This window comes from Odontesthes bonariensis, chromosome 3 (genome assembly GCF_027942865.1).
Source record: "Odontesthes bonariensis isolate fOdoBon6 chromosome 3, fOdoBon6.hap1, whole genome shotgun sequence".
Lineage (NCBI taxonomy): Eukaryota > Metazoa > Chordata > Actinopteri > Atheriniformes > Atherinopsidae > Odontesthes > Odontesthes bonariensis.
The window spans coordinates 15,983,932-16,096,602 of record NC_134508.1 but is presented as its reverse complement, the minus strand read 5'-3'; the positions used below and the strand labels follow the sequence as shown (position 1 = coordinate 16,096,602).

Here is a 112,671-nt window from a genome sequence, read left to right as displayed (position 1 = left end):
TGAGATGCAGTATTACATGAGGCCATCTTGTGTATCCAAGACTTTTCAGGTTTGTCCTGCTCAAATGTTGGAAAACAGCTATAAACAAAATGTTTTAAAAACATCTCAACGTAAACATTAGTTGAGCTGTTTTGGTGTTTTTCCTGCAGTTGAATCAGAGAAACTTTGTCTCAAAATTACTACTTTCACAGTTTTTGTGGATCATATGGAAACTGCCATTCTATACATCCAGCATGCATGGTTACAGAATGAATTTAACTCCAATATTTAGTTTCTTTTTAGATCCACTCCTTTTAGTTTATCAATTCCTCCAGTATCACCAGTAGCCTGTTGATAACCTGTCCACCTTTTCCGTTTCCATGCTTGTATCGTGTATGTAGCAGGCTCAATGGGTGTACCCCCCTCCCCGTCTAAATTCCCCTCTCTCACTGCACACAGTCTGTGTTAAATATATGAACCCAAATACCCAAGTTGATCCAAACATTCATCTGTCACCACGTCCCCATGTACCTCCACTGCTCTACAGAAGACAATTCTTGAGTGTGGGCTTTGTGAAGCCAGCTCTCCTCACTGCTGCGGACATTCCAGCTGAAACAACAAGGGGTTTTCACCGCCCTACATCACCCGCCAAGGTCTGGCAAGTGAGATAGGTGAGGGTGGTGAGGATTACTTGGCGGTATCCTTTTGGGAGCCTGCAGCCCAAACTCCACAGTATAGCATTACCTACCTCACATCAGCACAGGACTAAAATAACAACAGGGCTTTGTCTCAGTAAAGCCCCGTGTTTCAGTAGCCAAACAATAGTCTTGTCTTCTTCACACTCGTTCTTTTTTAGACTGCTGAGATTACATCAGTCTAAAAAAGCAGGCTGGTAGCTGTCTTTGAGAAGGTTTATTAGACTGACATGCATAAACCCAATACAAGGTTATGAAAACTGCTTCCGAGTGTACAAAGTGGGAGATTGAATAATTTAATTATTCTCAGAAGCATGATGAAATGTACTGAGGACAAAGTGGGAGTGGGAGCAAGACAGCAAAGTGTACCGTTGCTATTAATTGTCCATTTTTAGGGCCTCGAAAAGAACATTTTGTCAGGATCCTCCTTGGGTGTCACGGTAGAGAAACAATGAAGCCAACATACAATTTGAGTATATAGTCCATTTCTTCTTCATGGGCCCTGGGTCACCGGTCGGATGAATACCTGGGCATAAAGGCTTACTCCTGGTCCTTTTCCTCTCCGTGAGTAATGATATGAACCAGGTTCTTGTAATCCAGATTTCCTGCCACATCAGGGGGGAAGGCAAGAAACATCTGCTCCATCTACCCGACAAGAAAGACAGACATTACACACACGAACAACACAGCACTCAGTCTGCATAAAAGGGTGGGATGATTCACCGATTGTGTGTGCGTTTTAAACATTTTGCGTGAAAATGTGTCTGACGTGGAAACATGCGGCCGTCATGCTGACGCTCGTGCTCGTATTTCACCCACGTGCACAAAAGCAATCTGCTATTATGGTGATCATTTGTGTAAAAAGACCACAGTATACCTCTTCAGCAGAGAATCGGTCGGCCTGCGTTGTTAGCATCTGCGTCACACTGCAGAAGGAAAGAAAATGTTTTCACACCAGAAGGAAACGCGCAGACAATAAAGATCTGTACTTGGGTGAACAATTACAGCCTGAAATGTTGAGGGAAAGCTTTGCGACCCTGCTTACAATGATTTTGCATACTGCAAACTGACGTGGTGGAAAAGGTGTGCTTTGCCACTTACTAGTCCTTCTTCAGCGCACCTTTCCCTTCAGGATCAAAGACTTTAAACGCGTTGAGGATGGTCTCCTCTGGATCAGCACCTGCGTATATTAAAGAAACCATCACACCCCCTCGAACCACATCTATATTTATGCTTTCCTTGCCTCACTCAGGTGTATTTTTCTTTGGTTAACTTAGCATCAGATGCGTCCTCACCTTTCAGTTTCTCACCAAACATGGTGAGGAAGACTGTAAAGTTGACTGGGCCCGGAGCCTCTTTGAGCATGTCATCAATCTCTTCCTGTTTCACATTCAGACGTCCTGCGGCACCAAATAGTCAGCATGAACATGCAGCATGAGCAGAATGAATAGATCAAGTTGTCGTATAGCTAGAAAAATATGAGATGCTGCTGATCCACCATCTGCTTTGCTTTCTAGCTTATGATTAATTTACAAAGACAGTGGTCACCAAGATAACTGAATATGGATGTAAGGATACCAAGAGCAGCAAAAGTGTCCCTCAGATCATTCTTGTCAATGAAGCCATCTCTGTTCTGGTCCATGATTGTGAAGGCCTGAGATCAGAGCATACAAAAAGGTACATGAATGATTTTTTTAAAGTGATTTTTAGTTAATGCTGCAAGCAGAGAGCAGCCAAATGTTCTGAACTCCTCTGAAAGAATAACCACTGTTACAAGAATCAAGGGAAGAAAGGCAATTCATTAGATTACAGTGTGTGTGTGTGTGTGTGTGTGTGTGTGTGTGTGTGCCAGATCTATACACGAGCTGGATGAGCACTGTTAAGTATTTATAACACGCCAATCCCCCCTCAGTCTGGCATCCAGGGCATGCCTAGCAGTTCATCTCCAGCCTAATCACTGATGACAAAGTCTGAATGTGTGGGCACCAGCAACCCTCATTCCAGCATACCACAAGTCTCACTGTAGTGAAGCCAGCAGCAGGAAAATAGACAGGTGGACATACTGTTCCAATGAACAATGGAAATGGAAAGACAAAGAAGGAAAGTAGCTGGAGACCTCAACTTGTTGCCTTTAAGATCAATATAGAAACACTCGGGTCAGAATCCCCAAAATGGTGAACTAACTTTTTCATTCATACAGCATTTCGTCCATTCTTTTGTCATTCTGTGAGCCTGTGGGAGTGCATTGGATCGGCTTTCACCTCTTTGAATTCCTGTATCTGGGTCTGCTCAAACATGGAGAACACATTGGAGTTGGCTCCCTCTGCTGACCTCTTCTTAGCTTTCTTGGGGGCCTATTAGCATAGATTTAAAAAAAAAAAAAAAAAAAAAAAAAAAGCAGAGATGAGGCAGAATATGGACGCTTGTTAAAGTAAAGTTGTGTGCCAGAAAACCTGAATAAAATGGCTCAATGAGAGAAAATTTGTGGGGGGAAAAAATGGATACCCCAAATGCATTAAGCCTTTAGCTAAGTTTAATTAAGCTCCAGTCTTATACCTGTGAAATAAAAATCTGTTAACTGATTTTACATACAGCATTTATTAAAGCAAAGATGCCATATCCTTTCTCTCTTTTTTCATAAATGATATGCAAATTACAGCACAGAATTATTTCAGTGCCAGCTGTTCAAATTAAAAGCAGCATCCTTCAATACCAGAAAAAAAAAAAAAAAAAAAAACATCAGCACACACATCAACTTACCATGGTTGAGCGGGTGGGACGTCAAACCAACAACGATGCCAGTGAACAATGGGGAGATTGTGGGTGGCCTTTTGTAGCCCCAAGCCACGGATCCACTGGATGATATTTATAAACTATGTCCTCTTTAGGAAGTGACAGGTAAATGATGCTTCATACAGCACATTCGGTAACGCTTGCTCACAAAACCCCCCCCAAAAAAACAAACAAAAACAAGCACACACACACAGCCTGAACCATCTCATGTAGTTCTGACTGACATTGGACAAATAGAGTAGAATAAGTAGTCTAGACTATCAAGAGCCGACAGAAGGTTAAAGCGCTTCATCATCATCCGTCTGCAGAGTACGGTCTTCACTGCCAAAACTGCAAACCTTAGTTTTAGTGAATGAAAATGGCACAAGTTTAAAAACAAAAACGTTGGACTGGTTGTTCTTTGAAAAAAAAGATAAATGGTGTTCTCTTCACTGCCATGGGAAGAGAATAAAAGTTTTGCTCACGTCGGATGATATATTCTATGATCAGATTATTTAAATCCCCTCTTGGTTTCATAAACCTAGCTGAACTTTGTGTTAAAAAAACAAGACTTCAGAGATGGACACGTATAATTAAAGCTCTGAAAAAAACTGATTATTATAGCATTCAGCTCCTGGGGTCACAAACTCTCACCCACAATACTATAATCAACTCATAATTTGATATTCTGATCAGTGCGCCAATCATGTCTTCTTCTCATTTCAGAGAAAAAATAAGAAAAGATGAGAGTGCTTGAAAATCACCGCCTCATTAAGTGTAATTTAGTGACCTGTCAGGACTGAGTGAGAGCCAAACTTACTCATATTTCTCATCGGGTTCTTCACATCACTGGTGCCGGCTCATCTCTCTCACTCTCTTCCCCCAGAGCCATGTTACAGTAACACAGCCTGTACGCATGCCCTAATCTAACCTAAAAGGTAAATGCATTTGTTGATGTTTAAGTGTCTGTCTTTCTCTATTCCATTCATCTCTCCTCTACTGGAGCAATGCCGCGGGGCAGCCATTCCTGTCATGAAACAGATGGACAGGATGCTTTAAATGTATAAATGAAATAATGACAGGCAATGAAGTGCACAGGCAAGCAAAGGGAAGGCATCAAATGATGTCTGCAATCTTCCGCTGAGCACTACACTGCTGTTCGCATCGCAGAGTCTGTGAAAACAAAGCTCATGAATGTCAACAGCAGTAAGTGTGACATGCTGAAGTGCGACACGGGATACATCCTTACAATGTGCCACGTCTCTATGCGCCATTAACAAGTCATCCAGTGTCACTTGCAGCTCCCTGGTCAAGGAAAGCGACAGTGTGTGAAAATGAGCTAAACGGGCCGAGGTCAGGAGGTGAGGGCCACAGGTGTGCGATCTATATAAGGAGAGGCGCTGAAAGCCTCCTTGCTCTCTGGCCCCCTCGCTGTCAAACACACTGTTGACGATGAATTTACAGCAGCTGCCGTCGATGTCATCTCACAGCGTGGTGCGTACAAGGAGGTCAAAATTAGATGAGTTATTGTTAACCGACGAGGCGGGGCTATTGTTGAAAACTTTTCTTCCACGGCTCGACTTGGACTCGAGCGGCCGCTGCGGTCTCTGTAGCTGGAATGGCAGGCGATTCAGTCACCTATAAATAGACGAGCCTCTTCTAACACAGTGGACGTGGACAAATGGCCATTTCATTTGCAGTCTTGGAAGAGTCTGGAAGCCCAAGGGAGGAGGGAAAAAAAAAAAGCTCCAAACTGTGACCGCCCTCTCCCCCCTCTACCTTAAAAACAGTGTGGCGTTCTTTGTCTAATACTAAGGATAATCGGAAAAAAGCAAACCACAAGGCACACATTCCAAGTGAAAGACAATGCTTATAATATTTAATATTCTGTGACAAAATCTCTACAGAGAACGCTAATTAAACATTTGTTAGCAGACATCAATATCATATCCAGCGTTACAGCAATATGATCAGGATCATGTGAAAGCATAAGGAAATTAAGAATATAAAAATAAAATAAAATAAGATGTATAACCCTTTTGTACAGAGTCCTGTAGACACCAAATGAAAATGTGCGTTGCATTTGGTATCCTCTTCTTTTTTTTTTTTGATGTTGTTGAACATTTCAAAACCAATAAGTCCGCTCCATCGTCTCGGTTTTAATACATTCAGGATTTATTTATTTATTCATTTTTTTTTTTAAGATTGTTAAAGAGCCAGTCAAAGTTTAAGAAACACCTCCTCTCCGAGTGTCTTACTGTCGACTGACACACTGGGCAAGTTAAAGTGAGGCATCTCACCTGCTTACATTCAAAGAACCTGACTAGAAAACACAAACAAAGTCTTCAGTTTCCACGGGTCAGAGCATAATATGCAGAAATAAATGTCGTCCTGGTAAAAAATGACCCAAATAATTCAGATTTTGGCAGAATTTCAGATTAGTCTTCATGTCTTAACTTGCCAAGAGTGTCTTGGTGAAATAAAAAAAAAAAAAGAGGAGATTTAGTAACAATAGTCACATGAATTCAATGTGCAAATAGGTAATAGTTGAATGAAAGAAGATATTATTTCCACGTGCTTCGTTGGTAAATTGTGGGATAGAACTATAACCCAATGAGGCAGAAGCAGAAGACAACACTCCGTTTCATTTCAGATATACATGTCCATGCCATTTACGAATCAGGAGAAAAACAAAGATTATTTTCATCTTCACCTTTAACATTTTTGGGTTATATACAACATTAAGGGACACAGTACAAAAAGAAATGCTCAAGTACTATGTTGTAAGCTTCAATCATGATTTCTTTTCCTTTTTTTTTTTTAATCCCCCATCCCCTCTGATGGATGGAAAAGCAGAAACGAGTTTGATCCAGATACAATCACTCACTTGATAAAGGACGTCAGGACATATTAAAAGATTACTCATCAGACATTCAAGAGGACACTTTATCACTTTTTTCTTTAACAAAAATAGACACGGCTTGTCCAGCCTTGAAATTCCCTCTCAGTATATATATAAAATTATGTCTTGTCTATTTACAGTCAGATTGCGTTCTGAAGGATTAGAAAGGTCCTGCTCCATTGCTGCTGGGGATTATGGGTAGTGCACTTTTAGTGTCAACCTTTCGGGGGCAGACAATAATCTAGTGTGTGGTTCCACAGGGAAGTTTGGGAGGCGATGGGGGTTCAGGGAGGGCTCACTCATTTACCTTTTTTCACTAAATTTATTTGCTCTTCTGCTAGATCCTGTCAGCAGATGCCAGACAGGCGGCCGAGCCGAAGATGATTGTAATTAGCCGATGCTGATTGTGTGTTGACACGTCAGCGCGAGGGTGGAGTCAGAGGTACTGCTGGATGTCCAACAGGTGACCTGCTACACGTCTGCCCTGATCTGCAGCTACTGTGGACAGAGTCCAGCTTGGAAAAGGAGCCAAGTTGCATTAATTACATGCATTATTTTTAGTCAACCAATTTGCTACGGCTGTGCTTATTTCTTCTGATCACTACAGTCTGAAGTTAGGTGAAACTAGCAAAACCCACCGGGGTCAAGTCTAAACCTGACAACTCATATCCCAGATTTTTTCTTTGTAGAAGAAATTGTATCTAATCAGGAATCCCTACTCAGAGTAGAGAACACGTGCTGAAAAACATCATAAAAACCTTCTCAGGTAGTTAATATGGCATTCGGTTGTTCTTTATTGAAAAAATAACCTGATTCTATAGACGTCTCTTCCTTTTCGCTAGTTCACGCTCCATGTTCTGACAGCTACAGTTGTTTTCCTGTCTGGGTCTTTCAGTTTAGGCAAAAACAGATGTGTGGCAGTGTTTCATCATGAGTTGGTGACATCTCACTGTTTCTCTGCTTCGTCCTTTGTCTTTCCAAAGATGAATTTCTCTGTCCATGATGTATATGTGGCTCTGCTGCCTCTCAAACAGATGACTGGTCCCACACCTGAAGGATAAAGGTAAATTCAGGTACATAGACAAGTGCTGACTATTGTTTAGCTAATGATTTCAGATGTGTGCACACATTAATTTGACGAGAACAAAAATCTGTTAGTCTCAATCCATGCCTATATGCCAGCATAATAACCTCTACACTGACAGTTCTACTATGTTGATGTTTAACATGTGATAGGGAACAAGGGTTTAACATTCCACCATGTGCTACTTGGTGCTAAACCAAAGCACTGGACCATATGAAATGATGATGCAGGGTCCACAAAGTCAGGGTAAGGATTAATCTGCCTTTTAAGATTTATAGCAAATGAACAGAAATCTACCACACAGGTTTCATGGTAGAAATGAAATAGAATTCCCTTAAAAAAATGCTGGGATCAGTTAGGGATCACTGATACCTTTAAATGTGTTGACACACTGATGTAATAAGCAGAATCGGGCACAAATGACAAACCTTGTTCACAGGGGTTATGGGCGTGCGTCCAGAACCGGTATGAAGCCTCTGACGCTCTTCGAATCGTCCAGGAGACCTCTCCCTTCGAACATCCATCATGCGGCCCGGGGAGCGGTCCATGCGAGGGTCTACCATAGCCCTGCCCGGGGAACGCTCTAACCTGGGGTCAGCCATGGCCCTGCCAGGAGAACCCCCCATCCGGCTCTCAAGCATTCTGCCGGGAGACTTCTCTCTTTCCAGGGGGCGGCTGGGTGACTTGTCTCGCCGAAACTCCGTGCGAGCCTCTCTGTAGCGGTGAGGTGTGCCGGGATCTCCGTGGACAAGAGGATTGGCGGCAAGCCTTTTAGAGATGTGCTCATTGTAGGAGGGAGGCCCACGCTTGTTAGGGCTGTAGTGAGGAACCAAGGCATAAAGACATGCCCACGAGGTTGGTTAAAGGGAAATATGTTCTGTGTCTCAGGTTACAGGCTTTGCTCGGCACTGTAGGAGCCAGGTTGCGTAGAGGAAGAGGTGAGAATAATGAGCTCTCAATAAAAGTTCACAGTTAATCTAACAGGTTTAACAAAGTTGGCATTGTCAATTGTGATTAGAGGTAACAGGGGTGAGTCAGGGGCTGATATTCTGAGCAAAGCTTTGACGGACAGTCAAACTGTAAAAGACCAGTCTCAGGAAATAGAGGAAGTCTTTATTCAGCAATTTCCTCTCAACAATCATCAGGAGGCGATTCAAAGGCCATAAAATAAGACCAAAAAAAAAAAAACATTAAAAAGATACGTCTTAAGATCTATTACAGATAAAGAATGAACCCCTCTTCCTGCAAAAAAATAAAAAACAACAAATGAGCGTGTCACTTTCTTTTCTAACAAGTCGAAACATCAGAGTAATTTAGCCATCACCCCCTGTGGGTGCCAACCTGTGCCCTTCAGTGCCAGTTAAGCCCAGTGACCCCTCAACACCAGTGTACACAAACGAGGACAGTGTTCTTAGAAACCTCTCACAACACAGTCTTTAAGCTAGTAGAGCAGACCGTACCTCATCTAAAACATAAATGAATGATTCACTAAGTTGTTCAAGTGAATGAAGAAATATGAAGAAAAAAAACAAAAAAAAACATATTAATCTTCTACTTTTATCTCAAGATTTAATTTCTATCTTCAGATTCATTATTCATTGAACAGAATGAATTGTCATTTTTCCCTCTGGGTGTTATTCTGATTTATTCTCCTTCAACAGAAAAATGAAGGAATGAATATAATTTATTAATGCCTACAGAAAGTAGTCTCAAACTGATAAAAAAACGTCGAATAGAATTGAAGTCAGCAAGTCTCATAAACATCACAGACTTGGTTCCACAGTTGATGCCAGCTCTCACTACTTGCCAGCTTTTGATGCTTAGTGCCCGAGTCACATTTAAGACACAGAACAAACAAAATAAGGAAAGAGTTGAGGAGGTGCCTTGTGGATCAAATGCATCCCAAAACTAAGACCTAAGAGAATTAAAGATAACAGAAGCCGATTGTGAGCTGAGGCGGCTTTGTGTTTTTGTGTGTTCTTACCTGCGTCCGGAGCCATTACGCTGAAGATCTCCACCTTCTTGGCTCTGAACCAGGTTTCCTTTGCAGCATATGACCCGCAATTTGTTTTGGTAGGACGAAGCCAGATAGATGGCCCCCGAGGAGATGGCAGGGCCAAGGTAGCGAGGGTTTGGGATGTCCAAGTGTGCATACGAATGTGGCCTTGAAAGACAAAGGAATGAAAAAAAAAAATAATAATCTCGTTATAAAAAAGAAAAAAAACACAGCACCCTTCAGACGACGGCGTAGCTTTGGAAGCTTCGCACTCAAATGAGCAAATGGGAAAACAAATAAAAAGAGAACAATCTTACCCAAGAGCAGCGTGGCCCTGAATTTCAATAACATCCAGAGAGTTGAAGTAGGTCACAAAGAGGTAGGGCTCTCTATAAGCTGAAACACCAACATACCACTTACTTCATTCATGCATTTTCTCTTGTAGAAAAAGAAAAAAAAAAAAGAAAAAAAGATTTACACTAACCAAATGAGAGAGGCAGACGGCTCCATTTGATATCATCCGTTCTACTCCTGCGGCCATATGCATCCACAAACACACCAAACTCTGCAAGAAAAAGCAGTTATTGGTAAACATAACTGAAAGCACAATCTCAATAGAAATGAAAATAAACATTGATCATCAGCAAAAGCTTCTCCTCTCCAATGTGCTCAACTGGGTGAATGATGTGCTCTACATGTGTGCCCACTCAAATAAATGTCTAACCATGGAAACAGAGCAGGTATTCATCTTTCTGCGGGGCTGTGGTGACCTGGATGATGGAAATAGGAAAGCTGTGGGAGGATGCGGCGAAGACAGCCGAAGCTAGCGTAACGTCGTTTTTATCCAGGAACTCTGCAGAAAGAAATCATCAGTGACAGTCGGCTCATTCGGGGGGGAATGTTGAAACGAGGCAGCGACAGAATCGCACCTCTTTAGACTTTGATGGGACAACATTTGGCTGTCAAGAAACAATACTTTAAACTATAACAGCCTACCTTCCAGCACGTATTGTTTCATCTCGATCTCATAGAACTTGTTGGTGCCAATAATGATACTGTAGCCAGTGAAGTGAATACAGCTGCAAGGCTCAGAAGTCTCAATCTCCTGCAAATACGAACAAAGTCAGCTGAGCTATCTCTTCCAACTCACAACTAGCATCCACACCACCAAACAAACCCGCAAACACACCATCTACGAGCTATGAACCTTAAAGGCTCATTCACCTTTCTGATGCAGAACTTGTTGAGGCTTTCATTGTGTCGCAGGATTGTGATCTTGTTAGGCATGGCGGCACAGATGCAGATCCCATTATCAATCTGCAAAGAAAGAACTCGAATCAGGAGAGCCGTAAATATCTGCCATTAGACAGCTCGCTGCATTGTTGTTATTCAGAAGCTCAGCGTATTAACTGTGACTGAGTGCAGCTCCAGAAGGATTTTATTCTGTGCAGGAGACCATCTGACTCACCTTTCCAGAGGAGAAGAGGTGGCATCCTTTGACTGTCTCAAATATGAAAGGGTTGAGGTCAGGTTGAGCCGGGAGATGGGACTGTGACAAAGACTGTTTCACCTTCTTGATCTCCACCAGACACAGAGCCCTCTCCTCCCCTGAGTGACACATCAATCACACCATGCATGACATTTTCAAGCAAATGAGCAGTATATTTCAGAGCATTTCCACAAAACATGTTTATTCCTAAGTGGATGTGGTGTGGCAGGTTCTAAAAAATAAATAATAAAAAAAAAAAAAGAAGATAAACAGCTGCTACTGTGAATATTTATAACAGAGGATCCTTTCTGAGTTGCTAGATATAAAAAAAACTAAAATGATTAATGAATATTTCTTTAGAAATACTTATGGCAGCTTCCATTTACTGACCAGTGATCATCAGCAGCTTATCAAGCTCCTTCAGGATCTGGATCTGGAAGACGGAGGTCAGGCCAGGAATGTGGGTCAAAGAGTTCTTTATGACGTTCAGAGCATACAGACCCTCCTCGGAGCCAACCAAGACGATCTGGACCGAAAAAAAGAAGAGAAAAAAAAGATATAACATGTCATGTAACAGTGAGAGAAACTGTCAAACCACAAGGATGAAATGTTTTATATTCCCGTGTCTCAGTTTACGGTGCAAATCTTTTGTCCTTTGCCATGTACCTGGTCAGTGAGAGGCAGAGTACAGTTGATGTCCAAACGGTCATCACCCTCCAGTTTCAGCAGAGAATTGCCGAGAAGTTTCTATTGAAACAAAAAAAAAAAAAAAAAGGAAAAAAAACCAGAAAGGGGGACCGGTTAAAAAGATTTCCTGCAAATCATTTTGGCATTTAGTAAGACAAGCTAACAGAGCAAGGATGACAGCCAGACAGCCTTCACAAACACCAAATTAGTAAAGCACTCATATCATTTGGCTGTATTCACATACAGGCTGCTGATGTCTGGACCAAACAACTCATATCTTAGTTAGGTAAAGTATTATTTCTAACTTCTTAAAACAGTTACTGTAAGTGTTTACACAACTGAATTATCTGAAAATAACATTTTTTAAAAGAAGGAAGTCTCGGTAAATGTTGTTTATACCATGGCCACAGAGTTTGGTATACTGTCAGCTAACAAGGAATACATTGGAGTTAAATTCTTAAATGTGCATCTTAGTGAGTGAATCTGGAAGTCAAAATGAGCTGATAGGAAGAATTAGAAAGTGAAGCAGAGATTCTGAGTCTGATAGAAAGCTGCGGTGGAAAAGAAAACGTCTGTGGAGGATATCCCGCCAGAACTGCTCAGAAAATAAAAAGTTAAGGCGAGATATCCATCCCGAGTATGTGAAAGAGAGAAAGAGAGCATTACACAGTGTAATCTCCCCCTGAACATATACTTGGGGTGCTGTGCTAAATTAATTGCCATTTTCTGTCCTTGAAAACTTGTGAAACTTATAAGGATTTCAAAACGGTCAGCAGAGCCTTGAAAACTCCATATCTGCTGTTGACCAGTATGGCAAATGTAGTAGTACAGCACATTTTATAAAAAAAATAATAATAAAAAATAAAAAAAAGTAAAAAAAAAAATAGAAAACTGGAAAGCAAGACCTAAATCAACTTTATGTATAGATTAAATGCTTTTCTAGTTTGATCACATACAGGACTTTTTTTTTTAAGTTTGTGGCCACGGTATCAGCATGGTAATGCTGTGTAAATATGCTGATATATTATATAAATATGCTAATTATTTTTGGGTCACAGTGCTATTTTCCCAGTAAATGTAGCCTTAAGTCTTTAGAACACAAACCATTGGTGTCAGTTGATAAAGCTTTTTTTGTGAATACATTAATAAAAATCTTCAGCGCGCATGCAAAGTCTTGTGTGATGCCTGGAGGCCGCTGCAACATGTTAAAGCCATGTGGTTAAGGAGGAGATATTTGTCAATAACATATGGATGCAATGCTGATCTGGTCACGTGAAAAAGAAACCTCAGATGAACAACACATTATACTGTGTTTATCAATTATCAAACCAAAAACTAAGCCAAAAGGCAGAAGTAGTGTGGAAAAACTACATAATGTACATCCTTACTGTGTCCATAAGAATTGAGAAGGTACGTAGCAGCCAGATACAGCAAATCAAACTTTATTAATTGCTTTTCAGCAAGTGGGAGCACCTACTGTATATCAAAGCAGAAGTTTGGGCAGCTGGTCTGGATCAATCGGGTGATTGTTAACATTATGCAAAGAACAAAATACATCAGCTATAATCTGAGAGAAGCAATCGTTGCTGCCCGTCAATCTGGAAAGGGTCCTGAGTCTCTTTTGGAGTCCATCACTCTAAAGTGAGAACGAGACAGGCTTCAAACTGCCCTTGAGTGGACGTCCCACTAAGATGACCCCGAGGTTAGACTGCAAGGCACAGAGAAACTGCAAAAACCCCAAGAGCTTCTTCTCTTTGAAAAGAGCATGGCGGCACAGCTTAGAAAAGTTGCATGTGAACATACCACAAGACATCAGGAAAAAAGTCCTTTGGACAGACCAGACCAAGGTGCAGATGTTTGGTCATAAGACAGTATTTGTGCAGACATGCTGCATTTGGTTTTTGCCAAACGCCTCATAGCAACTGCCAAGCATGGTGGTAGAGAGGTGATGATTTGGGCTGGTTCTGCAGTCACAGAACCAGGGAATCTTATAGCAATTAGCTGATCCATGAACTCCTCTGTATACCAAAGTATTCTCGAGTCAGATGCGAGACATCTATTTTGGGGGGCCAAAATTCCTCCACAACTATGTCCTACAGAAAAGGATTACTTTCGAGTTATTGCCTCTAAAAGTGGTTCTACAAATGGTTCAATAAATAGCAGTGACATATGTCATGTGCTGTTATTCATGAAGCTGTATTTACGCAACTTTATCATGTCCGGATAAGTAAAACCTGACAATTAATAGTTAGCATACTTTCTTTTTCACATGACTGTATGCAGTGGGCTGCTTTCAGGCAATAAGCTCAACTTTTAGATTCATACTTTAGTAGGAAAAGGCAACACTTTTTTGGACAAGCTGACATGAGAGTTTAGGGATAATCTAATAACACTATTTGCAAAAATCATTCAGAGCAGCAGAGATAAATAATAATGTCCCGCAAAAGCTGCAAAACACAAACAAAAGAAAGTTCACATGTGAGCACAGCTGATGTCTGCAGTTAAGCTCAAACGCTTAAATGTGTATATCATGTTTCACTGAAGGGGGGGGGGGCAGTGCATTGCTTATGCAGAAGCATGCATGACAGCATAGGACACCAAGTCAAATGTGTGCAGCAGCCTATTTACACCCATGCACTATGCAAGTTTATGAGTAAATTGAGCCATTTTTCAAGGGACAGCTGTTCCCGCTGACCATGATCAGCAACTTTAGTGCAGTAACTGATCTGCACTAAAATGCATCAGTGTCATATGCGTAGCTGTGCACAGCAACTGCATGCTCAGTCGATCGGTTGACTGTGGCCCAAGCAGTCGTGCAGCTTATTACTGTACCTGAACCAGAGGGGATAGGTTCTTCTGTCTTTTAGAAACACCTGCCTACAACATGATCCACATAACCGAGTTGAATGGAGATAGACACACAAACACACACCCAGACGGTTTAATCACATAAGCAAAGACGAGGACAACAAAGAAATACAGGATGTGGATGTTGAGAACATGCAGAAACAGAGAGAGAAGAGGGAGGGGAAGAAAAAGAGGTGAAGGCACAGGCTGATGTTTAATGAATGTATTCAATACATCTTACCTAATTTTCACACCAAACAACACAACCACCATTGGGCTGAGGTACTACTTGTTACGGGCCTAATAATCAAGCTTGTGAAGTATAAAGGCAGCACTGGGCTGCTGTCACAACTCATACACAAAAGTAAGCTTAATGTCTGACCCCCATAAAACCCGAAACAATTATCAATATAAATATGTTAAATGCACAAATGATACTTACAGCATCGGAATCCACTTTGTCTTTAGAGCCACGGCTACCAGCCACGACAGACTCCAGCACTGCGACCCAGCGCTGTTTGTCGGGGAAACTGGGAGCCATGAAGTAGAGGGACTGGCCTGGCCAACATGTGGTGTGGGGGTGGGATTCCAGCTTTAAAATGTATGGGATGTCTGTGATAAAGCACAAAAAGACGAATCAGTTGGCAACTCTGCCTGCAGCCAGACATCACAGCTGAGCAGAACTCTTCCTTAAATACTGCGTTAGTTGGAATTACAAATATATGAAGGGTAGGTTACTATAGAGGATGATACAGTATATTTAAAGTTTTACAATACTGTATGTTGTACATCAAGATTAGCTGGTGCCGATTCGGTACCTGACTTGGCAGTGTTGATAAGCTCAGAGGCCCCGACAGCTCCATGAACGGTCACCTCTCCATCAGGCAAACAGAGCTCAAACTCTTCCTCAGCCTTTACACAATCTAGGGTAGAAAAAAAAAAGAGCTTGATTTTAATTATGATCTACATTATGACAAGCTGCCGTAGGGAATACCGAAGCAGTAATTATCAAGTTTAAAATGTCATAAAGAAAATTCAGTCATCGTGCTGACCTTCCCTGGGCTCTGTGTCATAGATGGACACTTTGGTTCCATCGAGAATCACATATTTCCTCTCCCAGCCTTGCTGCCCACGCTTGCCATTTCTATGTAAAGAAATTCGTTTTAAAAACCAGACAAGTATCGGTGCCGTGTGTAACATGTTACGCACGTTCAATGTGGCGGTAAAAGACTTTGTTACCTCGGCTGCTTCATCCATCCTTCCAAGCGAACGTGCCCGCTGGCCTCTTTGACTTGCAGTGAAGGTGAGTTAGCCTTTTCTCGGCACAGTGCCTCGGAAAAGTGAGTTGCGTACTCAGCTGGCAGGCCGCAGGTGGCTGACAGACACGGCGAGCATTTAGGGTGGCACAAGGTGTGGCACTCTGTAATGTGACAGCGAGAGGGCTAAAAACACTATCATCATTTCTTCTGCTGCGAAGACAATAACTGATCATTACTAAATGAATGCTCCCATTTTCGATTTTCATTTTTTACAAGACATGCTTTTGTTCTAGCACTACATTGTTGGTTTGGGAGTGCATCAAACTTGTACATTCTTGATCTAATCTAGGGCTTTGAACAGTGGGATCTATAATCCTAGTCAAAATCTGATTCCACCATGTGAGGGCTGTGGTACAAGAGCGTTTTCCAGCATTTGAGTTAGAGCTATCCAATAAAGTGACCTCTAAAATGCTTCCACATTCTGACTGCCCAGCTACAGTGGACTATACAGACCTAGACAAGTAGCAGCCTGCCTTCCGAAATGAACAGTGTCCAGGCAGACGGCGCATTTGGCAGCTCTCATGTTGAGGCCCACGGTGAAACGATGAGGGATGTTATGGTGCATCCTTTCTTTCACACGACGGCCAAACTCTGCAATGCAAATGCAAAAGGGTAGAATAAGTGTGCAGGGAAAGGAGTTCACAAGAGGAGGGAAATTTGGTAGCATAATATTCTATTACAGTTTTAATCACTGCAGCAGTCGGCAAAAAAAAAAAAAAAATCTTATATGCATCTTTCCAAGCAGTATGGGGCAATTTGAATAATGAATTGGTGAACTCGATTGCAGATATTAGGTATAAATGAGTGCTCCAGGACCTTAAAATAGCCAAATCAAATCAGATTTTACAAGCCAGTGAGCATGGAATGTATCAAAGTGTTTCTGGGTGAGAAGCTGCCTATGCTACCATATGCTATCTGAATTATGACTCCAGGAATGACACAGAGAAAAGAGACCATAGCATCACGTCAAACTTGGCCAGTAAGAACAAAGTCTTTGGTCAAGTTGCAGTTGGGAAATGGACGGTAAAACAGATGGATAGTGTCTGTGATAATGAGCATGTGTGCACACAGCATAGCATGCATGTATGTACAATGGATGAGCTCATGTGTTTGAATAGACACACTGCTGTGACTGCTAACTTACTTTCAAATGTGACCCTCCTCTTTTCTGTGAGGAGCAACAGGAAAGAGACAGAAAGGAGAGAGCAGTCTCATAATAGCTAGGTGCAAGCAAAATAACATGGACATTAAGGAACCTGAATCACAAAGCAAATTGTATCCGTCTTTTTTTGTGGTTTCTGATGGATCCTGTGATGTCAGGTGATTGGGCTGGTGTGTCGTGCTTTACATTTCCATATGAATGCAGCACTTTTGTGCTTGCATTTGATTTTTCCACAGAGCTTATCAAGTGATGAGTTGTTTACACTTCTGGGTGTGATACACTAGATAGGCTACGCAGTGATAATATAAGATGCAAAGATTCAGTGTCCACCGGAGTAAAAATAGATTTTAGCCCCCGTTTGTGTCACCCGCCTAATACACTGTTGCTTTACTTTGTGAAACAGGGCCAAGCAGGATTACCTAAGGATAACTAGTGAATCTTTGTGTGTTTCAAAGTCAGTCCATGTTTCTGGTTTAGTCATTCCCAGGCTGAACATGTTCTGAGCATAGTTATCCAACAATGTTTGTTTCATAATCCTGCTTTGTGAAACTGGCCATTGAGAGAATACACATACAACACACCACATAAACAAAACAAGTGACCAATGAGTCAGTTTTTAGCATAAGGTTGAACGCTCCTGTGAGGTAAACTGCACAATGTCAGAACAAGAAATCTGTGGTTTAAATTTGTGCCAATTATTTGGGGTCGGTCTATAGTTTACCTGTGCATTTGTTTACTAGTTCAGTATATTTCTATCAATTACCTTCAGGTGTAGAAGTCTCCTTGCAGCGAGTGGAAGGGTTGAGCAGGCTGCTTGGATTGGGTTGATGTTCAGGAGATTTGACAATGGCCGACATTAGGATCTGATGTCGAGCCTGTGCTGGCGTGGAGGAAGCCACATGTTCCTGCGCTTTGAAATGAGCCGCTACATCACCACAGGCAGATAAAAAGAGAAGAAAAAAAAAGTTAGAACAGCAGCTATTAGGCTGGAAAACATTTGGCTCCATTTCAAAACCAAAAACTAATGAAATTAGGTTGAAATAAGGCTCATGGGTGGTGGCAGAGTTAGGTAATGCAGCAAGAGCATTTGGTAAATGTGTTCAGTTAGAGGCTTCTTCAGCTCTGCTACAAAAAAAAAAAAAAAACAGTACAGAAGTAGAAGCGCACAATTAATTCCTTTATAACGACTAATAACTGATATCCATCCAATCATACATCCATTTTCTGCTTCATTTAACTCAGGGTCGCGGGGAGGCTTGAGCCCATCCCACCTGTCATTGGGCAAGAAGCAGGGTACACCCTGGATAGGTCTAACTGATATGTTGCAACATAATTGAAGTAATTAATAGTTTACTAATCCCAAAAAGGTAAAGTACAAGATCTCTGATTTAATCCAAACAACAATCTAAACATCTCTTTCCATAGACAGAGGTTTCACGTTTTCTGAGAATTTCTTTAAGAGGACCAATATCGAGAGTTGACAAAAATCTTAAATGCTAAATGGAGTGTTTCACAACTCAGCTTGCCAAAAGATGTTTATAAAACCCATCAGAGATCCTGCTATATTTGGTCCAGTAAAAGTGCTAGTTCTGTCACTAAATCCGGTTTCAATACTGCGATAAACAAAATCAATGTCATATTATCAATCCTTAGAATCTGATACAATATTATAACAGACTATAATATATTTATAACCTTGTAAAGAGTATTTAACTAATATTTCTTAAGAATATTTGTACATTGAATTTGGAATACAAAAAATATATGTATCAAAATACAAAACGATAAATAAAACACTCATTAGCCTTGTTTAACATGTTAACATCACATGCTTCACTGCAGCTCAATGTGTATGTGTGAGTGCAGGAATGAGCTGTATGTCTGTGTGACTTTTTTCAAGGGTGGGGTTCAGATGACATGAGAGAAGCAACACAGCCAGAAATGACCGAACAAAACTATAGCTGAGACATATTGTGCGGTTTCTTTGGCTTAGACGCTGCACTCAATTCTTACAGTGCTGCCGATTCAAGCTACTTATAACATGTATAATGTAAACAACAGCAAACACGCACAAACCGCAATGGACAAGTCTGAGGTCAGCAAAAAGATCAAGGCCAGGCCAGTAATCTTAAAGTTGCTGAAAGAGTTCTGACCCTACCTTCTTCTCTGAGGGATCGCAGCTCTATCCTCATCTTCTGCAGAGCTTCTTCCAGCTCTGCGCATCGTGAACGCTCCTTTTCCAAAGCCAGCTTCATGTCGCTGTACTGCATGGGAACAGTAGGCTGGGCCTGTGGAGCCAGTGCCCCATTAGTTGTGGTGCCTACATCTTCCCGCCTCCGCCCAAATATACCCTGTACAGAGGGGAAACGGTTCATAAACGTTTTCTTTTCGTTTAAAGACGTACGTTTGACTCCTTGAAGCTGGTTATAAATTTAATAGGGTTTGTACAGAGTCATTGTTAAATATTTTCCCAGACCTTCTTCTTTTTAGTGGGTTGGTCCATTTTGGCCTGAAGGAAGTCAATAAGTTTGGTCTGCTGGGAGATGGTGCCTTCCATCTTCACCTTCTCGTGGGAGTATACAGCCTGTAGGAAGGGAAATCAGATGCTCAGAGAAGGAAATGCCTTTGAACTTAACTTTAAAAAGAAGTACCCTTGGGAACACATAAATCAGGGTTTATCACCATAGTCTCGCAGAGAAAACTTGTTACTTGCCGCCAGTATCAGTCACACTATTCTAGCATACGAACAGAGAGTGTCCTCCTGTATTTAGTCTTACTACAAAGGTGTTGCACCGAGCACCTGTATATTCTCCAGCTGGTACTCCAGATCTGTCCTTTCAGTTTTGAGCATGTCAGTTTGGTCCAGGGCATCCTGAAGGCCTTGGGTCAAACGGAAAATGTGGCTCTTCTGCAAGTCCATCTGCTGCTGGAGCTTTCCTTGCTGTCGGAACCAGCAAACAAATATTTAAAAAAAGGGAGATCTGATGTCCAGGTGGCCACCTTTTAAATGTGTAGCACTGGTTGATTGCACTTTCTACCTCTTCCATCAGCCTCTGCTTCAGTTCTCTCTCCGTCTCCAGTTTCTGTTGTAAGCTGCGGGCGTTCATCTCCAGCATGGCATGCTTCTTCTCCAGATCATTGAGCTGTCAAAACACATGTGCAGAAGTCAGTTTGCGACACCGGCCAGCTACAAACACATTTCAAGTAAACAAAAGGTACAGACGAACAGGGAGCTAAACGTACTTAAGCAAACGCAGGCAAATAGACGAGTCATAACAAATTCAGCAAACACTTTCATGAATTTTAAAACACAAAATGACGCAAATTGTTGCAACACTTCCTAACAGATGACGGCAGTTCGAAATCTCAAGAAATGAAAAGTGCTGCAGCAGTTTTTACTGCGACGATACTACTTTCATTACTAATGTTTTGAAATCAGTGAAATCAGAGCTAAAAACGGTGAAAATGTTGGAAGAAATGTTTTCGATTTACATGTGACGATTCATTCCTTGGTCTTGTATTTTCAACACACGAAATCTGAGTTTTTAAAAATGTCTTTGCATTTCTACATTCACGCATTTTCTGAAGCTGAAGAGTGTTGAGCTCATCCAACCATCACATAAAACACATCAGGACAAAGTGAGACGCTAATTGTAAAGAACTGAAGAAAGGATGAAAGTTAAATCAAAGGTTATGGACTCACTGTGTCAGAAAGACTTTCAGCCTTCAGTCTTTGCTCCTTCAAAGCTTGCTGTAGGGCTACTATCTCAGCCTTATGTTCTTTGACTGCCAGTTCCACTGCCTGGCGAGACTCGCTGCTGCGCTGCTCTGCACGCAGCCTTTGAAAAGCACAATATCAAGTTTCATAATGATGTACCACAAGTGTTTATAAACTTCAAAATATAAATACTTGGGTGGTACCTGTTCTGCTTTTCATTGTCTAGCAGTCTCTGCAGGTCCCTGGTGCGTCTCTCGGCTTGGTTTTTTTCATCCTCCAGAGCTCCCCTCCATGCCTCCCACTGCCTTTCCTTCTCCAGCAGCTCGTCGTTTAGAGACTCCAGCTCCACCACCTGCTCCTCCAACATGCTACATGTTGTCTTCAGTGTCTCAATGTTCTGAGAGCATAAATGAAAGGACAGATTGAAGGGAACATCTTTCACAGCTTTTGGCTGTACCACGTGGCTGTTGTCCCTGCATTTTCACTGACGGCACACAGTCTAAGAGCTATGAGACTAAAATGTCACGCCATAAATTATGTGGCTTTGAATTCAGTGTTTAATTTAAATGTCACCGTTTTACGTGGGAAATTATACCGAACAACATCCGAGCAGTTAAACAAAATACACATATTTGCTCCTTATTGACTGACCTGAGGGAAGCAGCTGATGTACTTTAATCGCATGTATATTACCTGTTTCTGGTTGTTGAGGTGCATTTCACGGTCAGCCACCTCCCTCCTGAGACGGTCCACTTCCTGGCTGAGCTGCAGCTGATCCTCCCTCTCATCCGATGCTTCGTCGAGCTGTTTCGACAAGTAGAAGTTTTGGCGGTTCAACTCAGCGTTCTCCTGACTCAGCTGCGTAAGCTGCTCCTCCAGGTCAGTGATCACCTGAGGCAAAACAAACGGGCAGAGGTGTTAGCCAGCCTTGCACGTGGAAGCGGAAGGTGGCGAGTATGGGTTGTGGTGGCGGGAAATAACGGTTGTATTTGTTTAAGTCATAGTACATCTGTGCAGAGCTCATACGTGCACAGTGATGGTAGATTTAGTTCCTGTCTAACGAGCATCGATCGTATCTTTGTCTTGTAGGAGCTGAGAACCTGCAGTATCACTAAAGCAGTCATTTAAGGATTCTTAGATGTTTTAGCCCCAACTTGAGAGCTTTTGTTGAACATTTCTATATTAACAATATCAATCTTTACAGTAACAAATTGAATCAAATCTTAAAAGAAAGTCTATATTGTTATTAGCCTTATGAAACAGAAAATGCTTTTTGGCATCAGACACACCAGGTTAATAAATAGTTTGCTACCTGTAAAATCTCACCGGTCACATCAATATTATCCTTCTGTATGAAAAAAATCTCTAATAAACGCCATTCACCAAGTAACGCAGTACTGTGTTTTGTTGCCAAAAGCCTTGGTTCAGTGGATTGCGTGGTCACGTCAGAACTTTTACACAGGAATAACCACACTGGATAATCTCTTACGAAACCTTCAAACAATTATTACTCCGGTTGCTGCAAGCAAAGACAAAAGCCTGTGGAAGCACTTACTGAGCAACTGTCTCGCAAAGCATCAAACTTGCGCTGAATGTCGTCTCTGTGGTTCTGTGGGAAACAAAAAGAGCAAATGAATGGCAGGAATTTAACCAAATGCCTGAATACCACATATAATGATGCACCACGGTGCATTGCTACAGCTTTAGTTGAGATAGACGGCGTTCAAAATCTGCAGACATAAAACTAAAGACACCGACTGTATGTCCACCTTCTCTATGAATGATAATGATGATGCATGCATTTTGCACAAGCTCATCTTACCCTCAGTGCGGTGATCTCTTCCTCAGCTTCAGCAGTGGTCTCTTCGAGCTCAGTCTTGGCTTGCTGCAGCTGACTCTCCAGGGCGAGACGCGCAGCCTGCAGGCTGCTGATCTGGGACTCTCGCTCCTGCAGGGATAAGGTCAACTCCGATACCTGCCTCTTGATCTCTAGTTTCTCTTCTTCATGTTCTAGGCCCATCTACAGAAAAGACAAAGTTAGGCTCAATACAGTCTTTACAGCAGTGCAACAGTAATGCCACATAACTAGGCCTCCCATCCCATTTTAATTCATCTAAGTTAATGTGAGTCAAACGGATATAAGAAAATGGAGGAAAGTAGATTATTTAGAGGACATTGGAAGACATAAGTCCCAGCAGACCACAACTAAATAAAAAAAATGATAAGGGACATTTAAGCTTTTCTATAACAGTGATTGAGTAGTTGATCATAACTGAAGGAACTGTACAGATTTGTGTGTGTGTGAGGGGACAGCGCAAGTGTGTTTGTAAGTGAGGGCACAGAGAGGCCAGTGATTAGTGCCAACCTCATGTCTTAAGTGGGTAAGAGTGTGAAGAAGAAGAAGAGATATGACAACTGGATGTCCACCAGCAACGTCTACAGACAACATTCTCAGGAGGAAGTGGACGCTGTAGCTCTCAGTTATGTCAAAACTGTTTATTTTTATATAGTTATGGCTTTGGAGTGGAAACAAAATGAGATAAAAAAAGATATGGAATACATTTCACACTTTATTAAACATGTACTCTGTACCTAATTATATGTTGCTCTAAAAAGGTATCTGGGCATTTTTGCTGATCAACAGCCTTAATCCCTTATGTGGATGGTAATGATTTAAGGCTACAATCTGTACTGGTTAAAGTGAATTACTTAATCTTGAGCTCCTGTTGCCTTACCTCCCGCAGCCTGCTCTCCAGCTCAAGCAGACGGGTTCTCTTAGTTTGCTCCTGCTGACTCATCTTCTCAAGGTGCTCCTCTAGTTTGGCATTTTGGGCCTCCAGCTTGCCTGCCTGAGACTCCAAATAAAACTTTTGCTGCCTAAGTTCTGAGATCATCTCCTCTTGTGCTTTCCTGACAATAGAAATAAACAGATTGTTACTGGAGTCCCAAAGCACATATATATATATTTATACACATATATACATCTATATATATATAGATATAAAACAGCAAGATGACAAAAGAAAGACAGAGCAGCTATGACGCACAAAGATGTAGGTGCACATTAATGAAGCAGCTGGAGACAAAATGTGCATGGGAGCTCTCAAGAAAGCATAGTGTGGGCAGAGGGTTTAGTTAACTCACATATTCTTTTGGGTGTAGATGCTGCTGTTCGCGGCCAGCTTGTTAGCCTCCGACAGCTCAGAGATGCGCTGCTCCAGGTTCTTCATCTTAGAATCCATAGCATTAATGGTCTGTAGGAAGAAAGGGCAAAATAACATCAACTCAAAATATGCTCCTTGTTCATTTAAAATCCAATCCAAGGGAAAATATATATTTCCGCAGCACAATTTGCATGTGCAACAGAATGTTTTACTTTACCGAAATCCTATTGGCATCCATTAAGGTGTCGCCTGAAATGTCTACTGTCAAAGTCAGATGAGCCTTCTAAAAGCTTCTTAACTGCCTGAGTTCTACCAAGTCAACCAGATTAGAACCTAAGCCCTGGCTTTATTGACCAACATGGAGCATGCTGCAATTTATTCTCTCTCCTGTCATTTCACATTGAACTACCATGTGAAATGAAGTTGTGAAAAAGCAAATCAAATATCTTAAGCTTTGTGTCAACATTAGCAATCAAAAGCAAAGGCCTGGCTGGATATCACTTTTAAGCTGTTTGTCATGTTGTCTTACTGCTTTCTGTTCGCTGATGAGTTTACAGTTCTCCCTCGATTCCTCCACGTGCTGCGCCCTTTTCGCCTCGAGGCTCTCCTTGTCAGCCAGGTCTACCTTCATCTGGGCCTCCAGAACCTTGGTCAGTCAGAGCCAGTGAATATCAGTCATGTCAGTTTTAATTTGACGGATATGTGAAGGGTGCAGACAGTAATCTGACACATGATAAAGTAGTCCTTCGTGACATGATTGGAAATGTACAACCTGGTGTGGAAACTTTAATTAGTGTCAATTCTCATTGTAAAACAAAGGATAGCTGTACAAAGACACTGATTTAAAATGTCACAACTGATAATGAGTGACTACATGAAAAATAGGAAGCTGGCCCACCTTAATCTTATCTTCATAAAGCCTCTCCTTTTGGACAAGTTGAGTTTCCATCCTCTGAGCTGTTGACTGGGCATCCCTCAGGTTCTCCTCCAGTTCCTGCAGAAATTGCAAATATTATTGGATGCATTTGACCATGCACAGAAAATGACAGAACTCTTCTCACAACTCTACTCTGACAGCAAATACACAACAAACAAAAGAAATGAAGAAACTTGCATTAAAAAGCTGAAAATCCATGAGATGACTGTAGCAGTGCCTGCTCATGTTGACAAAAGTCAAATCACGCATTTATGTGTCAAAATCTATTATGCTCCTCTTTCCAAGAAGATGTGCACATATGTGTGCTCTCAGATAGTTGTGAGGGTGAACTGGGATCGGGTTGGATGAGTGGGAGGACTGGGCAGTGGGGTGAAGCTAGGGGGTGGAGTAGTGCAGAGTATTAGCAAGCCTTATCTGTAGCTCTCTCACCAGGATCTTTTCAGCCATCTGCTGAATCTGCTGGGATTTGGTCTGAATGTCATCTTTCAGCTTATTCTCCCGTCGCTCAACCATCTCCAGTCTCTTTACCTGGTTCTCCAGGGTCTTCCTGCCCTCCTGCTTACGCGACAAAAGAAATAACATAAGGCTAACTGCACGGAAAAGTGCAAGTGCGACTTGTGTTGGGGTGGCCCGTCCAGCACAAAGGGCGTTCAACGTACAAATGGGACAAAGTTGTTGTATAATGTTTGTTCAACTTCGTAGATTTAGTCTGGTACCTCTGTCTCTCTGAGGCGACGCTTCAGAGTATCACTAGAGTCAGTTTTGCCTCGCAGGCGCTCCAGATCTCTTTCCAGTCGTTCTTTGGCTTGCCGGACATTCTGCAGCAACTCAGTGGCTTCTGTGCTCGCTTTCACTGCCTGGGAGAAATCAGAAGGTCAAAGGCTGTTAATGGATTCTCAGAAAAACAACTTGATATGCTTGGGCTACTCCTAACAGTGGAGAACAGAAGAACAAAAAGCAACTCTAGTAAATAAACGTGCAGAAAACACAGCAGACCGTACAGCTGATAAGACTCTTGACACATACAGGATACCTACTTTCTATAAACAACACGAATAATTACAATGACATTATTGGAAGATTTCAAATTAAACAAGGAAAACTTTGAAAATGAAAATAACACGATGAGAGTCACAAATTTAACTACCTTAGACAGCTTGTCCTGGAGCTCTTGGATTTTCACCTGTTGCTCAGAGTTGGTCTGAAAAAAAAACAAAAAAACAAACACAGTGAGCTCTCTCATCAAACTTGATTGTAACTGTAGCTCAGCAGAGCTATCTGATGATGGAGAAACAGTCTGATCCCTCCTACCTTCTCCAGTTTGGAGAGAAGCTCCTCCACATCGGCTTTTCCCTGCTCTTTGGCCTAAAAAAAAACAAGAAAAAAAAAACATTTATGGAGTTTAATCTATTTTCTGCCCCTGAAATCACAGCCTTAAGTCAGTGAAAAGAGTCTTAAAATGATGGAGTTCTAATAAATAAAAACCTGTAGAATATATTCACTGAAAAACAAAACAAAAAAAAAAAGTGTGCTTTGGGGTGTCTTTGCTGCGATTTGACGAATACATCAGGCTCACGTCATCAATCATTATCTAACAACACATCTGTTGCTCCTCCTGAGGGACCCCCAAACGGCTTCAGATTAATGAAGGAAATGTGAATACTACACAAGTGGTGGGTCTGTGGGTATTCCCTGAGGGCTCCTTTTAGTCAGGTATGCCCAGATCACCTGTGACCACATCCGTTTAACTGAGATCTACACAACTATTAAAGCAAAAAACTCTTCAGACAAAATAGGCAGCTTAATATCCTGCGAATGCTTTTCTGACAGGAGCAGCCAATATGTAAAACAAATCAGTCGTCTCTGTGAGTTGACACTAGGAATTCAAGACAGATTGCACTTCTAGATTTTAGAGAGCTCAGCCTTTATGAGGTATTCCTTGTCGTAGTGCAGGATGATGAGCAGCTGTCACTTCCTTGAAATGTCATTTAGGCTTAAGGATCAGTTTATATGCTATTTTTTTGATTGTTTTAAATAGGCAGATGACAAATGAAACAAATTGCTTCACCAAGATTAGAAACGGTTGAGAAAAGCACAAACATTACTCAAGATAACAAGATAAAAGGGGAACCTGTTACTTTTTATACATTGCCATCACATTAACTTTTAATATAGCCGCGATTATACCTTCTGAATTCTCTGCTGGTATTCCACAGCTTTCCGTTTGAGCTCCTCACTCATCTGTCTGGAGTCTCTGAGCTCAGCTTCATAGAGGTCGCTGCGGCGCCTCGCAGCCGACAGGTCCTCCTCCAGCTGCCTGATGGTCACCTGCATCTCCTCCAGCTGCGCATGGTACTCCTGAGGCCATAAAGAGCACATCAATATTGAAAGAAGAAAAAACAAGAAACGCGGTAACAGCATATTTCATACATAAACACCTTGGAACTACTGGTAAAGGATGTTGGGTTAAAAAAGGGTTGAACATTTTAGCTGTGTAAACTCTGTTTTTCCTCTAAAAACATGATGTTTTTATCTCAAATAATGTAACTACCATAGAATATAGTTAGACTGTGCACATTTGCTTTTGAAGCAAACTGCATCACAACACTCCTGTGATCTGACTTTGAAACCTGTCTGAAGACATCGGGAGGGGGGGGGGGGTGTCTCTCTGCACAAACTGGAGACAAATCACTATCGTCTTCAGGTAAGGAAAACATTTGTAATCTTCAAAGTAAAAAGGCAAAGATGAGCTGAAACTAAAGTAAACGGTAAAGCTTTTCAAACCACGATTAAAGTTAAATGTTTATTTTGCCATAGTGTTAGGAACTGAGATAGTTCTGCAGACAGGAATTGCAGCCAGTGCTACACAGACAAAGACGTACTTCCCAGATCTGCTGACACCGTTTCATTGTGCAGTGATCTATAGAAACTGCAGTGCTCTTTGGCAATGACCATTTATCAGCAAACATGCCTAAATCAAAGATTACAACCCGAGCATTGCAATTTTAAAGTTGTAGCTGCCAGCTTTGCAATACAGGGCCCCGAAGTGAAAAAACAAGGCAGGCTTTAGACTGTCCGAATATTTGCACAACATGTTGTCCTCATGTTGGCATCTTTAAACAAGTCATTTCTCGAGCACCCAGGTTCTCATCCAATTACAACATCAAGGCAAAACAGTTAGTTCAGACCCATCTACAATGGCCAAGATCACATTCAAGTCCATATTTCCTAGTTCAAGTTTAATTAGTCATTTGAACCGCCAAAGTGTGTCAAACTATGGAAAATTACTGCGTGTCAGCCCCCAGAATGGAGGGTGGATGAATCTCTTAAATAATGATCTCTCCTTTTTGTACCTTGCAGGGATGCCATCTGTAGGGATGACCTTTATAAATGCAGCGGGCTCAGAGGGGAAGCCCTGTCCGTGTAATAGATACACACTGGGAGAGAATATGTTCTCACCGCTTCTATGGTTACTCCACTATCAGTGATCATAACTTTGAGACATAAGGGAGGAAAAGGAAATACCTCCAAATAAGACAGCAGCTTTATGGATTTTGAAGGCTTTTATTTTCTCTTTCAGCAAATATTTACTATATCTAAAATGTTTTTGTTATGAGCAAGCGGAGAGGAAAGATTTCTGGCAAAAAAAAAAAAAAATGGACATACTTGCTCCTTAATTTCTTGCAGTTTGTTGCTCTGTTCTCTTATGTCGTGCAGTAGCTGCATGGCCTTATCATCCTCTCTGGACACCTCGACACGCGCCTCCTCCAGGCTTCGCTTCAGGCTCTGAAAACACATATGCAAACAGACCCAAGGCCAATTTGACACTGACGTTTTAAACATTGAGAAGAGTGACACAAACGTACACTAATATCTGAAGTAACACTAACCTGTTTAACAGTTTTATTGCATTCAAACATTTCAGTATTCTAGTAGTATGACTCACACTGCACTCTGTAATGTAGGTGGCGAGGTCCTGCTCCAGGATGCTTCGCTGAGTCTCCGAGGCCTTCAGTTCTACATCCTTCTGGTGGAGCACTGACTCCAGGTCAGTCATTTTACGCTGGAACCTGGAGATTTCCTGCTCCATCTTAATACGTCAAACAAAACAAGTCTTAGCCGATGATTTCAAGTGGCGGATAACAATTCACAGAGGATTTTAGAAAATCAGTTGTTGGCAAATGTCTGTGTAAATATCTAAAACCAGCAGTGAAATCCCTGCATGGCAAGGCATTCTTGGCGGATTAAAGTGATACTGATTCAGATTATAACTTATCTCTCTGACCCATCGCCCAACCAAAAATTTCTCAAATCCCTAAAGCTGTAATGTTGAACAAACAGCAAGATTATCTTGGCTTATTACAGCATCGCAGTAAAGAACAGAAGCTTCCTTGATCTGTGTTAAGACAGCCTACCAGACTCAACACAACAAGCCTGGTAATAAAACGTGGACCGACTTTGCTCAAAATCCAAAATACATCAATTACATTTTTCAGTTTCCAATCAGCAAGAACTCAAAAATGTATCTCCAAGGGGCGGTCTGTGGCGTAGTGGGTACAGCAGGCGCCCCATGTAGAAGAAGCTATAGTCCTCGCTGCAGCTGGCCCCGTTTGAGTCCCGAATCGGACGGCCCTTTGCTGCGCGTTGTTCCCCCTCTCTCTGCCCCCTGCTTCCTGTCTCTCTACACCGTCCTATCTAATAAAGGCATAAAAAGCCCAAAAAAAAAAAAAAAAAAAAAGAATTTAAAAAAAAAAATTCATCTCCAAGAGTACGGTCTTGTTATCAAATTGCTTAAAAAAAAAATTTTTTTTTAAAATTTAAAAAAAAGAGTCGAGGGTTGCCAAAACTAAATGTAGACAGTCGATAAAACACATAAAGATTTACTCGAGTTTCTTTTTTTAATAGAAGTTCCCACGGACAAAGGTCTGCGATGAAATATAAAAACAGAAATGAAAATATATTTAGACTCTGCACCCTCACCTTATGACATTTGTCTTGAGTTTCTTGTAATTCTTTGCTTTTAAGGTGCAGCTTCTTTTCCATAGAGTTGGTCTTTGCAGGAGAGTTGAGGCCTGCAGACACCGACCTGGCCAACGACATAAAAGGAGGTTCTTCATTGTATTTAGGCAAAACACAAATTCTTTAGACTGTAATTACCTGTGTCAGTGTGGCAAATATGTGATATGAATGCTGGAAAGTGCATTGTAACAGCTAATTAGACATTTACTATTTTATAAGGTTTCTATGCTAATGTCAAAACCACATTTAAAAAATAAAAAAATAAATAAATAAATAAATAAAAATAAAAAAATAAAAATCAAGGAGATGAAGGAGTTATTTTCTTAAAAAAAAAAAAGAAAACAAACATATATAGTATAGTTGACCTAATAATCAAAGTGCATGCCAGGTAAAACACAGCCTCCATGTCTCGACTCTGGCTGGGAACCGTTGTAACATGGAACAACTCTTCACTTGTTTCTCGTTTGCCTCATTATCAGTGGCCAATTAGGGAAAATCTTTTATATTAACTTTTTGGGTGATAACATATTGTGATATTGAAATGTTACAATATCCTAAATCATTATATCTGACCAGACTCAAGATAACTGGCAGTGTAATATCACGACATGCGGACACATCAAATAACAGTAAATCTTTATATTACTACAGCCGTCAGAATTGGGAACACTTTTTGAAGAGATCAAAGCATCATAGTTTATTCAAAATTAGAGCGACAAACAGCCTTGCAGGCCTGGGAATATTTGTTGTATCCCTTACAAAATAATGCAACAGGAGGATTTGGGCTGTGCTGCCGTCTGGGGTTGTTGCTCACTGAGCTCTGCAGTGAGTCCAAAGCACACATTTTCCCTGTTTATGTAAGGTGTTGTCCTCTTTCATCGCCATTCTTTTGGGGTTATTTAGCGCACCACTTGGATTTTCAGCCTTTTTTTTTTTTTTTTTGTTGACCAGAGAGATGGTGACTCTGAATAGATGTTTTCTGAATAAAATGAATGGGGCCGTATGAATGAATTCCCAAATACCGCGAGGGAATCTTTAATAAAGTTGACTCAGACTGAGTCATGAAGTTAAAAATAATCACAAAAACAAGCACTGCTCTCTCTTTCCGCTTCTCTGCATGGAGAAACATCCCCCCGAAACACATCGAGACATGGTGCACGTACCTTATGATACATAAAGAAATGACCCCACACACATTTAGATTTTTCCAACAAAAACAGAAACTCTTCAGTCATTTCCCAATCAGTTCAGGCTTTCCTGTGGATTAAATAGGGAAGTGTTCCCTCTAGCTGTATTCCCATTTAAACATGTAATAAGACACCTAAATTCAGACAGTTTTCCAGGTGAACAGTTTGCTACACTGTATGTACAGGTAACGTTGCAATCCAACTCCTCCATCTGGGGTTTCCAGATGGAGTTGCTCGTTTTTTCCAACAGATAATTTTTATTTTATTTATCACCTAGAGATTCCGCCTTCTTGATATGATGGGAAAACATGTTAACGCGACAGGCCATGAATATTACTAAAGTGGAAATGCGAGTCCACTCTTTGTATAGTTGAGGAATCTGGTGGTTGTCGTGTCTTTGAAGTGTGGCCGAAAAATAAGAGCTCAGTGCAAACCGCATCAAACAAAGAGGTAGACACAAAGAAAGCGTGCCAGTTAAAAGCTTAGCAGAAAACGGCTATAATGCAACGGTGCACAGCAGCAACGCAAATATACATGATAAAGACAGTAAAGTTATTTCCCACAAAACGTTCTGGGATTCTTTTTTTTTCCTAACCAGCAGAAAATGACCGGTGACTCGTTTGTTTCATTTCAACCTCGTGCTAGAAACATTACAACAAAGAAAAATTAGAGAGACGGTATCCATTCATCCAAAATGTACGCAAAATGTAGACAAAATCAAGTAGAAAAACAACATTAACCCAGCAGTGTCAAATGGAATCCGAAGGGGAGTAAAACACGACCCCTGCGTTACAAAAGGCACGGGTACTTTTTTTTTTTTTTTTTTAGAAATAACTATTTGCACAAATATACATTCTTAACATCAATGAGATTTCCCTCCTCAAAAAATGACAATTGTATAAATTATATGCATAAGCATTCCAAAAGAATGAGTCCCTTCGTAGTGAGAGATTCATTTTTCCTTGTACTCAAGAGGAGGTTTTGGCCTGATAGCGGCTCTACGAGGGAGGTCAGGGGCTCTGTAAAAACAACAGAAAACAAAGCTTGTGAGTGCCCTCAGCAGATCCCTCTAAAATTTGGCCATTAGCTTCCAAGATGTCTCACCAAACAAAATCCTAAACAACGTAATAGCATCAGATAAGGTTTAAATGGTCACCTAAATCAGCAGAGCTCATCCTCTTGGTACTATGACTACCATTTCAGACCCACTATCACCCATCTGGCATCATTCAAGGCACTCAAGAACAGGACACTTTCAACAGGACAACTCTCCATCAGAGTGTTAGGTGATTGACCAGACAGACTGTCCAAGTGACATTCTTGTCACTCCCAATCATCAGTGGGCAAAAAACCCCAGATATCTCATTAGTTGTATGAACTATTTCACACTGATGTCCTGAATAAATTTTAAATTCCTCAAAACCGACACTTTCCAGCTAAAACTGATTAGTTTACATTCAAGAAAAATTGCAAAGAGGATTTTTCTGACACTAAACCCCAGATGGCGTCTTATAAATTTGAGTCAAGCTGCTAAAGGGATTTCGCTGTTGAGTTTTGCTAATGAGGAGTCAAACAAACAAGTTCAAAAAGAGTAAAAAAAAAAAAAAAAAAAAATCATTATAGTAGCTGGAACCCCCAAAACACATGATTAGCATTTCATTATTCCTGGCTCTGAGCACATTTCTCTTTGCTTTTCATCATTGTAATGAAGAATGTGAACATGCATATGCATGCACCCACACAAAATTGTGATACATTCAATGAGCACTGAGCTCCTCTTAGTCAAATGCAGCAAAGAAAATGACTGGCTTCAGTTGAAAACCATGAACAGATGACTGATGGTGTAACAGCAAGGGACAGAGACATTAGAAGAGGGAGAAAATAAGAGGAGGAGATGAGACGGGTAAAGATGGGGGTGGGGACCGAGGGAAAAAAAATAAATAAAGAAATCACGGTAGTAACCATAGAAATAGAGTCTCTCCCCCAATCTGAGCCCACATCCCGAGCCCACATCCCTTTTCCCTGTCTAATCTGAAAACGTTTTTTCTTCCCTTTCTGTTGCTGCTGCTGTCATGATCCGCAGTCTCCAGCACCGTTAACCTGCCAGAACGTTGGCATGGGGCTACAGAAAGGAAACCCATCCCCTTACTTTATTATCAAAGGTTAAGAAGCCAAACACCATTAGGGTAAATTACACTCCCAAAACCCATGCCATAAAAGTCAGGAGCCCATTATTTTTCCACAGTAAAAGAGAATCCACAACAACAGCAGTGAGGGTGGGATTGTGCCTATGTGTGGGGTTCCACTTCTCAGCAATCCTCACTGACACACTCAGCCGCATACCAATCAGTGTTGATGGCAAGATAATGTGGGCTAACATCCTCTGGTTCATTCATTGGATCTACCTATGTATCATATCAATTATGTATGACCTCAAGCACAAAAAAACACAAGACGGAGAAAGAGAATACCACAGAAAAGGGGGATCCCTCCTCTCCCTCATTCCTTGTCTGACACAGTAAATGGCAAAACACCAACAGGGAAAATAACCAACTGACCAGGCCACCATGCTATGTCACCTGAAACGAGGCTACCTGGAAATTGTTGCAGTTGTAATGAGGAAACTAATGGCAGAACAGCAGCCAGTGCTAGCATGGGGTCTTTAACCAACAAAGGTGTTACAGAGGTGTATGCAAGAGGTCCCTGTGCTGATGAAAAACAGCGGATCGGACTTTGTTTAAAAAAAAAAAAAAAAAAAAAAGAAAGGCCAGCAATATTAGTAAACAGGTAGCACTTACTCAGTTTTGGCCAATAGTGTCAATGCTCTGCTGAAGAACCAGCCTAGAAAGGGCAGATCCTGGCCCTGGAAGCCCACTGGCAGAGCTCCTCGCTGGGTTGCTGAGGCTGGCCAGGGGGCAGCCTGCTCCGGCTCCTCAAAATTAGAGGTGTCATCTTCAGCGTGCAATGCAGGAACGAAAGGTGGGAGAACTGCAGGGGTAACGGATGAGAGGAGGGAATAAGAGAGGACAAGGGAAAAAAGGAAGCAGCGACAAACAGGGTAATGAAAGAAAAAAAAGATGTAAAAAAAACAAAAACACAACAAGGAGAAAAGGAAGAGAAAGGAAGGGAGGAAGAGCAGAGCGGTGGGAGCCTAGAGTGCGGTAAGTCGCGCGTTGATGCACATGCTGCCTCTATCCCTCCCTCCTCCTCCGCTCTCCCTCTCACATACACATGCTAACTCACTCTCCCTCACTGCAGCAGAGCAAGCTAATCAGCTGGAGCCACAGCTGAAGCAGAAAGCTCCATCAGTTTTGATCAGTCAATAATCAAGAGCTGTATATTCAATGCAGACATTTACACATGTAACACTCTTGATACTGCATTTAAGAGCCAGTAATCAAACACAAAATTGAAAAAGTGTATTAAGAAAAAAGAAAAAAACACATAAAAAGCTCCTGAAATCTAAACACTGCATCATCACTTAAAGAGTGTGTGGTTTAAAAGATAAAAATAACAATTTAATAAAAAATAAAAAATATTCAGTGTTGATAGGAATACTGTAATCAGAAAACAGCTTTGAGGAAAAGATGTTTGGCAAACACCCCAGAATAGGAGGGTTTAGTCATCTGAAGAAATTATCATCTGAAGCTAAAGCAGTTCTGCAGAGCAAAGTAAACACTCATCATCCCTGCAGCTACACTTGTGAATTACAAATACAATGGAGGGATATGCTTGGTAAATGTGACCATGCGCCACTGAAAATCTAATTGGAGTGTTATGGGTGTGTTTTCCAACAATTGGTCAGCTGCCAATGTCAAACGCAGCGGCAACAATGACGCCTGAACACACGTGTTTTTTTCGCCACAGAGAGCTTGTCTCGTGTTATTCGTGCTGCATCTGTAAAGGAGATGAGTTGCAGATCTTTACTCTGTGTGCCTCACTTCTCATCTATGCCTCTCCTCCCTAGGAAAGAGCTGGCCTGCTGCCAAGGGCACACAGAATCTCATTATCTTACTACTAAAAACAGCACTGGTTTCACGATTGTTGGTTGTTGTCTACATAGACCCACACTAAAGATGCACTTATATACACGTTAGAATACAACATTAACATTAAGCCGTTTTTCATTTGTCCAGTGGCACGATTACAGCCGCCCTGTGACGTTTGAAGCCAAATTGAGCATTTTTTTTTTTTTTTTTTATGAAAGACCAGAGAGGAGAGTGTCAGAAGAAGGGAATCCCCTCACCTTGCCTTAAGTTGTTCCAGTCTACACTGGAGAAGAAAGAGTGACAGCGGAGTCCCTGGAAACCCAGTCGCTCTTCTGCTCCGCACAGCAAGCTCTGCACCAAGTCAACAAACTGCTTGCTGGCACGTGGCTCCGCTGGAAATTTTAAGTAATGCTGTGGGCAAAAATGTGATGAGAAAAGACCCGACTCAGTCTAAATATTGAATTGATTCTACTGGGAGTATACAGGTAATTTCCTGGATCTTCAAGAATTCCAAGTAACAGATTATTTACAAGTCGGACACAACCGCTGACCAGTGATGCACTGTCATCTGGTCTGGTACCATGTACCTTGAAGTTGAGAATGTTGTGAACCGTCTTGGTAGGAGTGCCATCAGAAAAAGGTGACTTGGCGTAAATCATCTCATAGGCAATGACCCCAAGGGACCACCAGTCACACTCGACCCCATAGGTGCTGTGAGAGCCTCCGTTCATGGCTGTCAGGACCTCAGGGGAGAGAAAATCCTGCGTCCCAACAGGCACTGTGGCAGTGGCGACCTGGAAAACCCATGAAGAAAAGACCTAAAAAAAATTATTTCATTGCCAAGAACACTGAAGTTAATTCATTGGCCAAACTCTGTAATCCACTTACCGTTTTGTTAGCAGTCAGCCTGGCAGCGGATCCGAAGTCGGCCAGCTTAATGTGACCAGTCCGATCGATCAGAACGTTTTCCGGTTTGACATCTCTGCAAGAAGGTAGTTTACAAGAAATTTGATACGGCTTTTGTTGCCCATGGACTATAATATGTCAGCCGCTCTGAAGATAATGGAATACATTTGGAATCGTCAGCGCTGTTTTCATACAACATACTATCACATCCTGAGGTTAGAACGGAAGCAAATTGAATGAAAACTTAAATGTAGAGAAAGCAGCTGTGAATCTCCTTAATCGTGCTCTTCTGCAAAACCCTGACAGACACTGAGAAGTCCTATGAAGTAGCCGATGTCTTACCTGTGGACGTAACCCAGCTGGTGGACAGCGTGAATGGCCTCTACAAGCTCAGCCAAATAAAACTGTGTCATGGACGCATCGAACTGATCCTCGTATCGGTTCAGCAGAGACATCAGGTCACCGCCTGGCAAGTACTCCATTGCCTGAAATATACACAATATGTACACATTTAGATGTCGGCAGAACAAAACTATGAGCAGCATAATGAATGAATTTGAAAGACTGTGTGTTTGAGCATCAAACGCTGTTGAAACATTAATAAATGATGATAAACATGCTTATACTTGTAAGATCGTGTGTGATGCGTTTGAGCTCGTATCAAAGCTCTGCTCAATTTAAACTTATTGGGTAGTTCTTCTCATTATAGATTCAGTTATGTAACAACCAGACACTACTGCTGATACATCTATGATATTGAAGTCAAAGCACAGCTAAAAATACATCAAGAATAACAGAAGCAGAATCCCCATGCAGCTTGTACATCTGTGATCTCTGGTCAAGTCAACATGGCAAAACAAAAATCTCCTTTAAGAAATCTTTTTGTTTTAAAGGCTTTAGAAATAAAAATAAAAACACCAACTTATTTGTTGTACACATAAAGAAAGGCACGATTTGAGCCATGCGTTTGCATCCAAACAGCCATAACAGGCGAGATCTTCTGGTGCATGAATGGTCTGCAAGTCTGAATGAACGGGAGCATTCTCTAGTGTTACCTAGCAACAGGAAGACTGGGTGCCTCTCTGACACACGGATAAAGATGGATGCTTTGTATTTTCCTCCATGCTCAGTTAGCGAGCAGGGTGAGAAAGAAAGGGGGGGTAGAAAGGAGGAACAACAAGAACTGAGACAGACAAGCAGGGGGCATGAAGGAAGATATATATAGGTTTAGAAAGAAAAACAAAGGCCAGTATATAGTATAAAGCTTTGATGCGCAAGAAATGCTTTTTGTCCTCTCCCACCTTGGCCAGCACAAGTCTTCAGAGAAAATATAGATTTTGTGAGGTTAAGCCATCACAATGACTACTCTGCAAGTTGTCTGTGAGGGATTAAATGACATGGAAATAAAAAGGGGGTAAAACACTGTGGCGAATACGTTTCCTCTCTTGTAGGTATTGTTAGTTCAAAAACAAAATATAAAAAAAATACATTATATACATATAATATATATATTTTTTTATATCGAGAGGGCATTATATGTGAAATTAAAAAGCAAGAATATTACAGAAACAGTAAATGCAGCTCTTGCCTTTTTCCATCACTTTTCCACAACTGCACTGCCTGAAATGTAAGATTTTAGCTAGGTCTGAAGATTGCCCACAGCACTTAAGAGGTCCAGTCCAGAGAGTAATATAAAGTGTGCTATTAGCCTGAGAATAATCGTTCTTAGTCGTAGATGTGCTTGTGGTAAGCCTAAAGTCTTTTCTGGAACATATATGTTGTATCAATCATTGCCATCTTCTGATTCCATCCTCCAACAACATATGGACTCACATATGACCCATTTTTCTGCCCACTTTTTAAGCCAACTTGGTTTTGACCAAGGAGGTTGGTTCCAAGCGTAGACATCTGATATCCGTTTGAAAACTGCTCCTTCAATAGTCTTGGATAAGGATAGAAGTAGAAATATCAAGCGTTGCTGAGGGTCGAGCAAAAGCCTGAACTATTCTCAAAGCCATTGAACACATGTTAAAATCCTGGAATGTTGGAGTTTGACCTCAAGGATTTCGGTGGGAGTCCGATCGAGCACACACGTAGTGTAGCAGCTGCATTCCAGGAGTTTTAGCATCTTACTTCCAGCGAGAGGAATACCACCTTTTCTGTAGAGATTTGTGGCAATAAAAAAAAAAAAAAAAAAAAAAAAAAACATTGAGTAATGTTTTGAAGGTGGAAAAAAATTTCCACATAATCTGTGGAGATGTTGTAATTGCAAAAAAAGCAGTTTGATAGCAGCACTCGTGCTGGATGTGAAGGCGAATAGGAGCGATTAATATCCCTCAGATCAGCTGGGTTGCTAAGAGTTTCTCCATTGGCTCTCAGCAGCTGTGTGATCGTTACACAGATTTCAGATGTATCAGTTTGCCATGGGTGGAGCAGGTTGGAGCAAGCGGGCTTGGCGGATAGACACCACAGGCTACTCAAACTCAGCTCCTTTTCAGGGCCTCCTGACAGGTTTCCTGCTGCATCTTCACTCTCCAGCTGCTCTGTGCTCTCTTAGTGAAGATGCAGTCTAGTATTTCTTATGTTTTAAGATTTATTTCGAGCCTTTTAATTATTGATTAGAATTCATAAATTATGATGAATGGCTCACTTTCACCAGTGTCACCAGAAAATTCTCATAAATCCCTTCAGCTGAAAACCTGTGCTGGGTCCACAGTATATCAGGGACCAGAGGTCAGCGGCGCTCCAACTGAAGTGAAGTGAATGTTCAAGCCGTCATAACAACACAACATTCAAATGAGACGTATGAGGAGGCAAAAGTTGAGGGAATTTCCATTTGTTGGGAATTAAAAGCCCAAGTTCCTCTCCTCCCACAACACACAGGAAGTATGGGAGTATGCTGGGGGAGATAATGGGGAGCACAGACAGGGTAGCGGCGTTTTCCGTTTTGACGCAGGTCTCAGCGAGAACCAGTAGCTCCACATATAAATGATCAATGTGGGAATCTATAAAGTACATACTGGAATAGACAGAAATACTGTGGACGCACACGGCTCAAAAACTGTTGACTACTTACACAGTTTTCAGCACTCAATTTGCCTTTTCTGTGGCCTTGCTAAGTTGGCTCATACAGGTAATTTGGCTAAACCTTAACGCAGGGAGGGCTGAATATGAATCCACAGGACATTGTTCTACTATTAGAGCAGAAAAACAATCAGAAAACCCAAACCAAAATCTGAAAGGCCTATTCTTTATGCACAAGTGGTAGCAGCATGTACATCAGACCGGCAAGTGCATCCTTCTGGGTTTGCAATTCACTCTGAATGACCCAATTTTTCCTCTTGTCCAATGGTAATATGATGAAAATTAGAAAATTATTCAGATTCATAGAAATGTATCCTGCAGTAACTTGAGTACATCCTTAAAGTTAGGGTAGGAGATCCTGGATTTTGAGTCCAGTGAAGCTGCATTTTGAAAATACACAGGTAAAAAGTCCCAACCCTTTTCTTCACTTTCCCCCCGAAGGCACGCCTCTAGAGTACACGAAGGTGCACGAGCACGAAGGTGCACGAGCACGAAGGTGCACGAGCACGAAGGTGCACGAGCACGAAGGTGCACGAGCGCTGTTCTCACAGCAAGCATCCATCGTTGCCGTATTTAGTATTTAGTATATGATAACTATACGTTTAATAATGCTAGGTGCTAGCCAAGCTGGCTCTAGTTTAGCTTCCTGCCAAGCTTCTGGACGTTCACGGAGCAGGGTACGCGCACAGGGGGAAGGAGGGGGAGGGAGGAGCAGATTGCAGTTTGATAGACGGCATCAGAATCCAATCATTGTGAACGGACCGTTCACAATGATTGGATACTGTTTTTCCTAGATTGTACGTTCTAGAGGCCACTAAAACTTTTCATATTAATGTCAAAACTTTTAATTAATTGGTTGCAATGGGGGTGTGAAGAGTATTTCAAGCAATATGTAAAAAAATGTTCCAGAAAAAGATATCCTACCCCGCCTTTAAGATAGAAAAAAATAAAAAATGCTGCAGTCTCACCAGGAAGACATGATCTTTATCCTGGAAAGCATACAGAAGCTGAGGGATCCAGGGACTACCGTTCAGGGCCAAGATCCTCCGCTCCTCCTCATGAAAAATCACCTAAGAAGAAATGAAAAGGCACGCAGTCAGCATATATACATGCAACATAGGCGACACACACACACACAAAAAAAAAAAAGAGTAAAATGTAACAACTTCAGTCATTTTGTGCCGTTTTTTTTTGTGTGTGTAATCTGATCTTTTCGTGTCTTATTCAGTGAAACAGGAAGTGACCTTCATAATAATTAGTGATAGGCAGATTAAGCGGTCAGTCAAATAAAACTAGCCTATTATTTTCCATTTGGTGATTATTGGATAGTTTATACAGCTTTGTAATGTAATTTCTTTCTGACGATCCCTCTCCAGCCTCGGTTCAGGTTATTTGTTTGTGAAGTGGGATGACATTTGAATTAAGCAAAGTAGCTGCAGATGGCACGCACAAAACATTTCTTGTTCATTAAAATTGCACTTGAGATCTCTTCCAGTCACAGCTGTTGTACTATTCTGACTGAGATCTACTCTTTGAGTCATATGCCAGAGAGCTCAGCTGTCAAACAACAAACCAAAAATTTGATTCTCATGTATTCAGCCGCACGGCGCTCTCTAGTGGACAGTTTTAAGATTACGCCTTTGGAAAAACTAACTGGGTTAACGCACAGTTAACAATCCCTACATGAACACCGGAGAAACACAGACAATACAACAACCTTGTTAAACTATCTTAGTCCTGCATATATTATAAGAACTTGGACTACATACGCAGGTGTCATTCTGACCAGATGCAAATCTGGTGCCGACACAAAAACAGCCTAAAGATTCTACTGTTTATAATGTCTATCAAGAAGTTGGCTGAATACTAACATAATGAAATACTAAAAGACAATCTGGGGCTTCACTATAGGAGGCGTTTCAGTTTGCTTTAGCAGGAAAAGCACATGAGTGTTACTAATAACATTAACAATGGCTCCACGTCCCAGTAAGAAATGAAAGCGACATGACAGTTATCCATCATACTGTAACTCCCAAAACTAAAACAAGTATAATCTTTTCAAGGACTATTGTCACACCGAGCTTAACAGAAATAAATATACAAAAATGAAGCAGATAAAGAAAAAAATAAAGCTTCATTGTGAGATAATGAAAAAAACAATATGATGAATGTAATGAGAAGAAAAAAAAAACTCTTAAAACCAGATAAACTAAATAAGGTCTAACCAGACAAACTAAGTGAGACACAATTAAACAAAAGCCAGATTAACTAAATGGGTTTTAAGTAGATCCTCACCATCATTAAATCTCCTACTTTCGACTGTGCTTTCCCTGCTGTGACATATGTACCCTAAAAATAGGCTTAAATACACGGTAAAGTTACAAAATCAATGAAGAAAACTAAACATACTCTACTACTATAAACATGCCATCAACATTCTTTTCAACATTTGTTTTTCAGTTACGTTATTCTAGCTGAATAGAATATAGGAATCTTACATTGTCTTGAGTGCGCAGAACTGCCTTCTTCATCACTTTAAGTGCACAAACGTCTCCGGTAGCCTTTTCTCTGACCACTTGGACTTCAGCAAAGCGACCCCGACCCACCACTGCACGAAGCTCGAAGTCATGAGGCCCTGGCTGCAGGGCCCGCAGCTCCGAGACCACATCTGAAACTATTTCACACACACAACCGGGTTTTCAAATGTAAATATCTAAATTAATATCATAGCACTCACACAGCAACATGCTAGATTTGAGTTATGTGCACATGCTGACTTTTATAGGCATTCAATAAAGTTAACCTGGCTGGTACTGAAAAGAAAACGGCGTAAGAGAAATTATATTCTCGTGTTCCCTGGTTGATCATTTTCTGAGAAGAAGTATAATAATTTATTTTCATTTAAAACTGTACACATTGTGAACTGGCCGTCAAAGACAACAAAGCAATTACTATTAAAAAAAAAATCTCTCAAAAGCTGAACAAAACACATTAGCTGAGACAGTCAGACCATTCAAATGGATTGGCCTCAAAAGCAACAAAGAACTCTTCCACATGTGTAAAACATATGCTTACATTTGTTGACAAACTTTGCCACATGATGAACCTTCATAAGTTCTGGAGAGGTGCACTCTTGGTAAAGTAGCAGCAGAGCCTCCAAAAACTCCTCCCGTCCTACAGTGCGTCCTCCATGCTGCCCACACAAGCTCACCCTTCCCTGGGGACAACACACAAAAGGAGGAACGGGAAGTCAGCTTCTGACTGAAGGTTTATGGCGGTTATGGTTGAGACGAAGCATATATTCATGTCACAGCACAAGAGCGTGTAAAGAGTGAGTAACTTCACCTGAAACACCTGGTTGAGTCGCAAACTGCGGCTGGTGATAGGCTCCGCATCACCGAGCGTTTTCAGGCTTCCTTGGCTGACGTATTTGAATTTAAACATGGCTTTCTTAACACATTTAACCTAAGCGGAAAAAACACGCAGTGAGTTGAAGTTTAAATGCAGCGTAATGACGGATCACACACAGAGCCACTCATCAAATGTCAACAATGCGTCCCTTTTAGCGTGTCCTAAGATAACGGTGGCTACCGTTTGTAACGTTGCTAACGCGACACGCGTTCGTGTCTTTCATTCACAACGTCAAAAACAAAACGGTGCGGTGTGACAATACTCACCAGACTGCCATGCAGGAATAAATAATACTGTTTTTACGTTGGCACACAGACGTGCCAAAGACCGCACTGCACCGCTGTTTCCGGGTCAACTTTCAAATTTTGCGCGTTTCCCGCCCACCTCACGAGCTTGTTGAATGAAGGAGGCGTTTGATTGGATGTTACGAATTTTTATTTGGGCGGGTCAAAATGTGCGTTTTAACCAATGACTGTTAAGAAAAGCAGGAAACGCTTCCTCTTGGAAAAGCAAACTTACTTTCTGAGACATTCCTCAGAGGGTTTCTTAAGGGTGTTTATTGTTATTTTATCGTTTTGATAAGCACAACGCAACATTTTTGGAATACATTCATGTCATGTTGTTTAACAACATTATCATTTAATAACTTTATTGTTTAGACAAAACTAAATACACACTGTAGGTCCAATTTATGTCCCATCCATTGATTGCATGATATCATATCAAACGGCTTTTATCAGATAAACCAATTATTTTGCTGCTCTTTCCAGTCTTTTTCTCATGTATGAAAACAAGGAGCTAATTTACAGACCACTATGATACATTAACCAATCTTCTTAGTCGTGATTTATGAATATTAAATACACTTAAATAACTTCCACAAAGCCAAAATCAGGGCCAAAACCTTTATTTCCAACAGTGATACATGTTTCATGATTTTCAGTTCCAGTTTTCCAAAACTGCATGGTCAGATAGCTTAAACTTTTAAGGAATATTGAAGAGAGACTGGGGACAGGCCAGGTGCCCTCAGCTTTCCCCAGTTGCTGTGGGAGGTTTTAGAGGTGTGCTGTTAAGGTTTGGGCTGAGTTTGGGATTTAGGAATGGGGTTAGGATTAGGGTTAGGAGTAGTTTTGGGATTGGGAGGTGTAGGAGCAGGTGCTGGGGCAGGGGCAGGGACAGGAGCCGGGGCTGGGCCTGGGCCTGGGACAGGGCCTGGGGCTGGGCCTGGGGCAGGGGCTGGGGCCGGGGCAGGTGCAGGGGCAATAAAGCACCCTCTCTTATGCCACTGCATGTCCCGCACACGTCGGACGGACTGGATCTGAGGTGCAGCGGCTCCCCAATCATTCCAGTGTTTGAAGTCTCCATGCTCAAACACATACTGACGCCCTCTGTAACCTGGATACATGTATCCCACCCACCTTCAGAGGAAAAAGAGCAAGTAGTATATCACATTTCTGTCACAGTGAACAAAGGTGTTTCTAAAGTATTTAACACCTGTTAACAAGCATAGGTCTTTTTGCTCCTGGCTCTAGTTTTTATAAACTGGAGTCCATGCTAACAACTACTAATACATTTGTGACTGAGAAGGCTACATCTTACGTTCCACTGATAGCCTTAGCACTGGCCACACGGTCCTGGAAACCATATGCCCACAGACTGGGGACATCATCGTCAACAATCTCCATCTTTTTGCCTTCAAAGCCTGTATTCTCAAACAGGTGCAGCTTGTGGTCCGCGCTTTCCTGAAGAAAGAAAGGGCATGTGTCTCTACATTCATCTGTAATATACAAGTGTGTCTATTACACCAACGATTGAATAGATATAAAAAAGAGTAATGAAAAATAGTTTACTATAAAATGCAACAAGTCTACAGCCTGAGCCACCATGTGTACTAACCACTTTCAGAGGCCTGAAGGAACTCATATTGTAGCTACTCTGGCTGTTGGTCCAGGTGCTCCAACGAGGATATTCTCCTTTCTCAAGCACAAACTGCTCACCTGCAAAACCTGGGCGCTCAAACCCCACCCATCTGACAAAAACAAGAAGTGCATGACTTAAAAATGCATGCATATATTCTAAGCAAAACTAAGATTGAGGGTAACTGAGAGCCACTTACGGTCCCAACTCCACAATGACTGATCCGACTCTTTCCGTGTCCTCCAAGACATCTTTACATTCGCCAGACAACTCCACCTTTTTTCCACGAAAGTTCTCAAATTCAAATATGGCCAGCTGCAAGACAGGGACAAGTGGAGAGTTGGATGATGAGGTCCAAATCCTGCAGTGATTCTGAAATATTTTCAGTTCAACTCGAACATTTTAAGTGTTGGTATCACTGGCAAAATAAACAGAGAACAATCTTGTTGATTGCGGTACCTTATATGTAGGTCCTGCCCCTCCTTGTCCTTTGTCTGCAGGCAGTTGGTCTGGGGTTCCCTGCTGTTCTGTCATTTTTATTTATTTTTTTTGCTAAAAAGCAGTTACAATGTTTCATGTCAAACTTACATGAACTTGTAAGTTCTACAACTTTTGTCAAGTTTGAACACAATGTAACTAGCAGATTATACCTTGAATACATGGAGACACATAGGCCTGTAACAGCTTTTTTTAATAAGAGTTTGATTATAATTTCACAAAGCTATCAGGAATTCATTTGCACACTTTTTTCACACTCAAATACTGTGTGAGAGCTGCTTTTGTAGAAATAATAATAAAAAACCAAAAACGTGTTAGCGTACACATATAATTAGAACCAAGTATTCCGGATGCAGACGGAAGAGGAAGAGGCAGAGATTGAAAATGAAAAACCTGTCACAGGATTATCGAAATTTTTCAATTTACCTGGATGGCTTGTGCTTCACTACACCCCGAACAAGCCAAGCTCTCCGCCTTTCCTGTCTTTTCTTTCCGTTTCGGCCTGTCTCAGTGTGAGAGTCTGTGGTTGTGGAGGCCTGGCGAGCGGTTGGTGGATGCCAGAGGGGGTATTTATGGTTTATTTCTGGCCACAGCAGCAAAAAGCCTGTTGATGCAGCAAGTCTGTCGCACACATTGTGTCCATCACACTGCTTCTCAATAGACTTGCCCCCTGTCCCTGGCACACTGGCAAGCGCAGCCTGGCTCTGCCCATGCTGCCATCCTGACCATGATCCTATAGTGGCAACAAGCACTGACCGCCAGCCAAGAGATTGAACAGAGATCAGTCTCACTCAGCACTATTGGCCCCACCCAGCTATCTTGCTCTCCTCTCTTCTACCTCTTTCTTTAACTTTCCAAAATATCTCAGGCAAATTTATGATATCTTATGCGCTATTAAAAAAAAATATATAGAAAGTTTCATGTTTGGATTCCTCAGCCTTCTTCCTGTGTGTACAAAACAAGGCTCCACATTATTATTTCGTGCTCCAAATTGACCGACTGTAATATTTGGTGTTTGTTCTCCATCAAATAAAGCACACGCAACTGGATTTCATAGAAAAAAGTTTTAATAAAATTCCCTCAATTTCCATCAAGCACACAGTGTGATTGTCACAAATGATTACATAATTCACAACATTCATTTTCCAGCATTAAAAAAGGCACATGATCAAATCTCAAGCGTAGTAATGCTTTTTTTCTAGGTTTGAGAAGGTTTTAGAAGACACGCTTCTTGAATCCGTTACTGCCCCTTAAAAAAACCTAACGTTTAAAAAGATATTGGGTATGTTATTAAACAAGAGTACTTGTAAAAGTCTAGTAATGTTGTAACAAAAAGAAAACAGAAAAACTCCCTGAACTCTGTTACTGCACGTCATTCTTAAAATTCTCTATTGCTCAGACGTACCGTGTGGATGGCAATTTGCTATAATAACTGTTTAAAGTGCTTCAGGCTTTAGCTGACTGGATCTGTGATTGGACAAAAAAATGGAAAAGACAAGCTGTACAATATGAACTCAACACACAAGCTTTACCACTTATATTCTGTATGTCTGTACATATGTGTGCTTCCACATGGCTGTCTATAATTGTGTGGATAGTGAGGCTATGTCTGTGTTGTGAGAGTTTAGGCTGGTCTGCACAACTTTTGAGGATACTTCGAAGGTTAGGAAAAGGCTAGAAGTAGATTTATGTTTGTGTTAGGTTTGGCTATCAAGTTGTGGTGGATTAGAGGCCAGTAAATACATTATTACTATACTATTACTATAGAAAGGCAAGCATTGCTTATGAAGGTTGATACCCTGCAGAGGGCCTAGTGTCATCAGGCCCTGTCATCATATAGAAAGTAGACAGTAAGACAGTCCATGACTTTGCTCTAATTACTCGAGTATCAATCCTCCACTGAGCCTCCACGCAAAATTTAATAAGTCAATTACGTGGCACATCACAGTCTTGGCAAATGTCCTTGCCACCATATTTCATTTACAAGACGTAAAAGTTCAAGATTGCCTCTGTGTCCAGCAAAAGCCTGAATTGAACTCAAGCATGTCAGAGTAAAGCTCCATGGTAAGGCACTCATAGTGAACAATGAGCCAACACATCAAAACGTGTCTGTCAGCAGCAGCTGAGACGGACTGAATCCTGCTGATCAGCGATGACATAGTTTCTCCTAAAGGGGAAAAAAGATGCAGTGAGTTCAAATGGAAACGTTTTGGATATGCTCATTCAGGTACAACCCTGCATGCATGCAGTTTTTGCAGGTAGGCTACTTAAATCCCTCTTTCCTAAAGACATACGCTACAGCCCAAAAGTTTGGAAACAGGATCAAATTGGTATACTTTGCAACCAAATAAACATGATTATCATACAGACAGTCACTTATCAGAATACATTTTTTTTACTATAATTATCATGTATTTGGGTTTTGCTTGCTTAGACTTTCCTCTCTTCGGTGTAACCTCCTCTGGCTTTAACAACAGTATATACAAGGCGTTTTTTCCACAAGGCTTTTTTTTTTTGCAGATACACAACTTCGGACTAGCCTTTCTCAAACATCTTTTCACAGTTGTCGGAGATATGGGTTCTGACCTTGACATGTTGATTTCCTTCCTCATATGTGGTGCTTTTTTTTTTTTTTGCTGAGCTCTTCTACTGGTGACAAATGATGTGTTTATCCTCTGCTTCTCTAGCAACCCTCTTCCTTCCAGACCTTTTTTCTACCACCATAACTTCCAGTTTCTTCTAGTCTCTTCAAGGTGTAGTGAACTCTTTTGTTGGCGTTTTGCAATTTCTCTTTCAATGCATCCTTCTTTCCTCAGTGTACAAATCTGTACTCTTCTTTCTTTAATCAGCTGTTTCTTTCTAGCCATTTTGGTGGTAGTTTGTTAGAGATGTGAGCAAAATTATGATTTCTAGAGCTTTTTGTTTGCAAACCCTCAAAAGCCAAAGAGCAAAAGTGAATAATGCAAACTGTGATTTCTTTTTCACTTTTTTTTTTTTTTTTTTTTTTACACTTCTGTGTTGCATTATGACTTAAAGATATTTGCTGGTTTTAATAAAGTGTCCTTTTCCATAATACTGCATAGTATAAACCAAACGCCTGGCTTTCATGCTCATCTCTCTGCCTGATCCAGAAATACATGATCTACATATAATAATGTACATATGAATTGAACATGAACATTTACATATGAAAATGAGAAACCAATTCACTTGATCATACAGCCAAACATCTGGAACTTTGCTACAGAGAAACTGAATTTCTCACCTGTGTCTGGCTAAGATTCCCCTTCATGCTGACTCATACGCTTCTTAGACTTCAGCTCTTGTAACCACGCAGGCGAGGAGACGGCCCTGAGGGACACACAGAATCAATAGTTTGGTAATTCTCTGACACACGCCTTTTATGTGACTATATGATAATCCTTTAATGTGTATTATTATTATTCTCTGAACATACCCTTCGTCCTTGCCGCCTAAGGGTGGCAGGACCCGTGCAGCCCCTGCGAGAAGAGAGGCCGGACGAGGTGATCGTGAGAGCTTTGAGGGAGATGGCCGCACTTCCTTGTTGTGATTGTTTGTCTCTTCTCTGCCCTTGTCCTCTGCTGTGTCCTCTCCCGCTCCTGGTCCTCCCCCACCTGTTCGCCTTTTTATCTGAGCCTGAAAAAGCAAATCAGTAGACTTCACTTCATGCAAGTGATAGCTTTATTGCAGTAGATAAGAATGCATAAACATCTCATTCAAGTTGTCCTTGAGAACATACAAGTAGTCCTGCAGGGTTGAGACCAGGAAAAACAGGGACTCTCTGGGAAGAGGAAGGAGGAGAACAGACAGCCTTTGCTTTGGGCTGCTCCTCCTCAGAATCTGACTCCCTTTGTTTGGAAGATATTTCTTTTTCATCTAGAAACAGAGTTGAAAGATCAGTCGCGAACACGCAGAGAATCACACATCTCTTAGAATTACTAAGTACCAGATGTACATTACGATTGGGTGATATAATAGATCCAGCATTAACCTGTGGAGTCGTGGATCCTCCAGTTCAGGTTATCCTTCTGATCCAACTTTGCACGCAGCGAGCGTGACGGACGCGATCGACTTCGCCTCTTACCCAGATCTGCCTTGGATCTCTGTGCGCTGGTGTCAAGGAGAGGAGTGGGAATCTGAGCAGAGAAACACATGAGGAATCTAGCAGGCAATGAATAGAATACCGCTGTTCATTAAAATGCCATAATCCTGCAATGTGGTCGCAGATGACATAGACATAAACTAATGTCTTTAATTAGAAGGTAGGGTTTAGAAACAAATAGTCCTCAACCTCAGGAAGTGGAGGAAAATCTGGCTCTCTGTTAGAATAACTGGCATCAAGATCCTCAGAGGGGATGTCAGGGACTTGGTCAGGGACTTGGTCAGGGACTTGGTCAGGGACTTGGTCAGGGACGGGCGTTGGACTGAAAAGAACAAAAGATTTTTAGTCATGTTCTAACAATTGCATCAAGCAGCACTATTGTGTCTTTCACTTTTTTAACCACAAGGGGGCATAAGAAACTCAACCTTTGCAACCCTTGTAAATACTCAACATCAAACTTTGTGTCCAGCTGCACTTGGTTTTGCTTTTGCAAAACAAAGCAAAAAGTGTAAAAAAAAAAGGAAGAAAGTGAAAGAAAGAAAAAAAAAAAAGTCAGTTGTACAGAACCCCCCCCCCCCCAGAGGGAAGCAAAACCTTCAATATAGCTCACAAAGAATTAAACTTAATCTCTCTGTCCTGCTTTTCTCTGTCAAATTAGATAATAATGATAATGACAGACTTTATTAATCCCCAATGGGGAGTTGGATGCTGGAAACGAGGCTACTTAAAGATACAATAGTAAGCTGCGCTGGATTTGTTTTATAATGAAAGCGTTCTCCTACCTGTCAGGTTGAGTCATTTGCTCACAGACCCCATCCTGTTTGGCTGGTTCACCATCTGTCAAAGCGTCAGTGTCTTTGTCCTCATCGTTTACGCAGTAACTGTTAACATCTGCCTGTGAGATGGACACAAAAGTTATTCAGAAAACATAAAGAGCAAAACGATGCTTTTAATATTGTGAGACATACAGAATCTTGCTGAATTATTTTTGTATTTCTGTATTTTTTTTTCACTTTGGGTGGATATCTACCTCTTAATATCTAACTCTATACTGTCCAGGAAATGATCCTTTTTGGTCTGTAATTCAGCGTGTTAGAACTTCACACTGTGGTGCAGAGAAAATAGTCTGCTGTGCACTGAGCCAAGATCCCAAACTACAGAGGGAGAGAAGACTAAGGACCAGCCAAGCATGTGTATTTTAATGAGCTGGTCACAGAGACTGGGCTGTCCTCGATAAACACCACGAGCATGTGCACGCACGCACATGCACTGGGATACACACATATGTGCCTACGCAAAGACACGCCAAACACACTCATGATGTCACGCCCACAAGCTGGAATGCCCGGGTTTACACACACACGCACGCACACAAAGATTCACACAAACATTCCTCTAAGCTCACCTCACATTTAGTCAACGCACACGTCCCACTTAGGTGCTGCCTGATATTGTTACCTGCATCCAAGACAACACTCGAGTAAACACTGGTGCCATCACGCCATCTTCTTCATGAGCCTATTTATTACTCAGGACTCACGGAGCGGCTTCATTTGCACAATGCCTGTTATCTGGCTGCATCGCAGCATGAATGGATAGGCCTCTGGTAATTTTCCTATGATCACAAAGCCTGCTCCAGCAGAGACACAATTTACAGTGGGACAGCTCCCCCTGCCATGAATTTAATCTGCATCTGTCTGATCTTTCTACGACTGCAGCTAAAGAAGTTAGCAATGCTAACTTGCATTATTTCTTTCAACACATCCTATGATCATTTTAAAACACACACACAAAAAAAAAATACCAAGTTTAGAAAGGAAAAAAGCAAAAATCAGGTGCTATTCAATGATAGGGCAAGTAACAGGGACACGACTGTTTGGCTTGTTATGGTATCGGTTGGCAGACCAAAAAAGGATCTCAAGTACTCTAATTTTAAACCCAAAAAGTTTTGACTCAGAGAGTTCTTATCAGGTTCCCAAGGATTTCTTTTTCAGTTTATTTTCATCCAAGCTTCCATCTCAGTATGACCTCATCACACACCTACGTGTCAAAATATTACTAAAGATTTTCACTTTCAATAAGCAAAAATTCCTCTCTAGACTGCAGTAGAACAGGTTTTCAACACTTAGCAGGTGTTAACATCTCGCAATCAGGGTGCAACATCGGCAAAGTTTTGGAGATTGTGACATCGAGACACATGTGCCCAAATGCTCACTGTCCTTTCATCTCAAACAGCTCGTCAGGCAAATATGTGCACCTTAATGGTAAAAATAGGGTTGAGGAGAGATTTCCAGTAAGTCACTTTAGTTATGTGTAATACCCAAGTACCTTTATAAATAGCTTTACCTGCAGGGATCGGCGTCTATGTGCATCACATGCAATAGAAAATGTTTTATACCTCTTAAATGCTGCCTCTCTGGTGTTAGAACTTTGTCAAGATTGACGAACATTTGAGATATATCTTGCTAGCAGTAAGCCCCGGGATCAATCAGTACTTATTTGATTGATTTTGTTTTTTTGTGCTCCTACAGAAAGAAGAAATGCAGGCCTTGATGAAAACTTTCGCACAGGAAGAAATAGAGCAGGGATTTGATAAGTCAGCCTGCGTTAAATCTTTGTCAAAGTCGTCGGTGATTTGCATTGTCACATGCAATTTTTCGAAACTAAGTGCTGAGGCAACTTTATGTGTAATTTACTGTTCGTGAGAAGCACGCTGAACATTAAACTTTCGCCTCAATCGATGTCAGGAGGAAAACACCTCTTAGAGATTCATGCACTCTCTACCCCTACTGAGATTCCTAAGAAATTTAAGTGGGACAAGAACAAGTGTAGACATAACCACCACATAAGCCATATAACTACATCTGTGTGTGACAGCGGGTGGTTGTTTGGTACAAGTCAAGGCACAGTCGACTTCGACGTGAAAGGTTTTACCTCCATCCCATTTTTGTCCCGGTCAGTGGAATGTGAAGAGTGTTTGTGTGCGGTTAAGTGGAGAGGATAACATCCCTGAGATGCCGCAGGCACAACTGAGACTGCACACATCTCCTCAACATCACCTCTAATACCTACAATGTTATGGATCGTCAAACTAAGGGTGAAAATAACCGACGTGTTCTTTTCTCCCTTTGAGCTTTTACCTTCACATAAAGAGTCTTTCACACCCAGGATGAAGCTTCAAAACAAGCTTTAAAAGGGAAAGTTTAGGTAAACTTTGTTTTGAGCTAAATGTATTCAGAAAGCTTCTGTGAGGTAAAGATTATAAGCTAATATGATAGTGACTGTCATATATTGCTCATGCTCATATAATGGCAAAATAAGGATAAAAAAGAGAGGAGCACAAACAGCAAAAAGCAGGAAGTCAACCATAAAGTGGAGGCTTGAACAAAGATGTCACTTACAGATGTCATGAGCATAAACAACCAGTAATATATACCTCGTTTTAGTGTGTCATGCTTTGTTTTTGTTGTCCGCTTTATGTCCGATAAACACCACCGAGAGAGAAGGAAGGGCACGAATGCCCACTGATAAAACACTACACTCACACAACTGTCAGATAAGCCCGTCCTTCCTGAAACAAACCGCCAGCAGCGTTTCCTATTTAGATTTGCATGTTTATCCTTTACCCTGCAGATGTGGAAGTATTACTAACTTACATGGATACATGAAGCCATGCAGGAAAATTTATATTCACGTGTAAACCCGGGCCTTACAAGCCGCTTCAGTGTATCATTATCATGTCAAATGCGAATGAAAAAAGAAGACTGCCAAACCTTTAAAGCCTACAAATGAAATGGCTATTCCTTAGATTCATTACGCCGAACATTCATTTCATCATCTACTGAGTAATTACATCAGCTCTTACAGAACAGGTTTCGGTGGCTCTTTTCTGGAGACCCTTCCGACTTCTGACGGAGAAGCGACGCAGGGATCTCCTGCTATGTCTGGCGAAGCTACGAAGTGGTGATATGGCTCTCTGAAATCTTCCTTCTGAATCCCCACCTTCTCCTCCTTCTTCTTCTTCTTCTTCTTTCTCATCCTCTTCCTCGTCCTGCCTCTCACCCGACTGGCCCCACACCAGCTCCAGAGCCCCTTGCAGGGACCGTCGCACGCCGCCCACCCAGCCTGCTACCTGCAACTGGGCAGCTGAGAGTTTTCCTCCCAAGTACTGCATGGTTGCAAAGCTCACACAGCCGGTCGTCCTGACGCTAGGGTCACCATGGAAACAGGGTCACCAGAGAAACTGAGGTACAGCTTTGTTAGGGGTGAGGGGATTTTGTGGGTAAGTGAGAATACTGGGTCCGTGATCCGGCCCTCAGTTGTCAGTTAAAGCAAGCAGAGGTGATGGAAGGATTCTGACGTCTGACAAAAAAAATATATCCAAAGATCATCCATCATTCATTTGAATGGGATCCTTCCTTTTCTCTACATGTTTCCATGCTTCAGGTCGCACAAACGTCCTGGAACGGTAAAATTTGTTGTCAGTGAGAAATTAAGCAGCCTGAGCAGCCGTGTGTTTGAACTCTCATCGTATCATTACCATCCCAAAGAAGTGATCTCACGACCACATTGTCATCCATGTAAAAGGCAACGGCAGAAACCTGGAGCAAAACTCCTGCAGCTTTGGAAGGAGGCGAATGGAAATGGTTTTCAGTTCAAATTTGATGAATTACCTCAGTTCATGTCTTTCTCTGGCTAAAGCATGACGTTCCACAGTCAAGCTTGTTTGCTTCTGTGGCGATGTTCCAAAAAGCAGCGTGGGAAAAATCTGCCACTCCAAGCATCCAAACCCAAGCACAGAGCGTTAAGATCCTCCGTTTATCTCCTGTAGGTCTGAGTGATTTCAAAGAAACGTCAAAACAAAGCAGAGGTCTGTGCTCGAATGTGGAAAATCCCCGGGGGAAGGTGCGGCAGGCTGGGCCAAGGTGCTTTCTGTACCTCCCTCCGGTGCTCTCTTCCTGTAGGTAAATGAGGCAAGGCATAAACCAGGTCTTTGTGAGCGGAGCAGAAAACAGGAGGACTTTAGGAAAGCCGAGAGAACTCTGGAGCAACAGGGGCGACTAGATGTAAGAATGGACAGCAGACATGTGAACTTTCTTACCCGTGGATAAGCCCATCCTCTTTTGTGGAAATGTGTGCCAGGGTGTGTGTGTGTGTGTGTGTAATGGGGTGGGGGAGCAGTACTGGGGTGGAAAGACTGAGGAGAGAGACGGGGAGAGCAGATAAGGGCACCATGTATGGTCACTCTGACATGCTACCCCGCTGGACAGATCCTTTAAGGACAAGCTGACCACACACCACCTCCGTACGATTAGATCCGTCCATGCATCTGTCTTTTGGTAGGTAGCCTGAGTAATGGCACACCGTTGGCTGCACACCTTGTGTTTGCTCAGTAAACATGCACCTCGTTGAGCTCTGTCAAACTGACAAGCTCTACTCTGCCACTTTGACACAAAGTTTTTTTTCTTTTTCTTTTTTTGCGGCAAAAAAAGGAGACCTTTTGTTTTTTCAACTCCACTGTTTAGTCTCAATACTACCCTCTGATATGAGCATACGGTGCGCTGCATGAGATAAGCTTGAGGGTTTGTCGGTGGTGCAGAAAGAGGAAGTTCAATTTCGAAGAGCGGCAGCACCACTCAGTGGTGAAAAAAAGATGTACCAGCACAGATGTGACGACCAAAGCAACAAAACAAAGGCCTTTACAGCACCCAAATGAATATGTACAATGTACCATAACATGAGGCTGCAAGTTAGATGTTCAACAGTTTCTTTACTACAGCATGGATACAGACAAATAATGAGACAAACGCACACAGTTCAGAGATCCGGGGTTTGGTGTTTCATTAAAGCTGCAAAAATGTTGCATGTGCAAACAAGTGCAGACCCAACATATCTTGGCAGAGCCTCGTCACTGTAAGCTCCTCAGTTAAACTGATGATCTCACCTTGCTCACAACTCTCAGCAACAAATGTTGGAATTTGCTGCCTTGTCGATCGCCCCACTAAAGAGTATGTGAATTCATTTGCAATGATCAGATTTTATCTGTTGCAAGATGCAACATCTGTTTACTCTGTTGCGTGTTGTGTATTTTAAGCTTTCACCTATCGCCCATTGTAAGCTCACCAAGCAAATTCTCCTTCAACATTAAGTGACCATCTCAACCTCAACCTGAGCGGCCGTGACAACTTCTGTCTCGCTGCACAGAAATTAAGTTTATTTGTTGATCCACCCAGATGTCAGTACAGACACTGTTTGTTAGCTGCAGCTGCTCTACAACTTCAGTGAGCCTCTCACTGAATCATAAAAGAGAATTTCTTTCATTCTACTGCATGACTTCTGCCTTTAATAATGGGTCGTCAACATCTGCACTTACAACCACTCTCTAGCTCCAGGCTAAAGGACTGATCTCCAAAAACGACAGAGTGTTTTGTAACATTGAATGAGCTAAAAAAAAAAATTGTCGACAGATGTACAGAATGAATGTATTTTTCCCTTGTTAAAAACAGGAAAACTTCCTTGTTTACTCTTGTAAAGCCGACAAAGTTGAGCATTTGTTGGATTTTTAGTGTGAAGACACAAATGATTGAACATATGTAGCTTTTACAGTTCATCTTTTATGATCCTCAGGTGGTATTATCATGAAATCAGCTGACACTCACAATGCGTTAATTGCACATCCAGGATGTTCTGTTTTGATTGAGATTTAAAATGACGTGTTTGACTTGATTATGTTCGATCTGGGTTAAAAAATGGGTACAGTGCAATACTGCACCCACTGTCTCCCAACTACTTAATGTTACTTCAAATATAAACATGTAATTTAGCAATTGACCAGGCATTAGTACAATGTGCAAAAAGTACGGGGAAATTTAAAAGTAAAGGTGTTTAATCGTTTAAAAGTCTCATGGTTCTACAGGATTCTAATCACGGCTTATGCCTTAATGACAGAGACACACTCAGTCCCAAATATGGATGGAAGAATTTGCCCAAAACCCCTTTAAAAATCCCAGACTTACAAAATTTCATATCTGGAAGCTTATGACTAAAAATCCAACTGCTGCAAATGGTGCAGTGCATTCTCGAGATGCACTGCGTTTATTGGTGTCTTTAATAGCTCAGTGGATGGTTTCAGCTGACTCCGCGTCAGACTGTCAACCACAATGATAGCAAATGGGTGCTTACTACGTTGTAATAAATCAAAACATACTATTTAAGGCGGAACTCTCCCAGGGGTGCGAACTGCTGAGTGCGCTCTGCTTGACGCGATAAAAAACATGACCAGTTAGGAGGCAACAACGCAGTGAGTACAGACTGTACATCAGGAGCCGAGAAACAGAAAGGAGTTAGACATAATAATGGGAGGGGAAAAAAATCATCCCTCTTTAGCAGGTTTATATCTACTCTTTTTCTTTAGGAAATAATCTGAGGACAGACACAGATGTAACCTGGCTTCTCGACCCAGATTGGGTAGCCCTGGTTTTCCAGTTACTTTAAAAATCTGAGCAAGTAGAAGATGACCTTGCTAGTCCCAGAAAATGGGAAGTAGAAAAATGTCCTATTTCCTTAATATTTCAATCAAATTTATTTTTCTCTATCTCCAAACTTCAGAGTTCCAACATTATAAGAAATGAAAGGATGCTGTCGGCACTTGAGCAGTGACACTCTGGGGGCTCTGGGGGAAAAAAAATCCCAAATGCTATTTAAATGTAAAAATGATCTGTAGTCAGCAGAGAGTTTTTCAGTTCTCATTTCTCCCGCACACAGCTTTCAGTGCTGTAAGCTTCTTGGTTCGCCCTCAAATGCACTGCTCTTTTGAGCTCTGTTCACAGATTTTTGATGATGTTTGGGCCAAGGAACTTTGAGGGCTTGAGCCTGTGCTGCTTCACGTGGTTCAGTGTAAAATTTGAGTTGTGTGTGTGTGTGCGAAAGACCATTATTATGAAAGCCATCCTCTCCTTATCTTCAGCTTTTGAGCATGCTTTATTTAGCAGTTTGGAACTCATTCTTCCCGCTAACTCTGAAATGGAAGTCTGGCGCTGTTTGACATCTTCCCGTTTATGCCTTTTGGAGATCAGATCTACTGAGTTAAGTATTTAGGCTACACTATGAGAAATACAGGGTTGCTGCCTTGTCATCTTAACAGGTTGTAATTTGAGAGTACGAGCTAAAGAGTCACAGCTAACCCTAAGTTCACTTACGTTTTTCTTTATCAAACATAAACTATTGTTTAAGCAAGAGTAGAGTGTTATCACTCCACTCATGCACAAACACAACTCTTCACATGGGACATTCCGCTCACATTTGGTTCCTGGAAACGAACCAAAACCATAACCATAACTATCGATCACGAACCAGGCCATATCATAACCAGAACACATCCAAACCTTAACACTAAATGATGATTCTGCCTGTGCACTTTGCACCATAAGGACGGTGGCTTCTCATGGTGTGACTTTTTGTAAACAGGTTATTGTCTTCGCATGAGTAACGTGGATACAAACACTAACAGTCACAAGTTGCTCAGGTCAACCAGGCTGAAACAAGTATAACAAGATATTTTTTCCTGCGCTACAGGAATGGCAATGTGTTGGTGCAGGTGAGGTATGCATAGCTCCCAGGCTGACGTGATTCAGTGGTGAAACAGCCGCATCTGCACATTCACTCCTATCTCTGTGCTTAACCTCACCCTTTCTTTGTAAGTGAACAATAACCCGTTTCGTGTAAGCGCGCTGAAATTGATCTGGGTCTGGGAAGTCTTTGAACACAGAGACATTTTTTTTGTGTGTCTGCTTTAATTTTTGGTGTTTTTTTTGCTTTCCGTTTGAGGAAACTGTCCAAACTGATCAATTACTGCTTATTTAATGTGTTAGAAAGTTGCTTCATACTCATGTGTGGGCTACACCATTGCTCTTTCTCCTTCAGTGAAGCTAGAAAGAGGTCTGGATTGTGCATTTGGAAGCTTTCACTAAGTATGAAGCCGCACCATGCACCCAATGGATGTCTCGATGCAAGCAAAACAGGCCAACAGATCCATGAGAGGGAGAGCAGGGGTGGACAAACAGTCTGGAGCACTCATCCATCAAAGATAACAGTGTGGGACCGCCAAAGAATTCTTTTGATGGGAGAAAAAAACCTCTTAATGACATCCTACCAAGTGAAGAACAGCCTCCATAAGGAGGACATATCATTATCCAGGTTTAACACAAGGACAAGACTTAATGAGAACAAATGCAAGGCGCAAACAAACCACAAAACGACTCAAAAGCCTCAAGAATAGACAGGAATGAGTAGGAAAAAACAAAGCATCTTTAAAAGCCTGAGTGACTCCGGAAACAACAGAAGAATTACAACAAGCCATAATGCAAAACACACCACATCCTCCGGGAGATGGCGTGATCGCACGAACATGCTTGGTTTCTAACAGCAGAAGACAGAAAGATTTGAAGTGTTCAGGGACATGATCCCTTCTCAGATTCAGCAAAATGCAGAAAAGCTGACTGGAGCGCACTTCAGAGTGCAGATGGAAAACTGACCCGAAACATTTTGTGAAAAACATCGAAGAGTTTTAGAAGGTTGAGGGGGAGACTGAGTCAGTCTCCTGATCTCAACCTGTTCAAGCTGCATTTCCCATCGCCGAAGGCAAAACTAAAGGCAGAAAGACACAAACAAACACAGCGTAAAGACAGCTGTAGAGAGGAGCTGGATAAGCATCAAAGGAAGAAAGCCATTCTTTCAGACTTCAGGTCGTCGTTATCCGCAAAAGACTCAACAAAGTAAATGAACATTTCATTTTGTTGCTGCTAATTTATCCAATTACATTTGAGCCTCTGAAAGAGAGGGTTTTACATATCAAAGTACTCCATAATTACTAAATCCTCCCTCTAAATTGGATGCAAATCCCTCAAAATTAAAGCTGACAGCCTGCACTTAAACACCATGATCATTTAAGTGTAAGATGCACATGGTTTGATAAACAGGTGAAATGTCAAAAATGTCAAAAATTCTGGACCTTACTGAGCACATTTACCTGAAATCCAATCAGACAAGACTGACATTAAAGTTTACCTCATTCATGTCCTCGTCTTCACCTTCATCTTGCTTTGGCTCCCCTTCTTCCTCATTTTCTCTCTCCTCCTGCTCTTCTTCCTCCTCTGCCTCCACCTCCACAGCGATAAGGTGATATCCCCCTGGCCCCTCTATTTCCTCCTCCTCTTCCTCCTTCTCCTCCTCTTCTACCTCTACTTCACTCTCCTCCGCCTCATCTTTCTTTGGACTCTCCTGGGCCGGCGTGGACATCTGCTCCTTTTCCACCCGCTCTTGATTTTCCTGAGACTCCTGAGGGTCAACATCCAGGGACACCAGCAAGTCCTCAGTATCAACTGGGTCGACTGTCCTGCTATAACTGATCGGAGTAGTTTCTACTTTAGCCGGTGAGCCCCGTCGCTTTGGTTTGACGGAGAAGTCGTCATAATCCACCTCGATCAGAGAATTTCTGACAGAAAAGTCATCGTAAGCAACATCGATCAGACTCTCTGCGGGTTCGTAGATATTTGACGTGGGAGAGCACACTGTCTCTGACTTTTGAGGCAAATCTTCAAAGTCAAAACTGATAAGATTTTGCTCTCCTTTATCTGACACACTCTCCTCTTCCCTCTTGATCGAATCAGCTTCTTTTCTTTCTCTCTCATCCTCTATTCTTAGCATTTCTTTGAGTTCACCTTCTCGCTGTCTTTCGAGCTCCTCCTGCATTTTTCTCTCCAGCACCTCTCTTTCTTTCTCCATCTGTCTCTTTCTTTCCTCTTCCCTTCTTTCCCCCTCTCTTTGTTGTTCTATTTGTTTCATCCTCTCCATCTCTTCCTCTTTTTCCTGCTGCAGTTTCCTCTCAAGCTCAATTCTTTTTCTCTCCTCCTCTGCCTCCTGTCTTGCCCTCAACATCTCCTCCTCTTCCAATCTCCTATGTCTCTCTCTTTCCTCAGCCTCCTTTCTTAATCTTTCTTTCTCCCGCTCTTCTTGTCTGAGTCTCTCCTCCATCTGCCTTGCCTCCTCTCTTTTCTCCTCCTCCTCCTGTTTCTGCCTCAGCAGCTCCAACTCCTCTTCCCTCTCTACCTCCTTTCTTTTGAACCCAACCCACTCCTCCTCTCTTTGTTTCTCTTTACTCATTTCCTCCTGTCCCAGTTTTTCCTCCAGACTATGCTTCTCGTGCTCTTGGATCAATTTCTCCTCTTCTTCTCTCTGCCTCTGTCTTTCTGTTTCCTCCCTCAATGCTTCCTCTTTTCTCTCTTCCTCTCTTAGTCTCTCCTTTTCCCTCTCCTCCCGTTCTCGTCTAAGTCTCTCTTCTTCCAGCTTTTCTCTCTCTCTGTCCTCTTCTCTCTGTCTCTGCTGCAACAACTCCATCTCTCTTTTCTTTTCAAGTTCTTCTTTTCTCAGCCTTTCCATTTCCCTTTTCTCTTCTTCTAACCGTTTTCTCTCCAGCTCCTGCATTCTCTTTTTCTCCATTTCCGCCTCCTGTTTTTGTCTAAGTCTCTCTTCTTCCAGCTTTTCTCTCTCTCTGTCCTCTTCTCTCTGTCTCTGCTGCAACAACTCCATCTCTCTTTTCTTTTCAAGTTCTTCTTTTCTGAGCCTTTCCATTTCCCTTTTCTCTACTTCTAACCGTTTTCTCTCCAGCTCCTGCATTCTCTTTTTCTCCATTTCCTCCTCCTGTTTTTGTCTAAGTCTCTCTTCTTCCAGCTTTTCTCTCTCTCTGTCCTCTTCTCTCTGTCTCTGCTGCAACAACTCCATCTCTCTTTTCTTTTCAAGTTCTTCTTTTCTTAGCCTTTCCATTTCCCTTTTCTCTTCTTCTAACCGTTTTCTCTCCAGCTCCTGCATTCTCTCTCTCTCCATTTCCTCCTCCCTCAGTCTATCCTCTTCCCTCTGTCTTGCCTCTTCTTTCTCCCTCTCTTCTTCATCTCGTTTCTGCTGTTCTTCTAACTTTCGCCTTGCCTGCTCCCTCTCCTCTTCCTTCTGTAATTGATCAAATTCCAGATGTTTCAGTCTTTCTTCTTCTTGTCTTTGCATCTTATCATCCTTCCTCTGCAGAATTCCAACTCTTCTGTGGGCAGGCACTGAATCAAGGACACCCTTCTGAGTTTCAACCTTAGGAACCTCTTCCTCTTCTTCTTCCTCTTCTTCTTCTTCTTCTTCTTCTTCTTCTTCTTCTGTGCTGGACTCAGACTCTGAGCCCAGGATCAGTGGAGGGCCACCATCATCTGTCACCACAGTACCAAAGCGAACAGAGCGCCGTTTGACATTGTCCCGTCTTGATTTGAAACCAGAAACTGATTCTTCCTCATCAGCAGCATTGTTGGATGGAGACAGGCTGCGACTGCATGGCTGGACATCCCCTTCTGTTGCTTTGTTCTGCTCTCCGGATGTCTCTGATGTACTCTCTGATGATTTACTTTCATTAAGAGCATCTTTTGTCGTTCCCACATGCTTCTCCGTAGGCTGTTGAGCAGGTGATATCGTCGGAAGCGGATCCACAGCCTGAAGAGATGCTTCCTCTGCTATAGGAACCTCTGCAGTTCGAGGTTTGGGTATTTTCTCTGCTGCGGGAACAGCTGTGGGCTCAGAACTGAGAAGGAGACAGCAATCAAGGTCATTCATTGTGGAAAAGAAAAAAGATTTTAATGGTGATGCTTGCTTTCGAAAACATACACAGACTCTGGGCAGCTTTTAGACATGTTTCTGCAAACCAAAGCAAATTAAGTTGCCCACGGTTAACTTCAAAGTTGGTAACATGATAGGAAATTCACAAAGAGGAGTGATACCTTGTCAATACATCTTGCTTTACACTTAATGGAAAGAAGCAGCCTGTACTTTGTTGGACAGCCAGCACCTCAAACACTCATTAAATACCAGTCAAGATTGAACCAGAATTTTTCCCTGTTTACTTCCTGCTAATCTGAAAACCTTACAAGGACCCAGGAATTTACCAGCCGTCCAATAATTATCCTACAAATATCCCTAAATGTGCAGCATAGAGATCAAAAAGTGATATCATTCAATGCGGCTGTCATCGTGGGAGTGATATATCAAAGATGGTCCACTTTTCCCTTAAAACCTACATTTTTCAACCAATAGAAAAAACAAAAAAAACATATTTTACTTATACCTCAAGTGTATACTCATTCAGACAGATTTGACCTGATTTATGCAAAGTCAACAGTTCTTCTCTGAGACACTACATCTTCAGTACATACAGTTCCACTGAAAGCACTTGGCAGTGTAAAGTGTCGCCAAAACTGTCACGACACTTTCTAAAATAACTGTTGCTGTTAAACTATCTTACACTTCATTTTCAGTGCTGTGAGGAACACAGATTAAACTTTCTGAGTTTGTACTGAGACTAGCAACCCCCCCCCCAAAAAAATGAAGAAAACATGAAAATGTCTAGCGATTGATAATAGATTAAATTCATTTGCATAAAGAGATTACATTTATAAGAAAAATGGCTTGTAACAGCTGATCACTGGGTGTGTGTCTTTGACATTAACTTCATGCTTAATTACACCTGCAGTAGAATGTTCTTTTCCTTTTATTCAAGTCTAGTCTTGTCCCCAAAAACAGCAGCATAGATTAAAGGGAGTCTCACTCACCCTTTGGAGCGGGTTCTGGTTGCAACGGGAGGCTTCGTCTTGTCCTTTGGACCATCAGAACCTGTTTCTGCTGCCCAGTTTCTGATCCGCTCCTTTACTCCTCCGGTACCATTCATCATTTCCGGTTCCTCTCTCTTTGACAACACCTCCGGCTTCGACGGCGATTCAAACAGAAGACTGATTCTGCGTTTTATGCTGTTCCTGACACTATATTCCTCCTTTGGTTCATCAGTATCACTCTCTCTGTTTGAGGGTTCTGATACTGCGGGGCTCTGGTCTGGAATGGAAGGCGCCGGTTTATCTGAATCGTCTTTGATGTTGGTTGTAGAGATGGCTTTAGGAGGTTTAGGGGGCAGAGACAGACCACCTGACTCAAACTTGGAGGTGAGCTCCATGGACAGACGCTTCCTGGTGCTGCCCCGTGGAAATTTTGAGTCAGTTTTGGAGGAAGTGTCTCTGCTTGATTCTTCAACCTTTTGGGCGGGAGAAACCTGACTCTCATCCTTCTGCTTTCTCTCATCTTCCTGCTCTGAGTTAGTTACAGCCTCTGTTGACGGTTTGTGGTTTGTTTGGATGACATCGTCTTTCTGGACCGGCTCCGACTGGGGTGTCTCCTTGGGGGGACTTGTTTGAGGAGCTGGATCTGATATTCCGGCAGCAGAATCAAGTGAGACCACCTTGTGTGGAAGTACTTCACTTGCTTTGGTTTCCCTTGGCTGGGTTATGGCGGGCGCACTCACAGAGCTCGGTTTGGGCGCTGAAATGGAATCTGGTTTCTGAGCAGGGGTGGTCAAAGTCGGCTTCAGGCCACCCGTGGCCTCGGATTTTCCAGTCTGGTCTGGTTTGGCATTAGATGTAGCATGAATCGTCTTTGGAGCGTGGATGGAGCGAATTGTGGTGTTCTTCTGCAGAGAGAAAGGCTTGGGAGCGAGGCGAGGTTTGGGAGCCAGAGATGGCTTTGGTGTAGAGATGCCTCCGCTCTGGGAAGCCTGAACGGAGCTCTCCATAATTGAGTCCCTGAGAGGAAGGAAGACGGAAGAACAGTTAGGTTACAACCGGCTACATATTCACTCAGAAAAATGTCATTACTCTCAGCCAAGACAGAGTCAGCTGGTTATGTCGATACCACGAAGTCAGGATAAGTCTGGTTGGTCTAGATTTTTGAAAGTATCTGCGTAATGAGCAGTGAAACTAATGAATCACACTAAACAAGCACAAGTAACTATGAAAAGTCCTACAAAGTCTCTTTTTGATCTTCTTGCTCACGTTTCACTCAACAGTTTTAGCTTTTAATGACTAAAGAATGGATGAAAACCACAAAATGAATGAACTACTCTTAATGGCAAGCCTCTCTCAGAATGAAGAGCAAGCAGCCTCTGAGCGCTCCTCACGAGTGAGGATGCTCAAGTCAATCAGAATCCTACGTAGAGCAGTAAACTATGACGTGTGATGTTAGCTACGAACGAGCAAAGACCACACTTTGTCATCTAAAAGAGATTTTCTATTTAATTACAGGTTATTAGCCTTCTGTTGTGCATCTTTACTAACTTCAGCTGCACCTGACAAGTAAACAGCTATTATATTTACACCGAACAGGCCGCACTGCACAAATCTGAACAGCAGATAATTATGTATTCTGCATATCATGACAGAAAGGCAGCTCATGGCCTCAAATATAACACAAGTTTTCACTGTTCTCTGTTGAGAGGGAAAGTGTGGTTCTATTCGGTAAAAAGTCTGAAGGAGAAGATTTACAGACGTAACACGATTATAACAAATGGATTAGACAAAGGAAGCAAGCTGCCCTCTGGTTTTGCCTTTTTCTACGCGGAACGTTTTAGACAAGAATCAACTTGGGCAGGTAGAACAATGTCAGAAGCCTGAGCAAGCCCGATGAGTCATCGCATGTATCCATCATACAACAAACAGAAATGGCACATTCACACCACATCCCCAAATGAACTGAGAGTCCTACGAGACGTCGAAAGTGGCCCCAGATTTTCACTCGAGCTGTTTAAATATGGAGGTCATTTAAGACACCGTGCGAAAAGAGATAACAGTAACATTTCAAAATCTGGGACAGTAAATACCACATGCATTGTGTGATCGGACGTGTAAGATCAAACGGGTAGCTACAGTATGATACCGTGCAACACTCACACTATCAGCAAACTGTTCACTCTCATGTTGTCAACATGCTGGCATAAGATGTTTGGATCCTAAACAACAGTCAGCATGTGCACTTGTGCATTTTTTTTTTTTTTTTTTTTTTTTTGCAAGTGACATGTGTGGTGTTGCTACACTGGTTGAGCGCACAACACCCCTGGGTGTGCATGATATTGTGTAATGGGATCAGCCTGGACGAAAGCTGTATGCAGCAGTCAGAGAGGCTCAAAATGCGTCCTGTTTGTTTGGTTTTTCTCTCTCTCTTTCCAGCTGAATTCCTAAGAAAAACAAAGGAAAAACTGCATTGCATAGATTGCTTAAATGAATTTATCCGGAATGAGCTGAAATCATTCCGCAGCAGCTCTCTTCTGGCAGGCTTTTTAAGTTTCTTTATCTTTGTTTACCCCTAGATCCTTGTTACTCTGCCAAGGCTACGCTAATCCGGCTGCTTTTGGGTTTTTCTGTTTACTTTGGGTTCATTTTTGAGTGATGCCGTGAGACCCAACTTAGTATGTGGACCAGCTTGTTCTCACAGAGCAGAGGCAAACACACACACACACACACACACACACACAAAAATCCCCGCTACAGTTTACATCAGACGTGTAAATTAACGTTGTATGTTTCATGAAGGGATGTTAATAAGTTACTAATGAGCAGGCCGACGACGAACTCAGAGTCGTTGAACCAGCGCTGAAACGTGAGAGAAATCAATGTAACATCATGTTTAACCCGAGCGAGTCTCCTGAGCTCAAATCATTTGTTGGGAAACAGTTTTACATCGTTAGGTTATTTTTGAGAAGAGGAGCATAAATGTTAACAACAGCTCGTAAAGATGCGCACCTGCTCCTCTCCAATACGACACAAAGATTTAGATACAGGTGAAAAGGTCTTCGAAGTTTCTCTCTCTCTTTCTTTTTTCTTTTTTTTTTTTTTACCTCTCGTCTTCACGCAGTCATACAGGTGGATGGAGGAAGGAAGCGGGAAGAAGTGACAAAAGAAAGCTGCTCCTCGGCTTTCCGTGACTGTCTCTCCCGCTGAGCTGTTGTCAGGCTGTGTTCTTTTATTTATCTATTTTTTTTTTTTCTGCCCCCTTTTTCAAGTCATTCAAAGTAACAAGACGTCAGCCCTCAGCTACACCCAGCGTACACTCCCTCTGCCCGCCTCACGCTGCTGCCTCGGAGTCGGCGCAAAGTCTCACAGAGAAAACACCGCGAGACCGGAAGTGGGGATTTCTTACTTCAAAACAAGAGGTGCAGCCACCGCATCCTCCTCAGCAGGGGAGAAAAGTAGCTTCTGTTTAAAGCCACAATTGGTTGCACAAGTCTGTTGCAGGCTGGGTTTTATTTTAGGGAATTATGAGGCAGATATCTGTGATTGGAGTTTGGTCGGCGAGGGGTCGAGGAAGAGAGAGTCTAAAAAGCAAAAACTTTATATCTTTATCTAAAACACTAGAGAGTGCTCTTCATTGTGACTTTGAACTGATCTGCAATAGAGAAAGCTGTCACCAAGCACATTGTACAAGCATATAGAATATGATCCAAGGACACATGTTACAGTAAAGTTGGTATGATATGCGAATGTTTATATTTACTATTTTTATTTTATTTTTTTAATATTTATTTTATTCTATTCTATTTTCTTGTTTTTCCTACTTTAATTGTTTTGATATATTTACTGTATGCTGCTGCAACAAAACAATTTCCCAAATTGGGATTAATAAAGTATTTATCTATCTATCATCTATCTATTTTGCCTGTTACAGACTGCAAGGAAGTATTCAAGTTGGAATTTCACTGCATTATCTTTTGAATTGAGGGTTAATCATAGCACTGCTTTGTGTTTTAACCGAAAGTTTCTTGGTTGTCAATAGTCTTTTTAGTGTTGCGCTTTTGTTAAAACATTAACTCTCAGCACGGAAGAGCTCTGGGGGTCCAAGGTCTGGAACAGCAAAGCAAACAGTAGCCTAAAGCGAGGCCGATCACTACTCGTTAATGCCAGGAAATGAATGGACAGAGTGCACCACCAAAACCTGAATGAACGCAGAGCAAACATGTTTCTTTTTAAAGTTTGAACCGGAATTTGTTTTTGTTTTTTGGTGTTTTTCCAGCTTCACTGTAGTTTGATCGTCAATGGACTGGATAAACGGGTTCTGACTGGTGTGAGGCAACTCTACTCATCCGGAGTGAAAAGGAGTCGGATCCCTGCAGCTCTCGCTGGTTTTATGGATGGTGTCGAGGCTACCTGGGGCTTCTTAACAGCAGGAGCTGCCCGTCAGCTCTCACACAGTAAACATGTATTTGCATAACACCCGGGCCTGAGCTTTTACAACGTAAATTTGCCTTGCCTTCATGCGTATTTCACCAGGAAACAGCACGCCAGTGAACTTTCAGCAAATCTGTGAAGACTAAAGCTCCTCTCTTCGATATTCAGCTTCGTGTGTGTGTGTGTGTGTGTGTGTGTGTGTGTGTGTGTATGTGTGTGTGTGTTATTATTGTAGGGTTGGTCTGGTCACTGGTGTATTGGTGGTTTCAAGTCATCACAAGTGGCTTCTTAGTCAAACAACATGGCGAAGCGATTTATCTGTCACTGAAACACAAAATCACTTCAAAGAAATACTCTCCAACCACGGCAATCAGTTTGTGTAAGGTATTACAATTAAAACAGCATTATGTTGGTGTGGACTTTTCACTTTTTTTACGCTATATCACTCCACTAAACATGTTACTGTAGTGGAGTATTGATAAGCCTCAAGTAAGTAATTGTTAATTGATAATTAGTAGGGTTTTTTACACACCATGAAAGGGGAATAAAATATTTATTTATTGAAATTAGTAGCACAGTCCTAGCTCTTAAACAGCCTCTCCGTTTTCTGTCGCCCCCTGGTGGACATTTTGAGGAAGCACTTGAAATCCTCCTCTGGCTCACCGGTTGTCATGGCAACTGTACAGCATGTGCTTACAAAACCAAGAGCTTGACCGTTCACCGACACTTCTCCCAACATTCGACATCTGCGACGCCATCTTTCTCCTCTTCTTCCAGCATTTATCCGAGGAGAACACAGCCGGTGCTCGTTAACGCGTAACCAAACCGAGAGTCAACGATGAGCGGAGCCAAAGCACGCAGCGAAGCGCCTGTTGCCGAAAATGTCACCGCGGCGCCCTCTCGGGACCGCAAGCCCGGCGGGGGGGTCCTGAAGAGGCTTAAGTCCCGAAGGAGTCAGGTGAACAGCAAGCCCGTCACGGAGGAAGACCTGCGGACACAGAGCGGACACATCATGCCGGAGGATGTGCTGGGACTCCGAGTAGCCACGAGAGGTTTGAGTCTCCTTGTTGGCTGTTAAACGTGCTGCTGCTTAACTGACTATCCCCTTGATTAATGAACCCAAACGTGAATGAGTGCAATAAATCCACATGTGAAATACGATCAAATAACAATTAAACACGACTAAGACGCCTATCATTTGAAAATGGGGATAAAAGGTGTCTTACATGTTCTGAGGACATGGCCATGATTGGCAACACAAACAGCTGTTGGACGTCAGTAGACGGTCTTTGTTGTTTCTATGATCAAACAGCTCAATAGACAGTGGGTGTGTGAGGCGCTTTGTGGTTTCACTTTGGGTGTGCAGATATAATATGAAGATTTCATACTTGTCAAAGATGCCACTAATAAATCACACATAAGCCCCGACTGGTCAGGAAGGCCACTGTGGTTTCCTGTAAAAGGGAAAAAAAACCCAGCACGAGTCTTTATGTGTGTCATGGCCCACATAATAGCTGTCACAGCGGCAACCACATGAAATGTGAAAGAAAATTCAGCTGTAGAGACTAAATTGAATAACACATGCTACAGTAGGCCCACAGGTTCCCTTGTCTTATTTTATGATGACGTACCCAGAAGTATATTAAACTTCTACGTGTATGTCTATAAGGAAAATTACCATTTGAGTTTCGGCAAGTTATTTTCATACAGCACCCTGTGTGTGTGTGTTTATCTGACATCTAACGGACTACAGTGGCGGGAGAATAATGTATTTTGCTCTTGTCTTCTGTCAATTTTTACAGGGTACCTCTGTAAACCCGAGGAAAATATTTTTAACATCGATTTTGTACGCTTCAAAATCAGAGACCTGGAGACCGACTCCGTCCTATTTGAGATTGCCAAACCACCTCATACAGGTACAGCACGCCCGCCCCCTCCTTGCGCTGTTTAATTTGTGTGCGTTAAACGAATTGGACGCGTCTGTTTCCTATGCCAGCTGCTCGTTGGCTGCCTTAAAATGAATGACTCCGAGCAGGTTTCTGGATTGGGAGCCATCCGTAGAAATGGCCTTCAGCACGAATCGTGTAAAATGTCTTGATCTAATCCTACTTTTGTCAGATGATGATGAGGAGAACAGGGAGGGTGATGCCAGTGCGGGCCGATTTGTGCGCTACCAGTTCACACCAGCCTTCCTGCGACTGAGAACCGTGGGAGCCACGTGAGTGACTCACGCGTCATCCACACACACCTATGGAAAATGCACTGACCTGTTCCATTGGCAAGCGTTGAAAACAATTGAAGCATTGTCTTGTATTAGCTACACACCCCACCGATTGTTTTTTTTCTGCGTGCACCGACTGTAATGACATTATAATTACAGAGAGGACATATTGTTGTAACACCTCAACCCAACATTTTCTTTCTGTGTCTAATCAGAGTGGAATTCACGGTTGGTAACCGGCCTCTGAACAACTTCCGCATGATCGAGAGACACTACTTTCGAGATCAGCTGTTGAAGAGCTTTGACTTTGACTTTGGCTTCTGTATCCCAAACAGCCGTAATACCTGTGAACATATTTACGAGTTCCCCCAGCTGTCTGAGAGCCTGGGTGAGTCATGTTTTAGAAACCAACAAAGGAACCTAAAAAAAAAAAAAAAGGGTTTAAACTGTTCCACATCAAATCAAATCAAATCAAATGTATTTATATAGCACATTTCATGTACAAAACAATTCAAAGTGCTTCACATAAAATAAAAGCATTGCAGCAGGGAGTGGAAGAAGCATTAAAAATACATAAAAGAATATAAAGAGAAACAAATAAAATAATCTAAATTAATTTAAAAACAAACAACAGTCCAGATAAATTAAAATATATCATGCAGATTTCATGCATATGGACACATGAGAAAAGAAATGTTTTTAACCTGGATTTAAAAATGTCACTGGCAGTTTGTTCCACTTGTTTGCAGCATAACAGCTAAATGCTGCTTCTTCATGGTGAAGTCTCAGCATGTAAATGATTCTATGAGAAGAAAGCTCACAACTTTCCCGCCCTCTGCTAATATTTGGCGAACTTGTCACATGGAAAAGTGACAGCTGCTTCATACAACAAACTGGTCCTCTCTAATGTTTAATGAGGCTGTAATGCAGAAGACTGCACAAGCATCAGTGAGAGCATATAAAGCGAGGCACAGGCAGCACTGTAACAACAGGAAGCACAGAGGAGATACAAGTTGTGATGCTGTTATTAATCATTTAATGGTTTGTTGTGGGTTGAGCAGTTCACGTTCAAATTGAGGAGGGGCAGCAGTGGTCTGCAAAAGACGGACCAAACAGAGATCAGAGAAATACAGACTTATTTACAGATTATTTCACAGCACCTACGTTCTAAAGCACAAAGAGACACTTCCACACTCCAGTGCAACTCCACACTGCCCTGCGAGAAATGTGGAAGCATCTCTGTGTGCGTGTGTGTAAGACGCGCACACGTGAGAGCTGACAGGACAGAGGAGACTACAGTGTGAACTGAATGCTACACTTTTATAGTCCACACACCGCCATGCTCTGTCGTTGGCTGGTGGCGACTCACCTCCTGCCCCTGAGGTTGCAACCAGTCCTGGGCAGCTCAAAATAGATAAATACAAGACTACAGGGCAGAGAACTGCACCATCACACTTTGCCAACGGCTTCAAAGAAATAATAGTAATAGATGACCCAGAAATATATATTTTTTTGACTTTTTCTGCTAAGTCTGTCTTTAATGCAGAGGTGTTTAGTGACCTCTACTGCAGAGATTTGACATAAGATGAAGGGACAGACCGGTTGAAAGAAAATACTGCAATAATTAAAAGAAAATACTAAAGTCCCCTCCCAGGCAGGGACACTTTGGGAGGTGAAGTACAGTGCCTTGCATTTTTCATGTTTTGTTCCCTCACAACCTGGAATTGAGATGGATTGTTTGAGAGTTCGCACCATTTCATTTACGGAACATGCCTACAACTTTGAAGATGTATTTTTTTTATTATTGCGAAGCAAACAACAAATAGGACAAAACAACAGAAAACTTCAGCGTGCATAACTGTTCACCCCCCCTAAAGTCAGTACTTTGTAGAGACACCTTTTGCAGCAATTACAGCTGCAAATCGCTTCGGATAAGTCTCCATGAGCTTGCCACATCTTGCCACTGGGGTTTTTGCCCATTCCTCAAGGCAAAACTGCTCCAGCTCCTTCGTGATGGACGGTTTTCGCTTGTGATCTTCAAGTCTAACCACAGATTCTCAATTGGACTGAGGTCTGGACTCGGCCATTCCAACACATTTAAATGTTTCCCCTTAAACCACTCGACTGTTGCTTTGGCAGTATGCTTCGGGTCATTGTCCTGCTGGAAGGTGAACCTCCTTCCCAGTCTCAAATCACAGGCAGACTGACACAGGTTTTGCTCAAGAATATCCCTGTATTTAGCACCATCCATCTGTCCCTCAACTCGGACCAGTTTCCCAGTCCCTGCTGCTCAAAAGCATCCCACAGCATGATGCTGCCACCACCATGTTTCACTGTGGGGATATTGTTCTCGGGGTGGTGGGATGTGTTGGGTTTGCGCCAGACGTAGCGTTTCCCTTGGTGGCTGAAAAGTTAAATTTTAGTCTCATCTGACCGGAGCACTTTCCTCCATACATTTTGGGAGTTGCCCACATGCCTTTTGGCAAACTCAAAGCGTGCCTTCTTATTTTTAACACTAAGTTGTGCCCTTTTTTTGGCCACTCTTCCATAAAGCCCAGTTCTATGGAGAGTATGGCTTATTTTACTCCAGTCACTGCTGGGGAACTCTGCAGCTCCCTCAGGGTTACCTTTGGTCTCTGTGCTGCCTCTCTGATTAATGCCATCCTTGATGCCCGGTCTGTGAGTTTTGGTGGGCGGCCCTGTCTTGGCAGGTTTGTCGTGGTACCATATTCTTTCCATTCGAAGATGATGGATTTGATGGTGCTCCGGGGGATCATCGAAGATTTGTGTATTTTTTTATAACCCAAACCCTGACTTGTACTTCTCGTCTTCATGGTGTGATGCCTCTTGCTTAGTGGTGTTGCAGCCTCTGGGGCCTTTCAGAAAACGTGTGTTACACTTAGATTGCACACAGGTGGACTTCATTTCACTAATTATGGGACTTTTGAAGGTAATTGGCTGCACCAGAACTTTTTAGGGGCTTCATAGCAAAGGGGGTGGATACATATGCACATGCTAATTTTCATTTAAAAAAAATATATATTTATATTTTTCTCATTTCATTTCACCAACTTATACTATTTTGTTCAGATCCATCACATAAAATAAGATTTGAAAACATTTAAATGACAGGTTGGAATGTAACAAAATAGGTAAAAAGCCAAGGGGGATGAATACCTTAGCAAGGCACTGTAATTAATGCAGAACTTGATTTAGACTTTGGTTCCTCCTTTTTCTTTTCTTTCTTGTAAAACATCAAGGTAACGCACTAACTTTTTCACAATACTGCCTATCTCTGTGGAGTAAACGATGTGTTTATATGTTGTCGCACCTCGTGGCATTAAAAGCACAAGTCATATTGTTAGAACTGCTAACACCTCTTAAATAGTAGGCTTAGATGTTGAGCTTGTTATGATCCTAAACCCTCATGGCATATACTTTGGAAGCGTTACTGGTAGCTGCAATCATTCTCACTCTCCACTCTGGCCATATCTGTTCAAGCACAGCAAGATGACACATCATAGGAAACTAAATCTACAGCCTTATGTCAACCGAAAGCTAATTTAAGGCGCCTGTGTTTGAATGAGCCAAATCAAGTTGCTACCTAAATCCTGACAGTCTGTATAAGTTTGATGCCAATTTTTTTTTTCTCCATCCAAGGGAGATTAACACAAAATACCCAACTTCTGTACACAAAAACACAAAAAGAGTTGATTGTGGAACAAAAAGAGGCTCAAAATTTGGCTTATATGGGCTAACTTATACAAATCTTTCATATGGGGTCATACAAAAATCCCACATAATGACTGTATGAATGCACTGAGCATTCTTTGTTTGAAAACATGTCTAAAAGACTTAAATCGTCCACAGACATCAGTTTAAACACCAAACACAAAGTGATATAATTACTGAATAATTACTGTATGTGTTCAGCCGCCCCTTTAGGATGTCCTGGAAGCACCTTTTTGGCAGCATTCAGCCTGTACAGTTCCATATTTATTCTGTATGAAACTTTAATCTGACTCGTTTATCCACATTTCATCCACTGGTAAAAAATGAGTTGAGGAGATTGTCTTAAAAACATCTTGTATGGTCTTTCTTTTAACTCCCGACTGAACAGAGTAATTGTGTGTTTTTGACATGTTTATGTTTAAAATGCATTTTCAATTACTGAAAAAACTGGGGGGACCAACCAGTTTTTCAGGAAAATTTGAAGTGATGCCCCCGAGATCTTGTTTACAGTTGTTTGTGTTTCGATATATTAATTAAGCCATAAAGACTAAACGTTTAATAATTTAGCTGGAGATATTCGTGGCATAATGAGGGTTCTGATTAGATGCACCATCATGTCTAGATTTAGAGTTAATTTGAACATGTTACATTAAAGTTTTAATGAAGCTATTTTGGTAATTTAACAATAGTCTGTATCAAAACCACCGGTTGGGCTGTCATGTCGTATTCTGAGATGAATTGTTGATGATTGTTGGCACTGGAGGTATCTATAGGAATCAAAGCCCTTCCCACTGAACAACAGCTACACAATCATTTGGTACTGAGTTAGTTATTGATGTGACTGCAAAGTTCTGCTTGCATGCGTGTTTACAATCCTTTGCTGGGTCCTTTACATGCACACACTGTCTTTTTTTTTTTTTTTTGCAGTGCGTCAGATGGTGGAGTGTCCTCATGAAACCCGGTCAGACAGTTTCTATTTCGTCGACAACAGACTGGTGATGCACAACAAGGCAGACTATGCTTATAACGGAGGACAGTGATGCCTGCTGCTCGTCGTGCAAATGCACTCTCACATTTTTGCACGCACACATCTATTCACATTTATTCATACACACGGACACACATGCATGCACAATGGCGAAGCGTACAACTCCAACACTGGAACACACATGGCTGAGCTGCCTTTTGTAAAGTTGCAGTAGAATTGGCAGACATTGTGATCAGTTTCGGGGGTTGTATTTTGTATTGCTGGGGGTCGACATCAGTCTTTGCTTCTACATACAGACAAGAAGCAGATTTAGGCCCAAAATTGGGTTGATTAATCTATTTTTGATTGTCGACAGATCTCTTTGATACCAAAAGAGGGCTCATAACTAGTGACTATGTAACATGTGTTTCCAACAGGCCAAACGGCTCTTTAGATTAATGCTTCGTCTCCTTTTAAGTATCCTAGCAGCACCCATTCAGCACACCCACACACACTCACATATATACATTTGAAGAGACACACGCTCAATCCCCAAGTGACACACGCAGTTTTTGCACAGTGTTTGTCAGAAGCAGCTGCTCTCAGAGCGGACACGTCCACAATCCACTCCAGACAACATCGACGCTAAAACACTCCTGTCAAACACACACGGTCCCTCCTGCACTCTGCTCCCTGCCTCCCTCTCATTTATACACAAAGATACACACCAACAGTTGGAGTGGAGGAGCCTGACCGAAGGTTTTGTTCATTTTTATCTATGTATATTTTGTTGCTTTTACATTTATGTCTGTTTGATTGCAACATGAAACTCGATCAGATAAAGGTTGATTATTATGCGATTCAAATTGTAACAATTCAAGGCAGTTTCCTTATTTTGAAGAAACATAAAAAATTACTATTTACCAACTTGGTGGTACTTTTCATTTATTTAGTTATCAGGCATCTCTCAAAACATCACAAGTTGGCCTATTTCTGGAAATTTAATGGAATGTTTTTTTCTTACTGGATGGCGTACCTCCTCTTTGTACTTTGCAAACTTTGGTGTTTGGGGTTAAAGATGTAAGATATTTACATATATATATATTGTTTGTAAAAAGTTAACTATGACAATAAATGCACATTTTCAGATACAAAATATGTGATGTTTGTTTCATTTCGAAGGAGGACACAAGTTAAAAGGGGTCGGGAAAGAAAGTCCCATAAGTGGACACTAGGAGGCGCTGTTCTACAACAAAGTTACAGCTTTGTTTTGTCAATGCATGTTGATTGAGAAAAACAACACAAATTCTTTTATTTCTTCTCCTTCTTCCTCCTAGTGTTACTAATATTATCATTACTGTTTGTTATCGTTTCATTATTATTGCTTTCATGACAGATATTCAGATGAGTCATAATCTGGTCTCAGTTTGGCATTACATTTTTTTATTTATTCAGGATTGTTGAAGTCTTGATTGATTTTTGGCCTCTTCGTGGGCTTTAACAAATCTCAGTGTTTATTCTTCCTCATGCTGTTTCGTCCTTTACTTCTCAATATCTCTCTCTCCAGCTCCCATGCCCCCAAACCTCTACATTTTTTCTCTCTCCTTCTCGTGTTCTCCACACCTATGCAGCTCTCACTGTCTCTCTTTTCTTTCCTCTTCTCTCACCTGGTAACCAGACCTCTGGAGAGGAGTGTTGAGTTTCCACTTTCCCAGAGAAGAGGACAATCTGAGCCACACAAAGACCCACAATGGACCCCCTCTGCTCACTCCTCCCTTCACTCCGTCACTGCACAGCTGCACACACATGCAGAAACAGACATTGAGAGTACATACACCCTTTGTTTTTATTTGCTTTTTCCTCCTCATTTGATTTCTTTTGCAGTTCTTTGTATGACGCTTTCCCCTCATCCTTTCTTTGGCTAAATCCTCTTCATTTGATTTCTGAATATCTTCTATCTCCCTGTACCCTGTTGTTCTGTGCCATTTTTCACCCTTTTCTGTTCCTTGACTACACTTTGCAATGTTGCATCAGATTGTCGCTGTGAGATAAAAGACAACTGCTGATGGCCCACTGAGATGTCCCTTAATCTTTAGATGTTTTTGACAATCTTTGTTGTTGCAGCTGTGGCCATGAGGCTACGCAAACAAGAAGTGGTCAAAGTTTTCAATTTTACAGCAGAAGTAACTGAATTTTGGAGCCCCACTGACACACTGTCATCGTTTAAAGTGCCATACAGTGTAAGAAACCTTGTTTTAGCTAAAGCATTCATCTATTCAAAGCTCTAATTTTTGAGAAAAATATGCCTTTTTAGCTCCAAAATGCTCCATTATATTCATCATTTCGTTGCCAGTGTTGTCTGCCGTTTTCAGTCTGTGGAAGAGCAGTGAGACTTATCCAAAACTGTGAAGCTGTGGCCACAGGCCATGAATGCAATACACTGTAGAGCAAAAGGAAAATGGAGTCAAGGGATAGTTGTTGTTGAGAACATTTTGATCCACATAAAACTGAAATGTCCCTAACAAGGAGTCATTTGTATACTAATATAGATTTTTTTTTACATGATAAATGGTATAATTCAAAATTTTACAAACATGTAAAGAATACAACAGAAGGAATGGCGTTTTTGTGTGATATAACTTAAATATCTGAATGCCTCCCAATAAATGCTTTACTTCTAAATCAAGTCAAAAGAGCATTTTTTTTTCAGTGATCAAAAACAAAACCAAAACTTTACAATGTCTAAACTGAATATACACCTTCGGTTGTCGAAACTCACTGCAACAGAAGTGAATACGCACAGCATGGAAGACTTGTGATCACTGAAACAAAACAGAGTATCTGTGATTCGGACTTTCTCAACTGGAGCCCTGTTCTGTGTCTAATTGTATAGGTGCATCGAGCTTCCTCAAAGAAAAGAATGACCCAAGGAAGTGACGAATCGAATCGTGAGACCTCACAAAGATAGACAGGAATATGGAAAAAATCAAAGACTAAGTAAAAACCTATGAAAACATTTGAGTTACAGCTGTAATGAGGAGGTATTGAACAAACCCTGGCAACGCTAAATGGACATCTTGACAGGAAGCCAGACGCTGTGCTACTTTCACATTCTACTTTAGTTCTAACAGTCAAGCTCTTTGCACTTGGCACAAAGGTTGAACAGTGGAAGTGTGAGTTTCTGTGACATGCAGAACATTACATAACATCAACCGCTGAATGGCATGAAAGGGAAAAAAAAACATGCATAGTCTTTGACTTAAACTGAAAGATTAGTTGAAGAACAGAAATAGTTGCCAAACTAATATTGGGAACTTTTGGCCATAAACTTATATCTGCCAGGGTCCCCCACAGTGAATACATAGTCCATGGTTTATGGATATACAAAAAAATGACAAGACGACTCCACGTCTGCAGAAGAGGAAGATTCCAGCAAGGTAATGATTAAAAGCATTGCACATGGGTTCCTAAAATATGAAATTAGAAAGTTGAGTCCACATATGTGGACTAGTTTACTTCTAGAGGAGATATACTGTATAAAGATTTATATTTCTGCTGAACTATTTGATCATATAGCTATTCAGCCAAGTTATCCCTGTTATTCATCATAATAACCCTTTAAACAACCTGCAGACACAAAAAGCGTCCGTTTTTTTTGTTTTTTTTTTACCAAACTCACAGTTTTTCTCTCACAAAGGTAAAAGATTTCTCTGGATTAGAAAACAAACGAGGATATGCAGACCCAATGTGTCAGTTCCTCATTACAGCAAAAAAACTGGGTGCAATTTAACTCTGAGCTCATGAATCAATAACCACAGCCTTCCATCAGGCTATCCGGCCTGCACACTGCAGCTCGCACGTAAAACAGCTGTACCGTACTAAACTGTGTGTGGATGTAACAGCAATCTTAATATTTCCAGTTTTGACTCCATACGATTAGAGAAAGCACAAGTACAGATGTAGCCATGGCAATAAATACACACGCTTTCCAGGGATGATTTGTGCTTTCTCAGGCCTTCGTGGAATACGTTTCAGCAGTCAGTTCTGGATCAACAAACATGCACCGGAAACAACAGGACAGGTGGGATAAATCCAGCTCATGTACCCCACCCACTATACACAAACACACACATCTTAGTACCTGGCTTCCCCATATATTCTGCTCAGTGAATCGCACCACACAGAGATTAGGAGTGAGAGGCACTGCTTTATTGAGACTCCCCTAAAACACACACTCTCTCTATTATATTCTCTCTCTCTCTCTCTCACACACACACACACACACACACACACACACACACACGCACACACGCACACACACACACACATGCATTTCAACACTCAGGCAGGGGAACAGGGGGGGACAGTAGTCTTCTATAAATAGAAGCAAGGAATGGCGTTGATAGGTCCCGTGAAAAGAAATGGAGGGGGGAGTGGAAAAAGGATTAAAAGAGATACAGGGACACTGCGACTGCTCTTCTATGTGTGTGTCTGTGAGGTGCTTTGGAGAAAGGTTGCATGGATTTCTCGCCATCATCACCACCACCCTCACCGCCTTTAACCGATGAGAAAAAAAACAAAAAAAAAGCCCCCACAATCCTTGCTCCCCACTCGCACACATCGCACACGTCATCTTCGTGATTCTTTCACTTTTCCTTTCCAGCTTTCATTTCTCTTCCTGCCCTCCTCCCGTCTGGCTCCCAGGCCCGAGTGTGAGATCCATCATGTGTCAAACCTACATCACCTGCAAAGAGCCAATGAGTCACCGCACCGTCTTCTCTTTTAGGTCAGCACGAAGATGGTCTCGGATATGGTCGTGACTCCATCTGTATGTGTCAGTATGTCATTCCCTGCAAATGCTCTGTGACTTCATCTTACACCTGGAAGAGGTCAGGGCTGACGTGTAGGATGACACATCTATTGTAAATACGAGTAAACATCAGACGTCTTTGATAATCACAACTACATTTTGAAACATTCGTGGTGTAAACCAAAGGAGGGGGAAACAGTTTATTGTTGTACCATTTCTGTTGGAAATGAATAAATAAATGCTTTGTAGATGTGACAAGACATAGTAGATAATTAGTTATCTCCAAGTTAATGATGCACTCAGAGCAGCAGTGATGGATAGACAGTCCTTTAACAAACTCTGATTCCCATACCAATTTCCATGGTGGCAAGTGCAGTATTGACAATCTGTCTTTAAGTGTTAGGCCTCTGCTGATTTGTACCCAGAAGCCTTTGTGTGGATGTGTGTATGTATGTGTGTGATGTTCCTGCGTCCGTCCGCCTCCCGTCTGTCTGTGTGGTATTACAGCACAGATTTCCGCTGCTGCTTACCCCATGCGGCCGTCAGACAGAAATAGTCCCGTGTCATTAAGGTAGGTAGGCTGTGGTGTGTTTGCACTCGCAGGAAGCCCAGAGTCATTTTTGGAAGCCTCCAAGAGCCTCCCAGCACCATCAGTCCACTTTGTTTTGTGTGCATATGATTAATAAAAGGTTAACTCAACCCTCAGTCAACTGTTGCATGTAAATCTCCCCTTCAATCTCTTCCTTCCTCTGCCTTTCTCTCCTCCCTTTGTCTCTCTGCTTTTGCCACACCTTCCCCCCTGAGGGATGCAGGGATTGTGATTGGTGAATGGAGGAGGAGCTCCTGGCACATTCACAGGTGTGCTTGTTTCCTCCCATCTCCACTCTCATGTAATGATTTCTTCAGCTCGCCACCTGCCAGGTGAAAAAAACACCCACAGCAAACAGAGTGCTTTAAAATGGCCTCCTGGCTTCCGCTTTGAGGGAGTATTCGCTTGTTCAAACATTCCATTTTCATCCTTTTTCATTATCCACCGACTGCGTTCAACTCTTCAACTCTTCTACTTGTTGCTTGTTTACATTTAGCATCTCATTCAAATGATGGCTTGTGGCTCTAAAAGCTCCCGCTGCAGCTGAGGCACACAGCTGACAGACACAAAGCTAAGAGCTTTTTAGATTATCAGAGGACGGCTTTTGAACTCTTTTCTAAGGAGTCCCCTTCTCAGCTCTTTTTCAAACTGCCTCGAGGGTGGTGGAGAGCAAGTCCCAGGCCCTGACAGGTCAGAGGGCACTGGCAGACAAAGGCCTCCCGCTTTGGGTCAGCTAGGGTCAAGGAAACAAAAGCAGTGAAGACCTGGATTAGACAAACAACTGCAGTGTTTTGAGGTGGCAACAAGACAGAGGCATGGAGATGGGATAGAGCAGAGGAGGGCAATGAGTGCACTGAAAATCTCTCTCACACACTGACACGTCCACCCATACACACGCACAGTTGTGTAAATTTTGCTTCCACGTTTACTTTGCCAGATTTTTAAATCAGCCAAAACTGTTGCCTAAGCCCATAAAACAAGTCAAAGTTTCACAAGCTGGGAAAATCTGTTTCTTGTTGTTCTCCTGTACGTCTTGCTTTCAAATAATAATCACTTCGAAAAATGCACTCACTTGGGTATCAGTGAGACCAATTATTTTGCTTTAATTTCTGTCTTTCCACGGCTCTCTAACTTGTTCATTCCCCTCCCCCATACGGCTGTCTTTCCCTGCCTTTTTTTTTTTTTTTTTTAATTCAGTGCCATTGATCATGCATGCAGAAATTCAGCACGCCCAGCCTCGCTCCCAGCCGGGATAGGTTAGCTAGTGCGAGGCTCTGTCCTACATACTGTTCTCTCGCTATGGTCCACCAGGCCACGGTCACACCCTCCCCCTGACCTGCCTCTCCTCACTGACACACACAAACACCCTGCGGCCCTTCTCAGAGCCGGTACATGCACAGATCATCATGTGGTGCTGGGAATGTTCTCCTCGCAACTGAAAACTGAAAACTTCAGTCAGGTGGGAACAGAATGAGATTTTCATGTTTCATCTCTTCAAACATACAACGCACACGCAGAACAAAGGTTGCTTGACATGAATTCTGAGACAAAAATGATCAATTTCAGCTGGATGTATTTCATCTTGGCCAGAAAAGTTCCCCCAAAACTTCCATAGACAGCATAACAGTGCAAAATTTTGGTTTCCCTTTGTCAGGGTCACATTATAATGAATTAAGCAAGTGCATGCTCTTCTCTTGGTTCATATTTGTCACAGTGGCTGAAGTACGTGATGAAACTCCTCAGCTGACTAGGCTTGCCCAGCCAAGAGTATGGCTGACTTAGAGGTAATGCTGCTAATCTGGCACTTAGCTGGTTAGGACAGCCTGTCACATGGGGTGAGGGAGAAGGTTATTAGGTGAGATCAGGTTTAGGTGGGAACTAAACTGTGATGGGGTGACTGGATGAGGAACTGGGAACGGGATGTATAGTTGTGCTCGCAGCTGTTCTGGATGTGATGGCTCAAGATAGAACAGGTGATCTGAGGGCCGCAAGAGAGTTGTGGGAACAGGAAAGAATGACCGGTGGAAGGAGAGAAACTCAAAAGGGCTGGTTGCATGCTGCTTTGAAGCAAAAGTGATTGTAAGGGAAAAGAAAATGGGTGATTCTGACTTTTGACATTATCACATCAAAAATATGATCAATTACACGTGGTCATGTACATCAAAAAGGGAACGGATCAACTTTATTCAAATATGATCACATAAAACAACGACACAGCTTACATCTTATAGGATCACATCTTTGTAAGATCAAATAACATATAGCTCCTGGGCAGAAAACAGGACCTCAGTGAAATACGCAAACTGAAAATTTGAGTCATTTCACAGCAAACACACTCCCCATTGCACCTGAGCATGGAAGGATGATGAAAACTTGAAAGCCCCAAGGTGAAAGCAAAAAACACAGAAACCATGCATCCAACATTTAACAACTTGTGGTTGAACACTTTGACAATTTTACATCTTTTTATAATTGTTTTATGCCTCCATTTTGTGCCTTTTTGATGTGCGTCAAAAAGGTTTTGTCTCACTTTATTAGTTTTGCCCCTGGCTTGTGTCAGATTTCAGATACTGTGCGCATGATTTCAACTGTTGACATCAATGAAGTTTTGCATTACTAAAGGTTAATAGAAATGGAAAAATTCTATAAAATTTAATCAGTATCAGAAAAAGTTGGATTCTTGGTGGATCCTTGCTTTTCAAACATAAGGTTGGGTGCTTAAGAAGAACTGGAATCGTCACTTCCTCTGCTGTAGACCAGATTTCCCTCACATGACTGATCACTCTCTCCATTTCTCTCTCCTATATGACCCAGCCGACACTGATTCTGTCTTCATTTTCCATAGTTTTGAAATGGGTAGTGACATCTACATCTTTCACTCTGTAGTCTACTGCTATATGTAACATAATATGTAACATAATATGTAAACGCACAACTCAGTTTCTTCACTCTAAACCAGTTGATGGAAACCTGCCTTGTTGGGTTTTTCACATTTTTGAAAAAATTTGTTTTAAATTTGCTTTACGATTATGTGGAAACCCGACGGTAATCCCTTCCTTTTATTGCATCCCATGTCTGTTTGTGGTCATTTTCAATGTCTTAAAGGTTGTTTTGTGTCTTGTTTTGGTTATTTTACATCTCTTTAGGGGGGGTTTTGTTGATAGAAAACTAAAGATGGTGATTGAGCCTTCCTACTTACCCGTCATGATTACTGTTTTATGTTGACATAGATCCTACATGGATCTAAACATATCCACAATATGGACGAAACGAGTGGAAAACAAAATAAAGGCAAGCAGAAATGGATATGAAACAGGAAATTTCAGCATGCACTCTCACCAACTGTGAATTCTCAAGAAATTTGCTTGCTGTGTGAATTCATTTGGATGATATGTGGAAACAAGGGAGCTGGCTGGGTGAAGTCAGGTCTGAGTGACCCATCAAGAAAACACCATTGTGTGTGTGTGTGTGTGTGTGTGTGTGTGTGCCACATTTTAGTAATTGTGCAACTCTTTATTGCATTTTTGTCTCGTTGTTCTCATTTTCGAATTGTCACTTTCTTGTAAAAGCGCGTAAAAAAGTGAGTATACACTGAGGTTTTATGTGTCAGACATAATAAAAAAACAAAACTCATCCAGTCTTCACCAGGTCTTAAAATTAAATCTAAACTCAGAAGAGAAATTTCTCTGCACAACATTGCAAAATTTGGCCTTGGGGGGGCTGGGGGTGGTGGGGGGGACACTGCTCCACTCCTGGGAAAATTAGCAGCTGTCTTGAATTTTTTTCTACTTGTTAGCTTTGATACATCTGAAGGATACACTCCATATTGTTTGAAAATAGCTTAAAAATCCCTCCCAGATTGATGGGCAGTAGCAGTTTCTTCTCTAAGATATTTGCCTGTCATTTTGTTACCGCACACCAGACCAGAAAACTGCTCAGGCTCTGCTTTTATAGAAGTGATCACACTTAATAAATCAGGTGACTCTGATAAACAGAGCCTGGCTACTACTTATGCACTTGATTCCTATGGAAACAGTAAGGGTTTACTGAGCTTTTCACACATTGCTTCTGCATCGCAGCTTAGTTTTTGTTAAATAAGTCATAACACAATATAATATATTATATATTGTTGGGGGGCTGCACGGTGGTGTGGTGGTTAGCACCGTCAACTCCCGGCTGGGGCCTTTCTTTGTGGAGTTTGCATGTTCTCCCCGTGTATGCGTGGGTTCTCTCCAGGTACTCTGGCTTCCTCCCACTGTCCAAAAACATGCATGTTAGGTTAATTGGTGTCTCTAAAATTGTCCTTAGGAGTGAGTGTGTGTGTGGTTGTTTGTCTCGTTTGTCTCTGTGTGGCCCTGTGATGGACTGGCGGCCTGTCCAGGGTGTACCCCACCTCTCGCCCGATGACCGCTGGGATAGTAGGCTCCAGCCCCCCCGCGACCCGACCGACGGATTCAGCAGGTATAGAAAATGGATGGATGGATATATTGTTGGTCATGTCATATTTTATCTCTCTCATTTTAAGATTCAGGACCAGATTATTTTCAAAATTTTTGATGTGTAAAACTTCACATGGACTCTTATCTTGTTTGGGCTATGAGTCTTTGCCCAGTAGGTCCACTTAATAATGCTCATGCACCTGAGGCCTTAGCTGGCACCACAGATAAACACTGTTTTCCTGTATGCCCCCCTGCAGCCCAAATTTAATACTCTACTATATTACTTTAATACATTTAGATGATGTGTACTAACGCATGACATTGCATTAGTAAATGATGAAAAACATGTCTTGCACTTATATTTATGGTCTAATTAGTCCTGTGGGATTTCCTTTTTACGTCCAGCAGAACACTTTCTGGTTTTCAGCTCTGCTCCCATTCTGGTGATGATGCCACAGCAGACAGAGAGAAAAGGCAACTGGGGATCTCACAGCACTCGATATGCTTTAATGGGCCATGCTGTTGCGATCAACCAATGACAAGAACGGCGGGGAAACACTACAGAGAGAGCGCCACTGGCTGCATGAATAAAGGCAGGCAATGTGCAGGGGGGAGCGGAGCGGGCGGGAGGGGAGGGGAGGTCCGTGGCTGGGTTAGGCTACGGGAAAACGAGGTAGAGGCGGAGTCTGTCTCTGAGCGTATACGCATTCGTGTGTTTCCTCGCTCACCCCTCCTCTTTTCATCCTCCCCACCCCCACCTCTGCTGCCCCCCCCTCTTACCCATCCGCCCTCCCTCCCTCCCATCGTGCTGCCCGCCCCTGAGTCTGGAGCAGCAGCAGCAGTGGAAGCCTCACTGCCTCTCCTCGCCTCACAGTGCGGGAATATAGCAGCGGAGAGCAGAATGGATACGGAAGGGAGCCAGAGCAGCCTGTCCTCCGGCACGGACAACTCCCCCCACGACCCCTGGTAACAGCCTCAGCCGGTCCGCCTGCCTTTCGCTCGCCTCTCGGCCCGGTTTGAGTTCACCTTGGACTTTAGTTGAGTTCAGTGCGGGAGCGAAGCCGCGCCGAGACAAAAGACAAGCACGCTGTGTGTGTGTGTGTGTGTGTGTGTGTGTCTGTATGTGTGGGATGGATCCACTCAGCGGAGGAGACACAGACGCACCGCTGCTTTCCGTCTGTCCCCCCCCACCCCCCGCCCTCCCCCCTCTCTTGTTTGTTTATTTACCGCGGTTTTCCTCCAGAAGGCCACATTGCAACTTCTCCTCCATCATCTGGAAAATCCTCTCCTTTTTTTTCCTCCTCTAGGGGATTATAACGGCCCGGCTGGCCGATGGGTGACTTCGCAACATGGCCGATGCTTTTCTTCTTACTTTATTGATGCTATATTACAACATAATCCCTCCAGGTTTTCGCCTTGAATGTGCCTGTGTTGTACTTGAAAGACGCGATTTATTCTGTGTGATTTACGGCTTGTGTTTCTCTCATCCAGCAAAATGTTCATCGGGGGTCTGAGTTGGCAGACAACACAAGGTGAGCTGTCCCGCACGCTACTTTATTAAGTCTGGATGAAAGACTCCTGTTTTCTCATCTGTATATTTCTCTTTCTATTAGCTTCCATATGCATGCGAGGCTTCCTGAAGTTAAGCAGAAACACTGTAAATAGTTAAATCAAAGCCTCCTATTCACTAAGGATCAGCCTTTAGGATTTAGACTTGCCGAGACGCAGGAGATTAACGCTGGGAATCGTGCACATACAACGACTTGCCTGCCTTTCCCTGTGCACTCATTACACTGTTAATAACCGAGGAGGATACTTGTAGTAAAAGTAATCGATTATTCAGATTCCAAGCGAAAGTTCAGCTCTTGCTGAAGCTCTCGCTTCTGTTGTTGTTTTCCTTATTGTTGCGCTCCGCTGAATCCATTCATTTATTTTAAGAGCGCAGGCTGGTGCTTGAATACAGTTTATTCTTGTTGCGATGGCCCGTGTTATTATCCCCACTGCTGCTACTAGGTTAAAATAGCAATCTTGTTCGTGGTCCACCGGACCTAATCGGCTACTGTGTTGAATGGCCAGATAGCAAATGTGCAATCTCGAAAGACAGGAGGGACACAAACACAACGTGGTCCACCCCGACCCCATTGTGTCTCTTCGGCCACTGCGAGCGCCACTGGCCTCATAGGGCCTACAGGGGCGACTCTAACATCCCTGCGTTGATTTAACGACATTTCGTCGCTGTTTTTTTTTGCAGAGGGCTTGAGGGAGTACTTCTGTAAATTTGGCGAGGTGAAGGAGTGCATGGTGATGCGGGATCCCGTTACCAAGCGGTCGAGGTAAGAAGGAGGCGTGTGCGCCCCGCCGTCCTATCACTGGATGCCTCATGCTCGTCCATGCTTTTCAATGAAGGGTGTCTGAAGTGCTGCGAGTTTGCGTTTTGATTTTGGGTGCTTGTCTTCTTCATCTGCAGGGGGTTCGGCTTCGTAACGTACGCAGAACAAGCCGGAGTGGAAAAGGTTTTGGCCCAGAACAGACACGAATTGGACTCAAAAACGGTGAGTTTGGGGTGATTCTGGAGAACTGCATGACACCATTTGGGTAACTTTTTTTCCTTAGGTCTGTGTAGCTTGTTTTTTTTTTTTTTTTTTTTTTTTCTTCCTCTCCGTGCATTTTGCCTCCCACCGTATGGCTTGTAAAGTTTAGGAGTGCGTTTTGGGGCAGCCACCCTCCTCCTCCTTCTCCTCCTCCTGTCTGCTCATTTCCCCCTCCAAATCCCGGTTCAGGGCGCCAACATGAAAGCGTTCTTTCTTGGTCTTCATTGCCATGGTTACCTGGGGACCTGAATGGGGTAGGAGCCCCTGCAAAACCCTCACAGGTTTTATGCAGGGCAGAGCTCACAAGTTTTTTCCTCTTCTTTTTGTCACAGAAAATAACAGCCCTCGTTTTTTGTTCTTTTTATCTTTGTTTTTAGTGGCAGCTCTCAGAGTTTGAGGGAGGGAAACAGTTGTAGCAGAGGATCCCGAACTTATGCAGGGGTTAGTGTGTGAGGTCAAAGTGAGTTTTTAGATTGAAATATTCATGCCACTCTGAGGTTTGTAGAGAATGTGTTTGTGCTCCTGCTGATTGGGGGTTTCTCTGAAATTTCCCCATCTACACTACTGACACATGAACATTCAAATGTGTGTAAATGGAAAAAAAATCACTTGCCTGGTAGAGGTCATACTCGTATCAAGGGTAATGCCATGAAAACGCGAGTGAATCCCAATGGTTTGTTTGGTAAGAGTCAGAGCTGCTCGCTTGTATTTGAATATGTATGAGGTGTGAATGTTGCTGTCTTGGTTATGTAGATTGGTTGTAGGAACGGAGACTGGGTGTGTCTTCGTCAGCTTGTGGTCCTTTCCTAACCACACGCACGCACACAGAAACACACACTCAAGAGGATCATTTGAGAGTGAAAATCGGTGGCACAGAAAGGCAGCAGAGCCCTGGGGGGTAGAAAGGTAGAGTTGGTTAGTTGTTGGAGCAAGTCTGTTGCCGGGGGTGACGCCAGCCTCTGGAGACGGTGCTGTAACTGCACAACCCAATGGGATTTATGTCTCCATAACAACTTCTCTGCTATTTTGCATGAACTTAAGGCACTGGGCTCAGTCGGGCGGCAGAGCTCTGACACACACAAATAATGTCAAGTCACGTCAGACTTTCCCACTTTGTGTGTGCGAGATATTTTGTCGGTAGTGTGAAGCAGCAATTTTCAAATAGCTGGGATATGTGAATGGATTTCTCTGTACAAGATTGTTAGATTGATCACAACATGGCCGTGTTTGTTTCAAGCTGGTTCCAAGCAACTGCAAAGTGTTACTCAGTGACTCATATTACCTCTTAAAACTAGGTACTGTTGAAGTCTTCGAGAGCCAGACCCTGTGTGTGTATGTGTGGTGTTAACACTGGTTTGGACGCTCGTGGGAGCTCAGCTTGGCAGGCCGTTGGTGGGGTTAGGCGTTGCCCTATTATAAACCAAAATACAGTGTAAGGCTAAACAATAATAATGTTAATGGTTCACATGCTGCGGCTCTGGTTGCTCAGGTTGTTGTGGCAGCCGTCTGGTGGGGAAGCACACCATGGCATCATTTATCCAACCAGCTGCTTTTCACTGGGGCATGGTTGCCATTTTATCTTTCCATTTTGGAAATAAAGTGCCAAATTATTTTATTCGTTTATTTATTTATTTTTGTCAACACAAAATGAAACATTGCAAAAAGGATGAAAATCAGGGGGGGGGGGGATCCCTTTATTATTTAGTATATTTATGTCTGCATAATAACATTGGGTCTATAATTCGTGTGTCTGAAACACACCTGGACTGTCCCTCCACACTAATGTTTTATCAGACTGGAGAAAGACATTCCTCCCTGGAATGAGGAAGAATATTCGATGCTCTGATGTTTAGCCCTGTCATGCAGAGCCATGATATTTCAGCGCACACGGACTGAGAAGTAAACTACGTGAACTGGTGCAAGGTCCGGCTGGTTAAACGCGGTATTAAACATTTACAGTCCTGTTACATCCTGGGTTTTTTTCTTCTTTTTTTAAGTCACAGGCTAAATATCAGCAGTACAGTAGAAATGCTCTCCCATACCTGTGCTAAAAATCAGAATACAACAATGCGAGGTTGCCTATTGTTTTCAGAGAGGGGTCTGTTGAGGTTGTTGTTTTGGTTGGAGGTTAGATTTCCTGTCGGAGCAGAGTATGTCCTCGGGGCTGTGGTGTGCAGTTGTGTTTCTCTGGACAGAGAAGAAGGGCACAACTGGTATTTGTTTTCTCTGAGAAATGCTTCACTAGAATCAGTTAAAGGAAAAAGAGAAAATGGGAGCAGATATTGTCAGCCACTTCTCCTGTCGCTGACCTAAAACAGGGTTTGTGGCGTATTCATAAGTGATTGATTATTGTGCATTTTTCCATCCTTCCTTTTATGTTATGTATCTAGCGATTATGGGTCAGTAATGTATGATAATGGAGAATTGGTGTTTATTTAAAGGGCATTGTCCCAGCATATCTTCTTCATACACTATATGTACTTAATAAAAGTGAAATACCCTGTCACAGTTACACTTTAACAGCATATGTGAACCAGTAGTACCACAGTCTCCACTTTCCTCTGATCCAACACCTGGCCACCAGAGATGTGAGCAGTGAGTCTTCGTGGAAGATTAGCTGGTAATGCTGACATAGACAGAACTGCCGGTGGGGGGTGGAGAAGGTGAAGAATAGGTGAGAGAGAGAGAGAGAGAGAGAGAGGGGCGGGGGGTTCCTGTGCTGTAATTAGTATGGATCTGAAAAGCATCTAATCGGATTGAAGGAAACAAACTGGATTGGGCTTCCGAGGTCCACGCAGGCTCCCAGATCCGTGGATAAAGCTTGGATCTGCTCTGAAGGTGGATCCAGGACACTGTCGGTGTGCTACATGTGCACCACCCCCCCACTTCACCGCCACACATCTCGCCCTGGTTAGTTGTTTGTGGAGTGGTGCGGGGTCAGGGATAGGGTTGGGTCGGAGGTCCTCATTAGCGTGCTTCGTTAACTAACTACTGTGCCACTGTTCAGCTGGGCAGATTGACTCTGCTGGCCTGAGCCCAAACCAAGTCTCCTTCCCTCACTCTGTGGATAGTAGATATGCCAACTCTTTTTGTCTCCTCTTCTGTTTATGGCTTTTTGTTTAGCTGATATTGATTATGCTGCCATAATGGGGTAGCCTGTGGCGCTTTTTTTTTTATTATTATCAGTGTGGGTGTTTGCCATTTCGCTGTGAGAATGTCTTGGCACGTTGGTCAGCGTCAATATGCCTTTATGTGAGCGCGTTTCAAAGAGGCGCATCAGCATTTATGTGAACGAGTCTGTGCTCTTGCCCCTGTAATTACATGTATATGTCACTGTGTATACATGTGTTGGTGTTTACCTTTGCGCTACATCATTTGGGTGCTACACGTTGTGTGCATACATGAATGTGAGTCTGTGGGGGTAGCTCAGGAGCCCCAGTTCCTCTACGGGCCCATCTGTTTTGTACCCTTTGTCCTGTTAATTAATGAAATCAGAGGGGCTGCCTGCTGGGATGGCCCCACTGCACCGCCACACTGGACAGCCCCACTTTCTCATGGGCTGACTCCGTTTTGCAAACGAATGCCTTCTTTCTTCCCTGTGCTTTCACTCTTCCTTTAGCTCCACTCTCTGTTGTCTCTGTGTTGTCTACCTGCCCATCTATTGATTTGACATTCTTTTTGTTTCTCATTATTTTTGTTTTCCAGTTTGTAACACTGGTGGATGCTCTGCGCCACGTGAGGTGACTATTGGTTGTAGATTAGTGTAGTCCTCAAAAGCTAAACCACTAAAATCATATTGTAGGCTCTGCTGTCATTTTGCTGCTTAGATTGAGCGGAGGTTGGATGTCATGAAGCAGGATGTTAGTCAGACCATTTCACGAACACTCGGTTGTAACTCTTCTCTGTCAGGCTCGGAAGAGCAACTTTTTCCCTTCCTAACATTTTTCATGTGTAGATACATTTTCACCAGTCTGATTGGGACTGCTACATGGCCAAGCCTATCCTCAAATGTCAAGCCTCTGAAGAGCTATGTCTGAGTGTTGCAAACGGTGACCTGGCTAAGTCATTTTACTTTTTGCTTTGTGGCCTATCTGTCTTCCTTGAGGCTAATCTGCCACTCTGATAGATGCTTTAGTTGTCGTTTATTATTGCCTCCTTTTTGAGAACAGCCAGATGTAGAAATGGCATTTTAGATATATTGTTTTCTCACTGAAGTGGACTGATTCTTTTTTTTTTTTTTTTTTTTTTTGTTAACAGCATGGCATGACATGTAGCTATAGTAGCACTACTACAGACATTGAATTAGGTCTAACCTAGTCTAGTCATTTTACGGTGTTATTTGAAAGCTAAGAAATATTTGTACTTTGTCAAAAAGTGACTTACAGTGACAATATGCCACAAATGCATATTAAACTGGTGTGTTTAGTGTCTCTGATTGCGTTGTGTTGTATTGAAAAGTTTTTTGGTGCCATGTGGGATTTAATTAACTCATTAATTTAAGAAATAAAGAAAAAAAAAATTTATATATATTTATTTATATATATATGTGTGTGTGTACATCTACTGACTTCCCACTCATGAAATTTTGTTTGTGACATTATAGTGCACGTGAGCATTTTTTGTCTTTAGTGTTTACTGTGGCAGTCATTATGTGGCTGCAGTCTTATGACCGCTGTCACTGTCAGCTCGTAGTCCATCTGTGTCCCTGCCTCATAATCACCTCAGGCGGCTCTGGTCCTCTTGTCATGTTAAAGGCAGGTGGTCTGACCTGGAGATCAGAGGCTGGTACCTCTCAGGGCAGAGGTCGGATGAAACTATGAACATGCTGCCAACTTCGCACAGTATTAAATGCATATTTATTAATGCATTTTGTTAATTTTCACTCTCTCTGATGTCCTCTGCTTGTCATTTTATTTTTTCTAGCATGAACTGGGTGTAGTTTAGTAGGGCGGCTGCATTTTTACTTTTGCTGTCTCGAAACATTGAGAATCGTCCTCGTTTCTTGCATCCCGTTAAAGGACAAAAAGTAGTGTCATATAGTTGGTGCATAGTCGCTTCCATCTATATTTGGTACATTTCTCCCATTGTGCACCGATCCTATTAGAAAAGCTGTGTCGTCTTTGTTTGTGAGCACGCTTGGTTATTGCACTGCTGTTGCCACTAGCCGTTGGTGGCTCCGTGTGTCCTTGTCACCTTTTTCTTTGTGTTTAAACCAGCTGGAGGTGACATGACTCTTCCCCATCTTTGCGTCTCACTTCAAGGTGCAAAGTCCTTCTGCAATCCCTTCCAAGGGCGCTGCAGCTGCATCTTAGTTACAGAGTGCTGTGCTCTCGCAGCAGTGGTAAATCTGAGGCACTTAAAGGCCCTCATAGGATATATTTGCCAGCGCATTTGTCATCAGAAGCATGCAATTATCGCAGAAAAGAGATGAAAGGATTTTTTTTTAATATTGAATGAATGCCCTCCTTAGTATCATGTGTATTGTCCACATTCTAGGTAATTATTTTTGGCTATTTCATAGGCTCTTTTTAGTTGCCAATATCAATTCAATACCTCTAATAGTGGTTGAGTGAGACACAAGGGGCTTTGCTTCATACATCCAATTACTACAACAAAGATGGAACTCTAAGACCCTAATACACTACAAGGTCCTGTGACCTAAAATAATCTCTTTCGTCGGCTTGAGAGTGAATAACACGAGATTCCACACAAATTTAAAATGCCAGGCCAGGCATTGCATATTTAGCATTATTAAAGGCCAGCTCATTCAGAGCTCATTTACTTCTAATTTTATCTGTAACCTTGACCACTGCTGAGACATTCCAGTGGGAAGAAAGATGGATACAGTCAAATCTAGCTTATCCAAAATGGAGGTTGTTGGGATTTGTGAGATTGAAGAAGAAAAAAAAATCCATTCATCCGAAATGTACTCAGAATATGAAATGCTCATTTTATGATACCAGACTGTCCTCCGCTGTCTTGTTTGTGGCTGAGATGTCTCAAGACACAATTCAAAGAAAGTATGTATTGATGTTTCACTGTATGTGCAGTTTGTTTTTGCCTGTTTGTTTTGCTGGTGTGTTTGGATTTGTGGTAGCTTGCATAAACAAGGGTCTACTATACATATTTGCGGATTAGCATATGTTCTATTTCAGGACCATAGTAGTCCTTCACATGGGTTCAGACTTAGAGGCTCTGTGTTGTAGCTAATTCTAGGTAGTTAACACTGTGATAATTCATTGATTGACATTGACTTTACACATGCAGGAGATGAGCCACTGAACAGCATACACGGAAGAAGAAGAGATTTAGTTTCCATGCTAAAAGAATTTAAGAATATAACTATTTAAATTGGAACCTTGAAATTATGACATGTTTAGTTTTAAATCATTCATGTTTATGCGGTCAGGAAGCTTACTTTTAAAGTATACAGTTGCATTAATGCTCTTTGTTTATAAGCCTGCAGGGAGTTTTAAAATTGAGTTGTATCACTGTGGGAAGCCAATCTCTAAAGAAGGGAATTAACCCTAAACATAAATGATGTGTCCATGAAAAATCTGAATAGAAACTCCAGAGGGAATAGGCTATTGCTTGGATACTTCATGTTTAAATTGATATAAGAGCCTGTTGAATTTTACGTCTGCTTTTACCACCTTTTAAAACTCATTACAAATAATCTCTCACCTGCAGATCGACCCGAAGGTGGCATTTCCCCGCCGGGCTCAGCCTAAGGTTAGTACACTCTGATGGGGTTAACAGCAAGGAGTATTGATGACGTCATATGTCACCCCTAATCCTCCAGCCCTGATTGGCTGGGATTAGAGTCAGGCACGTGACCAGATTGGAGCTTCAGTCAACTTGCTTAGCCTGACACTATGACCCTGTGCTCTGCACCCTAACCTCGGTGCTGCCCCCTGAAAACCCAAAGACACTTGTGTCCTGGCTTACAAATGAATGAATGCTAACACACATTATTTACCCGTATACACGTTTACATGTGGACCTAACTCCTAGCTGTATGAGCTTTAAAGCTTTTTTCAGAAATCTTTTTGATTCGATAAACATCAACCAAGACAAAGTCTCTATCTTAAGCATCTACCCCCTACCCAATGTCATTAGTGATGAAAGATACCTTCTTCTTGTGTTGCTAGCTGGTGACCAGGACAAAGAAGATCTTTGTCGGAGGACTGTCAGTCAATACTACCATCGAAGATGTGAAGCAATACTTCGACCAGTTTGGAAAGGTAAACTATTCCCAAACCTGCTGCTGTCTAATGCCGTGCTTCCTAACCTTTTCATCGTCTGAGACAGCGTGTCTGTAACAGGTACCACTATCTGAATTTAACTTTCTTTCTTTTAAACGTACCGAACTGTCGGTTTTTAGTTGCTTGTTATCACTCATTTTTAAAAGCAACTGCTTTTAAGACAACTGCTTCTACTGTTTATCCAATTATTCAATTGGTAGCTGACAATTTCACTGACTTTTTTGTAGCTCATTCAATAAATTAGCTTTTAGCTATTTTAGCTAAGTAGGTTATTTTTACCCCACCAATTTGTTTTTTCTTTTTAGCCATAATTTTGAGATAAATTGCCTCACATTGATTTTATTTGAATGGTTTTCCATGCTTTACTCATAACATTTTGTTCATTGCTTTTACTGCCTGTTGGCTGACTACTTTTAATACACTTCCTGGCAACTTGTGGTTTCAAAGTTATTATAGCCAACTCAATGATGATGTTTAAAAAAACAAAACAAAACAAAAATGTCAATTTCTGTTTCATCAAATTACTTAAGGCTACAGTCTCTTTCTTGTACCCTCTGGCAGCTACAAAAGTTCAGCCTAGGGGAACAAGTACCTCTCTTCTGTCCTTTTGACAGCTATTCTATAAAACATCCATTTGATGGAGAAAAGCCTGTTTCACTTCTCCTGTTACTCCTCTACCTTTTTATTCAAGTGGAGAAGCAACAGACACACAAAAAAAGACCTCGCTACAGAGAAGTGAAAAACACTGAAAGGTATTTTGAGGACTAAAATAATGAAAGAACTAAAAGAAATGACAGAAAACTACATGGTCACTGGTGGTTCTGCTCTGTCTGCCATAGTCTTACTTAGTTTGTTAGTTTATCCCCTTCGTTGGCTGTTTTGCTCTTTTTCAATCACATTTCTGTGTTTCTGGCCCCTGCGTTTGTCCTTTTTAGCTGCTTTGAATGAAAATTTGTTGGAAGGCACAAACACATGCTGTGGAGACAGATGAGTAGCCGGGGGAGAGGGAGGAAAGGAAAAAAAAGGCAGGAGGGGAAGAGAGGAGAGAGATGGTAGGGGACTGAAAGGGAAGAAGTAACCCCCCACAGAGCGCGAGGGAGGGGATCTTAGAAGAGGTTGAAGGGCAGAGAAGGGGGCGGGGGGGCGGTGTTAAGATAGTGAGGAGCAAAAGTGACTATCAAAGGGGAAAAACACCAATTTGATGGGCCACAAATATATCAAAGTATTCATAAAACATGCCAGTTTGGGTAACTTTTTAGCTAACTACTCTTAGGGGGGTTGGGAGTGTGTTTGAGCAGTGTTCAGACCCTTCTTATTAACTAATCAAATGCAACAGCTGCTCCTGTAACAGTACCCCCCGCCTACCTCTTCTCCACCTTTCCCCGAATCAGTACTTCAGACGCCCTGCCATTCCACACACACATCCCCTGCTCCAGCCCCTCTTTGCTTGTTGCCGTGGTGACCTGCCTTTGCCCATTGTCCCGCTGTAATCCAGTGTATTTTTGTTTCTTTGGAAAAAAAATGTGTGAGAAGTGTGCATTTGCATGAATGGAAGGACGTGTGCGCGCGCGCGCGCTCCTGAAAGTGTGACAGTGTCATCGTCATGGCTGCAGAGGGAGGCGAGCTTGCATACATTTGTGCAGACACAGACAGACAGTAGGGCTCACAGGCTGTGATCCAGTTGTCACAAACATTAAGTGCGTGGTTGTGCTGCTGTCGGTGAGCAGGACAGTCTGAAAATGAGCACTGCTTCAGGATGTTGGCCTAATGGGTTGGAAGAAATTAACAGCATGAAGCTCCTTCTGCCTCATGTCTGGCTGTGTTTTCTCTCTGTTGGCCTCTGACTCATGCTTGGGGTATTACCGCATTTAAGGTGCTGGTTCAAATTCACATGATGCCGTTTCATTTTAAGCTGTGGATCCTGGTAAATGCAGATTAAATGTGTGACCATCACACTCATTCAGGTGGATGTTGTGACATGCGTCTTGTTTCCTGAGTGTGCTCTCTAAAATGGCAGTTTGCGGCTCTGTGCCGAATCAGTTCTCCCTGGTGATTACAGACACTCATATCTAAGACAACACTCCCTCCGCAGGATGAGGGAATATTTGGACTGTTTGGACACGTGAGACCAAAGCTCTATCATGGATAGCGGCAATCCCACAGTGCATTCCTGCTGAGCAGGAGGTATTTCTTGTTTATTATCGAAGCTGGGTTACAAGGTGCAGGTTTAGATGAAGCAGGACTCAGTGTCCTGTTTATTTTCATACTGTGGCACCGCCTTGCAAGGAAAACACAGAATGCACTTTGCATTTTATGCAACTCTTTGATTCATGCCGGAGTTTATTTTTTTGGAATATACGTCTCAAAGCATACCTGTGCAGACTTCATTAGACAAGACTCGAATGGCTGCTCAGTCGACAGACGTCAGGTGTTTTTGACCAAACCAAGGAGTCAGAGGCCTCTGTTTATGTACGGCTTTCCAACGGAACAAGTCTGAGCTTCTATTGCTAAATGTCCCCAGGCTGGGGAGACAGCAGCAACCATCTTTGTATGAGAAATTATATTGCATCTTTAGGTGGATTGTCATTATCCTGGTTGCAAACTCGGACGAGTTCCCTTCTTTTTGGCCAAGGCCGAAAATGAAATGAAAAGTGTTTTAAAGCGATAATTGAGCATGCAGTTAGATCATTAAATAATGAGTTTTTCAGGCCTATTTGGCCTCGAAGCCAGTTACGTTACATCCAAAGTTTAATGTCTCCTTGTCCTGCCTCTCCGCACTGCATACCTGAAAGTAACTTACAAGAATAAACTTTGATTTAAATCCCCTCTCCTTTTTTTTTTCTCTTCTTTTTTCTTTTTACTCATGTAGATAAAATGAGAGGATATGTTAGAGCAGCAAGCAATGGAAGGAGTGAATAAGATGAAAAATGCAGCATGGACAGGGCAGACGGGAAAAGTTGGGACTCCACTCACCCATGTGAGCTGGCGATTAGAAGGCTTGACTGAACACTTTGTCTGCTGGCCTGTTTAGAGAGAGATGGCCGGAGAGCTAGAGCGAGAATGAAAGAGGGAGATGTGAGGAGACAGCGGGGAAAAAATGTGAATGCCACCTTTCATAATCTCGCGAAAAAAGTGTAATGGTCTTGTCAGCAAACACTTGTTCCTCAGACAATGCCTTTACGCCTCACTAAACACGGGATATTTTTAAGGCTGCGCTCAGCTGCTCGAGATCTCAGTTGAACCTATGCTTCGGTACATCTGAGAATGTCAGAACTTGAGAATATGACCTTAACTTTTCTTCACTCCCTGCATGCAGTGCAGAGTAGTTAGTGACTGAGCCACTGCTAAGCCAATCTCAGACTCCCACAGCTATCCAATCAGATTGTTTTACAGCACCCTGGGCAGGGGACATCGTGTGAGCGTCTTCTTATTGGTTTTGGCAAAAGCAAGGGACCACAGCATAAGCTCACACACGTGACACAATGGTTCTCATGTCCGCTCACCATCATATTCTTGTGGAAGACAATTAGAAAAGCCACATTAGCATTTCTGTTCTGTATTGTCTTTTTCATTTTTTTTTTTATCTTGCTTCAAAAATGTACCATCAGAGCGGCACAGCTCAAAATCTCCTTGGGCTGACACGGTTAGCCATCTCCACTAGAATAGATGTTGCTAATGCTAGCTGGAGGGCTAGCTGTGTGTGTAACTCTACTCTAATGATAACATGTTGGCTTGCAGCTGTCTACCTAGTGTCCTCTTCCCTGGCTCTCTGCTGTGTCATTGAGTTTGGACGACCGGAAGGGCGGAAGACATGAGGGGAGAGGAGAGGAGGGGGAGGATAAAAACTGAATGAAGGACACAGAGAGGACCGGGGGTGGGGTGGGCTGTATGTGACTGTGTCCAAGCTATATGTTGACATGGATGAGAGTCAGGAAGGTTGTAGAGGCAACCTTGATCCCGTCCCCGTTCATCGACAAGAAGGCGTGAGTGCGGCGTTTTTTCATGTGAGATAAGTGTCAAAATCCTAACGGCTGGACCATCCAGAGGCCTCTGCCACTCATGTTACGCTGGTTTGAGTTTCATTGCTCGTTGCCACATGAAAATAGCCATGCAGTCATAATCCACACGGGTGCCCGTGCGATGCGGGGAGGCTGTGTTGCAGATTTAAAAGTTTGATTTCCACCACAGTGCTCGCAGGCCTTGGCTTCCCCGTGTGCCTCCGTCAGAGCTCGAGCAGAAGCTGCTAACTTTCCTGCCAGTGAAGGACAAGTGAGGGAGGGTGGGAGGAGGTGGGGGAGGAGGTGGAATATGAATAGGGCAGTGGAGTGAGTGCAAAAAGGAAAGAGGAGGGAGAAGGAGAATAAAAGAAGAGCGCGCTGACAAAGACTCCGGCTCACTTTGTTTTCTATTTTATAATTCAAAATCTTCCCTAAAATATTTTCTATCCTTCATCAAAACTTTATCCTCCACAGATTTTCTGAAATCATCCTATCATTTGTCAGTTTCTCCTTCTCTCCCTTGCTGTCACTCTCGTTTTTTTTTTTACTCCTTTCTCTCCATCCTATTCACTGAAATGAGGTGGGGGGGGGGTTGGCAAGTTCTTCTAATTGAAATTCTTTACACAGTCTCCATGGGAATAGTAAACTTTACAGAGAGGGAAAGAAAGACAGCGAGGGCGCACGAATGAAAGGAAAAAAGAGGTGAGAGCAAGCAGGACAGAGTTTGGGAGAGCTCAGAAGAGTTTTCTCCTCTTGAACATTCACTTCTTTTTCACATTAACAGATTGCATTTCAGTTTTTTTCCACACAGCACGCCCCCCCATCTCCCCTGATTTCCCCATCCTTCTCTTCCTTTATCACCCTTTCAGTCTTCTCCTTTGTCACCTGTCATCCCCTCCCTCTCTCCCCTCCACCCTCTCCATCTGTTTTCCCTTCTTACTCCAATGCTAAAGAGGGACAATGGCACCCCATGCTGGGTAATGATGTGTGAGTGTTAATATGTTGAAGCTCATGGATTCTTTGCTTTGTTCTCATAGGTCGATGATGCCATGCTCATGTTCGACAAAACAACCAACAGACACAGAGGTAGGTATTCATAGTCATATGCGCACTTACACACTCGCACATACTGTCAATATGGGCTGACATCAAGAGCGAGTCCTCAGAAATGAAAGGGGGAGCAGCATGATAGAGTCATTACGCCAACCTCTGGAAACAAGGCTGTGTTTTTCTCCAATCACGTTCTTTTGTCTTTCGTCTGCTCTCTCCTCCCCCTGTTCTATTTATCTCTGTCCTCTCCGATGGTTGGGAGGGCAGGGCCCGCTAAGGGTCCCCGCGCAGGGTCAGGATGGTTACAGGCGATCAAATAACTTAACGAGACAAGCGAGGAAATGGGAAGACGAGTTAGAGAAATTGGTGATGACGATCTGGGCTCAGCGTTGGGAGGGCCACGCCCCGTCCCCTGCTGCTCCACTCTGCTAACACCTGATTGACAAGCATGACACGGGAAGGGTCGCTTCATCTCCCAGCTCATTGTGTTGTGGTGATCAAGGGAGAGGAGGACGCTGAAGCCGTGGCTTTTTTTTTCCTGTTGAGAAAGAACAGCCGCTAAAGTATCTGTATTTCTTTGTTTTGGTCTCTTTCAGGATTTGGCTTTGTCACTTTTGAGAACGAAGACGTGGTGGAGAAGGTGTGCGAGATCCACTTCCATGAGATCAACAACAAAATGGTACGCCTGTGGGCAGCAACAGAGTTTGCCAACATGCTCAGGCCACTGCTCATTTGTGATATTAGGATTTGTTGGAGGTGCATCTGGAGTTAAGTAGGAGATCACAAATCATGTTGTGTTGCCCTGGATTTATTTTTGCACCTGTCTTACTGATTTAAACCAATTCAGCACATAAACGTACAGAGGCCAGTTTCTTCCTGCACTGAATGCCGCTCCTCTTTTGTAAGTTGCTTTGGATAAAAGCGTCTGCTAAATGTAACTGCAGGTGGAGTGTAAGAAAGCTCAGCCCAAGGAGGTGATGACGCCAACAGGCTCAGCCAGAGGCCGCTCCAGAGTGATGCCTTATGGGATGGACGCCTTCATGCTGGGCATCGGCATGTTAGGTGAGATCCAAAATCAAATACACAATACACAAGAAATATAATGGAACGCAGCGTGGATACTGAAAGTGTCTCCATTGTTCTTGATGTTGGTAGAGCTTGTAGTTTAAATGCTGTAACTTGACCGGAAATGGTGCTAAAGTAAATACTGTGATGAAACATTGAAAAGAGATTTATTGAGACATATTGAGAAAGATGCAATGATGTAAATTCAAAGTGTGTCTGTGTAGCTGTAGCATATTTAAATTACAAGAAGTTCTGGACACTTTCTTGTGAACTGAAGCAGTACCTATATTGGAACATTTAACTTGGGATAAACTAGTCTCTTGCTTGGCTGATGTTTAATCTATTATGTAATTTAAACACAGAAGTCAAAGACTGAGCAGGGCCCTTATTGGAGGAAAATAATGTTTGAAGGGATTTTCATTGAGAAAACGAACTGAGCCCACCTCGGTGTGTGGTCGTTTTGCTCCCTCTGCTGGACATTTCAGAGAGCACTTTGATGAGTGATGCATTAACTCAGAGAAGGCTGTAGATGTCAGACTCTTGCACTGTAAGGTCTGGCTAATCTCTAACTCCTCTTCGATCATTTGACCCCGAGCTGTACTTTAGAATTTAAAGTCGAAATGACCTAGCAATACTTGATGATGCTTGCCTTTATTTTCTGATCAAACTATCGATGTTCACGTAAAACACCGTTTGGGTACTTCGGTGCTGATGAGAGACAAGTTGAATAACCTTTGCAGCTTTTCAGTTTAAGCTTAGTTCAACCCATCATCAGATCAATGTACCCTAAAACAGATATTGCGTCTTTAATCAGCCCACTTAACTCAACTGATTGTTTTATTTCCTTTACGCAGGTTACCCAGGTTTTCAAACTACTACCTACACCAGCCGCAGTTACTCTGGTATTGCTCCTGGATACACTTACCAGTTCCCAGGTAAGTCCATATAATTGTCAAACACAAGTGACTCTCTGTAGGTCTGCAGACAAGGGTAGAGGAGTAATAAAAGGATACAGCTGTAGGACATTAAAGCTGTGTGAACTTCGGTCATTCACATTCACATTCACATTCACATTCACATTCACATTCACATTCACATTACTTGCCAGCTGCCTGTCTGATAAAATGTAATTTTAAATGTTTCTGTCTATTCCATTCAGTGCTTCCCCCATTTCCTGAACATCTCCTTCTGTCTTTCACACTTATTGTTGATGTTTTATTTCTTTTATTTGCCTCTTTCCTCTCAAATTGTTGTTTATTTTATCTACTTATGTAACCCGCTTTCATGTGGTCGTATTGCCCCTCCTTTTCCTTTGCTCCTACCGTCCTACCCAGTTGTTTTTCCTTTTTTCTTTTTATTCTCCTTTGTGTGATGCTTGTGATTTCGTGTCGGCGTTGCCTTTGTGTGCGTACGTAGCTTTGTGGTCTGGCTGGTGACTGTATTTACAAAGCGCTCTCTCTTGACCTTCTCTGTTTCTAGAGTTCCACTTAGAGAGGACCCCGCTCCTGACATCATCCCATCCCGCTGAGCTGGCAGGTCAGTAGCTCCTCACTCCTCCAACGGCCAAGAGAGGAAATTTAGCAGCAACAAGTCAAACGGAACTGAGTGCATTTGATGTCACCGCTGCTAAATACAGTTCAACTAGATCAGAGAAACCAGAAACCTTCATGGTGCTGCATGCTTGTCTGGTCCCCTATTTTAGATTTGAAGTAAGATTGTGATTTAGTTTAATCCCCATCAGCCGGATGGCTTAGGTTAGAAGGAACACTAGAAAGGTCACAAAATCCATCTACTAGCACCTCTAATGCTCTCCAGTTAACATGTTAGAACTCGTCAAGTCTGTTCACTAAACCATTTACCTTGAGTACAAACGTTTGCAACTTCCTGTATTTATTCCTGTCAGCGTGAAGAGGCAGTTCAAGAGAACTGTTTGACCATGTGGCCTTACGCACGATCCCTTAAACTCAAAAGAAGTCTTTGAATTTGCAGTAACACAGAGTCTTTCTAAATGTTTTTGCTCCTTTCACAAACCCACTCTGAGCAACTATTACTGAGGGAATGACTCGAGTCAAAAGAGTGCGTAAAATAGAAGAAATTCTGAGAGTAAATCAAAGCGGATATTAAATTATATTCTGCCTCAAAAATCTAAAATTATTAAAAAAGTACTGACTGCTGCTCTTTTTAAATCTGAGTGACCCATTCTCCTTTCCTGTCACTTTGAAATGATTACATGTTAATTCTATCTATTCACTTGTTTAGTTCCCTCCTGACACAGTAAGCTCGGAAAAGCCTACGGCCTTTTGTACGTATGGCCTTGATCTAAAAGCAGCTCTGGCAGCTTTGCTGTTAAAACTGTATGGTTATCCTTACGCCCTCATTTCAACACACAATACTTGTCGTTTTTGTTCATCCACATAGTTTTTTCCTTCAGTGAACCTAAAGCCAGACACGTTTGGATGCCTTATCACTGGTGCATTTTCCCTTTTCCATCAGCTGGATTTAAGTGACATGACAGCTGTGTGAGCAGATGTAGATTCAGCCACACTGAGCTGCAGATGATTGCTGATGATCTAATGTGCGAGTGATCCACAATGAGTTGTTTGTGCGATAATTTGGTTTGTTGTGTAATTCTCAGCCATTCCCCTGACTGCGTATGGACCAATGGCAGCTGCAGCAGCCGCAGTAGTTCGAGGTACGTGTTTGTTTTGCATATTTGTACTCTTGCTTTAGATGGAGTGTTTGTACAATGGCCTGCTTGGACAAATAAAAGCATATTTTTAGCCCTCTGGTGTTAAAGCCCGATGCGTCTCTCCTGCCTTTCAGGCTCCACCCCTTCACGCACAGCTGGCTTCTTGGGCACTAGCAGCCCTGGACCAATGGCTGACCTGTATGCTGCAGCCAATCAGGACTCAGGAGTCAGCAGCTACATCAGTGCCGCTAGCCCCGCCCCCAGCTCAGGGTTCGGCCATGGTCTAGGGGTAGGTCACGCAGCCCCTCACCCACCCTCCAATACATTAAGATACATGCGAGACTGCACTTATGTTTTCAGTGAGCTCGTAAAGAGAGTGTTCATTTTCCTTTGTGTGTCCTCAGGGTCCCCTGATTGCTACTGCTTTCACTAACGGCTACCACTGAGAAGATTCAGGTCACTGAGGATTGGAGGGTTTCTCCTCTGCTGTTGAGCTAATCAGAATGCTGACTGCCCATTGATGGCACAACCTGATTGGCTGGCCACAGGCTCTACCAGGCTCTCCTGGCTCCACGTGGCTCCACCCACCGACTGAATATCTTTTTAAAACCAGAACTCTTGTTTTGCTGTACTCATCTCACTTCACCATAACGCCCCCATTTCTCCTCTTTTGTCCTCATGTAGTGTAGCAACTAGACCTCCCCACCCCCCACCCCCATTTATCCGCTTTTTTTCTTTTGAAGCTGAGAGAAGAAAACTGCAAAAAAAAAAAAAAAAAAATCTCTGAGAAACCTGTCGTCATCTTTGAGTAAGACAGAGAAATAATATGATTTTTTTTATTATTATTATTATTATTATTATTATTATTATTATTATTACTGTTTCATTTCAATGTGATATGTCATTTTATCATGAAATACTTCAAAGCTGTTACTGATGTGAACAGATAGAGAAAAAAGACGTGCGAGATGGATCTTTGTCCGATAAGCGTTTTTAAAAAAGGAAGAACAAACCCAACAAAGTCCTTTTTTACACTTAAGTGTCACGGAAACAAGGAAAAAAAACAAAAACAAACCTGAAATGTATATTTTGGTAGTCTTTAAAACAAAACCTTTGTAATATTGTTATTAATATTGACATAATAATGATAATCTGTAAGGTATTTTATTCTGTAATTGGTTTTAAAGCAATGTTTTTATGTCTTCCTGTAAGATAGTGTACATAGACGTGGGGTGGGGTGGTGGGGTTACTGAACCAGCTGGCATGTCATTGGGTGGTATAAAGAGGGTTAACAGCAACTTGACTGGACGTCATTTGCTTGTGTCTGCGATCATCTCACTACTTTTATCAGTACGCATATGGTATATATATATATGCGTACGCTGTGTGCCAGACTTCTGTGGCGCCACTTCAGTGCGGCGCCTTCGTCTATAGCTGTCGACAAGTACGTCTCCAGCAGTTTGTCTGGCACATTTGTTCAGTTTATAAGCAGTTTCTGTTCCCAAAGCTGTCCCTTTGTTCGCTTCACGTCTCGAGAAAAGCAACATTTTGAGTCTCACATCTTCACGTATAACTATTTCAGATTGACACGATGGGACTTATGGAAGAATCACAACCGTAAGCAGGAGAAATCAGGGGTTCTTTGGGATTTGGGGGGGGTTGACTTAACTTCCTCTTTTTGAAAATACTATATATATATATATATTTTTGCGCAGTTCACTTCTTGATGTTTTTGTTTATTGTTTTTCTTTTTGGAAAAAAAAAAAGTTTCTTTTATGCGGTGTTGTCCACCGTGGAAAACAAAATGAAGGACATTCTCAGAGAAAGCAGTTGTAGAAAAATCACGATCATCTTCTGTCCTCTTATCACTATTGAAGGTGCATGTGGTTGCGTCTGAGCGTGTGTGAGTGAGTGTGCGCATACGTCAAAGTGTAATATGGAACTACTTCTGGCAACGAAGGAACATTTTGATTGCCTTTTTTTCTTTGGTACTGAAAAAAAAAGAAAAAGATCACTCTGTTCCATTTTGGTTCATCTGCACCTCTCGCCTGACTCTCCCATTTCATATTTAGTTGTAATAAATTTGTGCTCCTCTGGAACCAACATATTGTTGTTTATATATAGTTGCTGCTCTATGTGGTGGTGAACAGACTGGGCTTGGGCAGGGAACCAGAAATGGAACAGGGTACTGCTCCCAGTCAGTTCTGATACAGGACCTCAGTACAAAACGACACTGGCTGGCAGGAAAAGTGGGAAAGCTTGAACAAATGGAACCTTTACAAAGACAAGTAGCTTGTTTGTTCAGCCTCCTTGCTGCAGCTTGTTTGATGTTCATCACAGCTGAGAACTTCCTGATCCAGCCAGTAGTTCCTCCGTCGGACAGGCTGGGACACGATTTAAAAAAAAAAATAAAAAAAACAAACAAAAAAAACAAACAAAACAAACAACTACTGCTGGACACCAACACTGTAACTTTTTAACTTACGATAAAGCAATAAGTTATTTTTTACCTTACAAATGAAAATAGTACTATTATTGGTAAAAGCAGACAACAAGTGGAAAATTCTGCGGCATTAAGACTTATTTTCAGAAAAAAAAAAGAAACTATATTTTTCTGTTTTGTTCCCCCTTGTATATTGTTTTTAATGTCTTTTGTTACGTTACTGTTAGAAAAAGGGCCAATGTTCTGTGTGGAGCTGTGCGTGAGCTCAGTTAAAGTCAAAGATTTGGACTGTCCCCTGCCAAGATTTCCTTTTTTTTTTTTTTTTATTCTTTATTTTTCTGACAATTTCAATTTAAAGATCCTAATAAATTATTCAAAAGTGTTTTGTGATTATTGTCTCTTTTTCTGTCTTTCTTGCATTAATTTCTTGAATTGACAGCCAATACATTAAAACTACTTGCAGTTAAAGTGAGTAATACTTAAAACTGCACCCCAAAATCCACATGGATGTTAATGCCAGAGTCTGAGGTGTTCATCTGGCCTGCAAACTCATCATATACCAATCTGATGGCAACGTGATGCTCTCTGTGAGAAGAAAGCCCAATCCATGAACACCTAAAGGATATTCGCTAATGTCCCGGCACCAGACATTCCAGGACACCCTTGGAAGTTTTGTTAACTCCTCACACACAGTGGGGTTACATGGCACTGAAAGGATCAGATTATTGACTAAATTACAATAAGACTGAGTTATTAAGTTCATGTAGACACCTTAATCGGACAAGAAATTGGATTGGATCGGATTAAGACCCCGGGATAACTCGGTTGAAAGTCAAATTAAACGTGCATATAGACGGTGAAGCACGTGGTGAATTAGACTTTGCGGTCTGCGCATGCTCAAGATTTATTCCCGGGGTCGGAAGAGACGATATTACTGTTGTTGTCGCCGTCGGAAAGAAACAAACAACGCGATGGAGAATGCGCCGTTGGGCATCGCGTTTGTGCAACAAGCAGCTCATCACAAACAAAATATAGAGGGACGTACCTTCATCTTGCTCTTCGTTCGCCATTTTCTCGAATGCCTGAGTTTGGTGTTGAAGGGGTCGACCGGACGTGGCTCTAATAGCAATAGTTGAAATGGGTAGAGAGCCACCTATCGTATCGGAGTATGACATGCTTTGTGCCTCTGATTCGATTCATTCACTGCCATATATCCAAGGATAATTACCCTTGCTCAAATAAGGAGCAACTCAGGTTTATTGCAATTTAGCCAATAATCCGATCCTTTCAGTGCCATGTAACCCCACTGAGTGACTGGTCATAGATCTTTAGGCAGCATGACGTGAACCTCGTCCATATCAGCAATGTTATGGCTGAATCGGTTTACGCAGCCAGAATGATGTGGCAAGAATTGACCTGCACAGGCATATAAACCAGGTGCTCCTTTAACTTTGCCATCCTGTCCCAGTCACTTTCATCTAAATCGTTTAAAGCCCCTGAAAATTTTGGAGACTTTCAGTGGAAGTAAAAAAAAAAAAATCCCAGCAGAGTGGAATGACACAGGGCTCTCACATTGAAAGATTTTGCACAAAACGAGGCCACCGTTTGCAGTGGACAGAGCGGCAGCACGCCGCAGGCAGTGGTGTTTATGTGAAATGTTATTTAGAATAAATCATGTGCCGGGAGGGGATGTTTTCATGTGTCACTCCATCTCCGTTGTCTTTCCTTTCAACGAGATAAACAAAAAGCCCCAAAAGAGGGGTGCATATAATGCACCTGGTATATATTGCATGTGGTGTGCTGTGTTCACGAGATACACACACTACACTGCACTGGCTGTTGGTGGTGTGAGGTTCCAGGCCAGCAGTGGTAAACAGGGTCTGATCCCTCATACTTGTACTGGATGGAGGCCAGCAGGGTTAGTGATCCTCTCCTATCCCTCTCCTTCTCTGATTCTGCGTACAAACTTACAATTATCCAGCACAGAAGGAGGACAAGACAACCAACCAAGTTGGATTTATCTTTTTCCCACATTTGACTATTTTTGAATAGTACTTGTAGCTTACTTGTAGCTTCTCAGAATTTTAATTAGGGTGTTTTACTGGTTTCCATCCGTCGGTAGTGTTTAATTGCCGTCAGGTTCAATGGCACTCACAGTGCTAAATCCACAAGTGAAAAACTCCTTGAGTGGGAGTGCATTTTTTGACCAGGGTTCTATAGAGGGGCAGGGACCTCCGCCTCCACTCCGCAGCTACCTTTGTTTGGCCATGTTCTCCTGCTTTTGTCCCGCCTACCCTGTCAACATTGTGGCCCTGGTCTACTCCATCATGGTAAGGATGAACTATGGAGCTTAGCTAAGTTTTACCGTTTACTGTATGAATTTAACATTCAGGAAAAAAGTGTCAGAGAAAAGAATGAGTTCTGACTCAGGGTGCTTTAAATGTTACAGGGACGCCGTGTGCTGATTTGTTGTGAGTGAATGTGTCGCACACTAATATGCAACCCAGTTACACACACACACAGTATCACACAGTATCATTTCATTTTCCAAAAATGAAATGATACTGTTACAGCCAAACTACCAACCAGAATGGAGAAAGCAGTCAGCAGGTCTGTCAGTGTCAAATGTTTAGGCCTGAAACGTCCTCATAAAGTTTTATGTTTTACTGGGGTTTCTTTGTTCCAGTCCAGAAGCAGTTATTATCATGGTGACTATGATGGCTCAAGACGACTGGGCAGGAATGCCCTCTACGTCGCTGTTGCTTCCATCATCATTGGCCTTCTCATCATCGCCATCAGCTGCATTGTTCATTTTACCACAGTAAGAGCTCGGGTTGTGCTGTATCACAGCATATTTGATGTCCACCACGATGTAGTTTTTAAAAAATGTCAATAATTACATTGTACATTGACATCCACCTGAGACCTGCTTAAGACCGCCAGTGTAATTGGCATGAAATGTTTTACGATACATATACGCATCATGTCTCTAAGAGATAAAACAGAAAGCAGAGCACTCACCACTGGATGCCATTTGATTGCTTGATTTGTTTAATGTACTTTGCTCTGTGTTCCAGATGGATTATTAGCACTGCGGGAACGGAGAAGAAGGGAAATGAGATGTTAGGCACTTGAACAAAAACCTTTGGATGATATCGTCTGTTGGCCCTGAACTGAATCGAGTCATGTTTACTTCAGTCTGCACGTCACTTTCTCTTGTTTCCTGTATTTATATGGACATTCAGGGACTATGAACTCTGATGAGTTCAAACATTTTAGTTTTTGATGTCATAGTTGTTTGGAATTAAACGGCAGCTCTCTGGAGACATATGGGGAATACATGGATTTGACCATTTTCTGCTTGGCTATGACTGTGGGAGTCGTGCACGTTTGACTGTTCATTTTTCTAGCAAAATGTAGAATGATAAAAATAAGTTCAGTTGGGAGCACTAACGCTGACGTTCTGAATAAATAACTAAGCGAAAGACGATTTGATTTCCAAAAGGCATGAAGTTAAATTCTTTCATATCTGAGCCGAGATTACTTTGTTTCCATCTCTCACAATTTTGAAATGATGACAACAACGGCAACAAAAAAGGCAAAAATGTGTACATGCTGTATAGTTAGTTCCTAGTAACAGCTCCTTGGGTAGCTTGTAAATGCCTTTTGTAGCCAGCTAAGACGTGCAAACCTTCGGAACAATTAGTTATGAATTTTGAACTGTTAGGATTACGATCTTGTTGTAGAAGCCATCCTCTTCAATCTTTTTTTTTTTTTTTTTTACAATTAGAGTGATGTTTGTTTCCAGAGTCAGCTGATATCTAACTGAATTCATTCTTCCCTAATCTCTGTGCCAAAAGCCCAAAAGTGTGATGATTCACCCCTTTGCTTATGACCAGGAGAAGTTCTTTTTTTTCGTTGTGGCCTACATTTCTATTCTAACTTAATCAGTCCACATGAGTTGTTTGCAAAATGCTTGTCAAGATTTAAATTTGGAAACTTGTGACACTGAATTTGTAATGAAGACACAAAAAAATGCTTTCCTCTGATGAAGGTGATATCTGAGAGTGCAGCTGCAGTCAAAAAGAGCACTAACACTCCAGAGTGTGGTAAATGTACCTGACGACATTTCTGAAGTTAGTTTTTTTTCTTTATCAAGCTTATAAGCAGTGCTCACAGAGAGTTTTCTTCTTTTCCACAACTTCAACTTTTCCAGAAGCATTTCAGTGGACTGCCATTTCTTAATCACATCATGAGAAAACCTGGAAACTACCTGGAAACACTTTTCCATCATCTCAGAGCCTTCTTCTTCTGTTTTGGCTTCAATTATGTCTATTTTAGGAGTTCTGCGCAGGTGCTCAGATGACTCCATAGCTCTTAACGGTTGAGACAAAGTTTGAGGAGTCTCAGTTCCAACAATGAGTTTGAACGAACTATCGTTCTAACCAGCTGACCTAAGTTTTGAGGAATTAGGAAAAGGCATCTGAAAGCTCGAATCTCTTGGAGTGCCTGATGTTTGCATGGGACTATTTTCCTTTTTCTTCACTTTCCTTAATATTTTTCAAAACAAAAATATTCCCCTGATCTTGCATCAGGTGTTGGGAGCAGCTCATCTTCTGCTCACCTCACCATTTATAGTAACCAGTGATGTCCAGACTTCTGCATACCTCTGTAATTTCCTGTTCTACACCAACCTTACATTAAAAAATACATGACAGTTTGAACTAATGATCTTGTTTTCAAGTCAGAAAATATATCATAGTTTTAGCAAATGCACTGAATTTCTGCATCATTTTCTCTGTGGCTCTGAAAGTGAAACAACCGACTATAAAATTCATACAAAACAAAATAACATTTGCATGTGAAACGTGACGCTCTTAAGCAGGTGAAGCAAATACATGCTCATTGTAAGACTGTCATGGTAAAATGTAAATCATAAGCCAATGGAAGTTAAAGTAATTAGAGACTGACTGATTCGACTCTACCCTGATATCCATCTCAGCTGTGATTGCACTTATAAATACACACATGTAAAACTATTTAAAGAATTATGTTGAATTAAGGCTATTTGGAAAAAAGACTTCAGTTGAAGTCTGGTGTTACAAATTTGGGCCTGAGGTTTGACAGATGCTGGCATTTAGATAGCAAGAGTCTAATGAGAGATGCCACTGATGTATGTCTGTTATGGTAAAGATTTCCACTATTGTGGAACACATTTGTTTCCTGTGACTCCCTTAACTAACCTTGTGGTTTAAGAATTGAATAAAAACTTTTATTTTAAAGAGGTTTTGAGCCCTGTTTAGTTGATCCACCGTGTTACAGACAGAGCTATTCCTACACTTCCTACATGTGCTGTGCTGTTTCCAACCAAAAGATTATATTACATGATAAGTCTACACCTGTTGTCTCCCGCAACCCAGCTCTTTTGAATCATTTAAACTGTTTAAAATGAGGATTTAATGCACTTGACACCCTTACACCTTTGACTTCACCTGGACACTTCCTTGAGCCTTGGAATACAAACTGCCTCGCTGGGACACTTTTTTCTGTAGTTTGATATGTCATAGTATATCGCCAACTAAATATAGCAGATTTCCCATCCAAGCTGCAGACTGCCCCCTCTGTCACATGGCCAAAACAAAACTGACACTGTTGCAGGGTGACTGAAGCATGCGAAAAGTGGCCTCAAAGGTAGGAGGAAATAAAGCGATGATTCAGACGGGTTCAAGCAGGAGAGTCATGATCCTGTGCGCTCATTTCAGTCTCATTTCGTGACTCATCAGTTTTCTTATTGTTGCTATTGACAATTGAGCACTTTCCCACTGTTTTTACACATTTCACAGCTCTTGGTGAACTGAAAATGTGCCCCGTGCACCCCGATGACATACAAATACCACCTACATGCAACCCACAAATCAAAACTCATGTTTGACTTTGGGTATGTACCTTTTCTGTCAAACCTATCTTCTCTGTGCAGGTGCAATTCAAAGCAGTCCCTCATGATGAATTATGATGATGATGATGATGATGCCATGTTCCAGCCGTCATTAAAATGCACTTGGACAAATCAGTTTTGGCAGTAATCTCGCGCTATTATCTCACATTAGTTGAAAGAGAACTGCAACGTGACTGTAGCACCACCTCTTTGATGTCACACTAAAGCAAAACTCGAGAGGACGAGATGAAAAACGAGTGCTGGGATTGGGCGACTTGAAAGCATTTAGCAAGATTATCAAGGGATCAAGGCTGACTTTCTGGCAGGAAACTGATTACTGAACTATATGAAGAAGAAGATTTCGCACAGATAAAATTAACCGAAACAGTGTGCGTTCAGCTTTTCGTGCTACATCAAAAGAAGATGTCGACCTTTGTGAGAGAATTATCATATCATATTCCAGTTTGCATTCCCAACAGTTCACCTGTGGCAGCGCTGCAGTGATGCAAACAGCTGTATTGCCAATATCTTTGGAGAGCAGTCCACGAAGTGCTCATAAATAGGCCTCTCAAACATGCTGCGTCCATTAGCACCAGATCACCTGTCTCCATGCACACATATCCCATGACACATTCCTCCTGTTAAGCAGTTTGAGCCAGTCGGAATAAATGACAGATGATAACTGTGGGAATCATGCAGGGCAAGAAAAGAAGCACAAACACAACAAGGTACTTTGTAACCAAAAAACTACAAAACCTTTTCTAAATACAGGAAAAATATGTACCTTTTGCATTAATTTATTCTTTGAATACATATTGTTTTCTGACTTTTTTGCTTGTATAATTGAACAAACTGAAGACAGGGGTGACATACCGCCTTAACCGAAATGTGTCAAACGGCTGCGCATTTACACACTCAGATGATTCAGAGCAACATTAGCATCCACTTATCATGTGTCTGGCCGTTGGCTACAATAAACACGTCTTCTTTCTTAGCTTTGTTATCATTTTTTAGAAAAAATCTACTGCGATAAATGTCTATTTGTTAACTTACGAGAAGCGTTACTATATGGACCAGGTAGCTGCTAAGATTGTCACCTAGTTGATAACACACTGGGGAAGACAGTCATTTTGGAGCCTGCTGCTGAAAGTGGTTCACTCTCACCCTCTGTGAGAGTGAACCAAAGCAGTTGAGTTAATGGCTTAAAAATCACACCAATGAGCAGACAAATCCAAAAATTCTCTGCAGACCCGAGCAAAGCTGCAGAGTTGAGGGATGACCTGTGTCTAGCTGACTAGCTGAATTATAACCCCTTACATCAGCATTAACCTACGCCACAAATGTATAGATGGAGCTACAAAGTGAGTGTCAGGATGGGTGGTAGAGTATGGGGGTATTAGTGTTAGCTTTGGGGTTATAATATTGTGTAAAGTCATCTAAGAAACTGTCAGTCTGTAGCAGTTTGCTGTTGAGATTTACAGAGTTCAGAAAGGTCTTAAAAAGGAGAATTTTCTTATCTCGACCAATATCTCGGTCCTTCTGAAGTGCTGTGCTGAGCGGTTGTTACAGACACTAAGTTTGGCTGGTGGTTGATTGATGGATTGCAGTGTTTTTAATGCGTACCATTACTTGAAATTTTCAGTTTCATCATCACCTTCAGTAATCGGTAATGACTGATTTCGACATATTTTCTATTCAACTTGTTAATTGGGTATTTGTTTTATGTAATACATAGTAACCATCAAGAGTCTGGAAATACTTGTTCATGTGCACATTTTCCTGGATTTTTTAACATTATACAACACTATTGAAGCTATGAGAAAAAAACACAATGGTAAAATATGATCTGAAGACCCTCGCAACCAATTTAATGAGGTAATTGCATAGATTACTTTTCCAACAGTCTTAAAGGAGCTCCCACATTTGT

General features: G+C 42.1%; 7 protein-coding genes across 10 annotated transcripts; 3 read left to right on the top strand and 4 right to left on the bottom strand.

The window, feature by feature from the left end:
• Positions 1-876: 876 nt before the first annotated feature.
• Positions 877-3,537, bottom strand: myl2a (myosin, light chain 2a, regulatory, cardiac, slow). Its single transcript, XM_075460526.1, has 7 exons — positions 3,435-3,537; positions 2,936-3,028; positions 2,253-2,328; positions 1,970-2,074; positions 1,776-1,854; positions 1,552-1,600; positions 877-1,319 (listed from the first exon to the last, which is right to left on the bottom strand). Exons 1-7 carry the CDS (start codon positions 3,435-3,437, stop codon positions 1,215-1,217), a joined length of 510 nt encoding a protein of 169 aa, XP_075316641.1. The 5' UTR covers positions 3,438-3,537; the 3' UTR covers positions 877-1,214.
• Positions 3,538-5,296: 1,759 nt separating this feature from the next.
• On the bottom strand, positions 5,297-42,685 carry cita (citron rho-interacting serine/threonine kinase a). Of its 4 annotated transcripts, XM_075460508.1 has the most exons (48): positions 42,614-42,685; positions 42,282-42,401; positions 42,012-42,153; positions 41,435-41,610; positions 39,905-40,006; positions 36,195-36,337; positions 35,835-35,928; positions 35,534-35,740; positions 35,204-35,357; positions 33,756-33,945; positions 29,732-29,837; positions 28,698-28,841; positions 28,418-28,537; positions 26,939-27,109; positions 26,063-26,116; positions 25,899-25,952; positions 25,468-25,608; positions 25,181-25,306; positions 24,713-24,808; positions 24,344-24,460; positions 23,795-23,904; positions 23,386-23,560; positions 22,473-22,670; positions 22,206-22,259; positions 21,344-21,541; positions 20,854-21,047; positions 20,636-20,771; positions 19,971-20,075; positions 19,733-19,873; positions 19,409-19,516; positions 19,091-19,283; positions 17,696-17,857; positions 16,224-16,361; positions 15,691-15,871; positions 15,504-15,595; positions 15,270-15,374; positions 14,894-15,063; positions 11,584-11,664; positions 11,308-11,443; positions 10,897-11,036; positions 10,653-10,745; positions 10,425-10,533; positions 10,153-10,281; positions 9,913-9,993; positions 9,746-9,824; positions 9,417-9,596; positions 7,861-8,248; positions 5,297-7,398 (listed from the first exon to the last, which is right to left on the bottom strand). In XM_075460508.1, exons 2-48 carry the CDS (start codon positions 42,378-42,380, stop codon positions 7,375-7,377), a joined length of 6,336 nt encoding a protein of 2,111 aa, XP_075316623.1. In that variant the 5' UTR covers positions 42,381-42,401; positions 42,614-42,685; the 3' UTR covers positions 5,297-7,374. The 4 variants fall into 4 exon arrangements, with proteins under 4 accessions (XP_075316623.1, XP_075316620.1, XP_075316621.1 ...); XM_075460505.1 differs by lacking the exons at positions 41,435-41,610; positions 42,012-42,153; positions 42,282-42,401; positions 42,614-42,685 and adding exons at positions 14,437-14,481; positions 16,915-16,938 and having other exon boundaries at positions 39,905-39,954; XM_075460506.1 differs by lacking the exons at positions 41,435-41,610; positions 42,012-42,153; positions 42,282-42,401; positions 42,614-42,685 and having other exon boundaries at positions 39,905-39,953.
• A 594-nt stretch (positions 42,686-43,279) lies between these two features.
• Positions 43,280-45,257, bottom strand: crybb3 (crystallin, beta B3). The gene is made up of 6 exons (XM_075462049.1): positions 45,189-45,257; positions 44,724-44,816; positions 44,464-44,579; positions 44,244-44,376; positions 43,947-44,089; positions 43,280-43,765 (listed from the first exon to the last, which is right to left on the bottom strand). The coding sequence occupies exons 2-6, from the start codon at positions 44,796-44,798 to the stop codon at positions 43,417-43,419; spliced, it is 816 nt and encodes a 271-aa protein (XP_075318164.1). The 5' UTR covers positions 44,799-44,816; positions 45,189-45,257; the 3' UTR covers positions 43,280-43,416.
• A 550-nt stretch (positions 45,258-45,807) lies between these two features.
• tnks1bp1 (tankyrase 1 binding protein 1) lies at positions 45,808-65,876 on the bottom strand. Its single transcript, XM_075460504.1, has 10 exons — positions 65,624-65,876; positions 62,520-63,536; positions 58,951-61,495; positions 49,668-49,780; positions 49,075-49,207; positions 48,775-48,919; positions 48,523-48,659; positions 48,220-48,419; positions 48,028-48,113; positions 45,808-46,929 (listed from the first exon to the last, which is right to left on the bottom strand). The coding sequence occupies exons 2-9, from the start codon at positions 63,524-63,526 to the stop codon at positions 48,038-48,040; spliced, it is 4,356 nt and encodes a 1,451-aa protein (XP_075316619.1). The 5' UTR covers positions 63,527-63,536; positions 65,624-65,876; the 3' UTR covers positions 45,808-46,929; positions 48,028-48,037.
• A 1,720-nt stretch (positions 65,877-67,596) lies between these two features.
• On the top strand, positions 67,597-75,012 carry LOC142376868 (protein unc-119 homolog B-like). The gene is made up of 5 exons (XM_075460503.1): positions 67,597-68,002; positions 68,753-68,866; positions 69,069-69,168; positions 69,387-69,559; positions 73,831-75,012. Exons 1-5 carry the CDS (start codon positions 67,789-67,791, stop codon positions 73,941-73,943), a joined length of 714 nt encoding a protein of 237 aa, XP_075316618.1. The 5' UTR covers positions 67,597-67,788; the 3' UTR covers positions 73,944-75,012.
• Positions 75,013-84,527: 9,515 nt separating this feature from the next.
• Positions 84,528-105,191, top strand: LOC142376867 (RNA-binding protein Musashi homolog 1-like). Its single transcript, XM_075460502.1, has 14 exons — positions 84,528-84,674; positions 85,200-85,240; positions 85,960-86,041; positions 86,176-86,260; positions 92,990-93,031; positions 93,451-93,543; positions 98,600-98,648; positions 99,209-99,291; positions 99,557-99,674; positions 100,532-100,612; positions 101,157-101,213; positions 102,313-102,369; positions 102,501-102,655; positions 102,771-105,191. Exons 1-14 carry the CDS (start codon positions 84,610-84,612, stop codon positions 102,810-102,812), a joined length of 1,050 nt encoding a protein of 349 aa, XP_075316617.1. The 5' UTR covers positions 84,528-84,609; the 3' UTR covers positions 102,813-105,191.
• Positions 105,192-106,710: 1,519 nt separating this feature from the next.
• Positions 106,711-110,093, top strand: LOC142376866 (transmembrane protein 233). The gene is made up of 3 exons (XM_075460501.1): positions 106,711-107,139; positions 107,496-107,630; positions 107,887-110,093. The coding sequence occupies exons 1-3, from the start codon at positions 106,954-106,956 to the stop codon at positions 107,896-107,898; spliced, it is 333 nt and encodes a 110-aa protein (XP_075316616.1). The 5' UTR covers positions 106,711-106,953; the 3' UTR covers positions 107,899-110,093.
• Positions 110,094-112,671: the final 2,578 nt, after the last annotated feature.

Bases quoted from the DNA above. Each gene is read 5' to 3' on its own strand.
- LOC142376867 (XM_075460502.1), top strand. From the start codon at position 84,610: ATGGATACGGAAGGGAGCCAGAGCAGCCTGTCCTCCGGCACGGACAAC. The intron at 98,649-99,208 runs GTAGGTATTCAT...GGTCTCTTTCAG, and splicing joins AACAACCAACAGACACAGAG to GATTTGGCTTTGTCACTTTT. The intron at 99,292-99,556 runs GTACGCCTGTGG...ATGTAACTGCAG, and splicing joins ATGAGATCAACAACAAAATG to GTGGAGTGTAAGAAAGCTCA.
- myl2a (XM_075460526.1), bottom strand. The intron at 2,075-2,252 runs GTATCCTTACAT...TTGGTGCCGCAG, and splicing joins GGACACTTTTGCTGCTCTTG to GACGTCTGAATGTGAAACAG. The intron at 1,855-1,969 runs GTGAGGACGCAT...TAATATACGCAG, and splicing joins GTTTGGTGAGAAACTGAAAG to GTGCTGATCCAGAGGAGACC.
- LOC142376868 (XM_075460503.1), top strand. From the start codon at position 67,789: ATGAGCGGAGCCAAAGCACGCAGCGAAGCGCCTGTTGCCGAAAATGTC. The intron at 68,003-68,752 runs GTTTGAGTCTCC...CAATTTTTACAG, and splicing joins ACTCCGAGTAGCCACGAGAG to GGTACCTCTGTAAACCCGAG. The intron at 69,560-73,830 runs GTGAGTCATGTT...TTTTTTTTGCAG, and splicing joins CCAGCTGTCTGAGAGCCTGG to TGCGTCAGATGGTGGAGTGT.
- tnks1bp1 (XM_075460504.1), bottom strand. From the start codon at position 63,526: ATGGAGAGCTCCGTTCAGGCTTCCCAGAGCGGAGGCATCTCTACACCA. The intron at 61,496-62,519 runs GTGAGTGAGACT...TCTCCTTCTCAG, and splicing joins ACCAGAACCCGCTCCAAAGG to TTCTGAGCCCACAGCTGTTC. The intron at 49,208-49,667 runs GTAGGAGAACGC...TGTTCTTTTCAG, and splicing joins CAAATGACTCAACCTGACAG to TCCAACGCCCGTCCCTGACC.
- cita (XM_075460508.1), bottom strand. From the start codon at position 42,380: ATGTTTAAATTCAAATACGTCAGCCAAGGAAGCCTGAAAACGCTCGGT. The intron at 29,838-33,755 runs GTAAGTGCTACC...GTCGTTGGCCAG, and splicing joins ACACTATTGGCCAAAACTGA to GTCGGTGTCTGCAGGCCTCA. The intron at 25,953-26,062 runs GTAGGAGGGATC...TTTTTTTTTCAG, and splicing joins TTCTCTCCAAACTGGAGAAG to ACCAACTCTGAGCAACAGGT.
- LOC142376866 (XM_075460501.1), top strand. From the start codon at position 106,954: ATGGCACTCACAGTGCTAAATCCACAAGTGAAAAACTCCTTGAGTGGG. The intron at 107,140-107,495 runs GTAAGGATGAAC...TCTTTGTTCCAG, and splicing joins CCCTGGTCTACTCCATCATG to TCCAGAAGCAGTTATTATCA.
- crybb3 (XM_075462049.1), bottom strand. From the start codon at position 44,798: ATGACAGAACAGCAGGGAACCCCAGACCAACTGCCTGCAGACAAAGGA. The intron at 44,580-44,723 runs GTACCGCAATCA...CCTGTCTTGCAG, and splicing joins GGGCAGGACCTACATATAAG to CTGGCCATATTTGAATTTGA. The intron at 44,090-44,243 runs GTTAGTACACAT...TTCTTTCTTCAG, and splicing joins CCTTCAGGCCTCTGAAAGTG to GAAAGCGCGGACCACAAGCT.